Below are 121,204 nucleotides of genomic sequence, written 5' to 3'. Positions count from 1 at the left end.
AACTGCGGAACACGCCCCGTTCTCACTGCCACCCACATTACACAGAGTAGAAAAAAAACGTGATTGACAGGGCGGAAGCAGCCAATGGGAGGCCGCCTCGCCGTGGACGCGTGCCAGAGTGTAATGTTTATGTACGCGGCGGACCAATGGGAGCGAGGCGGAGGGGGCGTGGCATCGGTTTGGAGGAAAGAGGCAAAACAATCCGTGATCCTCCGGATCGGGCGGCTTTTTGGACATCCCGGGTAGCGGCGCGGCGCAGCTGTGCTGGAGGTGTAAAACTTTACATGTAGGTTAGAATAGAAGTTCAGACAGCACCCAACAACGCGAGACAATCCTGATAAATGTATCTAACGCCAGCACTTTGCACTAAAACCTATAGAAAGCTGGTCTTCTTTCTTTAGTCTCTGCCCTGTCTGAATATGGAGTCCAAATATATTTTGGAGAAGTCGTCGGTCGGGACGAGGGTCGGCGGTGCGGCGGATTTTAACTGCCGGGCAGGCCGCACCGTGCTCCGCGACGCCCGGGTACCCGGGCCGGTGGAAAAGGGCAGCTGCACGCCGGCGTACACGCACGGCACGGTGCTTTACAAATTTGTAACGGACGGCGGCCCGGTGGCGGACGGTAGATACGAGAGGAGCTCTCCGAAAGGGAACCGGCCGTCTCCCGGCGGGCGGACGTTCCACGACGGGGAAAAAGTAAGTGTCCGCGGAGCCGGTGGAGTCACCGGCATACGCCCCCACCCCCTCAAGTTACTGGTCGGATACCGAGAGGAACTGTAGCCTGTCATTAACGCGGCTCTGACAGTTTTATTCGGCCTGCACATGCGGCTGTCGTGTTTTACCGGCCGGCGGCTGTCTGCCGGTCCGTTATTGTTGTTTTTTCGGAGAAAGACCGGGGACTTTCACACATGCTGTCAGTGCGGGCTCGGGGAGAATTACACGGTATCCTAACCGCTTTAAATGGCGGCTCATTCGGTGTGCAAAGTTTACAGTGGAGGGGGGCAGGGACTTCAAACTGAAGGCTGACCCCCTCCCCCATGACTCCGGGTGGAGCTACAGCGTGGGCTTCCTGCTCAGCCAGGCCCGGCTCCACACTAACCCAGATCTCACCCTTTCTGATGCATATTTTGCTCACTTTTTATTATACACGTATTGGTATTTCATTTTCTCACAATTTGAACTGAATGCATGTTTATTTTTTTTGAAACACCTTCATGTAGTAACTGTCCCTGGGGCCAGTCTCTACCAACCACAACTCGCATTAGAAAAGATAGGATCTTTAGCTTGTGCTCATGTTTTTCATATTAAAATTATGTCGTCACAAAATAAAAAACACCAGTTTCTTTGCTATGTTTGTAAAATCTAATGTTACTATAGGTCTTGGATGTTATACACATTTAGTTCATGGACCACATACATTCAGTTTCATCTTGAGTGGGCCAGATTGGTAAAATAGTCTCATAATAACCTTTAAATGTTAACTTTGAAGCTTTTATTTGTTGTCATGCAAAGTATATGTGATGAAAATGTGTATATTTTTATGATTACTATGGAAAATTACTATATTCTCAACAGAAAGCCTATCTTAATGTGTTCTGGTGAAAAATACAGTGAAATATCAAAAGAAACTTCTATAACTGTTGCATTATGCAACTCACTATGACAGCATGGCTTTGAGCCTAATACCAGTTTGCATTTTCACATTGAGGTATTTAGCTTTCATGGCAGCATTGCTTATATCTCAGCTCGCATCTTGTGTTGTGTTGTGTCTGCTACTTGTATGAAATTTGTTAAAATAAAAATTGCTTGTTGATTTGGCGGGCCACATTGGAGTGTTTTGTGAGCCTGCGTTGGCCCACTGGCCTTATGTTTGACAGTGGAGTATGCTTCCTATGAAAAGCTGATTACCAATGAGAAAATTCATCCATTTATCCAAAACAAATCAATTTGTGCTGCAATATGAGACTGATTGCACTTAGTCTTAATTAAACTTACCAAGACTTTTGTTCTTATCACCATCATTTAAGTCTTTACAAGGATAAACCTGTTTATGTAACTGCATATTTAAGGTTAAGGTTAAGGTTGTTTGCTGTAGTCTTGTGGTGGACTGCTACTTTTAATTGTACATTTATATTCATGTTTTTGTGGTTTGACTATTTGCCAAAACATGAGTAAATACATTTCCACATTACTGGCTGGCTCAAATATGCACCTAGTCATGGTTTTTTCGCACCAATGAATGCTCCTGTAGCCTTGAAATAGACCATACATATACCCTCTTTTAATATGGGCTAAGTTCACGCTCTGTGCCACTAAAAGATGGAGTCACTGTGTGTTTGTACTACTATGTTTGGCAACCTTTAATGTAGAATTTGTGAATGACCACTTTTTTTGTAGCTAAGTATATGTTGACTGAATAGTGGGAAGAAAACATACATGGCAAACTCACTCAATTGGAAATGTTTACCTTTATGCAAATACACCTGTTATGATTATCCTAGTTTTTGTCTTTTTCACCAAACATAAATACAGCATGAAGCAAAAATGCATTTTGTCAAGAGGAAATACCAATAACCTGGCAGATATTGAATAATAGTAATACTAAGAGGAACTTGAGATGTTACTGTCAGTTTTCTCTGACATTAATTTAATTGTTAAAACATTCTTTGTTGATGTGTCAGACTGGGGTTTCTGTCCTTAATCAAATTAGAAATGAAAGCTACTACTGGAGTTACTGTATCTCTGACACATATGACCTGATTTAATGTATTCTTGTGTCTTGTTTTCTAGAATGGCTTTGGGGACCAAAAAGACGTCGGTTCCTCTGGGATCCTGAAGAGGTCCAGTCCCACTCACTGCCCTGTCATCAACGGGCAGCTGCCCAGCAGCTTCATGCCTTTGGACATCAGAAACCCAGGGAAACAGGCAGAGCTGGCCAGCAGTTTCAGGGCAGCACAAGTGCAGACAGTACCAGAGACAGAGAGACAGCCGCTCCCCTCCTCTCACATCCCGGTCCCCAGAAACAGGTACAGAGAATACATCCGGTGTGTCTTTATCTCTGGGTTTGATTCTGGTGTGTTGGAGCTCAGTTACTCTTTTTGAGTAGAAAATAAGACAGTGATGAAGATGAGATTGTTATTAACACGTTTTACTGATTGATAAGTTAAAAACATTTCAAGGTTTTTAATAGTGCGAAGGTTTAAAATATCAATATGCGGTCTGTTATCGCTGTTGACCCTCTGGCAGACGCTGCTGATGGAATTGTTACTGTGATGTACTCGCTCTGTCACTGCAGGAAGATGAATGCTGTGCGGGTGTGCGCCGTGTTTGATCTGTCATGTGCAGCCCACTTTGCTTCCAGCGCTGGCTGTTTCACATTATTCTCTCACACTAATGCATGCGCATTTTGCACCAAGGTCCTTTTTTTTGATAGCAACTGAGTAAACATACATGCGTATACAGACAGTTTCCCACAGGGCCAGCAGAACATGCATCCAGGGACAAGCCCGCTTCGCTGATAAGTGATTATGTAACAGTAAGAGAAACGGGAGAGGCTGGAGGTGGTGCCTATAAGCACTCCCTTTTTCTTCTGTACAGTCATTGGTTACTGTCTCTGTGAAGTCACTGTCTGTTAAACACTGTCTACTTTCCACCAAAATGCCCGGTAGCAGTGTAATGTTAGAACAGAGCAGATTCTTTTCAAGCCCAACATCTTCTGAATTTCTGAGGGTTTATTTGGAGAGATGTTTGTAGAGATTATATTTTTTGACATAGATGTTAAGATGGTTATAATCCTGGTAGCAATTGCTCTGAGTGTGTTTGAAAGCATGTCTATAGATATGTCGGTGTTTTAGGGCTTTAAACACCACAACTTCCTCCGTTTCCTCCCTCTCTGGTCACATGACTTTGACGTGCTGCTGGCCATGTATGATGTGAATGAATGTCTCTGGGGAGTATGCAAGACTGAACACGCTTTTAAAGCATGAGTGATCTTGTGCCTATCTTTTTGTGAGTGTGTGTTGAAGGATGATAGCTTTTTCAATACAACAAGACAGGTTTTTTTTTTTTTGTATTGCCCAGATTTGCAAGCCTCTGCTTTCCCCGGCTTGTTGATGGCTATCTCAACATGCTGCTAACACAATAACACTCTGAGTTGATAGTACACAGCCACTAAAAGAAGTTGCATAACATTATATAACTATGTAGTCATATTAGTGAGGTATCTTTGCTTTGTTGCTCCATTGACCTTTCGGATCAGCTCTGTCTTTACCTCATCCAGAATGGCTTTTGTTCTCTTGCTGATGATAAGAAGCTCTCCTACTTTACTATGGAGCTGTTTTGTGAGCCGCGGGTCCCAGTTTATTAGTGATAAGTGCTCAGTAATCACATGTTTTGGTTGTGAAACATCAGCAAATAATGGAATAAAAAATGTTCAAGGAGATTTTTGTTGCAAAAAAAAAAAAAAAAAGACTGATTTTGTTATGATGTTTTTCAAATTTAATGTGGGAGACCATAGACAACAGTAAATAATTTTTTTTGCTCGTTTTTTCATTTGACTGACTCATCAGCTTTAATAGAAATGTTTTCATGTTCAGATATATCAATGATCCATTTATATTCTCCTGATTTTATTAGCCTCATCCAGGCTCTTGCGTGATGTGCAGCATGTATATAAGTGTGGTATTCATCACTCATTAAAAGTGCTGTTTAAAAATTCACTAGTTGCCACATACACCCATGCACAGTCATGTGTTTTTGACAGTAACTGCTGTGTTGTTCCATTAACCAGTGGTCACATTAAAGAGGTGCTGCCTTTGCTTCAGGTACTGCCAATAACAGAACTTATTTTTTCCATTTTAATTTAACATTTATTCACAGCAGTCATTTGCTCCCCATCTTAGGTAATGTTGTGTACTGCATTTATAATGCTTCAAGAGAGCTAAGCTGTAAAGATCCTGCTGAAACTCCCGTGTGTCTTTATAGTATTTTGAGTGTGCATTTGTTTTGTGTGCAGTTTAGTAGCGTCACACCTTGTCTGTTGGCCAACCAGCAGTTCAAAGTAGGTCACTGTTTCTGAGACAAGCCTGGGCAATGATCTTGAACCAAGAAGGAGGAACTGAAACATATTGTCACTCGTGTATGTGGATATTCATCTGAACACAGTCCGACACTCTTTGGTTAAACACTCCCACCTGCCATGGTAACAGGGCCTCTGTCTATTTCTCTCTTTATTTTTTTTTAATCAAGTGTGAAAACAAAAACAGTTTCAGTGAACAAAAAAAAAAAAAGAAGGAAGCAGGGGATGAATGTGTATTTTGTTTTGATGTAAAACCTTTTCCCTTCTTATCTGTCCTTGGTCAGGTACACTGTCACCAGAGCAGGGCAGCATGAATGGAAAACACTGACTCTGCATAAACAAGACACCAAAGCAAGCAACTGCCATAGGGGGTGGTGGTGGGGGTGAGGGTGGCGGCAGGGGGTGGGAGGTCGAAAGCATAACTCCCGAACAGCCTTTAACTGAAGCTGCGTAAGAGTTACCAGCAGGGTTTATTCTGAGCAGAATGGATCAGGGTCTCCCACCTCTCCATCCCCCTCCAACCACCTCACCACCAATCCTCTTCTCCCAGAGGAGACATTACAGCCGGTTGTTGAAGGTCAGAGTCAGAGGAATAGTTACCCGCCCCCACTCCAGTCTGGGATGTGTAACCCACTTCCAGACTGCTGACAGTCCTTCCTGAGCAAAGCAGCCCACTCATTTTTTTTTTTTTTTTTTTTTTTTAATATATGCATGTGGTATTTCTCTATAAGCCTTGAATACATTTTTACTATATACATATCATCATAGTTGATAAAACTGCTTGAATTTGAGGCTACATTTTTTTTCCTTCCCTGTAACCGTTTTTTTTTTTTTTTTTTTCTCCATTCCAGACCACAAGAGGTTAAACCTCCTGCACTGACAGGCAGGGGTGAAAGGTCACCCTCAATGAATGGAGTCATGCGAGTGGGGAGGGTCAGACCAGGACGCAAACAGGCATCTGGCACGTCTGCTAGGTCAGCGTCAGGATCTGGGTTATGAGCCGCATAGTCAATTTATAGCTGCAGCAGACTGTAGCCGACAGCTCCTCATCAAATACTGCAGGGTCAGTGTGTGTTGACTTGGAAGTGAGACGTAGAGTTTCGGCACAAAAAGGAATGTGAGCAGCTTTGAGTGAATAATCTGTCCTTTAATGCGAATGAGGACCTCTGGAGAAAACCCTCATGAGTGAAGTGTGTGTTTGTCTCATAAGACATTAATAATTTGCTTTAATACACCAAAGAAGAGAGGCAAAATTTCATTTCAATTTCATAAGTGAGGAGGAGAGTAGGAGTCATGCAGGAATGTTTTCTGCAAACAGCCTGCTCGGTTGCATAAGTAATGTTACGTGGACAAAGTTAGAGGAGCTCCCACAGCCGTCTATCTTCAATACCCCCCTTTTTCAGACTGGGCGTCCAATCACAGCCAATACCTGGTGGCTGGATTGACTGAATATCCGCGTATTTGTTGTGCCGGTGGAAACTCATTGAAGCACCAGTGGAACATTCAAACTCCACACGGAGAGGGCCTCAGCTCGGAGTAGAAACTGAGCCTTTTTGCTTTGTTTTGACTGTCGTAACCACTGGGGGGAAAAAAACCATTGTAGCTATCATTTACATGATGAATTATGTGTCTCCATTTAACCCTGCCATGCCTCTGAGCCCGTGTGTAGTTTGTGTCCTGTACAGCTGTCCTCCGACAGGGTGCCTTAAGGACAGTGAGAGAAAGAACCACTTATCAAGAGGGAAGGAAATTCTTATTGCGCAGCTCTGGCACTGCAGCAGTAAAATGCTTTATCGCTTGCGCACCCACACTAATAGAGGCTTACATAAGGCCTCCCGTTCTGCCTCAGTAGCATTTAGAGATGCCTCAGTCAACTGCCCCTCCTCCTATTCAATTCATGCCAGCCTCTAGCTACTCTGTGCCTTCCCTCCCCAGTCCACGCTCTCGGTACATTTCTCATCCTCTCTCCTCAACTTTCCTTCATACTTTATGCGAGTTTTATTGCCCTCTCGATATCCTTCCCTCTCTCTGGACTCCTGCTCATAAAAGTCCCTCAGAATGTAGCTGTAGCGAAGTTGAGAGTTGATCCGTTGTTTTTCGGTTGTTCTGCAGGGACACTGAGCTCTGACATCAGTCTAAACATTGACACCAAACAGTATACAGCTCTAAGTTAAACTGCTACATGGTGACAATGTTGGCAGAGATGTCGCCATTTTTCATCTTGGTGAAGTTTCCTTGCCTCCAATTTTCATGTGTTTTTATCTGTTCCGTACATCTGGTTTTTTTGTATTTCTCTTGGCCTTTTGCCTTCTTCTCTTTTGTCTGGAGAAACACCGAGTAAATCCTACTCAAATCCCGAGAAGATGAAGCCCTCCGAACAATGCACAGTCTCTCGCCAAACAGATTATTCCACACTCCTATAGAGAGTCATCGCACTTCTAAGCTGTCTTTTCTTTCTTTCTTTCTTTCAACACTCATGAACACACACCCTCAGCATATGTGTGATATTGTTAACGCTAAACGTCTTTTCGGGGACTGAATCTGTTCACATGGTTATAAACTTATACCGTCGCCGTCACTGGAATTTTCGCAATGTTTCTTTTGGCAGTGAATTCACAGATCTGCTGACACACCAGCCAAGGATTGACTTTGAATAAGAAAATATTTCTTTTCTATTAAAAAACTCCCCCATTATTTTTTTTTCCTTGAAACAATCAACACTGATTAGTTAACATAATTCTTGATATAAGCTCTATACTGTTGGTAATCTGTTCTGCCTTTTTAATGTGTAAAATTAGTTTGAAAAATGTGGAAAGAGCATTTTCTGAGAGCACTGTGTAACGCTTCTGTCAATCTGCAAATGGCTTGAAAAACCAGATCCTGGGTTTCTGAACATAAGCCTTTTAAACTCTGAAGTAACTGTTTTAGAATTCCACTTTAGGCTCCAAGTTTCATGACTTTTATTTGTTTCTCTCTCTCTCTGTCTCTCTCTGTCTCTCTCTCTCTCTCTCTCTCTCTCTCTCTCTCTCTCTCTCTGTCTCTCTCTGTCTGTCTCTCTCTCTCTCTCCGTCGCTCTCTCTCTCTCTCTCTCTCTCTCTGTTTGTCGTTCTCTCTCCGTCGCTCTCTCTCCATTGATTTACATTCATTCCCTACATTCATTCCTAACTATTAGCCAGTTGCCTGAACTCTGAGTTTAACCTGAGCTGAACTGCAGCCTGACAATAAAACATGTTTTCACCTCAGAATTGATTTATTTCCTCAATGTAGATCTTCAGTTTTGTCCCTACGGTGATATGATTTGCTGTGAGTTAGCGCTCAGGCTCCAGTCCTTACCAAAAAAAAAAAAAGGAAAGAAAGTAAGAAAACACGCACACACACACAGCTTGTTGCACAACTCTAATATAAGTCATCCCGGTCTGCTGATGACAAGGAGTGAAATTCAGTCCAGACTGCAAACTGAGAGAAGACTAAGGAACGACTATCACTTCGTCCTGCCCAGCTGAATGGCCTACATCTGTTTTTTATACTGATACTTTTGTGTTCGAGCTCAACATTTTTGGGGTTTTTTTTTCCTTTGGAAGCATTATTATTTTAAGTTTTCTTTCACTGCAAAACAAAATTATTCTGCCTGTTTCTGGGATGTTACTGTCCAATTACCTTTAGGGCATCATTTGTTTCTGTCTGCAGTCTACTAGCGTTACTTGTAGTATTTTTCTGTGGCAGTGACCCATATAACATCACCGCATTAGACAAGGAAAACACCCGGCCGGCACCGAAGCTTCATTTGTCCTTAACTTACCCTGCAGTTACATCACTCCTCGTTTTGTTATGTGTGGAAGAAAACAATCCTGAAGTTAAGTCATTGTGAGAATTGACTTTTCATGGAATCAAGAGTGTGAGAAAAGATTTTGCACATTTCTAAACACTAAGGAACCCAGATTGTAAAAGCTTCTAATTGAATGATGTTTAAAACATAAAACAGTCCAGGCTGCAAGAACCAGTAGGCCTTGTTTCTCCTGAGTTACTACAAACCCTCTGTGCTTTGTGTTTGCTCTTAAGTGGTTCTCTAGACTTCCACGTCCTAAACAATAGAGTCCTCATACTTCCTAACACACATACACACACGCCTCCATTCTGCAGCCTTGGTGAAGCGATCAGGTTTCATTTAACACAGATCCGCCAGTCACACCATTGTCCTCTCACCTCCTGGTCAGTGCATGACGCATCAAAGTGTTTGCACTGCTCAGCCGGTCGGCACGCTTTACACAGAGGCCAGTTTTAACGACACACGTTTATTGCTATTTTGCATGTCTCTCTGTGCAGGTGTATGATTTTGCTATATGATTCACAGTTATCTTATTGCTAGATCAAGACAATAAAACAACCTGGCCTAGGTACACTCCTCTAATGAGATTACGCACAACAGTTTCACCTGTTAAGCATAACATATTTTAGGGTTAGATGTGTTTTTCAGATTTTTCCTTGTCAAGTTTGAAAATAGAGTGGCCAAAATGAAAAACCAAACAAGACTACAAATTACACCCTCACAAGCAATCAAACTAGAAAACTTAAAAAGTTAACACAATACAACAGTGTCGATTCTGCAAGAGTTGAATCAAATCCAAATGAACATTCGTACTAGATGAAAGGGTGAATGTGAATCATGAGTTCTACACCAGAGAAAAAGGAGGGAAAAGACTTAGTTCACAATTGTTTGCTTTTCTTCCTGAGAACTATGATCTTCACCTTCACCCTTGGTGCTTTCATTTGAACATGTGAGCAGAAACTACACACACACACACACACACACACACACACACACACACACACACACACACACACACACACACACACACACACACTAAAATCATGTAAGTACAAGTTGTGGCCACAGAGGTCACTGTTGTCACAACTCAACAAATGATTACTGTTGCACTTTTGTGAATAAGCTATATTTACTTCACTTACTGGGGTTACTACGACTAGATTTTTAAAATAATAATAAAAAGTATAATAGTGTTCAGCTGCTGAAGACAGAATAGAACATACTTTCCTTTCCAATGTGGCTCCTCACAGATGAGCTTTCAGTGCTCCTCATCCAGTCACTTTGCACCCCCACATAATGATGATGATGGTGATAACAATATTGATTATAATGATAAAAGCAGAGCAGTCTGTGCACACATTATGAACCTGCTAGACTGCTGCCAAGGTGAGGTAAAGGTTCCCTGCCTGTGGAGACTAATAATGTATCCCATCTCAGTGTCAGCCATGCTGCCTTCCAGCACCAGCATGCCACTGTACAAAGTGTTGAGTGTGTGAAGGTGTTCAGTCAGGTGCAGTGTGGAGCAGCCATCACTGTCCAAATAACCCCAAACACTCTCATAGCTCTTCATAATACTGAGAGTTTTTCACCACAGCTGTACAGTCACAGACTTGTCTTTGGCCTTTCTGTCCACATTTGCCTCTTTTACTGTGAAATGTTGGGACAAGTCTCCAATGTCGACGTTTTTTTGCTTGTTTGTTCGTATACAATCAGCAGTGATGTCGCCCTCTCAACGCTGACTCATTTCAGGAGATTTCCTTTGTTTGTAACTTACGGAGAAGACTTAACTGATCATCTCCAGTTACAAGCAGCTTTTGCTTTTCCTTGCTCCCGCTCAGTCTGCCTCAATCCAGTTTGGACCGGGACCATCATCACAGTATATATACTGGCTTCTGTTTACATTGTGTTTTGTTGGCCATAATTACATGATGAGACTGAAAGGCACGCTGCAACAAAGAGAGAGGGAGAACAAAGTAAAGAGAATTTGAAGCTTACTGTAGCTTCATTTCAGAGTTTTTATTACTGCTGTGCACCAGTGTTTTTATATCACTTTAATCTGTTTGCTCTTTGTCATGTGAACTGAAAGTACATGAAGAAATCTTGCATTAATATTACCCCCACAGGGTTAATACTGAATTTCTCAAGTTTTTATTATTTCTATTTGTTTCTAGCTGGCCTGATTTGTGTTTTCTCCATCATAAAAATGTATTATTAAATCAGATGGTAAAAAAAAAGAAAAAATGAAACGTATCATGTGTATTGGCTGAACTACCGTAATTGTCAAAAATTAATTGATTACTTGTTCCTGGAAATGTAAAATTATTTCACGTGGCTGTCTTGCCTTATTAGTTTTTTTTTTTTTGTTCTTCTTCTTCTTAATTCAGGCTTATACGAGCTTCCTTACTATTGTGGAATGTGATGGAGGAGTATTCTTGCGGTACCCTGCATGTACCAGTCTGCTCTGTGGAGTGAATGGATGGGGTGGTAATATATTGGCATGTTGACATTTCTGAAGCTGGATCTGTCTAAAGCCCTGTGAGCTTAAAGGACTCTACTCCCCTCACCGCTTTTAAACTGGAGCTGCACTCATCGGTCCCTTCTTCACCTCCTGATGTGCAAAATCATGTTTGAAACACTGCTTGAAATACCTGACTGTGTAACATAACGTTAGTGCAGTCGCAGAAGGACCAGCCCGTCTTTCTAAAGCTCCTTAGTCTGTTTGACCTGCAGAAAAAAAACCCTGTCTACCCAGAAAAACAGACATTAGCAATAAACCTATGACCATTCTCATCTTATATAATGAAATCCAACCATCATTTTGCAGTGTTTTGTATATGGTAAGATGGTCGGTATATGGAGGAGCAACGCTGTGCTTCTTTATTGCTGTGCATAGATAAATGTGTGTTTTCATCATTATCGCCATCCCTCTGCTGCTTCATGATGTGCTCTTATTGCCCTCATTCATCTCATTAGCTATCAAATTGCTGGCATGGCGGTTTTGATAAAAAGGCCATTTTCCTTTCCTTATTCCCAATAGTGTTGCTGCTTTCTTCTGCAGGCTCTGCGGGATGGAGAAACACTGATAATTTGGAGAAAGCTGAATGTTTTTTGTGGGCATAAGGCCAGGAGGGCTGCATGGAGACTTTTTTTTTTTTTAATATCTGCTTTAGGTACTATTCAGTACTATTTAGTCCAGACAGCAGAGAGAAGAGGATAGAGTGAATTTATATCATCCCAGGACAACATCAGTATTACATTATTAACAGTGTGCCCTGAGCTAAAATTTCCAGCCATCCATCTTATATATCACTTTGTCCAACTCTGTGTCGCGCGGCTCTATGTCTACCTCAGCTGTCAATGGCTGAGGAAGTTCATACTCTGGACCGGTCTCCAGTCCGTCACAGGGCTAATACAGAAAAACACATCTACATAAGCTGTGAGCTCAACTCAAACCCTTCAATTTTCTATTTCTGCTCTACATTTCTTTTCCCAAACTTTTTCTGTGCTTATTCTCATAAATAGATTGATCTGGTATGGTTAGCAGTGCAGAAGAAATGATAGAAACCCACAAACAGATAACTACATGCTTCAGTTCTATCAGATTCTGTTTCTGAGGAGGGAAAAAAATAAAGACACTCATCAGTTTGTTTTACAGTGTGGAGTTTTAGCCTGTCTGATGCTGCCTGCAGATATTTGGCTTCATAGGAGTAAGTACAGCAGAGGATAGCAACAGTTTGCTCTCACACAGGAAGCCCGGCAGAGGCCTGCTGTGGCTTGTGATAGCAGGAGGGCAAATCATAGGAGCAAAAAAAAAAAGTGTGGGAGTGCAAAGTGAGGAATGAGGAAGAAAATAAAAGTCTGAGCTCTGCAGAAGGAGAACTGACCGCTGTTCAAGGCTACCAACCGTTTTGCTCTTCATCCCATATTTCTCTGTAAATGTCTTTTCTTGTTTTGTTTTTATCTAAACTATGATTGTGTGTGTGTGCTTGTGTGCGTGTGTGTGTGTGTGTGTGTGTGTGTGTGTGTGTGTGTGTGTGTGTGTGTGTGTGTGTGTGTGTGTGTGTGTGTGTGTGTGTGTGTGTGTGTGTGTGTGTGTGTGTGTGTGTGTGTGTGTGTGTGTGTGTGTGTGCGTGCATGCATGCGCACGTGCGATATAGTCCGTATTATGTAAACGGGAATGATCCACAGTCAACTCTTCTTATGGCAGCAGCTCCTCGTTTTCCTGAGTATCAACACATCAAAGCTGGAGCTGAGCTTCTGTCGAGACTCAGGAAATGTTCTGATCAAAAATTCGCTTGAGCTCAGGGTTGATAATTTAGGTGCATTGAAATGTGATAAAGCTCTCAGATCAGACAGCTTCTTGTCCAGCTCCTGTGTTTCGCTGTATCACCTCAAAACAAGAGCGACCTGCACTGTGATCAGAAAGGTTTGTTTTCAAGCAGACGGGGAGGTTTTGTGTGTTTCCTGCAGGAGAAAATGAAGGCCACCGGCGAGGAGAGACTGGCCTGCATTACCTTAGCAACACTGTTGTTATTGGAGGGGGCAGCCTCAAGTTGTGAGGGGAGTTGCTATAGCTACAAGTTAATCTTGTATTTCATGAAGTGACCGTGAGAAATTAAGAGCTGCAGCACGTGAACGCTAGAATCGTCCTAATAACTGCAGACTTATTGTGTGTGTGTGTGTGTGTGTTTTTTTTTTTTTTCTCCTGTAACACAACTCGAATGCCTCAAATCTGGTGCGGTGTGAATAAACCTGCTTTGCCACCCATCTATCTTCGGTTTGAGCCATTGACAGCAGACCGTGGGTGAAAGCAGGACACGTCCTGGATACACAGTCACATTCACACCGATTCAGAGATGTTTTCTTTGCAACTGTGCTCACCCTGCTTGTGGCGGCACTTGATGTTATGCTCCACTGTCTGACTCTCTGCTGCTACATATTAATATAGTATGCAAGACATATGTTTTTTTTTCCAGGTCTGCTTGTGTTGGGTTATTTGTTTTCTGTTTTTAAATGTGCCTTCCATGCAGTGGTATTCACATGGGATGTGCAGGAAATCCATTTCCTCCTTCATGTTTGACCAGTGCGTCTGGTGGTTCAGTGAAATACGGTCATGGAAATATGGTGCCGCCTGTGTAGTTTGTGACATATTTGATCAGAAACCATAGAGGGAATCATGCCTTTTGCTCCATGGCTGTCCTCTATTATTTTGCCAGAACAAAGCTATCTGTTGTTTGTGCTTGTCCCTAAGGCCGCAGATTGCATTCTAGGATCAAGAGAGAGAGAATGAGAGAGAGAGGGCTTTTTGTCCCCGGAGTGAATAGCCATTACACTCACAGCCCACATTAAAGAGACACGGCTCCTGCTTAACAGCCTCTCCCTCTCCAGGGGGCTCAGAGCCTGGGGACTTACGTAAGGGACAACATGTGTATGGGCTGTGCAGCGCTGGGCGAATTTCCAAGATGCACACACACATACAACACTATACAATGCCTTCATATCTCTCTGCATCACTCTATTTCTATTCATTATATGATAATGATACTCGGTATGCGATAAAAATGTCAATTAGCAGAGAAAAATGCCGAGTGGGCGGTGTCAAAAGGTCACAACTATTTATTATGTGGTGACACAGGTTTTTCTTCAGCCTGGGATCGACTCTTTTCTGCCAATCGTTACCACCTCCTGTAGCAAGAGTGTCAAGCACAGGGGGAAAGACCCAGAGGGCATTGTATAATGCTGTGGAGTCAGGCTAGATGATTGGAGACAGAGTGATTGCAGGATTTAGAGCAGTGGGTTTTCTAATAATAGTGGGTGTGGATGGGGCAGCTGTCCGGGTCGTACTGCAGGCAGCACCAGTTTGCACAGTCCTAATAGCTGCACTGTTGCCTCACTGTGCAGGAGAGACCAGTCAGACATCATATCACTCCTTCGTGTGTTCACACTAAAACTGTATTTTACAAAGCCCTTTCCGCTGGCCGCAACATCACATAGTTTAAATGGAAACTTTTAAAAATATCCGAACTCTTGTTCAGTTTTGTAACAGTGAAGGTCAGAAACTAGTTTCTTTCCCAGTGTGACACGCAGCTGCCTTGGATATAAAGAAACAGGAACTCATGCATACAGTACATACAGAGGCACACAAATACACCCTGATGTCTGTTTTCAGGATCATGTTAATCACATGATCACATTGGATGGATAAGTGCTATTTAAAGCGAGCACCGCTCGGCTCTGAAGTACTTCAGAGATTATTGCTGGAATGTCCAACCCAGTGAAAACTAGGCTTGTTATGTTGAACTGATTACATAGATACACAGATCAGTGAAATCCCAAACCGCAGCTCCAGCCTCTTCTACTGTCCCTTTCTGTCCCTTACTCTGTAGACCCTCAGATCTCGAGAATGAAGAATCAATCTTGCCTGAGTTTCCTCCATTCAGCTGGTGTGATGCAGTTTCTTTCCCAGTAACGAAGTTAGACCTCTGATATGATGCCCTACTTTCAAAACAGAAAATCCACTTGAAATAACCTTATTTTACTTATTTAATAAGAATCAAGCAGTTACACTCTATATCTAGAGGCCTGAATTGTTTAAAAGCTGTGTATGCTTTGGATTTTTTGGGAAAACAAGTATTGATGCTTCCAAACTAATTTTCCTCCCAACACTCCTGTAATAAACATCAAAGCCAAGCCGTCTTTATCACTATGTGTAATCCGTTTGGTGTTTTCGAGTGTTTTATGGAAGTTGCAGTCAGGCAGATCCTAGTGATTTTAGCTGGGATGGTAACTGGAGCAGAGGTGGCATGATAAATATAGAGAGGAAGCCCCGTAGTTCTCCCCAACAACAGCTCAGAACCCACCACATCACCAGGAGGCGGTTGATGGTGCCAAACATCACTGTCGCATCAAATCACACTTTGCAATATCAAAGTCCTCAAGTATCTCTGTGGAAAACTACTGTTACATCTTTTATTTTTTTGTGTTTCTCTCTTAAACAAAAACAACCTTATTATCATCTCTTCAGATATACTTTGTATAAACCTGGATTCAGTTTAACGGTCTGCGGCTCGGAAGTCATTTGCAAGAGCCGTTCATTACGCACATGCTCAGAGACATGTTGCTTTTCCTCTCTTCCCGCACTTCGAGCTTGTTGTTGCTGCTTGCTTCTTGGCTCGAAACGGCAGTCTCTCCCTCTCCCTCTCCCTCTCCCTCTCCCTCTCCCTCTCCCTCTCCCTTCTCTGCATGTGCCCGGGCCTGGCTTGTTGACTTTAGCTGCTCCATGTATTAGCTGCTGCCAGAGGGGAGTGTTCTTGGCCCAGGCAAGGCCAATGCAAGTTGAGGGAGGAAGGAAGGAAGGTAAGAAGGTGTGTGTATTATGTGTGTGTGAGAGCTTCAGAGAGAGGGAGAAATTGTGCACATACTTGGACCCACATACAGGTACAACATACAGGTAAAATGAAACTGGTTTCTCATTCAAGGGACAGTACCTGTTTGATAAAGTGCTTGTAAATATGACAATCCATGCATGAATGGCATTCCCAGACTTCATAAAGTAGGTTAGTTTGTCTGCATATGTGAGGGGCGGCTCCTGTGTTTATCATGTCATCATTAAATTTACTGCACCGCAGATAGACTAAATGGCTCTTGTAAACATCCCGCTTTAGGAAGTGAAAAACCAAAGTCCCTCCTGACATCTGCCACACACAGGCTGACTTTGTTGACTGCAATCTCCTCTCTGCATTCGCCCTTTTCTGCACACTAAATAAAGGCATCCCCAGTTTAGCTTTCTCTCGAAAACAGATTTAGCGTGCATCAGTGCTGTTGATTTTTCCTCTGTCCTCCAGTCCCGCATTTAGTGGTTCTGTCGCTGTTTCACAGGCAGATGAGAAGCGAAACAGTGTCATTTTGAGTATCTGCAGGCAATGATGTGTTCATCAGAGAAAGCGACGGACAGGAATGGCGGGCCAGTTATCTGTCTGCTGGCTTTTATGATGGCACAATGTGGCAGCCATCTGCTTCTAACTCACTGTAAACACTGATACGAAAGTCGGCCCGATAACAGCAGTGGACGCGCTTCGCTGCTGTCAGCATGAATAAAAGTTAGTCAGCAATTGGCCCTTTGAGAAAGTGTGTCTGAAACATGCCCTCGGTGTTGTTTTTTTGTTTAACACATGCACATACACACCAATGCATTCCCGCAAGAACTCACAGCAGATGTAGCGAAATTGCGGTTAAGTATCATGATTGTTCTGGGAAGCAGAGGAAGGAAAATTCTCAATGTCAGGAAATCAGGCTGAGATGGAGGGGTGGGTATTAATGGGGTCTTGCGGGCGTGTGTGTGTGTGTGTGTGTGTGTGAGAGAGAGAGAGAGAGAGAGAGAAAAGGGACTTCAAAGATGCAATTAGCATTGGTATTAACATGTTTATACTTGTTCTTCTTTAAAGGAAAAAAATATATATGTGCGTGTGTGTGTGTGTATAAGGAAGCAGCATATAAATTTAATGTCAGAGTCAGTCAGACTGACAGCATGTCGTCCATGTTTGTGAACAAATAAGAAAAAACAACAGAGGAATGTTTGTAAGGAAAAGACTGTGTCCCCAGTTGGCCCCGTTCGCTGCTGAAAACAAGGCTAATGACTGAAACAGGACACGACTAATCTTGTTATCTCTTTATCTGTTGCCCAGACAGTGTGCATGTGCGGGTGTGTGCGTGGCGTATAGTATAGTAAATGTGTGTTACACGCCTTTCCTTCGGGCATGCCTTCTGCGGTGTGTATATTATTCTTTGCACACCATGAATTCTCCAAGTTGGTATAATTATACGCGGCTCTTTTGCCAACTGCCCACATTTTCTTCGACACGCAATATACACACACACACGCACGCATTTAAGTCCATGTTTTGAGATGCTTGGCGGTAAAACCAACAGCTTCAGCGTGAACTGAGTCTGAGAGAGATTCCTCCATATCTGCTACATTCCTTTGTGATCTGTTTGCTCGCCATGCTCCACATTCTCTTCAGATCATCAGCGTGGGAGCTTGGCCACTTCTTGAACTTTTTCTCTTCAAGCAACATGTTCTAGGGGAGAGTCGACTGTGTGTGTGTGTGTGTGTGTGTGTGTGTGTGTGTGTGAGTGAGCGAGCGTGTGCGTGCAGGTACACGTACACTTGATGATTTAATGTGTACTTCTGTGCATGTTTGGGAGTCCAAAGAAAAGTTTCGTATTGTCTGTGTGTGTGTGTGTGTGTGTCTGTGTGTGTGTGTGTGTGTGTGTGTGTGTGTGTGTGTGTGTGTGTGTGTCTGTGTGCACGCACGCACCGGGACTCGAGTGGATCTCTGCCAGGACTTAGGGCTTGGCTGAGAGAATGCCTCAAACCAGTTTACTCTGGTTGTGTAGTGGAGAAGTCTAGGGGCGGGATGAGAATCTCTTAAAGCGGCAGACTCTCAGCTTGTGTGTCTGCTTTATTTTGGCACATATTTTTGTCTGTCTGGCTTTGTAGAACACATACATATAGTTGATGGATGCTTTTATCAGTATATTGACTTTTATCGCTTCGTTTTTTAGTGTGTTTTGTGAAATTGAAATCCTTTTGTGCGTCTGAGTGCTGATGTGTGTGGGTGAGTTTTTGGCCCTGCCTTAAATAATTTTCCCCACATCTTGTTTTCAGGAACTGCTCGGACAGGAGTGAATAGGACTGATTGAGAGAATAAGTGTGTGTGTGTGTGTGTGTGTGTGTGTGTGTGTGTGTGTGTGTGTGTGTGTGTGTGTGTGTGTGTGTGTGTGTGTGTGTGTGTGTGTGTGTGTGTGTGTGTGTGTGTGTGTGTGTGTGTGTGTGTGTGTCGGATGTGAACAACATGATGCAAGTTGCCGTTGTGTCACACTTTTATTAGAGTACTTTTTTATACTCTTTGTGGAAGTGTGCGTGTTTATGAATGTGTGTTTGCTGTCAGCACAACTGAGCAGTATAAAGAAGATTTAAGATGAGGTCAGACTGCTCAGCATGGGGCGTGCTGAGCAGGGACGGAGGAACAAGTATCTCTCTCTTACTCTCTGAGGTTGTACAAGCTGTGCAGGAAACAGCAAATATGTCACGAAACACTTTCACTCCAGTGGTTTTCACGCGACATCTTCTTTTAGAAAGTTATCCAAGACTTCCTGTACATGAAAACATGCGTCTGTCATCGTGTTTGTGGAAATCACAGTCATTTCATTTGTTTGTTTTTCCAGGGTGATCAGACAAGGCTTTATTCTTAGGTAATTATGCTATTATGCAGTCGAAACCAAACAAAGGTGACCGATAATTGACTTTTTGAAGCCTCACCATGGCTTCAGTTCAAGCAAGGACAGCAACACCTGTGGATTTGCTTATGCGGCCCAAACTATATTTCTGTGTGTTTTGCAGGAAACCCTCAGGTCATGCTGATAAGGAGGTGATGGCTGCCACCGTCCTGACCTCACTGTCCACATCGCCTTTGGTGCTCTACCCTTCCTCTACGCCCTCAGGTAACACCACCGGCACCTGCTGCAACCTCAACACGAGCTCTGGCCGTACAAGCCAGTGACACTGTCTCATGTCAAACATTACTACACTCGCATGTACTTCCTACACGGCGACTCAGTGCAAATCATTTGCGGTTCGTTCACCCCGACGCACCTTTTGCACTGCTGAGCCGTCGGCGTTTTCACCTGTATTTATTTATTGACCAAAAGTGAGGCCGTGTTATGAGGTCCGTTTCCTATCTTTGGATGCGCGTATGTTTACTCGAGCTCCACATTTCCCCTACTGTTCAGCCTTGACCTGTCACCACAGGTCCCTCTGCAGTCTTGCTGTGGTTGCAGTTCCCATGTCGACCACGCTAGACGGTCAAAGTTCCGTTAGATTTTCTTTCTTTTTTTTCCGCTCCCCACAGGAAGGTATCACATAACACTTCAGATCTCTGCATCAGGAAGAGCTCTGGGAGATGAATCCAGCTGTGTCGACCCTTTGTAAAAGCTCAGCAGTTGTTAGAACTTATCAGAGTGTGCTCTTGGTTTATGTGAGACTTGGCTTGGTTTAAAAATGTAAAAAAAAAAAAAGTTATTTGATGTAAAATGTTAGAGACACAACACTAATGTCTGTACACTTGTTCTGGAGCCCAACTTTTAGCATGTGTTGCTATAATTTTTTATTGAGAGTCTAAATATCTTAATGATCTTTTCAACAAGATAACGATCATTGTTTGCTATGGTTGGTTCAAAAAACTGATTTTGCCATTTCTTTTGTTTTTGCCAAATCTGAGAGATGCACACTTTGCCACAGAACCTTATTAATTCTCTGGAATAGCGAAGTAATCCGTTCGTCATCCATAGATTGATGCATGTTACATGTTCCTATGGATTTGCCATAAAAACTCTTATATTTCCATCGGAAATTGGTTCATATAAGCTAATCCCTAACATACATGTTTCAAGGCTTTGCACTATATTGGGGTTTAATTTTTTCACAGACTTTTTCCGCAGTGAAATTCAGATCAGCGTGATTATCTAGTCTGAGGTCAGAGTTCGGTCAGGCATTATTGGATTGGTCAAAACATCAAAGCGTATAGAAAAGATCTGTGAGCTGAGACTTATAGAAACGATATGTAACCCTGTCTTGAAAATTGAAAATGTTTTGAATGCCGCAATTTAATTTAGCTTAATAAGAGACGCTAGAACATTAAAGTCACTCCCATATATGCCATATTACCAGGAGACTTTTTGCATCAAAAGGCTGTGGGGGTTTATGGCTTTGGAGGTGTTTTATGGTTTTATTTCCATCAGACAGACAGGATTGAGGTCATGTTTATTATGCATACTGTTCCTACATTATGTTGCCAGTACCGTGATAGCCTTTTCAAACTAGCCAACACTTGAACTCTATTTCACATTTGGCCTCTAATTTTGGTCCATATTTGTTCACCTTCAGATACTCTAATTTCAAACTTGCGGTCTTTTCCACTAATGGGAGGCTGTGTTGTGTGTTTTTCATGTCCAGTTCCGGAACCAGCCAGCAAGACCTGGAAGGAGGTGCTGTCAGCAAGCTACAGCAGTTCAACCAGCGGCAACTGGAGCTGGGACGCCAGCGACCAATCAGTGCCCTCCACGCCGTCCCCGCCACTTTCAAACGACGCCAACAAGAACTTCCTGCTCTCGTCCCAGGGTGATGATGCCATCGAGGATGCCGCAGAGAGCGCGCACTTCATGTTTGAGGACCCCATACCTCGGAAGAGAAAGGTAAAGCGGGAAACGTGTGTTACTCTGCATAGAAATGGTTGAAACAATCACATGATTGGACTAATGCTGACCACTGCTCCACTCGCCAAGCAGGTGCAACTAACAAGCAGCTGTCAGAGATTTTAAGAAAATTCAAGCTTATTTAACCAGCTGTACTAAACACACACATTTATCAGAACAAATGATACATCATGAAGATATTAATTCAGAGACATGGTTGTAAGCTCTACTCCGCTCTTGTCAGTTCTTTTCTCAAGTAAGGATAGATTTAAATGAAACACACTTGAAACATTCACAGAATGTAAGCACTGTACAGTTTCACAGCCTTTAACACCAGACCTGTCGCATTCTGCTTGTGTGGATGATGGATTATGTTCCCTCTTTCACTTCCCTTCCTCTGATTTTTGCGCTATAGAAACAGTCCTGAAGGACAAAATGTTTTCACTGTCAAAAAGCTTTCCATCCCCTTTCAGTCCTTTTCAGGCGAAGAGGTGGGAGGTTGCAGTCAGAATGGAGGAGAGGAGGCAGACGGGGGAGGGATGAACAGCAGGAAGTGAGGGTTCAACAGATACATGAAAATGAGAGTGAGCGGGACGGTGTGAAGAAGGGAAGGAGAATGATGCTCAGGGTAGCAGGCGGTGGAGAAATTAATCTCGGTGTATCCTCCGGCCGTGCAGTGACAGTGGGGAGCTCATATAGCGTACTGTATACGTGGGAGTTTGCAATTCAGCCTTCACAGAGTGAAGGTGTGGAGATGGAGCCGCTGAATGTACCAGACCTTAAAGGCTCAGAGGACACCGCTGCCAGAAAACCATGCTATTTTTTGACATAAGCAGACAGGAAATTAACTAAGATACTGCTGGGAGGAATATAGAAAAAAATCCGAGCCACTTCCTGGTGAGCTTTTCCTTAAATTCAGACAGCACTGACTGGAGAGGTCTAAAACCAGTATGAGCATCCATCCCATGGATTGTACGCTGGATGGTTTTGTACAGGCAGAGAGTTAAGAGGATTATTAAACATGGCAATCGTCAGTGTTACTGTAACTGTGCTAAGATGCAAGAAAAACGCTTAGGGAATTAAGTGATTTGTGATTGTTTGTGGGATTAAAGAGCAGCTTTGCTATGTACTTTTTATTAGAAGACTTATTTTAAACAGTGTAGTTTAGTGTGTGTTTGTGTGTAGAAGTCCAAATGACACGTTGCTGCCGAATGCAATTAAGAGCAAAGACAGTCAGTGAGAAATGGGGCAGAGGAATTACAGTGGAGGAGAGAGTTAACTTAAGCCATTGATAAAAACCTGTTGCACTCTCACTTCCCTGGCTCGGCCTCCGTTTGCCGCCCCTGCCTCCCTCCGGGGCTGTTGGGAGGTAATAAGGGGGGGGACACACCCTCTGTCTTTCATTCTCAGTGATGCAGGTCGATGCCTGCTCAGGAGACAGCTGCCAGCCTCTGGAAAAAAAGTGAAATGAAAACCTCTCTCCGCCTCCTCGCGGCTCACCCCCGGCTTAACTTCATGTTAAATCAGATTTCATGAGGATTGGATATTATAAGTGTTCTGAAACGCTACTTGTGATAATCAGAGGTTAAGAAAGGGTCATGACTGTTTACGCTAGTCTGCTCGGGAGGCTCTTTTATTCAGCTGTATTGCTTTGAGAAGCCTTGAACGCAGAGGCAAGCAGGAAGAGACCCGATCACACAAGTAGAAAAGAGCGGAGGGCAGGGAGAAATCAAATCAGTACATTTATTTTGTCATCACTGCAATCTGAATGTGTCTCACTTTAAATTTGCATGTTGAAAGGTTTTCTGTTGAAATTTTGTTGTAATGAGGAATCATCGTCTTTTGCCAAGAGCCACTTAAGCTGCCCAAACCAATGAGATCCACAGAGGAAAAAATAGGATGGCACAAACTTTAATTTCTTTGAGAAACCTGTCAAAGCTCAGCTGAAGTATTTCTACTGGTAAGAAGAGGATTCGTGGCTCCCAGGCCAAAGGGAGATAGTACAGTGGTGTTTCCTTTGTTATTTAGGGCATTTTTCCTAACATCCAAGTTATTCATTCTGGGTGAATGTTTTCTTTTAGAACTCCATGAAGGTGATGTTCAAGTGCTTGTGGAAGAACTGTGAAAAGGTCCTCAGCACCTCCTCAGGGATCCAGCGGCACATCCGCACCGTCCACCTGGGGTGAGTGTCTAATTCCTCCACTTCTCCTGAACACGGCGTTCAGTTGTTGTCTTCTGGGTTTCCCAGTCTGAGTAAAGACTCGCATCCTCCTTGGATGCTCTGGGAAATCCTTGCAGAGTAATACTTTCATTTCCGAGTATCAGTTGTATCATGTGCTCAGGCACCATTAATCTGCACGCGCACACACACACACACGCACACACCACGAGGTTGTGTTGTGATCTTAACGAGCCATGATGGCTTTTCTAATGATGTTGTCCGGAGAAAAAACAGTTGAGTGTTTGTTGTCATTTATTTATTTTTCGATTCAGTTTAGCCAGTGTTCAGCCTCAGAACTGCAGGCTTAGTTTCTCACTTCAATTAAGACCTTTTAATGTGTCAGTATCATTTCACTAATCCTTTACCCACAGCTTCAGGCTAGTGCTATCACATTTTGGATTTAAAGGGTGTGGTAACGCAGGAGAAGTGCCACACGTTTGACTTATTTGGATGCGATCCAACTGTGTGCCTTCGTCTAATCTCAGTCGTTAAACTGTCTGCACATCTGTGCTTTGAGGAAGAGTTGAAACAGTCCAGCCCTGCTGATTATGTGTGAGTCTTTAGATAAGTAACCACATTGGTAATGATTATGTGTTTTTATGGCGAGATTGTAAGTCTTGTTGACACAAAACGAATGAACCCATAATATGGTTGCTCGAAATCATAGTCGCTGCTTTGTTGGAGTCTCATTATCAAGTTAGTGAGTAATGCAGCTGAACCAGACCTATTTTTATCCATCAGAACAAGGCCCAGATTGGTATCTGAGGTTCAGTGAAGTTTATACAAGGAGACGCTGTCGGTGTGTAACCGTGTTAATTCAACCAAAGTTTGGTTGATGTGGAGAGGACGAGGCTTCAAAAGCCATCCTGCTCCATGGATCTGAATCCTGCTGAAACTGAATGAATGTTTGGGATTTAAATGAATCTGAAAACCAAGGAATGGCTTCAGTTTAAAAGCAACAGAAACAATCCCAGAGGCAGTAGCTAAAGGTCATAAAGATCAAAGGATATTATTATTATTATTCAATATTATATTTGTTAAAACTTTATTTTTAGTGCAATCAGTGGACTCCACAATATATTGTTCTCACAGATCAATCAAAAGTACACAGATTATTCACATTTGTTGAAAATTCAGTCGGTCAAAGGTGACAAGTTTTCTTTTCACTCACACACATACACACAGTCTATCAGAGGTCAAAGCCTTAATACTCGGACATGTCCTGCTGCCTTCGGTATAAACTGGACATCAGATCTGAAGGTACAGTGACTGATTTTAGACAGACGGCTCAGTAGGTCAGAAATGACTCAATGACTTGAATTGATAAGAAATGACGAAAACAAAAATATAGTTCAGAAATCATCAATACTGTGGTTTTATTAACATTTAGACAAGTGAAAATGTTCAAAGGTTAGTTATAGTTGGGATAATGAGCAGAAGTCATCTCATTTGGTCTCTGGAGCACACTGGCTTTTACTGCCCCCTGCTGTTCGAGACGTGAAACTGTATTAATGTTTGACACAGCAGGGATTTGCACCTGTGGCCATCTTCCCTACTTCAGTAGTAAAAGTGGTGACGGTTTGGGAATATCTCACCCGCAGGCGAAACAGTGACTCGGACTACAGTGACGGAGAGGAAGACTTTTACTACTCAGAGATCGAGGTCAACATGGACAGCCTGACGGAGGGCCTGTCCAGCCTCACCCCCACCTCCCCCACCACAGTCGGTCCTCCGCCCATCTTCCCCCCGCCGCTCGCCGACGTCCCCCGCTCCGAGCACATCAGCATGGAGGGTCCGCAGAGCCACGCCCCCACGCTGCTCAGCCAATCAGCTCCCTCCACACTCTGCCACATCCGGACTGACCACGCCTACCAGGTAACTGACACGAGAAGAGCCCCTCAAAACATGGGTGAATCGAAAGAAGCAGTCAGCATGTTATCGAGATGGATTTTTTTTAATTTGTTTTTTGTTATGAGGAATCTGCAGCGGCAGCTTGAGAGAATATTGTCTAAAAAAGAAAAAAAAAAGAGGTCAGGGTGAGTTTCTTCTCTCCTACGCCCGTGTGGGAGTGCACAGCAGGAAAAGAAACAAAACTTTCTTGCCAGTATTAATCAAACTTATCATGAAAACTAAAGTCAGTGCATATTTTCATACCATTTTGGTAAGTTCTAAAAGTTTCACTCATGGGATTCAGATATGCCTACAGTCCTGCTCACATTGCTTCACTTGGTGTCAGAGCTTCCTCCCTTTTTTTCCCTCCTCCTCCTTTTTTTTCTTCTGTTCTCATTCATCTCCACTCCTTATTTTTATGCCCTTGAAGTTAAACTGAAGTGGTTCGAGCTGAAATGACTACGCGTAGTGAAAGCATGGAAAATTAAAATATTAAATGCTGAATGCAGTCCTATGCAGTGGTTTGAAGTAGTGACGAACTTTCAGTTGCTATGACAACACAGATGCTCAAAAAGGTAGATGTACAGTGTGTAAATGCACAGAAACTGGGATTTCTAAGCACAGTAATAATGCTGCTAATTCATCTTCTGTAAGTTCCTGGCAGCATTATGAAGCCTCTCCATAATGATGAAACCTTTATTTCAAACAAAATAATTCTCTTGCGAAATTCTCAGGCTGCATTTGAAAGCACATTTAAGATAAAAGAGAAATGGCTCCAATACTAATTATATGTCTTTTTTTTCCTGTAATCTCCTCTTGTCTCTCTCTCTCTCTCTCTCTCTCTCTCTCTCTCTCTCTCTCTCTCTCTCTCTCTCTCTCTCCCCTCTCTCTCTCTCGGCACATTTCCTATCCGTCTCGTTTCCTGCCGTCTCCTTTCCTGGCTGTGTGGGGTGGTGGTCCGCGTTCCAGGCCACGGCTCCAGTGAGCATCCCAGTGGGTCCCGAGCTGGCTGGGATGTGCAGTGGTAATGGGATTGGGCCTGGAACCGGGACTGAGAATGGCATCAGTGTGTCGTGGCAGTCCCCTCCTGTCATTTTCAAAGGCGTCCCGGTGAGTGAGGCTTTGTCTCCCACCTTTTTATCTTCATCTCAACCGCCTCTTCCCGCGGCGTCCTCTTGAAGCCGTTTGAGCTTTGCGTCACAGTTTTTTGTTTTTTACCCCCCTCTTTACTTGCCTCTTTATGCCGTTTTCATGCACTCGTCTGCTTACTTAAGTGCACCTCCCGTTTAGTCTGATCCTGGTCCTGGAGGGCCAAAGACCTGCGTGGTATTAATGAGTTCCTGCTGAAACACACCTGAGTCTAATGAGTCTGCGATCATCAAACTCTGCAGAACGCCCGTTAATGAGCCACTCAGTCCAATCATGTGTGATGGAGCAGAGAAATGATGAAAACATGCAGCGCCGTGTCCCTCCAGGTACTGGAGTGATCACTGATATAACTCATCCAAAGGTGGTTTTAGAAATGGATAACAGAGACTGAAATCAGTCCCAGAATGCAGCTACAACATCATGCATGTCTAAATATCTCTTGTCCCTGTTACACTCCGCACTCGCTGAAAATCCCCCAGAGACTTGATTCCTACCAAACGCTGTGAATCTTGTTCTCTTTATCCGACACGACAAACAAGAGAGATGACAGGCAAAAGTTAGAGCCCCCCAGGCTCCCCATAAAAACCATAACTTGCTACATTTTTGCTGTTGTGTCTTTTTGGTGAGGCTGTGTGAATCGTAGCCCGAGTTTCCTGTTTTTGCACAGATGTTGCACCTTCATCATCTCACCACAGAACAGCTTGTATTTTAGCAGCAGCCCCCAAAAACTGAGTTTGGAATCACAGATGAGGGACTCTGGGTGAGATGGCCCTTCTACCTTTTCCAAACATGGCAGAGAGTTGTGATGTTGAATATATTATGACTGTTCTCACAGTTTAGAGACTCAGGATACAATTAGCCAAAGCAGCTGGAAAAAAAAAAGTGTGACAAGTAACATCTAATAAGATAAGCTAACATGCTACCTGATCACAAATGGATACTTAATGGCTGGAACAAGTGGTTATTTAGATTAAATCAGGGCAACTATTGTCTTACAACAAGATATCTTCAAGACAAAGAGCTGCTGCCTTCTTTCTTATCTGGAAAAGACTGTTGTGGGAGAAAATCCCAGGGGATGGGTAGTCTCAGAAATGCTCAGGCAAGTCTGTCTGGCACCAACAACCACTTTCACACTCACGTAAATGACCTTTTCCCCCCTGTTTACACTGTAGTGACCTTGTCCTCAAGCTCCAAGTAGATGTTTGTGTGAATGTGCAGTTGAGCAGGTGTACCTAATGTTACGGCTGGTGAGTGTAAAGCCGCTGTCTTCCACGTTTGACTCGTGTAATCTGATAATTGACAGTGGATTTAAATAAAAATTGAAATGTTCAGTCTGAAATGCGATAGAGGAGATTTGATGTGATGAAAAGTGAATATTCTGAGTGTGTGAAAGCAGTTTAGTCTCAGCTCGTGGACACACAGAGGGGGTGGAAGAGGCACCTTAAAACACATTAGACGCCCGCAAGCACCAAACAAGCTCATAAAAAAAGACTTCAATATCATTGATGAAACTCCCAGAATGCCGCTGTGAGCCTTTAAACCCCATCATCTCGGTCTGTACACATGCACTGCATTGTGTACAATATCTGAGCATTGAATTTATTTGTCCAGAAGGAATCATTAAATGTGTATTTCCTCCTTGGATTCTGCTGGGGAACCTTTAATCTGTACATGTGTGCGTCTTTAAGCTGATGTTGAATGCGTGTAACTTCTTCGGATGCCTCGGGAATAATCTATTTCATTCAGTTCAATCTTCTGTGAACATTTGGTTTGTTCTGTGTGTCGGGATTTTCCACCTGGTGTCTTGTAGTTCACACACACTCCCTGTGAAGCCCCACTGTGTCGGTACGGTGAGGCACAACAAACTCATGGCGCCTTTCTGTCTTTGCAGGGTCCAGTGACTCACATCCGAACAGTGAACATCGGTGAGAAGAGGCAGCCGGCGGCTGGCACACACACCACTGTTACCAAGAATCACGCTTTAATAACAGCAGCCCCGAAATCCACAACAGGAGCCAGGTACTGAGTGTGTGTGTGTGTCTGTGTGTGTGTGTGTTGCTCTCTAATAGTTAAGCAGTTATGTCTGATCCACATTGCAAACACTGATGTTATTAGGAGTCGGCCAGATGTTACTTTTGCGTTTCCCAAGGACGCAGTGTTTTTGTGAGATAAAAACATTCAGCGGCTCATTGAGGCCGAGTGGCTGTAGCTACCAGAAGTAACCCTCTGAAGACCACTCGGTGAAGTAGGTTTATGTGTTGGAGGTTCAGGAAGCGGCCGATCATGTGAACATTTGTGGCATTTTCAAGTCAATACAAGCAAACATTGAACAAATGAAACCAAAATGACATGAATGACTTTCAAAAAAAGCTGTGAATGAGATAAAGAGTTGACAGTTTTTCTGCAAAAACTCACAGTAGCTACAAGTTTCCTGCAACATAAGGTGTTATCTGATCTTATCAATAACTTATTATGGTTAGCTTTAAAGAAACAAGAAGGAGTCTCAGAGTTGGGTGGTCACTTGCCTGATAAGGGGTTTATTTGGGTAATTGCATTTCTAAATCCTAAATTTATTGAACAGAATCACATTCAGAGCAGTGTATTGTGCTAACAGTATCATGCTGAAGTGTTTGGATCGTTATCTGAGCGCCATTAATTTGTTGCAGCACCTTGTGGCTGAATTTGTGTCATTATGTCTGCGCATAATTAAGATTGTGCGAATTACATCAGAAGCCGTTTAAAGGCTGGTTTTCAGTCGCGTGCGATCGTCAGCCTCTTCACGCAGAGCTTTCCTGCTCTCCCTCACATACCGACTCGCTTCATTTTTTTTTCATTTGGACACAAATGAAGGCGTGCCAGACTCATTTTGCTTCAGGAGCCTCAGATTTTTATGGCGTAGTAACTTAGAAATGAAGGACATTCACAAACCTAATGCAATCTTTGTTTATGAGTCTGTAATGATTAACTTGAATTTCTTTTCTGGAATCAGTCCTTCATTGCTGTTTGACCTTCTCAGAGCAGATCTGATCTAATTTTGCTCACAAATCGGTCCGCTAGCTCCCACTGCGGTCTCCCAGGTCTCTGTTATCAAATCCCATGTCAGCATTTGGAGTTACAGTAATAAATTATTTGTAAATTAAATAAGCATTTTTTTTTTTCGAACACTACATTGATTTTTAAAAAATTGGTGCAATTTCCGGGTTAAAAACAGCTCAATTAATTGAAACAGCCATAATAGCCGGAATTGCTAAAGAGCATAAAACAACCAAAACTATTCAAATAGGAAAATAAATAAATAAATAACCAAAACATAAATAATTCAGGACAAACAGTCAAACCCAAATTAATAAAAAAATTCTCATACATGCTTTTTTTTCCTCCAGGAAAAAAAAAAGGGAAGAAAAAACTCCTCCTCTAACCTTTAGGAAATGCACAGCAGCTGTAAATAGTGTAGCTGAATTAAACAGCCAATATGCATATTAACCTTGAAAATTAAGAAAATAAAATATGTAAATGGCAACAAAAGCTGAAATGGAAACGCAGCATATCTAAATTGTACCTTTGATTTAATTTTTGCATGCACAGACAATTTTATTTGTTAGAAAATTACAAAAATGCCTATTTGGTTCATACAAAGCCGCAGACCCTGGTGCGCCCGCTGAGCCACATGTTTGACAACCTTTATCCAGTGATCCAGTGCCGGAGCTTCGCTGCTTACTGAGATAGTTTGAAGATGTCTTTAGCTTTCATGAAGAAAAATCAAGGCGCCTGTTAAAGAGGAATTGGATTTGTTTATTTCAGATTGCACAAGTGAGCCTAATAAAGTAGGAAATGAGTTTCTAAACTTGTTTACTGACTGGGGTTGTGTGTGCAGATACATGTGTGTCTTTGAGCTTGCTGCATTTGTGTGTTTTTGTGTTTTCTGCTCTTGTGGGCGTCTGGATGTGTGTGTGTGTGTGTGTGTGCGTATGTGTGTGCGCGCGTGTATCCTTATGCTGTCACATCTGCTGTTACCAAGGAAACCCCGTGGGGAGGCCAAGAAGTGCCGAAAGGTGTACGGCATGGAGAAGAGAGACATGTGGTGCACAGCCTGCCGCTGGAAAAAAGCCTGCCAGAGATTTACCGACTAATCCCGTCCCCGTTCCCCGGTCTGTGCCATGAGCTCGTCCCCCCCACTCGGAGGCGGACGCTTCCACCGACGAGACGAGGGAGGGGGCGGGGTCCCGTCACGTCGCAGTGCTGCTTCCTCCAGCCCAGCAGGGGGCCGTCTCTCAACACAAAGAGAAAATCAAATGAAAAAAAAACAAAAAAAACGAAAACAAAAAAACATCACAACAAACAGAACTTTTGCAGGTTTGGACACTTTTTTTTTTTTATACGACTGAGTCAGGAAAAAAAAAGCATTCAAATTAAAGCGTCTGATTAAATTTTCACTTCTCTAAAAACTGCAGATAAGCTTTTTGGTATACCCTTTTGTTGTTATAGAAGCGTCATGTAAGCTACTGTTCATGAGGCGGATCATGGCTTTTCTTTTCTTTTTTTTTCTTTTTTTTTTTTTAAGATTTAAGGGTGAATATCAGATGTGCTCGCTCAGACCTCTGTAGCATATCCTTCTCTCTCTGTCACTGCTTCAGAGACTTTAGAGCTACCAAAGGCAGGAAATAACCCCGTTTAGGTCTCGTTGCGGTCTCTGCGGACACGGACCGCACGTCTCGACGCATTCTCACCCATCAGGCAGATTCAGCTCCTCCACCCTCGCCTCTTGTAGCTCTCCCAGGCTGCACCCATCTCCTGACACCAAGTGGTACAAAAAGATGTTCCAAAAAAAACAAAGCAAACCCAAAAAACAATGTACACAGATACATGAAATATGTTTCCCTCTCTTCTTCTTCTTTCTACTCCTCCCCGAACAATATGCACCTTAAAGAAATACGTCATCTTTTGGAGTGTCACTGTAACCCCAGTGTATGCCTGAGAGCTTGGAGATCTATTTCTTCTAAAGTTTATTTTCAGCAAAGAGTTGCTGAAGCAACTAGCAGTTGCACTGTGCAATCAGTAAAAGTACAGCATGTAATCTAGTCTCTCTCTCTCTCGCTCTCTCTCTCTCTCTTCGCTTTGTTTCTCTGAGTTATGAGTTTGAAGCAGAAAGACTCTGTTCCTCTGACAGCTGATGTTCTTAAAGAGATTGTTTACCACAGCGATACGTGAATGATATCACCCCCCTTTGAGACTTTTAACTCGCGGTCGGATCGATGTAAATTGTTTGTAAGTAAGTGAATAACCTAAATATTTTAGCCCAACAATCGCTACCTGATAAAGAATCAGGCGTTCTCGCTCATTTCCTACGATTCAAAATGGCGTTTGTACGTCTTTGGAGTAATTCCCTCGAACCAGCATTACCTGTAGGAACCTGGTCTGAATTCCCAGGACTTTTCTTTTTTTTTTTCCGTTCAGTTTTAGTTTTAGTTGAACCCTTGAAAAAAATGACTCCGCCGTAACATTTTAAGATTAGTCTCAAATCAAGTGACTGATTTCTACAGAAGTTAGTGTAGCAACTTTTTCAAATCGTCTCTCAGAATGGAGTCTTACTTCTTAGTCTAGATTTGTAATAGTAAAAAGTAGCCAAAGTTTCCACGCTTTAGATACAACGTAGGCTGGTTTTTAGATAGTTAGATACTTTTTATATAGCCCATTTTCCAACGTTGTCCCTTTGAAGAGAAGTTTGTTACCTGTTTTCAATGTCTTTTTATTAATAGAGGTATAAAACAGGAAGGAAAAAAAAAAGATTTTATAGTATTTTTTAATATATGCTGTCACTTCTTTAAAAGTAAACAGCCTCGAATTGGAGAACTCTTGAGGTAAAAGCACTTGTCATTCGCTTCGTGACATCGACGGACAACTTAGTGATGATTTCTTTACAATGGAAGTGAATGCAGAACCCCGAAGCTCGAGAACATTCAGCGGCTCCGTTCACTCAGAAATCCTCAGATTTCATTTTGATGTTCTTATTTACCCCCCTTAGTGATGTATGCTTGTAGTAACTTAATTAATGATGTAATCCTTTTAAGATTCGAAGGTTGATTTTTCTCACAAACCATAGAGTCAATTGAAGTTGATATTAATCTGTAGCTCCAAAATCATTAATTAGCCTCTAAGGATTTTACAATCTGTACAAATTTTAACGCCCTCGATTCTGGAAAAAAAAAAAAAAATCAATGAGGAAAAACCCTTCAACAAATATTTTTTGAAGTTCTTCTCTGAGCAGAAAGACTTTCCCGGTGTGTGTTCACGGGAGCGTCCTGCCCGCCCGGACGTCTCAGGCGTTACCAGGTTCTCAAAGTGTGTGTATATGTGTGTGTGTGTGTGTGAACAGACGGCTACACCATCTCCTCAGTCTCCCCTCCCAAAATGATAGGTTAACCCTCTTCTCACCCGGCCGTCTGACCCCCTGACCTTTCACACTTTGAGAACCGCTGCGTCGAGTTTGCGTTTGACCTGCAGCTCTGCCATGCTCCCCCCCCCCATAAACTCGCCCGTCAGAACTCTTCCTGTCACAAACTTCACCAAGTGCCAATGAAAAGACGAGGAAAACAGAAAAACGTATACTGACCTAATGAAATTGCACTATGCTGCACTGCGCAAAGACATGTTTTTATACCGGGACGTTTTGTACACACACATTTTTAAGTGAAAGGGTATTACGTTTGGTTGGGGTGGGGGGGTGTTGGGGGGGGGGGGGGGGGGGGGTATCGTCACTGCCCGGAGGACTCAGTGGGGTGTCAGGGACGGAGGTCCAGGACCTCCGGGGTTCCCCACTGTGGGTCAGCGGTGGACATCCTGCTGTCTGTGTCGGGTTCCGGAGGAGTGGTACTCAGCAGCGGTCCGTCACTTTCCGCGGACAAGTTTCGCCGTTTTTTTTTTTTTTGTTTTTTTTTCTCGCCCGGATTTTAACTCACGCGGCTCGGCTTCGTGCTTCCTTCACATCCTTCCGCTTCTTCGTGCTACACTGAGCTGAGACGGCAGCATGTACATACTGTACTCGGTGGTCGCCAGACGCAGCCCGTTCGGTTCGGTCGGACTCCACACGTGGGGAGCGGGGGGAGAGGGGGGGGTCGGTTCGGTGGATGGAAGGCAGAAGCCGACCGACTCCTGAGCTTTACAGCCGCTTCTCCACCTTTTTCCTCGCGTTGCACTAAGCTGACAATCAAGTCCTCCTCTGGAGACATCTGAGGTCGGAGTGAGTGAAACAGCGGGTACTCTGGGTAATGTGGTGTACAGTTTTCTCTGTGTACGTTCGATCAACGTCTCCACAGTAGAGGGAAGCAGACCTGAGGCGCGCAGTGACGATACAGATGGATTTTCAGTTTCAGGGCTTACTTGTACATATGCAACATAAAGAGATCCGCAAGGCTTTTTTCATATATTGTTGTTTTGTTTGTTATTGTATCTCTGTTATATGAAAAGGAAACTTTTTTTTTTTTTTACAGTACCGTTGCTCAGAATCTGTTCCTTCGATTGAGAAGCTCTAGTGAACAGATTCAGTGTATATTGTAGCTTAAAGGCAAAGGGGAGAAAAACAAAACCTGTTGAATGTAAAACCTACAAAAAAGTAAAGTCTTTTTTTGTTGTTGTTGTTGTTGTTGTGATAGTTGCTGGTTAGTTTGTACTGCCTGTAGTGAACCTGTAGTTCATGCTCATTTTGGTATCCAAGTTTTAACACCCACAGACAGCTGTCGCCACTCTGCTTCTCCGTAGAAAATAACCCAACCATGCAGTATTGCTTTCCTACTCCTACTTTTGTGCAATGAGACGCTTTACGATGGAACAAGGACGGACTTGCCTTGTGGGTGACGTCTGGGCTCCTCTCACCCTGCCAACCCCCACCCCCCGCCCCCCACCCCCCTTTCCTCTCCCCCCCGTTCTGTGTGCTCATCGTGGATGTCGTTTGTGGTTGTGGCGTCACGTTGATGTTCGGCAGGATGACCTTGGGCCCGGACGGTCTCCCATCCTGTCCTGCACATTCCAACAGACAGCACGCTCTCGGTGTCTTCCGCTCGTCTCCCTCCGTCTCCTCGTCCCTTTTTCCGTTTCCTCCTCTCACTCTCTCCAGCTTTACCGTGGTCCCACCCAAGCCTTTACCCAGTATATTAAGCTAAAATAACCCTTGAAATGTGCATCAGAAAAAAAAAAGAAAGCCTTTGTTTATGTTTCCAAATATGTCAAATTTGGTGTGCTGCTCATCTTGAATGTCAGTTTTGTGTGTAAAATCGGCAGCAGCGAAGCCAACAGATCTCCTTCCAAATCAATTGTAATGCATTGCAATGGCAGCTCCACTCAGTTTTCTGCTTCTTCTTCTTCTGTGCTATTATCGTCTGTCACGTCTCACATTTGATGACCATTTCTTCTTCTTCTTCCTCTCCTGTTGTGTTTTTACTGAGCCTTACACTCGGCTGGTGTAAAAATAAGACCCTTTGCATTTTTTCCTCATTGATTGATTGATTGTCTGCTTGAATTTGAGGTTGTTTTGCATGTCTAGCATCGCTCTTTCTTTTTTTCTTACCTTTTTTTTTTTTCTCCTTTGTTGTTTGTTTGTTTGGAGATACAACACTGAAGGGTTATATGTGTTCGATGTCCCCTCTCAGTATCCAACAACCCAAGGCTGATGTGATGTGCTCTCCTCGAAATGTAAAGAGGCTGAAAACACACACTCACACACACGCAGCGTTTCGTGGGAAACATGACGTCAGCTTCGGGTCTTCGCTGGAGGGTAAGATTCCTCCGATGTGTGTGGGTTCGGCCTCTGGTCTTCTTCAGCAGGCCCACGCACACGGAGGAAGCACTTTCTGAGGAGTGGTGCACTCAAGGAGTATTTGTGTGAATGTCAGGCCTACGACTAGTGCTTGGAAAGATGGATGACCATGTCTGATGCTGATAATGTGATCAATGTGATGTAATGTGACAGAAAGAAAATAAAAATGAATGGAAGAAGTGCGCCACAAGTCGTTTTTTTTGTTTGTTTGTTTGTATAAAAACGAATAAGAACCGACTGAATTAAATTCTGCTCCTGCTCTTTGTCTCCCCCTTGTGGACACAAGCTGGTCCGACACCAGCGCTCCAACAAAAGCCACAGCCACACACTGGTCACTTCTTTACAGCAGCAATTTCAAAATTTATTGAGACTGATTGGTTTTTGCAAATAATAGTCAAGCTAATTCTTCCACTAAACATGAAGTTAGAAAGAGGCTCGGACGGCCGGCGAGGCTTAATCCCAACATCAAAAACAGGAGGCTCATGGTTGACTGTAAAAACGTCTTGTGATCAGTACTATCAACCCAAGAAATATCCGCACAAGAGCACTTAAAGTCTGCCCAAAAACAAAACAGGTGTAAAAACAGGACAGGGTTTTTTTGATTATTTAGCACATTTTGTTACAAACACAGGATTATGATCATAATCAATATAAAGTCGGTATCATATTGAACAATATTCCCAAAGAAAATAAACAAACCTCAAGCTTCATGTGCGACCTTTTACAAATCAAAGACCCTCTGAAACTTGAGAGAAAATAAATAATATATAATAGTAATATAAATTCATATATATGAAGGTATACACACATCACTCTTAGTAGAAGAACAAAATCTAAAGTAAAAAGCGCCAATTTTGAAATATAGTATAATATAGATATACCCATATCTATGGCTTCATGATTTGCACGTGTGAATCAAGCTATACAGGCTAAATGAGGATTGCAATTTGTACACGTCTAAGAATACCCATATTCATCTGCAATAGAGCAAACAGTTCCAGTTTTGCATCGTGTGGAATGAGACAGTTGTGTGCAGATGCCGAAGATGTCGCTTTGGTATGACAAAATGAACACAGGCATGCAGTTAAGACCACAGAATCAGGGCACAAAAGGTCATCAACACACGGCGGGAAGGAGAATCTTAAGTGGCCCATCATGATTTGTCTCTTTGAAGGTTAATTCCTCCAAAAAAAAAAGAAAAAGAAAACCCAAAAAAAAAAAAGAAAGCATTTTGCACCTCTAATCTGATCAGTCACATCTCAGTAATCTCTCCCCACTGATACAAATACTCATTCATCTCTTGGAAACACGCACTCTCGCACGCACGCAGGTGAAATGTCATTGAGGCACATATTGAGGGGTTGATGGCGGACATTTTCCTGAAGCACAACCCAGAATGAGGAAGAAGACGTACAGTACAGGTTGTGAGAAGGGCGCGGGGCCGGGGAGTCACGCATACATCCAGATGTCTCTCAGTGGCTGCATCAGCACCACAGGACAGAGATTTGTCACTGATCATTGGCTCCTTCCACACCCACCTTTGACATTCATAAAAATTTATACCCCATTGTCTTTCAGCTTCTTTTGTTTTTTTTTTTATACCCCAGAAAAGTACAACCATTTGATAAGTGGGTCAAACAGAACGAAAACACAATAAATAGTACAAATAAAATCAAGACGGACACACAGAAAGCATCACAAATCGCACCGAGGGTTAAGTTTCTCAGCAGGGGCTGATGGGAAGTGCAGTCCATGGCATGAGCCGAGGCCTGATGTGTGACCAGCAAATGTTTCCCAGAGTTACTGCTGCAGCACTCGCTTTCCCTTCATGCCAAAAAAAAGAGGAAATGTATAGAAGCACAGCACACAGACAACAACAGTGAGAGGAACGCTTTGTCTGCACGCTGCATTTCTACGTGATTGTTTGAGGGGGAGGCAGTAGAAACCAGACCGAAAAAAAAAAAAATGAAATAAAATAAAATAAAACAAACTCAGCTTGGTTTTGAGATGCAGTCTTTAAAAAGCTAGCTGGTCCTTTCACACAGCCCTTCATATTCACAATAATACCATAACATGTGCACTTCTTTTTCTTTTTTTCTCTTTTTTCATGTGTGTGTGTTTCCCAAAAAACGGTGTGACAAATGGTGACGAAAATAAAAACAACCCAACAACAAAACCGTTTTACCACAACAATAAATCCAAAAGCACCTGCACACACGGACTGTGAAACAAAAGCACTTCATGTTATACAAAGTACGAGATTGTTTTTGGTTTTGATAATTATCAATTTAGTGTACATTAGTGATGCAAAAAGCGTGTGCGGAATATATGTTTCAATCAATATCTAACAGAGAAGTTTGACAGTGAATGTGTTTTCCCCCCCTTGGTTTAAAAAAAGGAAAAGAAAGGAAAAGAAAAAAAGCAAATACGACAGAAAAAGCGTAAACTGGCACAATAAAAGGTTGATAAAAGCCCCATGGCTTGCTGTCCACAACAAGGCAAAGTATAAAAGCTTTTTTTTTTTCTTATACAAGATATAAAATATCAAAAAAAGAACGCACAATAAAGCTTAGCATCCAGCACTTAATAATAATAATAATAATAATTAATAAGTAACATCAACAACAGTAATCATAGTTCTGATATTCATAATAATAATCATGTCATCTGTCTCACTTGAATTGTCGATAACTTTGCCAAAAAACATGGAAATAATCTTAAGAAATCAACATAGACTAGAGTTCTCTCTCTCACACACACACACACACACACACACACACACACACACACACACACACACCCGCACACGCACACACACATGGACGAGGGAATGACTTCTCAAAAATTAGGAATCCACAAACGGGTCTTTTCAATAAATAACTGTTAAACAAAGCAAATTAATATTAACACTCTACAAATATCAAACTCTGAATTTCAAGCACAATTTTGATCCTCTTTTCTTTTAAGCAACAACAAAGCCGGAGAAAGTGTCTCACCAAAAGGAAATATTAGCCATGGAAAGAGGCTGCATATTCTGTCTCCAGAAACTGGAATTAAATGACCAAAGAAAAGGAAAACAAAGGAAAGACCAAACAAAAGAAAACAGGTTTTGAGAGAAAGGCAGCTCCTCCTTGGGTGCGAGAGGCTTTGCTCTCAGGTCCTATTATCACAGCCTCCAGTGCGGTGGAGACAGAGAGACGGAGAGAGTCGGGAGCGTCGCTCATACGGATCTGTTGTGTGCTTGAGTTGGTTTGTTTCAGACGGGGGAGGCAGAGAAGTGTGCGCGCGGAGTGTGCGAGGACGTTTTCAAAACTCTGCAAACGCATCTTTCGGTCTCTCTGTCTCGCACAGCCTTCATTACCGCTTTTGAAATTATGTACATTTTTGTCAAAATCTCCAGTATTCGTTGGAATGGACCGACAGATTTAGTTACCAGGCGGTAAAACTTAAATGAAGAAAAGGTTTGTGTTCTTTTTTTTTTTTTTTTTTTTCCTTTTTCCGGACCCCACTGAAAAGGCAAAGGCTATATAAACAGCAATCTGCACAAAGATTCAGTGATTTCTATATCATGATAACAGTCAAGAGGACATAAAGTATATCCTTAAAGGTAGGTGCGGTCACCGAGTTGTTTAGGTAAGTAAAGATCGGATCAAAAATGTAAACCACGGGTTCAGGGCTTTGATAGGAGTCAGTTGTCATTAAAGTGCAAGTCTGTGGCAGTAGGACTCTGCATCAGCAGCGTGCCGGGGGTCGGGGGGGGGCCGCCCGCCCCGCGGACACACACAGCTTCCACTCTCCTTCACTCTCCACCAGGAGCGGTACAACCGAGGAGGGACCAAGACACCCCCCCCTACCCCCACCCCACCCCCCACCAACCCCCCTCCTGGCTTTTTATTCCCCCCCCCCCTCCCCAAACACTTGTCAGCGATCCTTGGTTTCCATGGTGATTGTGATGGCAAACATTACAAAGTTGCAGTCTAGCGTCGGCCGCGTCCTTGGCAGAGTCCTCGCTGATTCCTGTCGTGACAGAGTAGAAAAGAACTACTGGACTCTGGCCTGAACCCTCGAGAAAAAAAGAAACACAAAACACTGCATCAGAAGTAAAGGAGGTAAGCAGAAAAAAGCCTCGCACTTGAGCCATCTCCTCATCGCTCGTCTTCGACTATGGCAGTCAAGTTTGAGAGTAGCGTAAGTGTGTGTGTGCGTGCGTGTGTGTATGTGTGTGTCTAAGATCATTGTCGCGCGTCACCCTACAGCATTTCCACTGAGAGGAAGGCCCGCCCACCGAGGGACGACGGGTAAAGAGAGCAGAGGATTCTGCCTGAGATCACAGCAGATCTTGGGATGGGTCGAAAGCGGATCGGTCCGGGCGGATCCTACGAGATCCAGGCGAAGTCCCTCTCGCTGCCGTTCTGCTGCTCGCCCTCCTGCGCCGAGGAGTCGCTCTCCTCCTTCTCATTGTCCAGCGCTCCGTGCGCCTCGGCGCTCATCCCTGAGTCCTTCCACTTCCCGCCTTCCTCCTCCCCTTCCCCCAGCATCTCGCCGTCCGCCTCCGCCATCATCTCCTCCTCCCCCTCCGCGTCGCCGTCGCACTCCGCCTGGTCGTCGTGGAAGCGGTCGCCCGGGTACAGCTCCTCCTCCGGGGAGATGTCGCCGCCCACCTCCCCGTTGTGGTCCAGCAGCGCCGCCATGCCCCGGCCAGAGCAGTCGGCGCAGACGCCGTGGCGGCGGGAGCCGTGTTTGATTCCCACGCTGGCCGCCGACATGAAGACTCGGCTGCACACCTTGCAGACGTACTTCTTGTCCTTGCTGTGGACCTGCGGGACGGAAACACGTCGCGGTTGTTTCACTGTGAATACTTCTGAATTCAACAGAACAAAAAAAGCACAATTCAACATACATCTTCACATTTTTAAAGAATTGTGGGAAACTCAGGGTTCAGACGTGTGTGAAAATCGATCCAGAGTAATGTGAGATAAAGCAACACCTAATCTTTACGCCTCTTTTTGGGCAGCTATTCATTAGGAAGTGTTTGACATTATGAAATGTTAACCACGGTAGCCACCTTCTGAGTTCAGGTTTTAGTTTTAGTGACTATATCGCTCAACTCCTGTTTCAGGAGCGCCTTGTTACTCCTGGTTCGACTCCACGAAAGCTGTCAGATTGTCAGCGTTATTCCATCGGCCTGCAGTCGCCGTACCTGTGACGCTTTTGAAAAACACTCTCTGCTGCTGTTTACACGTCAGTGAGCTGTTCCAGTTCGACTGTTGTTAGTTTATTAATCCATTTTATTTCTTCTCAGTATTCACAGTTAGAAAGGATTAAATAATGACAGATTCACTCAAACAGGCTGAGATAAACATCTTTACACCACATTGGACATGTGAAGTTATTGAAAGTGACGAGCTGCGTTTTTCAATATGGGAAGCATCTTTTACAGTCTGTCAGTTCCCACTACATGATCTTCAGCAGGCGTACAGAGATCAGCTGCTACTTGCAGATCATGGAACATTTTTCTCCCAATTATCAGGCAGCTTGATGAGGAAATCATCCGCGTGTCACTATAATAATAAAACTACGAGTAAAATGTTAAGAAAGGCCTGAATGAGGGAAAGGAACGTACGCTCCTCATCGATTTATCTCTCGTATGTTTTAATTCACTCTCAGTGCCAGCCGCACTCACCAGCGTGTGCCTCTTCATGTGCTCCCTCCTGGTGAACTTCTTGCCGCAGATTTCACAGGGGTAGGGCCTCTCGCCGGTGTGGGAGCGCATGTGCCTCTTTAGGATGCACTGGTGCATAGCGGAGAAGCTGCAGTAGGGGCACTTGAACTTTTTACGGATCACTGTGAAGTCGTTCACTGTAAGGACAGACAAGGAGAAGAGGGAGGGAAAAAAAAAGGAAAAAAAAAGATTAGAGCTGAATGAAGCCTGTTTAAATAAACCGAGACGTCACTTTTCAGTTATTACATTTAATTAGCGGCATGGTCTAGAAATGTACCATCAATTCCCATGGCCACCCCAATCCCAGTCAAAGCTACAGTTGCCCTGGCAACAGCTCTTCCTCCATACTAAAGCAATAAAGGCAAAGAGATACTATAAACACATGGCACAACAGTCAGTCTGTCGCTCTGGAAGGTCTCTACCACGGAGGGTGAAAACACAGACAAACAGAGAATACCACCACACACCACACGCTCAGGTAGAGGCTGACACAAAGCAAAGGAGACAACACAATTATCTATACCGTGGTGCTGCAATCTTGTGCAGAAGAATATAACTGAATCTAAGTTAAGCCTAAGGAAAGGTGAGAAAAGGGCGTGGCGTCAAAGTCTGACCGATCGGAAACACGGCAAGGAGTTCACAGTATAAACAGCGCAAAAAAATAGGAAAAAAATGTGTTTGGTAGGTTCACTTTTTGTGCAGTTGTTGAAAAGTCTGCAAGTTTCGCAGCAGAATACGTCGTTGGCCCAACCCACAAACCCTTCCCCACAGATACAGCATTTATAAGTGAACGAGACAGGCTTAAAAACAACACTGCTGCAACAGAGATATTATCTACCAGACACAAAATTCCCCTGGTTTTTTTGTGCTAAGTTTAGGTTTTTACCACAGAACATCAGGCCCGGATTTCTGTGTGCACCACACACGCACATACACAAACACACACACACATCTGGGAGAGGGGTCGACACAAAGTTAAGGACTATAAGCTTGAAGTGATACAATATAATTACCTCCGCCTGTAAATCGACTTCTGCTCAGATTAAACGTTTGACAGCTCATCAAAAAGAAAAAAAAAAGAAGGGGAAAAAAAAAGGGAAAAACATGCAAAGTACACAAGGACTGCACAACACAGCGAGTTAAGTTAGAATGCAAAACTGAGAAGGAGAAATATTGTGAATGTGTGAATGTGCACATAACACAGACGCCTACATAAAAGAGAGAGACTCCAGCCAAGTTTTCACATTTTCCATCGTAGTTTAATTACAGCATAAAATCTACAAGCAGAATCTCATCCTTTTAGAAAAAGTACAGTTTTTTTTTACAGTACATGGGTTTCAGAGAAAAAAAAAAGTATATTCTAAAGTGAAATACGTTTCAAGATTTACAACAACACTTATTCCAACTCAATATGATGGTACAGTACTTTCCATTTCTGCTCAATAACCTGACTGTGCAGAGTTCCTGATTAGTTCCTGACTTCTCTGAGGCTGCTGCAGCTGCTGGCTGGGACACAACCGCTACCTGAAATATGGGATTTTGTAGAAGAAAGGATTTGGCATTTGGGAGTTCGGAGTTCCTTATACCCACACACACACGCACACATACACACACACGCACACACACACACATACAAAACAGCAGAGGGACAAATTCCCAGTGGACACCAGTTCTCCTACTGAGCACACAGAAGTTACAGTTCGATGTGCCGGAGTGATTATTGGAGGTAAACACTGGCGGACGTCTCCCCCTTTGGGTTCAGCATTCACAGTATGGGCGTACACAATAAACCTTTGTAAATGGGCTCTACCGAGACGGCATCTCGGCGTGGCGTAAAGGCCTGCAGTAAACTCCGAGGAGAACACTTTGGCAGAAATTGGTGTGAATTTACATTAGCAGTGATTCTGAGGCCAGTATTCACGCCGCTCGCCGACATCCTCCACCTCCCTCATTATTCTCCTGCTCTTTTTTTTTTTTTTCCCCCCCTTCCATTGATCCCTCATCTTCCTCCCTGTACTCGCAACCGCACCATTATCGGTCCGCAAGCCGTGACACCGCTAAGCGCATCTGGTTTAAGGGTGGGGTGGGGGTGGGGGTGGGGGTGGGGGGGGGGGGGGGGGTGTCTGCCCCTCGGTCCCAACTTCCCCTTCAGAGGAAGGGTCAGGGGTTAAGAGGGGCTGGAGCTGTGAAGGACCAATTACTGTCCGGCTCCAGCCGCACTCAGCCGCCACGACACACGGATCAGGTACAGAGGAGACGGACAACAGAGGAGGGAGAGAAAGAGAGAAAGAAAATGACACCGACCCAACCCCCCCCCCCCCGTCTCAGCTGCTGCTCATCCATTGTTTTAATCGGCTTTGTCTCCTTCACCTCCAAACACACCGATCTCACTAACATCACTCCAGGAAGTCACGTCAGACGACTGGAATAGTGAGTTATAGATTGGTTAAAATTTATTTCTCAGTAATAATAATAAAAAAAATGCTACCAAAGTCATTTTTTTGATCTACTGTCTGTGGGTCAGTGGAAAATGAAGCTTCTGGTATCAATATTCATCAACATGTGTGAAACAGTTAAACTAAATATATTTATTTTTTCCTATTTTATCTTTCATTTCACATTTTCTCTTTGTTATATTTCAGTTAAAAGTTATTGTAGTTCAAGGCTTTCGCTGCCTTCATTAAACTCAATGCTTTGGACTCAGCTTCACATTGTTTGGCTTCTCTGGTCGTTGCTTCTCTGTTGTCAAAGCACTTTGTAACCTTTGCCATTAAAGGTACTATATGAATAAATGTATTATTGATATGAATACATAGGCGCTTGTTCTGTTCTCAGGTTGCAGCGCTGCAGAGCTCCTGCAGGTGGTGTGGTTGTGTGGGCTGTGAATGAATGGCGTGAACATCCCCTGAATGTCTTTGTGCCCGTGATGCAGGGGTGGACACACAGATAAGGATCTCTCTGCCTAAAAAGGAGAGAAGAGTTTAGTCAGACTGGTGACTGGCGACAGAGAGCCAGACAAGTGCTTTGCGACCGGAGAGGTGGAGAGACGCCCTCCTGTCTCTTTACCCGGCACCACCGTGGGAAGAAAATTCACCTGACGTGGGCCCAGCTTACAAAAAAACTATACAAACACTCTAAAAATACCACATATAATTTGAGTTAAAAGTTTGTTCAGACAGACCTGTTTTGCATAGGAAGTGTGCATTTTTGACACGGGAGTTGTCAGTTTGTAGCGAGTCATCCCTAAAAAATACTGACATCAAATTTAACGAGCAGTAGAAAAAGAGAGACAGAGAGAGAGAGAAAGAGAGAGAGAAGTCTCCTCGGGTATTCGTAACGTCAACTGACTGATTTTAAAAAGAATGCTTCCCTTGATTGTGCAATGACAGCACGGAGCATTTTTGGCATGAGCGTAATACACACACGTGAGAATGAACCGCTGAGCGATCGGTGGGAGTGTGTGTAGCCAGCAGCCTCTCAGTTTTCCACGTTGATGCCGTCTACTTTCATCTGCTGGGTTAGCCGCCACAGAGGGTCGACGGCCCCACCCTGATACATTTCCATCCCGCCGCCGCCTCCCAGCAAAGCTCCTGGCACCGACCCCACCTGGCAGCACACCTTCACGTGCGTTGCCAGGTTTTTCTGGGTGCTAAAAGCCTTGGCACAGGCGGGGCAGGTGTGCTCCCTCTCTTTGGAGTGCACCGACGACAGGTGCCTGTGCAGGTCCGTGCGGTCCCTGAAATGCTTCAGGCAGTACGCGCACTGCATCAGCTTCTTCTTGAAGTGGATGGTCTTCTCGTGCCGGTCGGCGTTGGACTTCAGGGTGAAGCTGGCCGGGCACTGGGAGCAGAGGTAGCGCGCCGGCGTGGCGTCGGCCGCCGCGGGCCGGTAGAGCGACTGGTAGAAGTGCAGGGGCTGGGACTGCGGCTGGTGGTGCGCCTGGTGGCCGGGCTGGTGGTGGGGGCCCTGCAGGCCCGGCCAGTCCAGCGACAGGGCCATGAGGGACAGGGTGTGGCGGTACTCGTGTTCCCTGAGATGCTCCAGGCTGCTGAACAGCCGCTTGCACAGAGAGCAGCCGAACCCCTGTGAGGGCCAGGCGCCGTGCTCTGGCAGGGCTCTTTTGCCCGATCCGGCCTCTTCGCCCGGCACCAGCAACCCTTTAGTCCCTCTGCCAGCCAGGGACAATGACGCAGGCACAGTCAAACCAGCAGCACAACTCCCCTCGCCCATCTGATCCTCCTCGACAGGAGACTGGTCACCTTCCAAGGCTGAAAGAGTGAGAAGGAGTGAGACGAATAGTGCAGGAGCCACAAATTGAAGTCACTGAGCAAAGATTTCCATAAACTTTTTAAAGCCTCCACCATACCTGTGCTGGATTCTTGCATTTCTTCTTTGTCTTCGGAGCTCTCCTGGAAGCAGAAAACATCCCGTTATGTTACACACACACATTTATTCAGTCTGTATGGAATGTAGTCTGGGCATGCAAGAGGCAGGAAGCTGATACAAGCTGTGGAGACAAGAGTATTTTTTTTTTTGTTTTTTTGAAAGAAACACAGAAACAAAGACATAAAAACAGAAAAGCAAAAATAAATAAATAAATAAATAAAAAAAGAAGAAAAACAAGGTCATAATTATTTAAAGACAGGTTTGAGATTAGAGCGCAAACAAAGAAAGTAAACAGTTGACAGTTTTCTGGATGCTACGGCCGCCCTATGGGACACCGGATGAGCACTTACGTTGATCTACAGTATTAATAATATTATCGGCCTGATATTCATACATTAAACTCTCCCTCAGGTCTCAGTGCACCGAAAACCCGTCCCCACTCTTTACCCCAGCTAAACTCTATCCTTTCTTTATCTAATCCACACTCCTGCCATTCCTTCACGCCCGCCCGTTTTGCTCAGCCCCTCACCCCCCCCCCCCCCCCTCCTCCCCCTCCTCCTCCTCCTCCTCCTCCTCCTCCTCCTCTCTAAGAACAGAACACCATGCACTGGGCAAACAGATGGCTTGTCCGTAGAGATAGGGAAGCTTGTTGGGAAGCAGGACCACTGAAATCAAATGCTGCTTCTAAACGCTCACTCGCGCACACACATGCATAGACTGGCACAAAACTTGCGTCCCCACATGCTCATATTGCCATGATCATACACAAACACACACACACACACACACACACACACAGACACACACTCGCTCGCGTGCTCAGTCGCGCTGAGCAGAGCAAACAATTTCCTGGGCTGCGAGAGCAAACCTCTCATTGTCTACTAGTATTGATTGTACTCAGTCTCATCACACTACCTTGCCCGTTATCTGCCATCTCTAAGCGCGCGCTGCCGTTGCGGCTCGATGTGTCATTTCAGATGTAACTACTATAAACTACACCGCCGCTAACGCCGGGCAAAAAAAAAACTCCGGGCCTGAAGGTGAATTGAGGTCTGGTAATATTAAAAGATTATCTGAGCGCGGGAGACAAGAGTGAGGAACTGGCAATCTGAAAGGAGGAGAAAGCAAACAGCGCATACAGAAAAGAAAGGCAAACAATAAAAAGCAAAACAAAACAGACAGCACTTCTTCTCCAGTGTAGCAGGAAATATGCCAGATTCCACAAAAAGAATGAGAGACAGACAGAGAGGGGTTGAGCAACGACGCGCTCACATGTAAGAAAATACTTTGCTGTTGTGTAAAATAACCCCGTTACCCCCCCCCCCCCCCCCCCCCCCCAACTTCCTCTTGCAAAAAAAAAAAAACTCCCCCCGCACAGTATCACTGGTCACTTTCTACTCTCTGTCACCTCTCATCCCCTGTGTGTGTGTGTGTGTGTGTAGAAGAAGGGTGAAGCTGCACTCTGGAGGCTCATCTGCTCTCCCTGTTACAAACTTTTATCTGACTGGAGGAGCGGTACCCAGAGATCAGCCTCCGCCCTGGAGCGGAGCCAGGCGGCTCTGTGCGCTTACCTCAGGCAAGGTGGAGGGCTCCGGGCCCTCGGGGGCCTCTCCCACTTCCATGTCCAATCCTTCTGAGCGGATCGGGGGTGCCCCAGCCCGCAGACCGGGGGCCTCCAGGGGCCGGGGCTCGGAGGGGTGCAGTTGCGTGGGTGGAGTGGGCGGGCAGTATGCTGATGCTGATGATGATGGTGGTGGTGGAGGTGATGATGATGATAGTGGAAGATGAGGAGGAAGAAGAGGAATAGGAGGAGGAGGAGGAGGAGGAAGAAGAGGAGGAGGAGGAGGAGGAGAGGAGCCAGCCCCCTGTTTGTTATGAATAGTGGCCCCCGTGGCCCCTGGCCGGAGCGTGCTGCAGTAGTTGTTGGAGCGGAGCCCTGAGGAGCACAGGAAACGAGTCTCACCCACCCACTCACATACAACTGCAACTCTGCTAGCAGCTGGCCACCAGAACACAACGGGAGAGAGTGGGCAGGGGGGCACACAGAGGCTGCCAGTGCTACACTATCAAACACTATGGAGAGGGGGAGGAAGAAAAACTCTGAAGTTTCACTTTCCACCAGCCAAGGGGAAAGGGTTAGGGCTTCTCTTCTCTCGTTCTCTCTTTTTCTCTTTCGCTCCTCTGCTCTCCTTCTCCTTCCACCCACATGCGTGCACAGAGGATGGCAGCGGGTGTGTGTGTGTGTGTGTGTGTGTGTGTGCTGTGTGAGTGAGTAAAATGCATATAAGGAGAGGGCTTGAGGATCCTCTGTAGCGTGGAGGGAGATTGTTTTGGAGAGGAGCCATCTTGCAGCTCAAGTGAAGACTTTTTGTACACGCAGGGTAAAGGACGGCTGCATCGACCACGTAAGATGCTTACCAGCAACAAGTTAAGACAAGCTGGATGAAGAATTTCACATTTCTCACCCAGACTTTAGCTTCCCATATCTACTCATACAGAAGCTTTTTCTGCTACATTAATATCGCCATTAGCCAGTACCGTGAGTGCATCTCTTTATCTTCTCCTCCCTCCTTTTCGGCTTTGATTAATAGTGCATATTAATCAAAGTATAATGCACTGCAGGTTATTTCAGACAGTGCGTGAGTGTGGGCAGCGTTTTGGGGAATGTCTCCGGAGTTATGCAGTGGGTGAGCCATTCATTGCCCTCCTCTGCAAAACGGACAGACTCACACAAGCATGAGGCTCGAGCGCGGACGGATTCCTGGAATGTTAAACTACCGCGCCCGACACTCCCCACTCCCACTTACTGAGAGCACACACACACACACACACACACACACGCACACACACACACACACACACACACACACACACACACACACGTCTTATTCCCGACCCCGGCAGTGACAGCAGAAACAACAATACGGGCGAGGAGGAGGAGGAGGAGAAGGATGAGCTACAGGTGAGAGGAAGCAGCTCATTAACAAATGGCAATCTGGCAGGAGACCCTTCTGGAAAAAAAAAAAAAAAAAGGGAGGAGGAGAGGGTATAATGGAATAACTACGTCAGCCGTGTGCAACAGTTTTGGTTGAAGCCTCTTGCTGAAATGCAACAAGCAACAACATATTTTGCAATCTCGTCTCCCAGAGTTTAATATTGCAGCGGTATCTGGTGAGCTGTAAAGAGTACAAGAAACAACAGACTGACTCAGTGCACAGCGACACGAGCAGGAGGAAAAACAAGAAAAGAGCAATCACGTAGAATAATTGATTTACTCAAACTCAGAATGACTGTGTAGGAAAGAAAATAGAACCTGCAAACACTCCTCCTCCTCCTCCTCCTCCTCTTTGGAAAACTTCCTGCTCCCATCAGTCTGCGCCACGAATATTTCACTTGATTTTTTTTTTTTTTTTTTTTTGGTTTGTGTCATGACTGACCCTCTCTCTGACCAGTTGAGACAGACCGCACCACCTCCAGGTCTGGTTCTGCAGGTTTATTCCTAGTAAAAGGAGCATGATACTCGGTAGCTGTACTTTATTCATTTTATTTGGAACATAGGCGCTTGCTAAATAACACAGCAGCTTCTTCACCAGTCTGATTAAACCACTACTGATGCAGAGACCAGAATAAAGACTTCAAATTAGTCAGTGGATCTGTCCCATGATGCTTTGCACTGTGATGTTGGCTGTTAAAGAACAGGACTGACCAGTAGAGCTTTGCCGCTGTAGTTTCCCGAAAAACGGCGTGCGTTGAAGACTCACACGGTGATACGGTCAATCTAATCAAACGCAATTTTAATCAGACCTGCGTTTAACGGCATCAGTTACTGTCCGTGGATCCACAGTTAGCGGAACCACAGCAGAAAGTGTTGAAGCAAACCTCTGCAGAGTTTCTCCATTTCTTTTGTTGTTTGAAGGAAATCGGATGAAAGGGAGATCCTGGATTCAGACCCACATTTCAGATCCTTTATGTTCACCCTGAAGGTAGGACTTTTTTTGGGAAAAGTCCCAGTAGTTCCAAAAAGTTTATATATAAAGTGGATTAGGTGACCTTTATTGGAAAAACTCAACAGCAGACAGGAGTTATTTTTTATCTCCTGTATTGATACCTGTACATTAACCGTTTCGTTTCCAAGACGGACCAACGCTACGGCGTGCTCATACGGTATGTACATCTTGGATTTGGAGAGGGATGTGTCACGATGATAAATAAATCCGGAAAATCTCTGGAGAGCAGCTATGGAGCCGCTGGGAACTACTGTACGGGGTGACTGGATTTTCAAAACTAGATGTGAAGTGATGGGAGCTGGCAGTGCAGAGAAAAGTTCAATAATGTCAGTATGATACCTATACTTAATTGGGTGTTCTTTACAGCTTCTACACAGTGTGTGTGTGTGTGTGTGTGTGTGTGTGTGTGTAACGGATGGCCCTGCAAAATCCATGGTCTGGCATTGACTGTCTGATGCACAGAGGGGTAGTGGGGCCAAATCCCAATGATCCTAATTGGGAGCTGATTGACATACGGGCCGGCTGGACTGTATTTGGGCATTCTGCATGCAAAGGGAGGGCTGGGCGCAGTCCGTGACCCATGCAAAGGATCGCAGACGGAAGCCGCACATTTGAATTGCACGTGCCGTCAACAAGGTGAGGGAAAGGCGTTCAGCGGCTGAACTGTAAAACACTGATTTTCAGTTCAGTGTGGGTTTGGACGCATGAATCTTCCACAGAGGAATGTTTTATTAAACAGTCAATTATACTGAAAGGAAAGAAGTCGAGAAAGAAGAGGAGGAGAGAGAGTGGGAGACAGAAGCTCTGTGTCAAGGCCTTTTGCTGATATTCTGTAGTCTCTCTTGAATTGGGCCAGGTGACCTTGCTCTACCTCCTCTCTGCCTAGATCAATACTTTCCCAGGATTTTAAACCAACATGCTTTGATGCTCCACAGCTGAAGTAAAAGAGGGGGAAAGAGACAGGAGTGAGACAAATAAGGAGGAACTGCAGGAGCCGGCCAGAAGGGGAGGGAGCGAGGGAGACTGTGAGGGATGAGTGTTAAGGAGGGGTGAAGGAGAAATAGATGGAGGAAAAGGAGGGAGGGATGATGTGAGGGGGAGTACAGGAGGGAAGAAAGGACAGGAAGGATGTTAAGCAGGGGTGAAGGAGAAGCAGGGAGGAGAGTACAGCGAAGGGGAAAAGGGCTGAATGGACGGAGGGAGGCACGGAGAGAGGGAGGCGAGGAGCGAGTGATCTGTCAAACCAGGCAGACTTATCCTCCGCCCAGTAATCTGAGGTACAGTGTTTGTTTATCTTCTGTCCTCATTTAGACGCAGGGACGGACCCGGGGTGGGAGGGGAGGTTGCCGGCCATTTCGACAAGCCCATTTCCCCAACCCCTATTGTGTAGGGAATAAAAAATAGGGTTCGGCTAACCAGAAAAACCTCCCTGAGGCTTTTCTGGTGACAAGTGAAATACAGATCTAGGGCTCATTCAACATATTTTCTTCCATACCAGGAGCAAATGATTAACATTCAGTGGATTCCCAAAAATCTCTTTTTCATATAGCCAAGGCTTAGTGTATCTGTAAAGTCTGAGTGCGTACCAAAAAAGCCTCTTCTTCTCTTTTCGGAGGCTCTGTGAGGCTGTCTATCTCTGCTGTGACAGCATCTGATTCTCCTCTTTAAGCCAACAGAAACATCTCAATCCCACACACTTAACACTCACACAAAAGGGGTGATGTGATGTGATGTGCGTGAGCGAGTGCACGTGACAGCGAACGTGCGTTCCGCTCTATTCAGTCCCCGTCCCCGTCTTTTATTCGGTAGGTGAGTGGGGCTCAACTCAAAAGACACGACTAGACTCGGCGTTGTACCCTTCCTTTGCTTTTCTTCGGCTCACAAAAACAGGCAGAACTCCGGACAAAAGAGCCAATTACTAGCCAGTAAAAGCAAAAAGAAACAAACCTAGGAGTCGAACACACACACACACACACACACACACACACACACAAACACAGTTCAACAGCCTCAGTGAAATGCAAAAAAATGACTGAACATCAGGAAAACGAATCTCTTATGAACATTGACAAATTAAACAAATTCGGTTGTTTATTGATCTAATTCTCTGTGATAAGGGAATGGTTTACTCCACAACACAGGTGGAGGAGAGAGCACGTCGGTGTGTGTAAGTGTGTCACTCAGTACCGATAAGCTGTAAATTGTACACTCAGAAGCAGAATGAAGCTTGTTGAAAGCATGAAAACAATTCACACATAATGAGTAAAAAACCAGGTATTCAGTGACAGACTAATATTTTAGCTTGCTTACTGTAATTGCGTTTATCTGAAGCAACATCACATTTCTTTGTTTGTGGTCTCCCGGTTTAATTCTCGGCATAGAATCACAGGAGAAGGCTCATTACTGGTTTTGAAAGGTGCTTTCCACGGCACGCAGAGCTCCACCGTAAATCTTGAGTGGAAAAGTCCACCAAGTTACTAATATCTGAACAGTTGCTGTTGTTCTGTTGTGTTATTTTACTGCTGCGAAATGCAACCCCGGACCCACTGATACGCACAAAGGAACTGTCACATAAAAACCAAACAAATTTTCTCAAGACAGCGAGAGCGATCCCAGCAAAATGTTCTCTCACTGAGTCACTGCTGACTAGTCATCACTGGCACCGCCACACAAACTGGATTCACACTCCAGAGCCACCACACACATACACACTCGCATGTATTCAGAGATGTCCAAATACAATGTATGATGAGAGGAAAAAAACAAAAAAAAAAAAACAAACAAAAATGAAGAGGACACGCATGCCACAGGTGGGTCGTCCAGCCGGTACGGTGCAGGTCACCACCTCAGCTGGTCAAACAACACCAAGAACCCAGAAGTGGCTCAGACGCGAGCTGATCTGAGGTGTGTGGTTGGTTGCGTGTGTGCATAGCAATCAGTGTGAGCGCTGTGTTAGTAAATAGTGACTTACAAGACAGGGAGTGTCCTCCTTTGGGCAGGTACTCGTACAGCAAGGGGTTATCATCTCCCATCATCTCGGCCCGCAGCGACAGCAGGCTGTTCTTACTCATCAGCGCCGCCTTCAGATTGGCTACCGAGGAGATGGTCCCGCCCCCGACTCCCACCCCGGCCTCCTCCGATTCGTTGGCGCCCAGGAAGTTGGGCTCCGTGGGAAGAGGTTCCTCCTGCTTGAGGAAGAAGTCGAGGCGCTCGCCACGGCTGTCTGAGCTGTTGGGCTCTGTCACGTCTGCCCCTGGACAAATGAAAAAAAAAAAAAAAAGAAAAGAAAAGAGAGATGGGTGAGGTTCGTTTGTTCAAACACAAAGCTGAATTCAAGTGGGTGTTAATTTAAAATGCCCCAAAACATTTCAGCGTTTTAATTAATTTAAGAGATTACATGCTTTTTCCATAGGCTGAAAGTCTTGTCACTCCCTGCTTTGTGAAATGTCTTCAAAGTGAAGAAAAAAGGGCCGGACAACCAGCAGAAAACCCGACAGCGTGAAAAGCTGTCACCTGAAGGGCTTCACCTGACAGCCGTAACAAAAAAAATACTTCATATTAAACCAATTCTTCTTGAAACCTTTCAACCAAGTCACGGTTTACACCCAGTGTTTTTGGTAGCGCCTACCAGCACGTCACTGCCGTGATTCATCTCCCTCTCCTCGACTCCTTAGCATACCTCATCATCACCAGTCAACCAAAATACAGGGAGATCATAAAGAGACGGCGAGAACCACAGAGACAGAGAAAGGCAGACGCAGACGTGGTGTGTGTGAGAGCGAGTGTGTGTGTGTCTGTGTGTGTGTGTGTGTGTGTGTGTGTGTGCACATTTAGCCATCAGAGTCGCTGAAAGCAAAGAGAAGCTGTCAGCGGTAGACATGTCGCTGGAGGTTCCACCGTAGATCTACGAGACTGTCAGACCACACTGCTGACGACAGCTCGAGCACACACACACAGACACACACACAAACACACACAGACAGCGAAACGCACGCGCGCGCAAACGCGGACAAACACACTCTCATTGCCTCCTAATTGACATTTAACTGATGACAGGTTGCTTTCTCAAACAAAGACTTAGACAAAAATACACAGCAGGCACATCACTGGCTTGGAGACTTTGAAAGAATGGCTCGTCTACACCTAAGACAAACATGCGTAGACTTCTGAGCGCTAACGCAGACGTGCGTGTCCCCTTAAGGGGGGATGTGTACACGATCATCTGGGATTGTTCTGGACAGAAACCTTCTGACATCCTAATGCATAAGTTTATTGTTCTGCGGAGTCCGTGCGCCGACAGCTGGGATCACGGTTAAGGCTAATAGGGGATGAACAGAGTGAAGTGTTCGTTAATGTGCGGCGTCCCCCTTCATAAAGGGGCGCTGAGGTGATGTGAGGGCATGCAGATGTGGAATGGTTCCAATGATAATTAAAAAAAAAAAAAAAAAAAAAGGCAGAAAGGAATATTTTGGAAAACACAAAATGAGGCGAGGAAACAAAATACCCCTCTTGTCCATTTTAACTACAGTCAGGTAGTGCTAAGTGTTTCCTGTGCAGCCCAGTCTGCAGCAGGGGGAGTCAAGGTGACAGAGACAGTAGTTTGCCTCCACGTCTGGAATACCGATGGGCGTACAGCCGTTTTCTCTGCCTACTAGGTCAGCGTTGACCACTCACTCTCTCCGAGCGCTCCCTGTCAGACACACACACGCTGTCAGTCATTTTTCATGTTCCCTTCTGATGAATGATCGCGGATCAGATGGATGGGATACACGCTCTGTATGCACCGTCGCACGTGGATCTAAAGGAGATGTGTGGCAGATACTGGGGACGGGCGAGAAGGAGATGGGGTGCGACAGATAAGTGACACACACGCACGGAGTAATCCGCGGTCGTCAAAGTACTGGAAAACACATCAGAGGACGCAAAACAAATGACATGAAATCTTACTTCATGGAAAGAAGAGGAGAGGAGGCACGAGCAGGGTAGAGAAAGAAAGAGAGAGAGAGAGAGAGAGAGAGAGAGAGAGAGAGAGAGATAACGGAGAAAAAAAGGCAGGGGAGTGCACAAGCGGGGGTGTTGAGCTGTGGAGGAAGCACACAGAAGATACACACAAGACACACACGCATGCGTCCACGCACGCCCCCATCACACACGCACACACACACACAAACACACACAAAGTTAATTAAGGAGGGGGTGTAGGGGTTGGCGCAAGGGGCACGAGGTGCAGGAATTCATTAGAGCTCTGCCCCCTCCTTCAGTGGGCAGCCCAGCAGCCACAGGAGTCAATCAATAACATAGATCTGCTGTTGGCCAACAACAACACATGCACGCACACACACACACACACACACACACACACACACACACACACACACACACGGAAAAAGAGGAGGCAGACAAATGGAGGGAGAGAAAGCAAAGGAGAGAGCAAAGAGAGGGTCATCTCTGACCCCCATCTCCCTCCACTCATCTGTTCATTGGATGAGTGAATGACCCCTGACCTCTTTTCCCAGCATCCCCTGGACGCGTGCATGTACAGATGGAACATGTCCGCCCCCCTCGCAGTTAAACAGTAACAATGTTTCAGTCACACTCGGCAGATTCAATGGCAAAGTTACGGGAAGGCGATTGCCTCACAATTAATTTTTTTTGTATTTTTGGAGACAATCATTCAAAACTTGTGCTTTTGTACCAAAATATTAAAAGTGAACAAGTCACTTGGTCATGCTTAGAAAAAAACCGTTTCCTCAGAATGTGTTATTCAACACTAAATGTGAGATATTAGAAATTATCATTCAGTTGACCGCAAACAGGCTTTCGGAGCAAATAATGGGAATATACGACGTAATCCTCTCTCTCTTATGTAAGCTTTATGGGGGCCTGCGTAGATGGTGTGTTACTTAAATCTCATCCTGTTGTGACAGATAAAATCATTTACCACACCAGAAACAGTCGCACCTAATCCTATGCACGCAGCTTATGGATTTCATCATACGTGTGGCTGGTTCGGTGGAGGATTTGTAGACACACACATTGTGTCGTCTTTCAAAGGGAATAGGTTTATCCTGAATTTTACAGACACTGTTGGTTACATCATTCCTTTGTGGGCAAATGCTGAGTGTTAACATTGCGGCTGTCATGAGACAACCTATGAATTTCAATGCCAGGGAATATGCCTTTAAACCACATGGTCAGATACACACACAAAAAAAAAAAAAAAAAAAAAACAATAACATTTTTCTCGTCCTTTTTTCTCATCCTTTCTTCTGCCTTTACAGTGCAGCGGTCCATGTACAGTGAAGGGAATTTTCATTTTCCCCTTCATAAAAGAGTCCGAATAATTTAGATTTCTGCTTTCTGAAGAGATCCTCCGTTTAATTTGGTTGCCATGGTAGCCAGGCACCCTTGGCTTCAACATTTATGCTAAATAAAACCCCCTTTTAAAAGGAGAGACAAATATGTGGAAATGGTGGTTCTCTTTGTTCACGTGTGTATGAGTGTGTGTGTGTGTGTGTGTTCCTATCAGTGTGTTTGAGTGTGCACGATGCTGCGAGCTATGTAGGGGCTTGAGTGGGAAAAAAAAAGCAAAGGAGGAATAAGACTTGCCGTGGAATAAAGGATGTGCGTGTTGAACTATACTTCAAATGCATTGTGAGGAATACGGCGTTTATCATCCATTGAGAGAGTTACAGCTAATGGAGAGAAGATACAGTTTTATGTGCTGTGGTTGGAGGCTGCACTGTATATCTGAGTGGTGTGAGTGTGTTTCACGAGAGGAGTTGTGTTATTAGAGCGAGCGCTTTGACGCAGTAAAGAGGAGGAGAGAGAGAGAGAGAGAGAGAGAGAGAGAGAAAGAGAGAGAGAACGAGCGGGAGAGACGAGGACCTGAAAAGGGAGGGAGGGGGTCAGTTGACCTGATTTGACCTTTGAACTTCTGTTCTGATTCGGTGGATGTGAAGTTGTGTGTGTGTGTGTGTTTCTTTCTGTCCTCCCTTCTCTCTCATTGCTGCAAGTGGAAGTTTCTATTTTCCCCAGAAAATGCAGGTTTTCATAGACGAGCAATAACAACAATAATAATAATAAAACCTCGTGCATTCATTCATCCGTACACACATGGTTGACGGGCACACTCCTCCAGCACCTTGAGTCACACATGCACACAAACGTGCACTTGCCCAACTCACCACGCCTTCAAATCAACAGAGACAGTAGCCAAACACAATGGGAGAGAAAAAGTCCAGGGTGGTTAAGCAACGAGTTACTGAGGCTTGTCGACCACAAGAGAGCTGTCAGGGAAGAAAGTAGGGCTTGTGTGCATGTTTGAGTACGGAAGAGTGCAAACAAAGGAGAGAGACTCTCTCGCTGTGCGTCTCTGTGTGCATATGTGTGCGTGCGCCGCCGTGAAAGACACAGAAAAGAAGCCGTGCCCCGAGTCGGCCCGGTTAATGGCTCGGCCGGCCCCGAGGTTGAAAAGGACAAGGCATTACAAGAGCTGTGCTGTCACAGGATTCCTTCGCTCGCTGCGCCGTCCGTGCGGCAACATACCAGCATCATGCCTCCAGACGGCGAAACGAAAGTCTCGGGCTCACCTTTTGTCACAAAGAGCTTTCACACGCTGTACGCGTGATTAGTGCGTGTTTGTCCTCGAGTGGACAAAAGAGAGGAGGGAAGGTGGAACTTGCTTCCTCAGCATGCCAGAGTTTGAGAGGGTAAAAAAGTAATTTCAGCCGAGAAGGGGGAGTGAGGCACTAAAACAGCTCAAGAATTCAGAGGCAATTTAAAAAGCAGTGTGGGAGAGGGGAATGAAAAAAATGCTGGGTTAAAAAAGAGGGAGGATGGAAAGTAAAAGAGGCTGTTATTCTCTCTCTCCCTCGCTCCCTCTCTCCCTCTTTCTCTCAATCTCTCTGTTGTTTTTAGGGACTAGCCGGGCCACAACCTCCAGGAGAGATAGGGAAGGGTGGGTGGTGGTGGTGGGGGTATGTGTGTGTGTGTGTGTGTGTGTGTGTGTGTGGATAGGGAGGGCAAGCATAAATCAAGCAGAGCCTGAAGGCTTTAGATGAGGGAGGGACAGAGGAAAGAGAGTGGTAAAGGACAAGAGAGAGAGAGAGAGAGAGAGAGAGAGAGAGAGAGAGAGAGAGAGAGAGAGAGAGAGAGAGATGATGGTGCTGGTAGTGATGGTGGTACTGCTGGGGGCTCGGAGGAAAAGAGAGAGTGTGGGTGGAGGGGAGGAGAGGAGAGGAGAGGAGCACAACGATTGCAAGAGTGGTGGGGTGAGAGGTGGACGGTGGGGTGATGGAGTGTGGGTGGGTGGGTGAGTGAAGGGGAGGCGAGGAGAGGTGAGGGGGAGGTTACAGAGGCTGTGGGAGGAAGGGGTGGGTAGTGGCGGTGGGGGCGAACAAGCGAGCGTGTTCCAGTATGTCTACAGTAAAAGCAAAAAATTTGAAAAAAAAAAAAAAAAAAAAAAAAAAGCTTCCTTTTCTCTGGCGTTTTTTTTTTTTTTGCCCTGGCGCATTCGGAGACGGGAACCCTACACATCCCCCCGGTGCCAACGCGCCGGCAGAGTGGGCTTTAAATCAGGACGTCAGCAACAGGCTGCATTTGCCTCGTTCACTGCTCAAAGGAGCAGATATTCTGCGTTACAGGTATGATCCGCTTCTCGTCATGTTCTGCGGGTGATCACACCAGAAAATAGTGCAACAAGACGCATTGGCACATCCGTAGGCCCGCTGTAGGTGTCAAGCTAACTGCTAAAACATTTACCAGCCAAGCATGGTGCTCATCAGTCCCAATTACTCTCTGCGTGCCTTTTGTTCTGGACTGTTTACTCCCTCCCGGCATTTTCTTCTCAGGATTTACCTCTTATTTTCGTCCCTATTTTGGTTTCCCTCCGTTTTGCCGTAAAGCACTTTGGATCAACAGTGGACTGCTGGGCTTCACAAATAAAGTTGAATTGCGTAGCGTCGAGGACTGCACGACATTCAATTCAATGAAGACTGACTTAAAAAGAGAAATTCTCCTTGATTTTGCAGTTGAAGTTGATTAAATTGCCACAGGGTAATACTTTAAGCTTGAATACTTCATTCAAATGTGTAACTCAAGTATTTACAGGTCCAAGCCATTGCTGCTTTGTTCAGCAGATTACAAAAGGATGTCAAATGAAAGCACAACAGGAGCTTATTCTATTCAGTTATTCAGATGTGACGCACTTTAAATCAACCGATTTCCCTTTTTCTGGTGCTAAAATTGCACGACTAATTCGAGGAGTGCCAAATACAATGTGGTTTCCACAACAAACTTTCTGCCTGCTTGTGTTGGAGGTTGCTTCCTGTTCAAGGGGAGTTTTTTTTCCTCTCCTCCCTGCTGCTCATGCTTGTTTTATGTGGGAATCTTTAGAGCTTTATTTCTCCGTTTCACTTTATGATGTTCGGTGTCATGAGGTGACCGTGTTGGACCCGCGACGGTATAAATAAATGGCCTCCTGCAGGTTTTAGGGGATAATCACAGATAATCTCCTGTTGTTTGCTGCATGGTACGTATGTTAATGGTCAGCTCTGGACAATGACCGCACCTGATTCCCTGGACATCCTCCAGAGTTCATCTGGGAACAGCTACACGTTTGGAAACCTGTGGGCAGCAGAGGCTTAGTTTGTAGAGCAGGTTGTTGATCAATCTCAGTCTGTCGGGTCAAACAATGACAAAACACACTGAAACTGAGGTTTCTCCTCACGGTTCTAACACTGTGGGACTGCTGGAATGATAAAACTGTGATATATATAAAGACCATTAAACTTTTAAGTGTGAACTAAAGTTGTGTTGCAGTAAATGTCAGAAGGCCTTAAAACCTCGGTGATCTCTGCTGAGATTCACTCATTTGAATATCTAATTCCACGAAGTAATGTGCAACTTCAGGCATATAACAGCAAATCTATTGATCTCAGTGCAGCAGAGGAGGAATATGCTTAAGTAGCAGCTTGATAAACTCTCATGCACAAATCTTTAAAGCTTTCTTGGATATCGCATTGTCGTAGCCCAACCTTGAAACTGGTCCTCAACTCAAACATTGTTGACTTTTGATGAGAGGACCCCAATCGCTGTCCCTGTTCTGCGCCTCCATGAGTCAGATTGCAATCAGGTTGCAGTACGGAAGAATAATAAAACACACAGGAAAGTTATCGTGAAGGAGGTGCGAGCAAAGTCGGTTCACCCGATGTCAACAGAGATCCTCACTTCTGTTGAGAACAATGAACGAGTGATTTATTCTTTCAAGGTTTTGATGTTCAAGCGGTCGGTGAGATCTTCACAGACCGACACAATGGCACCAAGTTTCAAAATTAGCCGCCTCGGCGTGGACGGAGGCTGATGGTGCAAGTGAATGAGTGAAGGGAGGGAAAGAGGAGCGGGTGAGTGTGTGGGGGATGGAGGATTGCAGGGCTCAAGGTAATCTGGGGAGTTAATGCAGCTTAAAGGGACTGAGAGGAGTGGGAGGGAGGGAGAGAGATAGAGAGAGAGAGGGGGAGTGATGGCAGAGAGAGAGAGAGAGAGAGATAGAGAGAGAGAGAGAGGGAGGGAGGGAATATAAAAATAATAGGGTCAGCAGGGAAAGAGAGGAAGAGAGGAATAAATGAAGATGTATCAGAAACAAAAGCCAAAGCAACTGAGGAGGAGAGAGAGAGAGAGAGGAAATAAAAGAGAGAGGGGAGTGTAAAAGCTGGAGAGATGGGAGCGTGGAGGGGAAGAGAGCGAGGCGAGTGAGTGTGCGATAAAGAGTGGGCTAATGAAAGGTAGGGTGAGGCTGAGCGAGTTGGTGGGTAGGAGGGAAGTCGACAGAGAGAGAACGAGAGAGAGAGAGAGAGAGAGAGAGCGGGGGAGAGGTCTGTATGGGGAAAGAATGCTGGGTGGGGAAGGAAGGCAGACACGCAGGGCTTTGTGCTAACAGAGAGAGAGAGAGAGAGAGAGAGAGAGAGAGAGAGAGAGAGAGGCAATGTCTTGGCTCTGTACATGGGGGAGGACCCGGTGAGAGAGAGCGCCCGGTCCAGGGTTGTATTTGATGGGTGAGGTGGGACGGAGAGAAGCGGAGAGGAGGGATAATGGAAAGTGGAGGAGGAAAACGACAAAGACTCTTGGGTGGAGATGCGGCGCCGAGCCCGTGGGTTAACACACTCCTCAACACACACTGACCAGCCGAGAAGCTCCAGGCTAACGAACCAGGAGGAATCACTGCTGCCCTGCTCGCTGGCGAGGAATTCACAATGAGTTTGACAAGCCAACAAAGTCCACAAAACTACAGATATTCCCAGCAGGGCTTTCTGCAAAAAAACTCTCAATGAGTTAAATTACAACTCACCGTCAAATAAGTTCAGTAAAACAATGATTGGAGGTTGAAAACATCTTTAGAATTTCACACCATTAATTACACTCTGCCTGGGCAGGAGGATCTGTGTAAGGTAAAATTCCTGCAACTGCTAATGTTGAACAGGTCTGATTACAGAGACCACCACCATCATCATGTGTGCATCTGCTGTTTGCACTGCTGTGTGCGTCTGCATCTGTTTGAGTTTGTCACACACAAACCCCTCATTTTTTCCGTTCTCAAATCGTTTTTGAAAGAAAAAAAAAATGAATGAAATCGTCAACAAATGTATTCATATAACAGGAATCAAGAAACATTGTGAACTACCGCTCACAACACATTTCAATTTACAGTTTTTTCTGTAAATAGTTGACGCTTTAGCCTGCTGTACCTTAGTATTTTGGTAGGTGAACTGGTTTTGCTAAGATATTCCAAATATTGACTGAATCTAGTTTAAGAAAAGCAGAACAGAGTAGACTGGTGCCTGAGGATATACGAAAAAAACTCTTCATTTGTATTAACAATAAACAGGTTCGGATTCAAATAATATTACTGTGACATTGAAATTATTTCACCTTCCTTAAAGAAAATTAAAAATACACTGTGGGGAACTGTAGGAAATAAAGGAAATGTGTGCTGCATGTTAGTTTGTAAAGGAAAAAGTTATTGTATACTGCATAAAGTTCAGAGTGCAACAGTGGTTACCAAAACAGTTTTACTGCAACAACACACCTGTAAGAATTCAAGTGTCTTGAAGTTACATGAATTTCATCATAATGTCTCTTCTTTGACTTTTTTCCTTTTTTGTTTCCAGAAGAACAGATCCTGTGTGGACGGGTCACTCCAGTATGACCAGCGAGCGGCTGCCTGACAAATGTACAAGACAAAAAAAAAAAAAAAAAAAGCCAACATACGAAGACGCTCCGAGCAATCATACACCACAGGCACAACGGGCGAGCAGGGAGCAGGCGACAAGCACAAAAGGTTCCTCCGCAAACAGTCCGTGTCACTTTGCTCCGTCCACACAGGGACTCTCCGCTAAGTGGGGAGCGGGGGGGGTGTTATGTGTCCTCTGGAGAGCATTAGCGTGCTGCCGGGCTGCCCAGTGACCAGAGAGGCTATTGCCCCTCTTCCCTCTGTGCTCATCTCTCCCATCTCATAACATTAAGACTCTGCCTCTCTGCGCTTGTATCCTTGGCAACCTGCCTCCAACAATGGAGAGCGCTCTGGCCTCAGCATGGGAGGAGTGTGGTGCCACGGAGAGGAGAGGCGAGGCGAGGGCGAGGGAGATGGAGGGAGTTGGAAAACTGGCATGGAAAAGGGAGAGCGGAGGAAGGAGTCGCCGCGTTCGCCGCGCGCAGACGTGCGGGTCAAACCACGGAGGACCGAGCGAGGGGTTAAACAGGACGACAGACGACGTGGATGGAGACGCCAGACCCTGCGCCGGCCGCGAGCCGAACGTTAATGGATCAGGGAGGATCTCAGTGCCTCCTGAGCTCATATCAGTTGGATGGGTTTCAAGATCAAGATGGACAGATCTGGACCCTCAACCTCACGCCGCTCCACCAGCTTCTCAGCCGCCTCGCGTCTGCAAGGACGCCACCAAAAGTAGAAGACGGAATTGTTTGACGCATCTCTAACTCTACAATCATCATACAAACATCTGCTGCTGCCAGCACTCTGTGATCAAAATCTAATGAAACAGACGAGTTTTGAATCAAGCTTGATTCAAAGTTGACTCTCTGCGGCTGTTCTGCAAAGGACCAATACCTTGGATTTATCACTCAGAGGTGGCAGGGTGCTCGAAAACATGTCCTCCTGCAACCTTGTGTGGAAGCAAGAAGCTACAGATAATGCAATGATGAATCTAAAACTTTACAAACTAATTTAAGGATATTATTCCTTTATTTGTCACACAGCTGTCAGAGTGGTTTGAACTCTTGATTCAAAGCAAGAATATCCAGGAGAGGTTTGAGGCCTTTCAGTTTTTACTGCATGGATTATCTCAGGTAAACTCCGCCTTCCATCAGAACAACGTCCGAACATTTTTTTTTTTCTTTACCATAACAGGGTGCTGATTCCAACTAACTGTCCTGTCCAGTCCTACTCAGGACACACACACACACACACACACACACACACACACACACACACACACACACACACACACACACACACCTAGAGGCCATTTAAGGCCCATAATTAACCTCCCATGAATATGTGTGGACTGTGGGAGGAAACTGGAGGAAACCCATCTTCACAGAGGGAGATGCAGGCCTGGATTTGACCCCACAGCATTCTTTCTCTGAGGCGAGAACTCAACCACTGCACCACCGTGCACTGATGCACCGTGCACTGGTGGGTCTGCTGTGGTCTTACTACCCTGCCACTGAGAGTAGACCATAGCTGGATTGTTGGATTGTTGCTGGATTGTTGTTTATTCTCCTGGTCTCCACTTCTCTCGTGTATCTCTTTAGGCGGGCAGCTAGGGCTGTGAGTCTTTGCTTAGCAGTCTCCAGTGCCTCAGTTATTGTCAGCTTTCTGTATTTCTTGGGCCGTTCTTTCCTGAGATTCACCCTTCTGCTTAGTTCTGTGAGGAAGCTGAATTCTCTCCGTGTTGCCATGATGTAGCCTTCTTTTAAAAGAAGTTTCTTGGTCACTCCGGCTACTCATGCTGTTCATCTTGTAGCCAAGCATCTCTAGGATCACTGTCGCTGTTGCATATATCAGCTGACTGGTCTCAGTGATGGTGCTGGTAGGGATAGTTGGCAGTGCTGTGTTCACTCATCATTACTTAGCCTTGGCAGCCAGGAGGGTGTTGAGTTCCCCCAGGACGTCATGATCTTCTCTCTCAGGTCAGCTGCTCTCGTGTTCAGCTCTGTTATTGGGGCTTGGTACCCAATCTCATATGACCTGTCGTCCTGGCTCCCCCTTGATGTAGCATCTTGTACCGTGGGTGAGGTGCTGGGGCTTGGTACCCATTGTTGTTGCACCTCATCAATCTCCAACTGTGACAGTAAGTTCCTCTTGCGGATATTCGAGCACTGACTTAGTAGCTGTTTCTTAGTCAGCTGAGATGTTGGGTTTCGAAGTAGCCATTGTTCCCACTTTCTCTGCATATATCCCCTTTCGCTGGGATTACTGCTGTAGTAGCATTCCATTAACGCGAGATAATTGTCTGCACAGTGATGTAATATTCAGGGACCTTTCTGTGTGGGATTTGCATGTTCTGCCTGTGTTTCCTTCTGACTCGATCTCCTGATGTGATGAGTGGTAACTCTCAATTGGAGAGTTTGAGTCTGTGTGTTTGTCCTCTGTTGGACTAGTGACCTGTCTGGCCTGAGGTCGACCCTGGGACCCTGAATTATGATGGAGCACAAAACGAAGACAGATAGATTTACCCGCAGTGCTATAACTCTTCTGCGGGGGGGTCAGGAGGGAGAAACAGGAAACAACAGCAGCGGTGGAGTTTTGCCAAGCATATTCCCTCTATGATACAAGCATTAAGTTTAAGAACAGTGAAAACTGCACGGCGAGGACATGAGGGAAAAGCTCCAGCCAGAGAGGACGGCGTTCCTCCTCTCTTCCCCCACCGCAGCCGAGCTGAGCTGAGCCATTGAGATTAATTGCTTATGATCAAATCAGCAGAAGCTGTGCAAATTAAAGAGTGGGCCACCCCCTCCATCCCCTCCCCAGCCTCTCCTCCTCCCTCACCTCCACAACATCTCCCACCCACTCCCGAGCCCGGCCGAGTGGACGGAGCGTGTGACGAGCCGCGGCGCTTATTCAAGGCTACAAACGTGTCATTTCCTCTTTCCCCAGAGAGGAACACTGAGCGCGGAAAGGGCCGAAACGGAGCCAGGGGTCGGTCAAATGGTGCAGGGGCGAGCATGTGAATACACACACGTAACACACAGGCACACACACACACACATACACATACACGGACTCGGCGCCCTGAGCAGAACTGCTGATATCTCACCCCGCTTCTCAAAACTGCTCCTCTCTCTGCTTTCTGAGTCCCTCATTAAGGAGCCATTAGAGAAAAGGGCAGTGTGAGAACACATGACCCCTCCCTGACCCCGTAACACACCCCGTAAAGGGAGGGGGGAACAGAGGGAAGCAGGAAAGGGGGAAATATTAGAAATAGACAGAAAAAAAAAGGGGGGGGGGGTGATGAGAGGATGAGTAAAGGGAAGAGAATAGACAGTGCTTGAGCAAAACAGTGAAGAAAAACTGAAAAAAGTGAACAAATAGTGAGCAAAAAATGTAAAAGAATTAAGACTGTAAATTTCATACATCAACATTAAATATCTGGCTTTAAAACCAGATAAATTTGATCCCTCTAACACAGCTTTGGGTATATTTCCATCAAGTGACAGACACATCAGAGCCGCCTTTAAGAAAACGACACAAGTCGTGCTCTGAACTTGTATTTGCGCTGCAGAAAGGTGACATTATGTCACAGCACCGGCAGATCGTTTTCACTGACTCTAATAAAACATTTTACGACTCGCTGCTAGATGCTGTTTGCAGTGCGCCGGGTGTTCGGAGACAGAGGATGAAAACACGGCGGCTGGAAGAGGTCTGCGTGAGTCAGAGTGGAGGAGAGAGAGGTAGAGAGGCGTGTGATAAGTATGCAGCGACTTCAGGAGAAGGGGATAATTTGGGAGTGGAGGGGAAGACGGCTAGGCTGCTTCCTTAGTCGGACACAGGAATGTAGAGCGGGCGGATCCCAGTGTGTGTGTGTGTGTGTTTGTGTGTGCGTGAGTGTGTTTCTCGTGCATTTGTGCCAGACAGGAATCCCTAACCCCCCCAGACTCCGGCTCCACTTATCAAGGCCCAAACAGAGGGGCATGGAGGGGCAGGGCGGAGGGTGGAGGGCGGGTCATCAAACCTACCTCTAACCCCCATCGCCCCGCCTCTCTCTTCTGTACACACACACGTACACACAAACACACACGCATACACAAAACCTTGATGTTCTCGGAGGCCAGATGAAGAACTGTGGGAAGGCCAAACAGTCTCGCCACAAAACAAAACATTAAAAAAAAAAAAAAAAAAAAAAAGTTGCCAGGGTCGCAGTTACAATTACAACATTTAAATACAAACACACAGTTCTTTTTATCTATAAGCCCCACTTTTAACTCTTCTCCACACACACACATGTGCGCCACAGGACCCACCAGCATTCTGAGCCGCTGCTTTTTGTCCCCCACGCCGTCATTTTTCACCCCTCTGAAATTCACGAGGATTCATTAAACTTTGTTTTCCTCTCAGGTCAGGTGCAGCCTCCACCGGGGAATCGGTGTTAATGAAAACGAATGCGGGTCCCCTGGCTTCGGGGGGGGGGGCCCACCTGAAACAAGCCCATGACCCATTTCAGATTGAGAGATACTGGTGCGCGTGGAAGACGGGCGGGGGCCGAGAGAAAGATAAAGAGAGGAGTGGAGAGGAGATTAAATGGATCAGATGAAGTTATTCTTTGACATGCTGCTGCTGCTGCTGCCGGAGGATGAGGGCCGAGAGGAGGGAAGAGCGACTGCAGGAAGGTGGAAACAATGAGGACTGTGGGCCGGCAGGTGATCTGGGGCAAAGGGTTTGGGGAAGAGAGGGAGAAGAAGGTGGAAACAAAGGAGAGTTTGGCCTCCTTTTGTAAAAAAAAGAAGAAAAAAAACACTTTTGTGACAAGGGGTGGAAGATAAAGTGAGCTGGAGTCCTGACGTTAATTCCGAGTGAGCTGTTCATCTAATAAAAGAGGTATTTCTATGTGAGTGTGTGTGGTCTTCCACTTTTACATGTTTCTGTTACACTGAATATCAGTGGTACAAATGGTACTTAACTGAGCTTCTCTTGGTGATATTTGACCCAAAACATGGCACAGATAATCGACTGTATTGATTGTTCTTATTTCTATGTCATTTAATTCAAAACGTCTGCGTTTCAAGGTGAGTTATTCAACTGGATACATGTTTCACCAGGATCACCGTCATCCTCGGGTGGGTGTTTACACTTATCACTAGAAATCAACTGGCAGTAAAATCAGGAGTGAGCTTTAAATACGGGAAGTCAGAAGTTTGTGTGCTGCTTTTCATTTGTAATTAATAACCGCATCATCTGCCCTCATTTCTCGATTTATTACAATCGAGGGCATTGTGGGTACATAACACATGAGGCTGAATGAAAAAGTACACTAGCTGCTCAAAGAACACACATTTATCATTTATCAGCAAAGAAAAGAAAAAAGAAATTAATGTGCCTTTTTAAGAAGAAACAAACCATTTGTTCTTGTGTGGATTTGATGCATAAACTGTTTCAATGTACTTTTGAGTTTCTTCTTTCCTGGAATTGAATAATAAAACATTTTCTTTTATTTAGCGGAGTCACTGTCAAAAATGACTGAAAAATTACATTAAACATCTTGTTCCACTTTAATGATGTAATCAATCATCGCAGTTTAAACAAATATTCAAAATTGTGCATTAGCGTTTTTCATTTATTCAGTTTGCTTTTATTTTATTTTTTTATTTAAACAAGCAAACAAACACAGATTATTGTGATGAAAAAGAAGCTCAACTCAAAGCTCTACATTTATTTAAAGCCCCGTGCTCAGTGTGAAACCACTTAAAGAGAGCCAGGAAAACACACACACACACACACACACACACACACACACACACACACACACACACAGTCCACAGGAGAAGTGGCTGTAGCTCCAGCGTTGGAGATGAGTGGAAGCAGAAGTGACAGTGAATTGACAGGATGGTGAAGACGGTCCAAACAGACAGAGGGAAGGAGGGACAGAGGAGAGAGGGAGGAGGAGGGCGATAGCTCTGAAGGACAGAAAGTGGCTTCCAGTCCAGACTTCAACGTCTCCATAACTATCAAACCCAAAAAGGACCACTCACAAACAAACACAAGTACGCAGCCCAAACCATAATTGTCCCCCGTGGTGATTTTGGCCTCTCCCTGCTAGTTTCTCGTTGCTGTTGGCCAACTCTTCTGTATCTTTAACACTTTCTTTTTTCCTCTTCTGTGAGAGGAGGAGGAGGAGGAGGAGGAGGAGGAGGAGGAAGGGGAGCTTGTCACAAGAGAAAGAATGAGGGACCAAGGAGAGAGAAAGGTCTAACGGAAGGAGGTGTGAAGGGGAGTGACCGTGGAGAGGGGGAATGGAGGAGAGAATGTGTAAGAGGAAGGGAGACTTTGCCCTCCAGCAGGAACACTCCCACGATTGTGTGTGTGTGTGTGTGTGTGTGTGTGTGTGTGTGTGTGTGTGCGTGCGCGCGCGCGCTGTGTCACGGCCAAACCGACACACCCACAGGCTGTAGACCTCTATATCCTGTTCGGGTTGTCCGTTTGTCCAAACATCATGCCCCCCCCCCGCTCTCTCCCCCCTCCCCTCCTCCCCATCGCTCCCCCTTTCTCGCCGGTCGGACGGGGGCAGAGGCCGCCGAGGGAGTGGGTACAGTAAACAGAACAAAGCCACCTTTCTAAAATAAACAGAGCGGGGAAGAGGAACTTCAGGTTGACTGAAAATGAGAGAGAAACACGACGACAAGCTTCCTATAAAGTGCTTTATTTTAAGCTTAAACTCCTCACTGAAGCCACTGTTTCAGCTTCTCCCTGTCAGTCAGTCTGCTAGTGTGTATGTCTGCCTCTCATTCTACACACACACACACACACACACACACACACACACACACACACACACACACACTTACCCCGGCTGCTTGCGCTGGACTAACTCTTGGTGAATGCTGAGTACACTGTGACACATAAGCCACAGTGAGCACGGCTACAGGGCCCATTACTAGCTATCAGATCAGTGCAGGAGGGAGAGGGAGGCATCCCAGCTCGCATCACATCACATCTCCAATCCGGAGAAGGAGGACCCTCGCCATGGAGCTCCTCCAGAAACGAGAGGGCCGGACGCACAACGCCAAGAATTTCACCGATTTTCAATTAAAAATATGAACAAAAAGTTCACATGAAGCTCTATGTATACACTTCTTCTACTTCTCTGAAGGTAATTTGAATTTTGTCATGAGATGACTGGGCTGTAATCTGAGCTATTATTACAACAACTTGAATGTGAATTAAATTCAACATATTTTACAGTAAATAAGTTCCTCTTCTGAAAAACCTAAAACCAGAAGTTCCAACTTGTCTAAACATAAGTTCTGTCTTAGATCTGTCCATCATACTTGTGTCAGTCCAGAGGAGGAGGTGGCGATACAGCAGGCTAAATACTGAACGAGGTCAATGTTATAATAAATAAAAGCCTTTACGATCTGATTCCCTCAACATCTTTAAATTCTGTGGAAACACGAACACTGCAATCTGCGTCAAAATGGTGTCCAACAGACATACGACCGTCAGCTGCAAATAGTGCAATTAAACTATGCGAATGCATTGATTACTCTGAGTGCATTACATTTTCATCAGAACCAATATTCAAAAACGCAAACAAACGCAGGCGATTCAGCACAGCCGAAGTTTAAGTCATATATTTAACTATCAGCCTGTGGCCTGTTTACAGCTCGGAAAGCGCAAAGGGAACCATAATGTTCCAAAATCTGGACCATGTGTGGCTCAAACCACGTACTTGAAGACGTGCGCGCTTACACTTGCTATTTTGAGTGCACGGGTGCGTTCGCACTGTCAGCGGAGCCAGCGCGCGCACTGCACCGGTACTATCCAGATGGAGCGCTCGCCGCCGCGGTCAGAAAGTTGAGCGTGACACACTGGAGACACTTTTCACACTCACCGATCGCCATGTTGCAGGAGACGAGCACCTCGCGATAATGAAAAAAAAATAAAAAAAAAAAAAAGGAGGGAAAAACTGGTTGTTGCCAATGATTTTCACCTCACATGACACAGAACAAGTGTTCTCTAAAAAAGAAATCCTGCAGGTCTGTTCATGAATATTAATTGTACAATTTGCTTCAAAAAGTAAAGTGAGTCATAAATAAAATAAAACTTATTTAGAGGAAAGACAGAGAAGTTTTGGTTAAAATAAACACACTTGAACTTTAGGAGCTTACACTGTTCGTCCTACTTCCAAATAATCTTTCTACAACATCATGAATGCAAAATACAGACTTTGGAGTTGAGGCGTTATGTGTCTTGATGTCGATGCAAAGCAGTTTTGGGGCTCAGCCGTGCTAATATTATTAACAATGTGAGAAAAGCTAATATTGACTACGCTAAAAAAGTAGGAAATATGAGCAAAAAAAAAAGTGAATCATCCTGTTGATTTTTTCCACTCAGTCTCAGTAGTTTAAAATGAAACATCACAAAACATCATAATAATGATTCAATTACAGAGTCTTTGGAAACGGTATTTAGAAAATTACAGTTTGAACAAATTTTGGTTTTATTGATTTTGTAAGCATGAAAAACCAATGAAAATAAGCTGAAATTATTCAATGCTTTTGTCCTTGATGTGAGAAGAAAAAGTGTGTTTTTGAAAATAAGCAAGAAAGTGATCCAAAACCTCTCTGGTATGCCCTTCTTTCAAAGATGAGTAAAAGGAGGATGTGGAGAGTGATTTCAGTGTGTGTGTGTGTGTGTGTGTGTGTGGCGAGCGTGTGTGTGTGTGTGTGTGTGTGCGATCTGCAAACCTGACCACAACCATTAATACCTCCGTGCGCAGATATCTGGGGTTGTGCAGCCTGAGCTGATGTGTTGGGGCCAGGTTTGAGCTGTGGGGGTAACTACAGCAAATGTTCCACCACAAAAGCCTCCTGACCCACCCGCCCATGCGTCGTGCCAACAGGACATCCTGCCAGGATGCATTCTGGGTAGTTTAATTCTTAGACCTGCACGATCAATGCCAAAAAAAATGTGTGTGTGTTGTGTGTGTGTGCGTGTGTAAAGTGTAATGCAGGGACTGCACCGTATCCATATTGTACACGTGCAGGTGCCGTGCACGCACATGTTTATATGAGTGTGTGTGTGAGTGGGTGAGAGTGTACAGTATGTGTGCGGGCTGTGGCACAGTGAAACACACACATGGGCCCAACCCAGGTGCACGCAGGGTGGGATGGCTAATCTTTAACACCCCCCTGCCACCCCCCCAACACACACACACACACACACACACACACACACACACACACACACACACACACACACACACACACACACACACACACACACACATACACACACAGTCCTCCTCCTCCTTCCACTCCTCCTCCCCACCCAGCATTACTTCTGTGGCTCTGGCCTGTTCCAAGGGCAGGAGGCAGAGAGGTGGGGGGTGCTGACGGTTTGGAATAAAGCCATGGTCATAAGTGAGGAGGGGGCAGCTTCCTGTCCAAAACCGTTCTTTTAAAGCCAGAGAATTATAAATAGAGCAGGTGTCAGTATTGAGAAAGAAGAGAGAGAGAGAGAGAGAGAGAGAGAGAGAGAGAGAGAGAGAGAGAGAGCTGCAAGAGAAAAAGACAGACAGCAAGAGTGTGAAAAATTCTGTGCGTGTGTGTGTGTGTGTGTGCGTGTGTGTGTGTTCGAAGGGGCTTTTAGCTGGTGGATTGCCCATAGCGTCCAGCAGGATGTGAGGTCATAAGACAAAGATGGCTGGTGGGCGGTGGGATACGACCGGTTCCCAAAGTGATTCTGAAACTTTTGGGGGGGGTTTTTTTTGGGTTTTTTTTTTTTGGTTGTTAATTTAGTGGGGACGAAACAGGAGGTTAGAAAAGTGACAGGAAGAGGAGAACAAAAAGGGGGGGGGGGGGGGGGGAGTAAAAGTATTAAAAGTCTAACTTTGCAACTCCCAGAAGGGAAGAAAGTGTGCATAAGCGAGAGAAGAGGGGGGGTAAATGAGTTTCTGGGGTGGAAGGAGAGGATGGAGGGCGCAGGGGAAACTGAGAGAGGTGGGGTGAGGCCACAAAAGTCAATAGGGTGGGAGGAAAAAGGCTGAAATCATCTATGCAGTCAGAGGACAAAGAAGCGGAGCAAACAGGGGGTGGGGGAAACAGAACCAGGCTCAGAGAGCAGCGCGGAGCACAAAGACGGTGAGACACAGAGCTGATAATAGAGAGACTGTGGAAAAAGTGAGGAGGATGAACCACGAAGAAATGAAAAAAAAAAAAAAGAAATGAAGAAATCTAGAGATCGCCGTGGATGGAGAGCACAGCCCTCAGCACGATGCAGTAATCTAACCCATCATGTGTCAAACACTGAGCCGCCAAGAAAGGGGTTAAAAATTAAGTCCACAGTCTGAAATATTAAATCTATTTTGGTTTTTAATGAAGGAGGAGTGAATTAGGGAGGAAATATGAGAGTAGATTATTAAACCACGAGCGAGGAGAAGGGAGAGGAAAAAGTGGTGAGGTGTGCGATGGGTGAGGGGGTTGAAATCTGTTCGCGGTGTTTTAAATATTAAACCTATTTCAAGTTTAATGAAGTGCAAATACTATGGGGAGAGTCTTAACTGGAATACAGAGAGGAAGGGGGCGAAAGGGGGATCCGATTCATTATTTCAAGTGTTCACCTTTAGACTGCTGAGACTTGGGGAGAGGAGCGCAGGGAGAGAAAGAGGAGGGAGAAAAAAAGCTGAGAAAGTTTATGCAGGAGTGCAAACTAGAGGGCAGCTTGGAGAAGCACCTGTCTGCGGGGGCCCCAGGTGAGTCCGGGAGGCCCCAGAGCCGGAGAGGAGGAAGATCTGTTCTCCAGCACGAAGAAAACATGCTCAGCGCAACACTGCCGAGCAGGAATAAACAGTACTACGGAAAATGATTTCATTTTTTTAGTCTCTCTCTCTCTGTGGGCTCAGTGTGTGTGTGTGTGTGTGTGTGTGTGTGTGTGTGTGTGTGTGTGTGTGTGTGTGTGTGTGTGTGTTGTGTGTGTGTATCAGTGGTTGAGGAGGCCACAGAGCAGATAGGAAAAGTCAGATAAAGATGTTGGATTTCAAAAAAGATTCTCGATGTAATCAATGTGCAACAGCTAGAGGGAAATGGAAAGAACAGCCCACGTGTGATTGAACTGTTCACGTCTACATAATCAGATGCTCTGAGCTGTGTGCATGTGAGTGTGTGAGTGTGTGTGCGTGTGTGTGTGTGTGCATCACACCGGCCATGTTCCAGATAGCCAAAATCCCCCAAGCTGCCACTAAAGGTCACCGTGTGTATGTGTGTGTGTATGCGTGTCTGTGTGTGCGCGCGTGTGTGTAAGCAAGCGTGCACACCAGGACAAAAAAAAACAAAAAAAACAAAAAAACAAAACAAACAGAAAGTATTTCCAGTGCTGTTATTATGTGGGATAAAGATCAAGTTGGGTTGCCCCAAGTATAAAGGCAGAGGGAAAGAAATCAATCGCTAACTCAAGTTTTCAGCAGCTCTGCTTTCGTCTCAGCTGCGATACGACAGACTCAGTAATCCTCATGCATAATGAGAGTTATGAGATAGAAACTAAATAATAAGAATGTATGAAACATGCTCAAATTAAGACGTTCGAATATGTTCAGATAGAAAAAAAAAGTTTTCCTAAATACTCCCATGCAGTTGTTTCCTCTGATCTATGGACTGAAGCCTAAATTCACTGGGAACTTCTTCACACTGCTGCAGTGTTTAGTGGGAGATTATGCTGGGTCTGACGCAAAGCTCAGCTTGGGGGCCTTTCTAACTGGAGTTTGCATGTTCTCCCTGTGCATGTGCATGCATTTGGTGCCGCTAAACTTGCATTTCGCTCCTCTTTAGGATTAAACACATCAGTAGATCTGCCTTCAGAAATAAAACGCTGTTCAGATTGTTCACAGAGGATTTTTTTTTTCAGATTGTGATGGTGGTTTGTGAAACCAAACCAAAAACATGACTAAAAGGCACTGACTTTATAATATTTAAAGAAGTCAGAGTATTTTCTCTCACGTGAGCGGAGAGAGGAGGACACGGCGTCGTTCCACCTGCATCCTGAATCCGTGCTCAGTTTGTCCACACGTCACCAAACACAAAGAGTCTATTTCAACGTAAAAATACTGCTAGGTGCCCAGATGGTGTTTTTTTTTTTTTTTTTTTTTAATTAATGTGGCCGGCGTCAGTCCTGAAAAACCTGCAGGATGCTGTTTATAACTAAGACTGGATTACTGTACATTCACTACCGCTCAGTCAGAACTGTGTCACAACAAGCAGTATATGAGGAAGAATTCATCTGGAAAAGTTCTTAACAGAATAGAAACGAGTCAACATATTTTACTTTTTTGGTACACTGTGCAGTCTTTGTTATACTGAATTCTCTTAGCTTGTTGTTTTTAAAACTGTAAAATGAAAGAATTTATAAATCTGTTTGGAGGTTGAAATAATATGAAAGGCTAATTGTTTTATGAGTTCTTTCTACATTTACAACAAATAAACTACAATGTTCCAACCTTCGTTTTTTTATTATTTTAAATGTATTTCTGGAAACAGAATATCAAATCAAATGAAATTAAATTTTATTTTATTTATTAAGCACTTTTCATACATAATAGGAAAAACATTCGCTCTTACTTTGTGACATAAAGACTAGATCAGTTAAGACAATGAATATTTTTTCTTTAATATTTAATTTGTTGTGCAATAAACTTTAAGCATATGGAGGTGTCTATGTTTGCATGAAATTATTTGAAAAAAATGTACTTTTGTATTTTAATATTTTGAGATGCACCCACGTTTTAAATGATTAAAGAAGCCGGAACAAAAAAACGCACCAAAAAATCCTGAATATATTATCATTTGAGGCGCTGGAACCAGCATCCACTGGAAAAACTGTGCTTTATAAATTGTTGCCAATTGATTTTATGTTAATCAACCAACTGACTAATTGAGTCATCGTGTCAGCACGAGCTAATTCACACGCAGAGAGGCTGTTAGGAGGTATCAAACAGAAAATATAATGCATTGTTAAAAAAAAAAAAAAAATGGACGTCTCATATTCAAAATACAGCGTCTTTGATTTGGGAGAGTGTTTTAATCCAGGTCTGGAAGAAGCAGCGGGGGCCAAACTAAAATAATTTCAGATAATTAATTAAAGGTTCAGGACATAAGCAGGCAGGCGAAGTACAGACTATTTAAAACTCTCTCTCCCTCTCTCTCTCTCTCTCTCACTCACAAAAATGTCACCTTTAATATAGTATTGTGCGGGGAGGATATACACATGATCTGTTCCCTGAAAAGCAGGCCGGGCTGATTCCTTGTCACCGCTTCACGTGCAGGATTTCAAACATTCGCGTCGGCATGCGAGGTGAGTCTCAGGAACCGGGAGATCAAGCACCAGCGAGAGAGAGAGAGAGAGAGAGAGAGAGAGAGAGAGAGAGAGAGAGAGAGAGAGAGAGAGAGAGAGAGAGAGAGAGAGAGAGAGAGAGAGAATGGGATGTTGAGCGGTTAGTGGCCTCAATAATGACATCAAGTGAACGTAGCAGATGTTTGCAAGGGAGAGGGATCTGAAGAAAACAAATCCTAATTCCTGCAGCTGTTAATGTCAACATGGGCGCTTGGCAATTTTATACAGATGCTTTGGAATGAGCGTGTGGACTAATACACTGAGCCTTTACACAGCCATATATTATCCTTACATTACAGAGTAATCCAGCAAAATCCTTGGTCAGCCGGCTCCTGCGTTGTATGTCATATAAGCGTTTCTAATAGCAAACCACGGCCACTGATTACAGATGAATGAGAGAGAGGGAGAGAGCGAGCGAGGGAGAGTCTCGGCACTTCTCATCAATAAAGAATGAAGCAATTAAGCTAATCTCAGACTGAAGGTGCCCTTTCTCCTTAATACCTACCATATCCCTTCATGGAAACCAGTAACTGGACCTCATCAGCCCCGCGACAAGCTCACAGTCCCCTAAACCTAACGCCGCCGAAGTGCACCCTGAAAACAAACAGCCGATTACTCATTTACGCACCTCGTCTTCATGTGTGACGAGCAGGAACGCAAAGGTGTCATCATGAACTTCACGAAGGCTGAGTTTGATTCAGACGAGTGCGGTAATCTTTAGCGACTGGCCTGGATTACTGGGGCACTGGATGGACGGGGCCAACATTATTGTTATTATTTACACCTTAGCTTTTTGCTGCTGGGACAACTCGCAGTGTTTGCTGTGAAAACGCTGTCCTAGTTTGTCAACGAAAACATAACACACCTATTTTGATCATCTCAATCATTTGTAAAGCAAACATCACAGAGTCCTGCTGGAAAGCGTGGAGATGTGTTGTTTTTTTTCCACATTAGATTTTATTTTCTGGGATGTAACTGAGCTGCTGATGGTAGAGCGATTAGGACACTCGTCTCACAGAAAAGGGTTTTAGCGGTTCGATTCCTGGCTTGAGATTTAGATTGCATGTTTGTCTTATGGGTGCTTCCGTTTTCTGGCCACCGCCTCTATGTATAATGTATCCAATCAGAGTGTGTCTCTGAATCAGCTGAAGGTGTGAGGGAATTTGTCCCGTTATATTCTGGTGACCGGTCCACAGGTCCCGGCCTTTTGCGCCACTCTAAGCCAGGATCAGCTCCAGCTCATTGTAACCATCAGTTGTCAAAGTGGCATAGAGGATTGTTGGATTAGCTGATGGCGCACATCAGTAATTATTTCAAAAATAAGGAACGTCTGATTTTAGAACCACAGATTTTATTGGCAACGCTGGTGAGTTTTAGGGAAGTGAAGATGGAACCGGACATTTGGTTCGAATCATCGCGGGTCTCTCAGCCCTAACCGCTCAGGCTGGTTTAGGGAAGGACACTGGGGTTAAACCCCGGGTCAAATCAAAGATGCAGATCACATGATGGGTACACACTGTGCGGGACACACATGATCTCATTAGGCTCCTTCCAGTCCACCTGCCACCCTCATTAATGAGGATGAAACAATGCAGCATGGCTTTTCTAATTTAACAATAACAGTAATATATCTGACAGCACTTGTTTAAATACGGTAATTATTTTGCTGAAATCCATGTTGTTTTATGTGCTCTTTTTTATATCAGGCAGAGATAAAGTTAATAATGCACGTTGACATGCTCACAAAGGCACTATATATGTAGAATCGCTCTGAGCTTTTTGGCCTCCAATATGCTTGTACATCTAATTTAGATCTTTGACTACAGGTGACAAAATCCTAGATTTAAAAAGGATTAAGACTTAAGTACAAGAACTCTCACGAGTCCATAATCATCTTGTGTATTTCTGACCTGCCCCCATAAAAGGTTTTACGGACACCGCATGGCAGATGCAGAAGAGCACTCCCACAAAGAAAACAGCACTCTGGCTCTCGCACCAATAATGACCTGACTAAAGCTGTTTCACAATCCCCCCCCAAAACCTTTACTGAGCACACACACACACGCACACACACACACCCATCCCACCCCCTGCAAACTGGCTAAACACACAGCGCTGAGTTTGAGCCCCGTCCTGACTGAATACCATACGGGTCTGATAGAGCTGGTCTCTCTGAGCCTCACCAGGTGAGTCTACACCAGCAACACTAAACCTCCTCTAACCTGTCGGGGAGAAAACGTCTCTCTCTTCGAGGGGGTCGGACTTAAACTGTCCCTCCTGCCACAGTCTGGATCCGTCAGCCTGGCCAGTGTGTTTAATGGTGCCATTTATTGAGTGTAGGCGTACGTTTGCATGTATGTGTGTGATTCCGAAGCTCCAGACAAGATGGACTCATGCGATGTAATAAGATCTGACCGCAGGTCGCTATATGTGCTACGTGGGACTCTTGTGGTTAAGCAGACAAGCCTTCATAAGTCCAAACGGATGCTCTGTCCAATCCGGATTTATTTACCGTCTCCCTGTTTCCCCTTCCTTCTCATTACCCCTCTCATCTGCCGCTCTCTCTTCCTCTTCCCTCCCCTCGCCCTTTGCAGAAGGTCCTTCCCTAAACCCCAGAGAGAGGGGGAGGAGCCTGGGATGGCGAGGACGCGCTGGTAATCCGTGCAGTGACCCAGGTCAATTCAATTATCCTGTTTTCTTTCGCTGTGCGACGCGTGTGCCCATTTCACAGCCAACTCCCTTAATGCGCCCAGGATTAGCTTCTCTTACTTTTAATGATCTACCAATCGACGCCTTGGGCCCCACAACACACACACACTTACAGACACCTCCACACAAACACACACACACACACACACACACACACAGGTAAGTTTTTCATGCATAAGTTCTGGTGTAAAGGAATTCACTAAACAATTCTGCAAGGCTGAGGATCAAGAGAGGCTTTCACTAAATAAATACGTGTTCACCAGTTAGCTTGTTTATGTGGGAGTGTGGCTTACATAAACTGCAGTACGGAGAGGATTGTATTATCCATCTGCATTTATCCAGGCTTCACCTCACACCTCCAAGATCTGAGATAATCATCTTAGTCCTAACACGTTAGTGTACAAGCTCGCTAATCTCAGCGCCGGAGGAGGGAAAGAGGTCATTTTAGACTAGTAAACTATGTGGAAGACGAACATGCATTAGCCATTCATATGCACCTCAAAGCAATTTTTTTTCACTGTATTAAATTGTTAAGTAATGTTTTGCATTCAGTAAAACGTCAACAGAGCAACTTGATTGCTCTCGTGCAGCTTTGGCCCTGTTGGTTAGAAGGTGTATTTTGAAGGACAGGGAAAAAAAAAAGGTTTTATTACAGTTAGGTGTTGAGATGACACTTTCACCCACTGAGCCAAACTAATCTTATTATCTCACCAGTCATTCACTAATTACATGACTGGATAAATAAGTAAGCAGGAGCCAGCATTACGAAACTGTACCAAGTCCAGGAAACTGTAAGAGCTCAAAGATATCAAATCAGCATGCAAAGTCCTTTCCAGGATAAAACGGCTTTCTTTTGGCCCTCCTCCACCGTAGCAATTTGGAAAGCAAGTCCAAGTTAATTCCACCTGCTGGTGTGACATTAAACTGATAATCTAACAACCCGATTCACTGTTAAAACGGTGTTTTGAAAGCACTGGGCTTCCTGGAGTCGGACCTTCCGCAGACATTTGAAGGCGAGTTCGGTCTTTGGCATCCTTACCTGGGATTTCCTGCCCGTTGTAGTTCCATCCAGCCACAGCCAGCATGGACGGCAGAGGCGAGCCGGGCCGACTGTCCCTGTCCCGCTCCCTGTCCCGGTCCCGGTCCCGGTCCCAGTTCCTCTCAGCCTGCTGGGTGATGTGTCTGACCGTGTCCTTGTTCTTTCTGTTCTTCCTCCGCCCGGCCCCGGACAGGGGTTGCCATGGCCCTTCTCCCCCTCCTCCGCCGGCCGCCCCAGAGCCCGGCTCCCCCTGGCTCTGAGCCGCCCCCCTGGGAGTGTCCCTGGGATGCGAGGAGGAGGCCGGGGACACCTGTTCCTCTTTGACGGTGACCGGCCTGTAGTCGTGCGGCCAGGCGGGCTGGGAGTCGTGACAGGCTTCCTCCTGGCTCTCGTGGCTCTTGGGGGGTTCTTGGTCCTCCTTCCCGTACGTGCTGCCTCCCTCGTGGCAGCTGGCGATGGCCGAGTCCCCGGAGGAGTTGGCCGGGCTGGTGCGGCGCGCAAGCCAAGGGGAGGTGCTGCGACCAGACATGATGGAGGCCAGGGCTTCAGACGCCATGCCCACGATCCCCCCTCCCCCGCCTCCCAAGCCCGCTCCGGCGACCCCCCCTGCTCCTGCCATTCCCACCGCTCCCCCGCCCCCTCCGACTCCCGCGCCCCCGCCCAGGCCGGCGGCGGCGACGGCCCCCATTTCGAAGTCGGCCAGCTCGTCGGCCATCTCGGAGCGGATGCTGATGTCCAGCGCGGCCTTGATGAAGCTGTGGCACGCCTGCACGATGTCGGTCATCTGCAGGTAGCTGGCGGCCGACATGACCTCGATCACGTTCTTACTGGTGAGGGCGAGGTGGGCTGAGTACATGAAGTCCAGGATGGCTTTGAAGCCCGTCGCAGTGACGATGTCCAGGTGGGTGACAGTGGTCTGATGGTGAGGCTCCGCCCCTTTTTTAACCTGCGGACAGAAGACGCAGGGGTGTTTACGGCATTGACGCTAAATTTATCATACACTGGCACAGACGTCCGCCTGCCTCCCAGTGAGAGTACCTGGCAGTAAAGAGTCTTGAAGTAGCGCGAGGAGCCCAGGAGGACGTTCTTGTGGGCCTTAAAGATCTTCCCGTCCACAATGACACAGGCATCGCACAGGATGCCATGCTGTCTCTGCTCGTTGAGCTCTCTGAGGAGCTGACGGTAGTGAGAAGAGATCTCCATGTCCTCCTTCCTGTTGTTCATCTGTGTAGCTGAACAAAAGCCTCTCCTCCAAACATCTGTCGGAAAGTGAAGGAAAACACACAATCAATCACCTTAAACGGCATTTTTTTTTTTCAAGTCAACACATCGTGAGGATCATTAAATCTTCAATGGGGACATTTGGTTGTTTCGGTTTTCAAAACGTTCCTGAGAAAAATAGGGAGAGAGGAACCTGAGATATTTCTCCTTTAAATTCATATATTTATGGCTGATGGCTCAACGCAAACCCTTGGTTTATTTTAATGCAGCTGGGAGAAAAAAAAAAAATAAGTGAATTTAACTGAACCACTCCTTTAAAGATGAGCCAGGCTAAGGATATGTCAGTAATGACTGTGACATGAAAACAATGACATCAATGGAAACCACATCTCAACTGCTGTAGTTTGATGTCTAAAAACAGCCCGCTAACAAATAGTCAAAAATCTGTGTTTAAACCGTGTCTGACAGGTTCATTTATGTGCGTATGCGTGTGTGTGTGTGTGTGCGTGTGTGTGTGTGTGTGTGTGTGTGTGAGAGAGAGAGAGAGAGAGAGAGAGAGAGAGAGAGAGAGAGAGAGAGAGAGACAGAGAGAGACAGAACTTGTGTGTATGCTTATTAAAAATGTCAGTTAAAAACTGTAACACTTTCACAAAACAGTTCGGAGGGAGAAAAACATCATTTAGTACAAACCACTTTACCATTAAATTTATCAATAAACACCCTGCCTCAGCTCCTTGTTATTTTTTTTTTCATCTGGTTTCCACTGTGAATATTCAATCAGCTGTCTAGTTAAGACGAAAACTCACTCTCGAACCTTCACCTCAGCGTTTCAGATCTTGCACGGTTCAGTCTGGGTTATGAACACAAAGTTCCTCTGAAAACTACAGAGAAAGGACCCTTAATGACAATTTGTGGAGCTGCTCAGCTGTCAGTGAATGAAAATCCTGCTTCTCAGTTTTCATTGATTCACGATGGCATGATAGGATTAATGCACCACTTCATTACTGCAAAACACAGGATCGCTCATTTTCAAATGTTTACAATATTGTCTTATTTACTATTTTTCGGTTACTATATACTGGTTTCTGGGGTGAGTGTGGGTTCCGCGGCAGTGTAGATGAAACACACACACACGGTGCAGGGATGCAAAAGACTAAGAGGAGTCCAGAAGGTTGAACCATGCAAAGAAGTGGCAAGAAAACAAAGAGAAGCCACATAAGCTGGAGCAAACACAAACATGCACACTCACTGCCGGGGAAGAGCAAGACGGAGACACGCGCATTCAGGCAGTACATTAGCCGGAGCATTAGCAGCCGCCGCTCCCGCTCTCGTCTCGGTGAGGGCTGAATCGCGGGGACGCAGAGTGTTACCAAACGCAGCAGTGATTTGTTTTGGGAACGCCACAGCTGTCAGCTCTCGTGGGCCATTCTGAAAGATGACAGCCCGGGTTGGCCAAGGTGACAGCGGCGTTTGCTCGGGGGCCGGCACACTTCAGGTCATGTTTAGCAAAGCTCTGCTCAACCTGATGGCTTGTAAGATCAGATAAATCCACAGTGTCTCCCACGTCCACTTGGACAAACACACCTCCCATGAACGGCGGTGGACAAGGATGGAGTGATGGTGACGACTGCTGAAGCCTCAATAGCAGAGGAGCAGAAGTCAATCAATGCGCGGCTACCTCAAAACCTTTCGCTCTGATTGGTGTTCCTTCAAGTCAAAGAGAAAACTGCGAGGAGGAAGAAACTTGGGTATGAATGCAGAATAACAGTGTCCCTCAGACTTTCAAAAGGCAAGTTTTGACGCAAGTGTTTTTATCCTCCAGCTCACACATTTCAAAAAAATCTATTGGCAGTCTAACCTTGAGATATTCTTTCCTTTCTGCATTGCTCTGATAGAGGTATTGAATGTCTTCACCTCTCACCTTTGGAGACAAACCGAGCGGCTTGAAAGACACAGCAGCTCTGCTCCTCCTCTCTCTGCTCTTCTTCTCTCAGGGCCACTGGCACATTCAATTGTATAGCCTGGTCTATAAGATAGGCTCCCTCTCAGAGCCACATAAAACACAAAAGAAGTCATTTATTCACCGAGACATATTCCTGCCATTCCTATTCCTCGTTTTTTCCAGCCTGTGTGGACGGTGAAACGGGGGGTCAGCGTACAGCGCACATCGGTCAGCAGTTCCCATTTGAGACTGGCGGCGGGTCAGAAGAAGCGGTGAAAGAAGGCGAGCTATACCGAATCAGCGGCTGGGGCAATGCTGCCATCGCTCAAGCCGCTGTGTCTGAGGCTGTGCGTTTCCACCTCTGTTTCCGTTTTCAAAGTCAGGTGCCAACAATGACAGGCTCTTGATTGAAAAGGCAACGCGAGAACCACGCCTAAGCTATGCAATAATAATAATAATAAAAAAATAAAGACTTCCCCCAAATTCCAGACACCCCACCAACCTCTGCTGTTACTTGTTAAGTTTATCAGCTTCTTTTGAGGTAAATTGAATTTCACCTGACGTACTTAGACGCTGATTCCAGCCTCTTTCTCTTTGTCATTACCTGAAAGTCTTGTTTTACATGCTGGTTGGATAAAAGAAGATTTTAAGACTTTACCTTGGACTCTGGAAGACTGCAGAAGGCATTTGTTCACAGTTTTTTTGACAAGCAGATTAGTAAATGATGAAAATAATTTGCTTGAGTTTAAAAAGAAAGCATTTCCAAACAAAACTGCATGCTTCTTCAGCATAATGGACGATAACTCTGACAAAAACGTATCAGATTTTGGGCAGAAATCAGCTAGATTATTATGAATATTTCTATTAGACATATTATTTGTGATTTCATTAGATTTACTGAAGTAAACTCCCTGTTGATGTAGAACTGAGACTAAATCAGTGCATCTTCTCGTTTTCTGGAGTCCAAAAACTGAAGATAATCTCGCAGCAGCATGCTGCGCTCTAACACAAGCATCAAGACGCTTTAAGAAAAAATCTCATTAGGTGAGCTTGTGTGAATGTAGCGAGAGTGTGTGACTGGGACTGCACCCAAAGACATGGTAAATGGTGCCCTAAATTTAACAAAAACAACGATCAGTGGAGGATAAAACAACAGAGGGATGGGAGGGGGGGGGGGGGGTTGTAGAGAGAGGTCTAATCAGATTTATTGCTTCAACAGACTCACAGACATACTGAGTTAGTAGTTAGGTAGAGAAGAGGAGCTTTCATGGAGTGCGCTTTGACCTCTAAGCTCTTTGCTTGCCTAATTGGCTTGCTTAATTTCAACATGTCCAATTCCCTCCAGTCAAACGACTCCTTCTTCTAGAGGAACCAATCACAGTGAGATATGAAAACACCCCCCCCCCCCCCCCAAACACCGCCCTGTCCAGTGTTCTTTTACTCAGAGAGAAACGATTTTACCCAGATCACTTGCAGGACCAAAACTGCCTTCTCTACCATGTGAGCACAGCCTTGATTTACAGCACTTCTCCTCCCCACCCCCACACCCCCCAAAATATATACTTGACACGAGATGGCAAAGTAAGACAAAATGAACTTGTCAAACAATCAACCACAGTGAGAGAGAGAGAGAGGCAGTGACTTTTGTGTCTCATCCAAAGCATTAGCAGTCTCACCAAGGCCACAGAAACTAAAGCCTGCTTTCAGGATGTCACACAGCTGAAAAAAAAAAAAAAAGCTTTTCATCCCTCTATGAAATTGTACTGCAAGGGAGAGAAAAAAAAGCAAGGAAAAAGTCATCAGGAGGCAGGCTGACAGTATGTGAGCGCTTATTTGTGGTCAGAGACGATTGTTTCAGTAAAGCATGCCACCAGAGCTCCGAGTCCCTGTCACCCTTCTGAGGACAAATCAGAAGTGACTGTGCTCCTTAACCCCTCCTTTATTCATGCACACACACACACATACACACACACACCCAAACACAACACTCAAGAGCCCCGTTCCCCTCAAAACACACACGCACCCAGTCCCTGTCCCCAAACACAAGAACACAAGCTAAAAACACCCACGTTCACACGCTTAGCGGAGCCGTCATGGCATCACAGCCGGTTTGTCCTGGTCACATCACGGCAAAGTCACTTTAGGCCCAGCCAGACGACTAAAGAGAAGAGACGTGTGATGGAGTGAGAGAATGGGGCTTCCTCCTTCCCCTGTTTCTCTTAACGCAGCCTGTCCCTCCGAGCTACTTCCCGTCCTCCTTGACCACGCAGGACCGAGCGGGAGACGGAGCGCAAGGTCCTTCTGGATCAAAGCGGAGCCCGCCTTTGTTTGTCTGAGATTCGGCGCGGAGCTTTCACGGCAGGCCGACGCCGCCGAAGCCGGGCGACGTGTTCGCACGCCACGCCGGCTGAAGACGTTACAACATGTGAGACGTCTCCACATACGGTGATAATGCACCATTACGCAACGCATCTCATGGAATGGAATACACTTTTACTTAGGTGTCCTCAGATTCTCTCCTCATTAGCATTCTCGGCACAAGGCACCAGGCTTTAACTGGCTGCTACTTCCTTTATGAGCATGTGTGCGCTATCTAGGCAGTCTCATAGTCTTGCATTCGTATTTATTTTTGAATTAAGGGATTTTCAGTTGGTCAGGGAAAATTATCATTAAGTGGCCAGTGTGCGGCACGCAAAAAAACTGCCACCCTCAGCTAATCACTCCACATTCAAATTGTGGCCTTCTGCTCCACAAATGCAACAATTTCTGCTCATTATTTGATAAAATGAGTCCGGCGTGTCAAACTGAGGGACACATGGAGTTCACACAGTCTCCCATTTGCGTTGCCAAATAAATAAATAGCAGATTTGTCAAAATTTAAAGTGAAACTGAACTTTTTGATTTTTTTTTAAATATATGTTTGCTAAACACAGATGGTATTTTTAGCCCGTGTTACATCTTTGAAAATATTTCTTAGACTTCATGTATGAGCACAACATGCTTTCAAATCAGCAACTGGTTGTGAAAATCTCACAGAAAAGGCTCTCCAGCTGTTTTTCTCCAAAGGGTACTCCAGAAGTAATGAAAACTTTTCCACTGATTGGATTTTCAAATATTCCTTCTGGTCTTTATATTAGCCCAGACCACATGTGCATTGCTTTTCATGTTCACCTATAAATTAACAATTTTAAATACAAGAAAATAGCAAACTGTAAGGGACAAAAGGATCATTGTGGACATTGGTGCTATTTTTTTATACTGTATTAATTATCTGTGCTTTAACAAAGCATTTCATATTCCTGCTTAAAACACCTCATTACTCCTTTTTAATGCTTTTTTAAATTGATCTATATTCAGTGAAATCCAGGATAACCAGAAAGCAAAAATTTTGAGTATTTTTTTCTGTTTTTTTTTTTTTTGAACACCTGTACTCAATAATGAATATGTAATCTTGAGTGGAGAATGCAACCTGTTTCTCTTTCAGACTAGAAACGGGAGAAATAAGCATGGATCTGGTCAGTATTTGGTGAGCTTTAGGCCATTTTTCAACAGATTTATTCTGTAATTTTCATTTAAAGATTTGTTTTCATATTGACACTAAGGTAAAGGAATGTAAAGCTGGATATTTCAGCCATAACTTAAATGAGACCAAAAATCAGAAAAAGGGAAAAATGCTTTTGTTGGGTTAGCACTTGTTGAGTACTGAATTAACAAAAAGGCCAAGTAAGACATGCAGTGAGACAAATATTCAGTCCAGGTAGTATGGCAGATGTCGAGATATGCCATATAACATTGTAAAGGTCTCTGGAGTCTGTTAAACCAAAGGAAAATTGCAATAAGTGAACTCCGCTACATAAGTGAATCTGTCACTTTTGCAGGAGTTTTGACTCGAGCGTCGAGCTGTAATGAATCTCTCACATCTTCACTGATACATGATCCGACGGTTTGATTTCAACATGAAAGCAACCTATATCAGCAGCGATTTCCCTCCTTTTAACGTCCCCGCCGTTATCTTGGCACGCACTTTCAAAGTCAGCGGGGAGGACGCAGTAAAACCTGTCCAGAGATTGAAGAAGCCAGTGAATGTGAGGAGGACTAAACAGCCAAGAGCTGGCACTCATGTAATCAGCCATCCCGTGCCTTCAGTTTGAATTTTCTTTATCAGTTAAGCTACAAAAGCAACACATTTCTTTCTTTTCTTTTTTTTTTTACTTGCTTTCTAGTAGTGACTTGCATATCATTGCATTCATTGTCTATGGAAAAGGCTTCAAACAAATGACACCATTTATTTTGAGAAACTCAATGACAGGATAAGCTTATCTAAATGGGAATATGCATGAATTTAATCAATTTTAGGTGCACCTTTTGCTACGTACTGGTAAGAAAAGAGGTGGGGGGGGGGAACGTACCACTAGCAAGGATAGAACGATTTAAAATGGGACTTGAGCTGGACAATAGAGGCAGTGTTCTTCAAACACACAGCAGTGCGCAGAGGGCAGCCATTACTTTCCAGAGTCAAATCTACAGCTCTCTCGACTGAAACAAAACAGAAAAGTTCCTTTGGATTTCAAGGTTTGCTACTTTGATTTTGAATATAAGCCTCAGCGTGTGATAAATGTTACAGATGATCACCAAACACTTGAAAATATAAGGCCGCCAAAGGTCATTATGTACGCAGGTTGAGGACACATAGAAAAAAAAAGCGAGGTAAAAAGTCAAAAGAGAGAAAAGGAGGAAAAAAATAAAAAAGAGCTGAATGAGGGCGATAAAGAACAGTGAAAACCGGAGAGAAAAGAGATAGAGCACAATCACAGGCACGGCAAGGCTACAACGATAGAGACGGAAGATAGAAAGAGGGGGAGACAGGAGGAAGAGTGGGGAGAGTGACTCAGGCAGCCAATATTTTTTAAACAGCTTTGCTTCCACTCAACTGGGCATCAAGGCCATTATCCCGGGGTTAATCCCCAATCCGACGGAGCTGGCAGCCTTCCGGGACAAGCCAGGGTGGCGGTCCATCAACAAGGCAGGCACGGACAAAAATAACACACACATACTGAAACACATGCACATGACACACAGCCAAACACAGGCAGGGGAAACATGCAAGCTGCAATTAGAAAAAAAAAAAAAAGAAAGAAAGAAATAACAGAACAAAGCTATCAGCTGTAAATGGCGTGTTTGGAGCTTCTTTGTCCCACATTTTTGAGTTGAAAATAAACCGTTGCGTATCGGTGTCTGACTTCTTAATATCTCCCTTTTTGTGTTGTCAGTTTCCCTTGTTTCTTTTATCACACACCCTCCATCTGTCCACCTTTATTTCCCTCCACCTTCCCCACCGGCTCTAATCACGCCACGTTTTCCAGCTCCGCCGCGCTCTCCCTTCCTCTGTCCGCTCTCCGTTTCTCTGGCCAGCGTCCAGGGAGCCAAGGTGGAGGAAAAGATTGACTCAAAGAAGGATAGCCATGTCATGTGGAGAGGGACCAAAGAGGATCCAGGAGGCTTAGGCAGATTTAGTGCTACTCCCTTTATCCCTTGCTCTTCCCTTCTCGGTCCCACCCTGTGTGCGCCGTTTCAGAGGACCGCGGTACCTGGACCCTCCTCATTTCTACCTGAAGACCCCTCCAGACGCGACCCCTGATCCCGCCAATCCGTCCGGCCTCGGTCACCGAGTACACGAACTCCAGGCTCTTTTTTTTTTTTTCTTTTCCTGCCACAGTGTTCTCTGACCCCTCAGCCGCACAGGTGTTAAGCTTAGATTGATCTTATGTAAATCCAGCCATAGTCGGGATCATCCCAGAGTGACCGAAAAAGGGACGCGTCTGAAAGACACTGCTGTTCATGCCGCTTAGCCTTAACACTATTGGCAGAGCATCAACTTCACCTCAGGTTCCTCCAGTGACCTACAAACTGTCAGCAGGGACACTAATTGACATATCAAGTGGTTCAAAACCAGGGAGGAGATTTTATCTGACCACCTTGCTGCTGCTGCCTTTTCGTCTTCCGTCTTCCTCCTTTAGTCTCGTGCATGCTCGAATGCGAGCGTGTGGTTTCTGGGCTATCTAAGCCTGCTATGTCTCCCATGGTAACTCCCTGACTGACGACCCGGGGCTTAGCCTAAATTCTCTCTCTATTAAAAGCTGTGAAATGCAAATAATGAAACATCTCATTACCACTGTCGGAGAACCCAAAATGAAAGGAGGGGGAGAGGGAGGGAGGGCGGGGAGGGTGGGGTGTCTGTAAAACAACGAAAGAGGGCTATCCAAGAGGGAGGGGGAGGTGAGAGGGCAAGGAGAAGCGAGCGAGCGCTGGAAATAAAGGAGCGGAACGAGGGGAGGAAAGAAAGGGAACGGGGATGGGAGCGAGAAATCGGCGTCAGCCTGGACGAATTAAACATCTCATTCAGACTTATTTTATTTGTTTTCCAGTTTATCAAACAACCACATCTGACTGCTCCTCATCAGATGTAAATTTTATAAGAACATACTGGGCAAAGAAATATTTCACCTCCTGTGCTGGTATTTTGAATATTCCTCCAGAGGGTCATTCATTAACAAATTTCACTCATTTTGTTTTCACTCCTCTTCCGTCCGTCGCCATACCTCATCCGAACAGGAGGATTTATGACTGTGCCTAATAAACGCCGTTCAGCTGTGAGAGTCACGTTGTGACAGGAGAGCGTGGGATCGCCAGCAGGTAGGAGGACGAGTCTCTCGTCGACCACGTCACTCCGCGTGGTCACCTGGTGAAAACCTTCCCCGGTTTCATCACCGCACACTCATCAGCTGATGTACAAACCCCGGACATCACCGGGGAACTGACGAGCAGCGGCGTTTCAAGGTGTGACATGGTCTCATGGCAGGATTAGTTCCTGACTTCTGGGAACTCCATTGTGTAACAGTTTTTGTTTTTTTTGTTTTTTGCGTTCACAGATGGGTCACAGATGCATCTTTTCTTTTTTCCTCACCGAGAAAAACTGTAAAGGAAAACTGGTCAATCTCCAAGTAAACGTAAATTCACTTTCCGCCTCTTGACACAGCGAGTTGTTTTTGTACTTTTAGCCTCACTGCCTATTAAGACATCACACCTAACAGACTAATAGTTAGAATTAGAGTGAAAATAATAAGCAGTCGGACGTGCAGAGAAGCCACAGACCACTGAAATCCTTCAAACCAAAGATGAGCAACTTTGATCAGCGTGAAGAAAAACGAATTTAATCCTTTCTGAGACAAGGATATATGACAATTATATATCATCTGATCATCTGTTCCATTATTGATCGACTGCATCCCCCAAATCAATCTTTAGCTTTTTTTTTAATCAATAATCATAATTAATCAATCGTTACTGGCTTTTCAACAAAGATAACTGTTTAAAACTAACTTTTTCTTGTCACTGCTATAGATTCCTTGTTACAGTTCAAAACTGAGGCAGACTATCAGACCTTGAAGCAGTTAATACAGATTTAATTTGATTTTTTTCACCAACAATAATGCAGCTCTTTATCTGATTGTTCACACCCGTGTACGTCGGCCAGTGATGGAGCATGGCATGATCGCCTGACTTGAGTCAGCGTTTAACTTCATCCCTGTCTGATGACAGTGAGTTCAGGGATTTGTGCAGGTAGGTATTTTCTCCCACATCAAACATGAGAAAATATATGTAATTGTACAGTATAGCCTCGAGCATTTAAATAATCAGAAATAAAAACATTCCAGGACCTAAAGAGAAACGAGCCATCAGTGGTTTTTAACCCTCTGGGTCACATAGAGAAAGAAAGTTAATGCATATTTGTCTCTGACGGCAGATTATAAACCCCAGTTTACGGTGAGAAAGCTCCCCGGAGAACCTGGGGTGTGTTTGTGTGATTATCACATTTCACTCCTTTGACATCTGACCAATAACAAATGAGTGTAACTACAACTACTAGAACGCAATATGAAGCACCAGGTTCATTTTAGAAAAAAAAATATTTCCTTTTATTGCACCCTGCTCCCCAAAGACTGGACTAACAATCCGTTCTCTCATGTAGTTTCTGTCCATTTTTTTTTCTTTTTTTGTTGTCATTTGGCAAATATCAGTTGTGCTTTGAAAACCTCTAAATGTCTGAGGCGGTGATGGCAAAGTAAGAGTGAGGACGGGCTCAGAAGTCACATTTAACACCGACTGCACCCTGATCTCTCCCTTCTTTGTGCCAGTGTGTGTGTGTGTGTGTGTGTGTGTGTGTGTGTGTGTTTGTCCAGACCCTCTCATAGGTCTTAACACAAAACCTGTCACAGCAAAAAAGCAACCTGTCACGACTCAGCTAGACACGACTGTACATGACTGTACCACAAAGAACACAAGCAGCCTGTTCCCGAAGCTGTTAAAACAGTGACTGCAGCCACCGGCTAAAAGCCCCTCCGCGCGCGCACACACACACACATACACACACACACACACACACACACACACACACACACACACACACACACACACACACACACACTCATACACACACAGCAGCCAGAGCAAGTGAGCAATAGCAGGGAAATTAAACAAAAGGGTCAAACGAGGGAGGGAAAATAAAAAAACGACTTGTTCTTAAGAAACGGCGTTTGAAACGTCTGACGATTGAAAGCTAATTGTTGTTTGTTAAATTGTGCGGTTTTTGCATGTGTGAGTGAATGACTGAGCGGCGGTGACTCACTGCTGGTGGCCAGTCGCTATCTGGTGCCGAGGCGGGTGTCCAGAGAGTGTGTCTGTGTGCACAAGGGTAACTTGGTGTGACTGTCGCTCTGTCAGACAGCAAACAGAGGCATCTTTCGCAAATCCACACTGGGCCGCGGCTTACAATGAGCTCATGCAAAGAGGGGAGCGAAAAAAGCCGCAGCTTAAGTGTGCGCTCGCAAGTTCAACAGGCACACCCTGCATCCCCCCTGAGCAAATATTAAGAGAGAGACTTCACTCCCGGCTAATCTAATCCACAAACAATGAAGGAGCACACATGAAATAAGAAAAAGAAAAAGGAAAACATAAGTTTACCACAATAACTGAGCTCTCCACATACAACAGTCACTTATAACAAGCTAAAAAGAATCTCCCAACCTGGTGTACAACAACTGAGCAGTACGGTGATTTACATATAGATGGAGAAGCATTTATAAAAACACATTTGTATATAATAGCCCGAGGCTGTGTTGTCACTCATCAAGCTGATCAAAAAGCAGCTACTATGCAACACTGATGAATCTTGGAGCGCTTTTGCAAATCTGTCCTTCAACAGCAGAAAAAAAGGAGGTGAGATAAAGGGAGAGAAATCAAGGGGAGAGGAGCAGAGCATCTAAATATAGAGAGACTCGCATTTTGGAGTCAGAAAAGAGACAGTGAAGGGTAAGAAAGAGGGAGGGAGACGGGAGATGCGAGAGGAAAAGTGGGAAGGGAAAAGAAATGGGGAACAAACGAGAGAAAAAAAACGACAGAGGTGGAAGGAAAGTGGTGTTTAAAATATGACAGAAGAGCAGAACACGGAAGAAGTATCGGCGGGATCGATGGCTGCACAGCCTCGGCGGGTCTCTCGTGTGCCGTGGGGTTGCTTAGTGGACGGGCGGTGAACTAAACACGGAGGAGACTCAATTTAAGTCCACGAGACTGAAGGGTTCAATATAACGAGCAGAGCATCACTACAGGTGTTCATCGACGGGTGACGTCGATAACCGAGAGTCCACTCCCTCGGCGGCTTACAAGAAACTCACTCTCAGCCCTTGTCTTGACGACGTTCAGATAAAATGCGGTAAAGATGCTAAATCTTTCAAACTCTTTGTCTCCTTTGTTTCCCCGTGCCGCTCCTCCATTGGCCCGCACGCAGGCAAATGGATGCAATTCAATGCCGCGTCTCTTTAAAAGCTGCCGACAACACAACACATTTCAAGTAGATTTAAAGTCGATTTTCAAATAAGGCTTCTTCCAACTGTTTGGAAAAAGTGACTTTCCAAGGTCATTTGCATGGAAAGCCTTGAGCGGTGTGACTCGAGGCGAGCGGCTCCTCTGTGACTGACGAGGAGCGAGGTTCGATCAGACAAACGCCTCACCTGGACCCTCGCTTCCGTCCTAAAATCTCCCGCTCTCTAATCCCCCTCCTCCATATCTGTCTGCCGTCTCACTCACACGGAGTTTACCCCAATGCGCTTTGACGTTTGACTGTCACCTGTTGACTAACATGAACAGCTGCCATGGCTCGCAGGCTTTTTGGAAGTGCTGCCTCTTTTCCCTCCACTCTGACAGCAATGGAAAGAACTGCAAATTCGTGTAGAAGAGAGGCAACGCCGGGCATGAGAGACACAATGTGAGACAAAAAGACCACTGTGTAAAGTCTCACGGTGGCTCTCACCGTCGCCGCGGACGACGCCCACCTCGGAAACCTAATTTTTGAAGAAGTCGCACATTCCCACAATGTGAGGCAGCGCCAGTATCAGGTGTCTGTCCAAACCACCAGCCACCAATCAACTGCCACCGCCTCCGTGACACACCAGCGCACACACCAAAACAACCCCGGGAGGGAGGGCAGAACAGGATGGAGGGAGGGAGAGGGGTGCAAGGGGGGGGGAAGAGAGAGAGAGAGTAAAGCGAAGAGGGCACGGTAAGAGGCAGCCCGAGACCGAATGACAATGAGAGAAAAGAGGAAAAGTGGGGAAAAGGAGAAAAATAGAGACGACGTGATGAGGTGAAAAACACTTTTACAGTCACACTTCCACATACGGGGAAGGTTTTGCTGCGTGCTCTCCGCATGCGCGATGTTGGGAAAAGCAGCAAAAGGGCCGTTGGGGTGGGGGGGGATTTGCCCCTCGCCACTGAAAAGCGGATGTGAACCTACTCACTTCTGTTTGTGCTTGGATTGGCTTCACCTCCGTTGCTCATAAAGGGAACTATACTGACACAAAAGAGCACATAAAATGTCCAGCGACAATGACGGTGCTCCACTTTCCTCACCGAGTTCACATAATCATGCACAAAGGGTCAATTTTTAACATTAAAAAAAGGGCTTTTGTAACATTTCTAAATTGAAATAAGGCCCTTCTAACTTCTGTTAAGTTGCGCGTCTCAATTCGACCGTTACGACTGCGTCAAACCCCAACAAGCGCCTGTAGCATTAGGAGAACGCTTGACCTTGCCTACATTGTAAGCTGTTGCATTAACAGGATGTATAAATATGAGCCGGGGTCAGGGGGAAGGATAAAAATGAGAAAGGGAACAGGGAGAGGGTAAAAATGAGAAAAGGAGTAGAGGAAGGGTAAAAATGAGAAATGGAGTAGGGGAGGCCACAGGAGGCACCTGGCCCACTTATAGCAGAGGAGGGGGTGGAGGAGGAGGAGGAGGAGGAGGAGGATGAAGAGGAGGAGGAGGAGAGGTGGAAGATTAAGGAGTGGGAGGGAAAAAGAAAAGGAGGAGGTGGAGGAGGAGGGAGAGGGGTGAGGAGAAAGAGGGAGGCCTGGAGAAAAGAGAAAGGGAGGGAGGCACAGCTGGGACGGCGCGCAGGGGAGGACGGAGGCCGGGGCGGAGTGAAGTGAAGTGAAGTGAAGGAACGTGGAAAAGGTGAGGAGAGAAGAAAGGATGTTAGATGAGAAGGCAGGAGAAAAAAAAAAAATAACATGAAATAATGGGAAGGGGGAGAGGGGCAGGGGGAGGTGAGAGCCGGAGAGAGAAACAGAGAGAAGAGATGGGGGCTGGAGGAGAAGAGGTGGCCTTGTGATGCTGAGAAAGGAGGTGGTGTGTGCGTGAGCGGGATGAATGTGTGTGTATGTGTGGTGTGTGTGTGTGTGTGTGTGTGTGTGTGGGTGTCTAAAATTATGACGAAAAACTAACACCTCACCCAAAGTATGAATAACCGACCACAACAGGCCAACGTAGGTTCAATCTCTTCTCCCGGCACATTCGAGCAGCCTGCCTATACCACTAATATCCCACTAATACCACCCACAGTCCTCGCTCCACCTCACATCAATGAATATTTCATGTCCTGATGGCACTTTTAAAGCAAAAACTAATTAGCAAATCCAAGTTGATCTGGCATTAGTCATATCAGGCCAATTAAAAGCCCAGTCCTACTGTACATGTTAATGGCAGCGAAGTGGAATAATTGTATGTTGAGCAGGGGAGAGAATGTTAAACAGGCCTTGTTAGCAGCACTTTAGCACTCTAGCCTGAGTCCATGGCTGGATTACAAAACTCTACAAAGCAGAATAATGTTCATCAGAGGCACGCGCGCGTCGAGGAAGCGCGCACACACATTTTGGAAAGCGTCAAATGAAAACTCCATCCATTAATTAGAGTGTCACCATCAATTCCATGGGGTCAGGTCTGATACTTATAGCAAAAAGAAGAGAACTAGTTCCAGGGAAAATGATGGTTTTATGCTTCAGTAATAATATTAAACAGGGATCCAAATATTGGCAGAAGCTGACAGGTCAGATGTTATGCAGTATTAGTGGGTGAAAACCATTCTCTGTTCCACACAGTGTTCCTGCGGTCAGCGCCAGTCAACAGAAGGTTGCCGAGACCGTATTTGTGTGGTATTCGAGCAGAGAAAGGTGCTGGTTTGTATCTGAGTCTTTCCAACCTTCTCCTCTGTGTGTGTTTTTTTTGCATGCGGGAGTTTAGATTGAGACAGACAGCACTGACACACACAGACTAAACTGTACAGCACAAAAAAGCGACAGAATAACAAGGGCTCGAGCTCTTTTGGAGTGGATGTCTGTTTCATCACCCCCCCCCCCCCCTCCATTCCCTCTCCTTCACGTTCCCTCTTTTCCTTCCTCTCTCTGCCTCCCCTGTCTCGTTCTCTCACCTGAGCTTTGATATGGAAATCTCTCACCAGCCAGAGCCCGAGGCTAGTTGACTGTTTCTAAAGATGTATTTGCTCAAAGCCGCTCAATTTCTCATCAAATGCTCACACTGTGTGTATGAAAGACAAACTCTTTCACTGGGAAAATAACAACTAACAACCACGTACTTATATGAGGCTTTCAGCAGTCTGCAAACCCCGGACTCCAACAAAGAGGTTTTTGCAAGACCGAACCTTCAAGTTTTTAATAGCTTATATAAATTTGACTAAAAAAGATGGTGACCTTTCTGCAAAAGTGGAGCGCTGAGGACGCCAACTATCTTGTCGATAGAGTTATTCAGGTGATGCGTGCACTTGTGCGGACGCCTCTTTCCCCACTGGTTTACCAGCTCCGTCCTGCCTGGTAATTATGCCGCATTAAGCAGCGCCTAAACCAGCGCCGAGCCAAATGAAGTGGAGCCACTCGTGGACAAACAAAACAATCGCCCCAAAGATTGAGAAATCAGCGGATTTGAGGACGAGTGAGAAACTGTGTTTGCGGTGATAAATCATTCTTATAAAAGAATGCAAATCGTGCGAACCGTAATAATCAGTCCCATGTCAGCTCATTACCAGACGGCAGCGTGTGAATCATTATCTCACAAATCAATGTGATCTTTCAAAGATTTTCATAAAAAGGAAGGCTTTTAAGTTTTTTTTTTTTTTTTTTTTTTTTTTTTAGCAAACTGATGTTTCTTCATAACTTTGACAGGGAAATAACTAAAACCTGTGGTGGCTTCTAAATTAAAAATCACAGGAGTTAATTAAAAAATGTAAAGCTTTGAAAATATAAAGGCCATTATTGGTGACTGCTTGGCACTGAACTCCAGAAGAAATGTGGAAATAGATGTAATTTCTATTTCTTCCTTTTGCCTTTATTTTTCTCATTACTAACAGACAGAAAGCTAATTGAAAAGATAATGTGAGCATGTTATCTAGCCGCCTTGCATTACCTGACGTCTAAAAACAACTGCCATCCCCACTTCACTTGTTGCAATGTTTGTTTTGACAGCAGCAGAACAAGTGAAAATGTACAGAATATTAAACCAGCGGTTACAACAGCAATAGGCGGCAAACAAGAGAGAAAAGTTGGAAGTTGCTGGTTAGCCGGATCACACGTCCCGATGCTGATAATGAATGGAAATAAAAATACGCCGTGAACTCCAGTGAATTAGTCATGATGCTGCTGATGATGATAATGATGATCAAGAGGTACAGTTTGGAAAGAATCACTCTGCATCACATTCCTGAATAATAATAAAAAAAAAAAAGAAAGAAAAACACACCCTGGTGAAGGCACACAAAGTGAAATCCCTCGTCTGTTTTCTCAGGACTGTGTGATCCAAAAGGTGTTTTGCAATATCAACAACTCCGAAGGAAAGAAAAAAAAAAGAGCTTAGTTTGTCAAAATTCCCTTTATATTTAGCAACTGTCAGATAAAAATTTAGCTTGAAGGCTTTCAACTCGTATTTTTCCATCGTCAACAATACAGCAAAAGCTGCAAATTATGGCTCAATATAAATTCAGGGACATGAGAAAAAGGAGACATTATTGTTTTCATTGACATCGTATCGTACCCCCCACCACACACACACACACACCCATGAAATATTAACACCAAAGTGAAAAGAGAAGTGGGGTGGTGGAGTGTATTTCTAGATGTGTGTGTGGGTGTGTGGTCTGGGGAGGAGATGGCATAGACTCACCTGTCCCCTCAGCTGGGGGGAGGATGAGCATTTTAGATCAGTAGATAGGGAAGCCAGCTGTTACACTCACACACACACACACACACACACACACACACACACACACACACACACACACACACCCACGGGGATTAGGAACACCTGTATTCAGCACTGCACAATGAGCTATAGAAGCAGCTAAGCTAAAGGGCCTTGGGAGTTATTAGGGGGTGGGGGAGGGAGAGGGGTTCAGATTCGGGGTTAATGTGAGCCAAGCTGTCCTGAAACCAAAAAAAAAAAAAAAAAAGATGTGAGAATGATGATATTCCCCACGTAACAGACAGACGACAGAGTTGTCAGAAAACTCTGGAGAGGCACCGGGTGCCATGTGAGATGTGTACATGCGAGTGTAAATGGCTCATTTTGTGGTGTGTTAGCCAAACAGGTGTTCCCATTAACAAGTGAGCTCCAAAGGGCGATCAGAAAGAGAGAACTGGCAGAGGGAGGCAGAGACACCGAGATGAATGAAGCACCAGCTTTCTAAAACAGAACAAATGTGTCTTCGTGGAGCACTTGCCCTCCTCTATTTTTGTAAAACGTACAGTAAATGAAACAACCTCACTGTACAGAGTATTATCAGCCAAAACACACACGCACACACACGCTGCTGTGAGGGAGTAGAGCACGACATCCCCAGGGTGTGTGTAGCTAAAGTCGACTAACCTGCTACCACACAGTTCAGCCCACAACCTGCATGGGAGCACTGAGCACCACCTACACAATTGAAGGCTTAAACACACACACACACACACACACACACACACACACACACACAAATACACACACAGAGTTTCAAAATAACCCCCCAATCCCAGCCCTTCCGTCTCATTTTCTCACCCACTTTTCACACACTGCCACACCTTCACTGTTTCCCACAAACATCCAAACTCTGCAGGCATACGTGTGGAAAACACTCCGCTGGAGACTCTCCACCAACTTCCACCACACACCACACACAAGTTTGGCTTCAACCAAGAAAAAAAAAAGGAGAAAAAGTAAATTTAACTCACTTATCTTGTTTAATCAACTTCAAAGATCCATTCATGAGAGATAGCGCAAGTGGAAAGTGCTTCAAATCCTGCTTTGCAATCCCACAAGCACACGAGCAGCTAATATTTTTTCCATCTTTCGGCCGATCTCGCCTACACTCCTCCTCCACTCATCCTTGTAGCTGTTGTCTTGGTCTGTATTATATTTTCCCCGTGGAACACACAGATGGAGGTGCAGTCACACACACACACACACACACACACACACACACACACACACACCACACATTTACACACGCGCGCGCGCGCACATACTCGCGCACACATACATCCACTGTTCTTGTAACGATAATCCTACACGGCCCCACCTCAGGGAGACGAGCTCGGGAGGACAGTGGGGGGTGAACCCACAGACACAAAGCATTCTGGGAGGTGGTCCATGCTAAAGTGTCACTGTAACTATGCCAAGATAGTCGAGGGCTGTAAGAATTTTACAGAAGATAGCCAAGACTCAAGACGGAGTGTGGATGAACATACACTCACACAAACACACACACACACACACACACACACACACACACACACACACACACACACACACACACACACACACACACACACACACACACAGAGGAACAAAGGCACGCACAAGTCTACAGTAATTGAATTACCGCACAAAAGACTTTGGAGGGTTTATCATATCAAGTGCCAACCCTTAACTCAGTAGTAGGAAGGACATAACAACCAGTCAAATCCAGGGAGGCCTAAGACAATTTGGAAAAATGGCTTGATGGTCTCTTAATCCCAGAGATCCAGTTAGTTGATGTCAAACAGAGGAAAGAGCCTGGATCGAACTGGCAGCACACACAGTCACAGCCCGGAGCCAAGCGGGTGTATTTTAAGGCTAAATAAAAATATTTGTATTTGCGTACCTTTAAGAAACCAGATATGATATTGTATGTCTCAAGTATGTTTCTCAGATATGTAGAATAAGCGTTCACAGGCAAAGCCGCTGCCTCTCCTCCCATCACCTGACCTCAGGCTCTCACTTGGAGCAGCACAAACAACACACAGCAATATGGAACTAGTTTTATTATTTATTTATTTATTTCAAACAGTCTAAAGTGAAGTTTGTCAGACAGTGTCCTAAATAAAAGTTTTCAATATCTCATAGAAACAGAAGTACTGAGTGATGAAGAGGGACAGAGTTTTGCTGAGCCGCTCACCTGGCTGTGTGTGTGTGTGTGTGTGTGTGTGTGTGGAGGGGGGGTAAAGCATGGGAAAAAACGGAGGAAGACAGAACTGACCGGTTTCAGAGGGCAGACAGTAGACACACACACACACACACACACACACACACACACACACACACAGGATAGAGACTGAGGAGCGGTGAGGCAGGGACGCTTTCAGCCTCAGTCGCTGATAAACAGAAAACACTTGACGCCACTCTTTGCAACTCTCAGATGATGATCAGCTGTACCCAAACAATTACACACAGACACACACACACACACACACACCCAACACCTCCACCCAAAAAAAAAAAAAAAAAGAAAAGAAAAAAATACCCCACAGCTCCATCTGCAAACAAAATCCCCCCTCTCAGGCTGTCTGGTACTCTAGGGTTGGGTGTTGACGCAGCAGAAATTTCCAGCTGGAGAAATCCCCCTTTTGGAGGTTAATCGAGGGGAGAAGGCGGAGGGTTTAAGCCCTTGTCTTCCAGGCTCTGAGCGCTTTCATTCTGAATCCCCTCCAGACGGCTGCACGGAGCATCGCTCCTATTTTCTGTGGCACGATATGTGTGCATGACAACCCCCCTCCTCCTCCCCCTCCTCCTCCTCCACCAGCCCCTTCCCTCCCTCCTCCAGCCGCTGTGGCGATGGGCTGTCACGCTGTTGTTGGAAAAACTTTGCGAAAATTTCACCGGAATCCGCCGGTTCGATCAAACTCCATCACCTGATGGCGTGGAAACTCAGAATGATGAATGTGTCTGCAGCACCTGATCACACCGAGGGATATTTCTCAAAGTACTGCTCACAGGAGGCGAGATTCATTCCAAAAAATAAATAGATTATTTAGCAAACTGCCACTCTTAGTCTATTAAAAGTAGACTATTCCTTAAAATACACCCAGTCCCTTAATTTGAAAAGAAGAGAAATACACTCAAGCAGTTTGGGTACATGTTTGAACAGATGTTCAGACACATCATAAAGTAGATTTCATTCAATTCTCCCCTCCGCCGGTGTCTGGTGACCCGCAGCATAATGCTTAAATGTGCGTTATCCCGTCGAGGAGTGACAGCTTCTCCAGATATCAACACGCGCAACAGACAGCTGGCTGTCACGTATGGAGCAGGTAGGCGTACTTTCAGACTGTCGCTCCGGTATGTTGCTGTCAAAATACACTCACGCCGCGGATAACATGATGCCAATGGACTGGGGATTTTTTTTTTTCAAAGACAGACAGGCCTTCATACGGGAGCTTTTTTTTTTTTTTTTTCCCCCGATAGCCAACTCGAAGAGTTGCATTGTGTCATGTCTCCAACCTGTGCGCAACCCGCCAACTATCAGCCTCCGACAGGCAGAAAACTAATTGTTGACAACGCGGTGGAAATTCCGCCTTCATCCACCGCCTTCTGGATGGAATCTCTTTAACCTGTTAGCAGGCGAAGCGGGAGGGCTGGTCGCCGGCAGAAAGGGGGGGGCGGCAGTCATATGAGGAAGTCAGACATACCTGTTACCCCATGGGGTCTGGGGTGGACGCGGTGTCGCTCCTTCGGAGTCCAATCTGCCGTGACAGTCTGGGAGGAGAACGGAGGGGATGTCCACAGCGCTGGATACTGTCCTTCCTCTCCTCTGTGTGCTTTCTGTAAGTGTTATTCCCCGATTTCTCCAACTCCCCGCTCTTCTCCCTCCACAGCCCCTTTTTCTTTCTCTCTTTACCCTCCCCTGCTTTTCCGTGTCTTGGTATCAGGAGCCTCCCCCTCCTCTCTGCATGTCTATCTCTCTCTCTCTTCCTCTCTCTCTATCTCATTCTCCCCCCTACACACTCTCTCCATGTCCCCGTATCTCCTCTCTCTCTCTCTCTCTCTCTCTCTCTCTCTCTCTCTCTCTCTCTCTCTCTCTCTCTCTCTCTCTCTCTCTCTCTGGGCAGAGTCAGGAAATGAGACAACGTGAACGCACGCACCGTGCGTAAAGACTATCTATTTGATCCAAGATGGGTACCACTCTTCTCAAAACATGACACAAAATTATTATTATTATTATTATTATTATTATTATTATTATTATTATTATTACCCTCCAGCGCTGTAACAATACGCGGAGCTGTCAGGAGGACTGCGCGGCTCGCGGGGGCTTCTTTCTTGTGCGTCTGTTGCCATAGGGCTCATTAATGACCGGGGGATTACTGTAACTTACCCCCTCTTGTGGCAACAACAAGAACTCGCTGGGCAAGGAAAAAAAAAGAAGAAGAAGACTTTTATACAGTTTGACACTGCGTGTCTGGAAAACACCTATAACAGCCATGTGATGTGGGAGCGCGTCTTTTGGCCAATGATCTGGGGTAATTCCGCTTAAAGTGTCTCTCCGCTTCGCACGGATGGATTTTTCACACTACGTGTTTCAAGTGATGGGGGAATTATGTATGAGGCGCAAGGAAGATGTGGGAAATTGTCTTGTGATGTTAAAACTGCCTCGATCCAAATGTACAACATAAATATAAGAGAAGTAACATGTAGTTTTTCTTCTCAGCCCATTTTAGTATCATAATGAATATTTACCTTCATAAATGCCTCCAACACTCAATCCATCCGGTGAAGTAAAGCGGATCATGCGCACTACAGACTTCCGGTCAAATGTTTTGTTTTTTTTTTCAAACAAAAATATTTCCAAATCATATTGAGCTCACTTCATCACTTTCTTAAGTCATTTTTTATCACTTAATGTAACTTCAGCATGAAGTCAACTTCACTCATTAAAAGAGGGGTCAGAACAAAGTTGTACTCTAAAACTTTAATTAAAAAATGATTAAAAAGGCACCAAATCATCCTGTCTATGTCAGGTAAGAGTGCTTCGTTTAAAATGTCCATGTGCATATTTAACTGTTTTCAGAACAATGAAGTCTCATCAGTAGAAGTAACTGGTCTTCAGTCAAGTGTGACACATCAACAGAAAGATGATGGAGATGGAGATTCTTCATTTAAATACCCTACAGCTGTTTAATCTAGTGCTTCCAAATGTTGTTTAAATTCCTATTTCACCTTTATGATTATGATTATTATTTACCTTCGCCAAGGCCGAGGGCTTTGGCCCGGGAGGTGGCAACGTACCTCAAAAAGGTACGGACGGATTATGCTGAAATTTTCAGGACACGTCCGAAATGGGACGAGGAAGAAGTGATTAGATTTCGAGAGTGATCCGGATTAAGAAGGCGGGGGCTGAGCTGTTTGGCGGAGGTCTGCGCTCTCCGAGTGCTTTTCTGGTTTTACCAGTGCGTCCCATTGAGATGAAACCCGGGATTTTTGGGTCCGATGGTTCCAAGAGACTAAAGTCAAATCTGAAGGGCAATGAAATCATGATTAAACTCAGTGTAATTGCATTCAGGGCACTTACTGTATTTGTGTTTGCAGCCTGGTTCTGTATTTTGGCAATATGATTTACCATGACTGACTTATTCTCTAATGCTCATGTATCTGGAAACAGTATGTTGCCTCGACTCCCTCGATTATCCCAATGTGCTCTTTAGTGGTGGCATTTTGTGCTGCGTGGTTCCATTGAGCAGCAGTGCCTTCAAGCACCTGCTTTCACTGGACAATTGATTGATGTTGGTGTCTTGCTTGGCATTATTAAGGTAGAGGAGTTTTTTTTTTTTTAAAGGGATCAACAGTCTCTATATTCAAGTAAAGAATAACATTTGAGTTGTTGACTCCAGCTGTCAAACAGATCAAGAAATGTTTACACTTTATGAGCTGTGATCAAATTCACACTAATTCCTGAAGCTCTCTCTTTTTTTTTTTTTTTTTTGAAGATTCAACTATTTTGATATAGTCTAAGCAAAAACAAGGGCGATCACCTTTTTTGTGGTGGTGAGATTCAATGACGAGTGTTTTTGTGGTTGTGTATGACACAGTCGCAGCGTACAGTGAAATCTGTGTGTGAATTTGTGTAGTAATGAGGAACTGTGGATGGACCTGTTTCTTAGGAAATAGGAGTCAGCTGCGACCAGGAATCGTGGGTTTGAGGAAGCGGGTAAAATTTATGGGGAAGAGTGCTAGTGGCACAGCAAATGTGGAGTGTGTGTGCGCATGTGTGCATGTTGCGAGTGTGTTTGTGTGTGTGTGTCATGACACAGCAGGGGGTATAGTCGTGCCTCCATCAGTCTGGATAGTTGGCTGCCGAGGGCCGGATAACGGAGAATGTCAGGCCATGTGGATTAAGGCTGTAGGTCTGTAATGCCCAGGCACAGATCTCTCTCGCTCTCTCTCTATCTTTCTCTCTCTCTCTCTCTCTCTCTCTCTCTCTCTCTCTCTCTCTCTCTCTCTCTCTCACACACACTCACACACACACTCACTCCCTTTCTGAGTAGGGTCTGCAAACACAATCCCTGCCTGAAACAAGCTGCTTTACTCAAAGCTGTGTTCCCTCACGCCAGCGTGGCCTTCCAATCCGCCCGACACGACAAGCATGACCCTGGAGTCCCCTCATACCGCCTCCTCAGCCCCTCTCCCACCACATTTTTTTTTTCTCCAATTCTCTCCCCCTCTGTCTGCTCAGAGATGGTTTTAGGCGTCATTAGGCCACTTACACATGTATTCACTCCCAAGAACACTCATCACGGCAATCCACTCAGAGGAGACCGAGCAGTGGGGTGAGGGGAAGGAGGATTTTTGTGTTACAGTGGTTTTGGTTCCTGTGTATGTGGCACTTATGTTCACAAAGAGTCCTTGAAACACAAGGCGATGGGTGTGTTGTGAACTGTGTATATAAATGTGTGTGTGTGTGTGTGTGTGTGTGTGCGCGCGCGCTTTGAGGAGGGGGTTACTGTTTCAGACTGAATTGCTGCTTATCCAAAGGGATAGTCACTCCTCCACTGTATCCGCTGTAAGTTTGACTCTTTAATGAAAGTAAGCAAGCTGCCCTCAACTCTGTAACTCCGTCGCCGAGGCGAGGCCAGAGAGAAAGACGGCGCCGATTTTCTCTCGGAGCACGGAACGACACCAAGCCCCCTTTTTGTGACGACTTGCATTTGAACTACAACAAAAAAGCGCGACAAACGCGAAACGCACTTTAGGAAAACTTTCTGAAGCCGGGCATTAATTTGCTCCCCCCAGCCCCCCTGCTGCGGAACGCGGCAGCGTAATTGGTCACATTGAATTAAACAGCAAAAAAAATCTACAACTGTCATAAAAATAGCACAAGGCGCTTTCAAAGCCCCCATCCACTACCCTTCACTATCAATTTACCAAGGGGAACAGCTGTGTGCTGCTTGTGCCATCCTAGCCCTGCTTGTATAGAAGGCAGAGCCTGCGGCTGAAAGAACACTATCTCTACCAGGTGCAGGCAGGGGATGGGGGAAGGCTTTACAAAGGAATATTTGGCACAAGGTGTGAGACAACAATATGTGTGAAGGTGCAGCTTAGTGATACTCAAATCAGTATTGGGAAACGACAAGGCTTTTATAAAGAGTCCTCCCTCGGAGAGAAAAGGGCAAATTAAAAAGTATGGGAACCAATTCTATTGATGGTAGGAAGGAAGGATGAGGAAGGATGAGGAAGAGGGGGCAAGAGGAAAGGAAGGATGGAAATGATGAAGGAGGAAAAGAGCACAAAGAATGAGAAGATTTCCCAAAGAAAGTGTAAATGAATGAATTACAATATAGAATGACACCGGGAAAAGCAGAATGAATCGAGGTTATTGGATTTAAAGGATGTATAATCATCTGGAGGATACAGAGAATGTGTTTGTGCTTGCTGCCCACACATTTTGTTCCTGTGTGAAGGCGATGTGCGGGGAGGGGGGGGCACCGGAGCTGTTCACACCACCGCCTGTCCTTGTGTCACCCATAGGACTCCCTGTCCTCCCTGCAGCCTCAGGCCTTCAAATCTATTGTATGGAGATGATAAAAAGATGCCTCTGGACGGGGCTGCAGTGACGTCCCCATCACACCTCCAGTCATGGAATTTTTTGATAAGGATTACTCCTGGCTGCACGCACTCTGTCTGCTGACATGTGTGGACAAAACAAATTTCTTTTCCCAGTTCAGGTCAGGAATGATCTCACTCCAAAATGGAAGTTAAATAAATAAATCCTCTTATTCAGGAGTTTCTTGCCCGTTTCCGTGGTTTTCAGCCCCGGGCTGCCATGTTCTAACCCTGCTAGCCACTTCACTTCAGGGGAATTCACATCTTTCCTGTTTATCATATTCTAGTTCTCTGTGTTATGAATCCCGCATTATACTGCCCTCTCTCCCTCTGCATCTCGCTATCTTCGTCTTCCTCCGTCTGCATGTCTACCCTCTTGATCCCTTCCTCCACTAGTCTACCCCCTCCAAATCTCATTTACTCCATTGGAAGTCGTAGGAGAAAAAAAGACACAGAGAGGAGTACAAAACGACCTTCTCTTCCCCGAAGCAAGAACATCTTCTTATTGTGGAGGTCACCGTCTCAGTTCAGCCCCACGCTCTGAACACTACTCTGCTTGTTTTAATGATGCACAGAGCGGAGGGAGAGGGAGGGAAAGAAAGACAGAGATAGGGAAAGTAACATAGTAGAGAGAGAGAGAGAGAGAGAGAGAGAGAGAGAGAGAGAGAGAGAGAGAGAGAGAGAGAGAGAGAGAGCGAGAAGGGGAGAGTGGATTGAGATGGGAGGATTGGGCTATTTTTTTCTTCCGTCTCGGCTCACCCCCACCCTCTCTCCTACCTTCCCTCCCCCTCTTCTGCGCAGAAAGTGCACCTCTCTTTCCACATCCATCTTGAAAGGTTCTTCTAAGCTGTCTAACCTCTCAGCAATATTATATATTATTGCTTGCCTCAACCCACACTGAAACCTGGGTTGCTATGCTACAATAATATGACCTCTCATCTTTTCTCCTCCACTACATTTCCTTTCTCATTGCTTCCTCTCGTTGTAGCAGGGAGGCAGGGGAAGGGGTTAACTGCATCCCCCGTACGGCTTCTCCCCATTAGGACTCTCTGTCTCTTTAATGACCTTCTTGAGCTCGGCGCTGCTGTTTGATTTGACCCTGCTGACCATTTTGGGGTCATGACCCCATTCCGCACCACAACAAATTATCTTTGACCCTCTTGCGAAAGCTAGTTTCCTATTTGTCCCATCTAACTATGAGATTAGGTACAGTATGAAAGTATATATATGCATTTGTCTATCTATCTATCTATCTATCTATCTATCTATCTATCTATCTATCTATTGTGTGGTGATCTGTGGTGGATTTTGTTATGTTTTCAGTAGGGTCTTTTTAACTCAAAAAGTTCTGGACAGATTATGTTGAAATTTTCAGGAAACATCCGAAATAGGACTAGAAACAAGTCATTAGATTTTGGGAGTGATCTGGATTAAGGGGAGGCGGGGGGACTGAGCTGTTTGGCGGTGGTCCGCGCTCTCCGACTGCTTTTCTAGTCTTAATATGTTGCTGAGTGTTTATTTTGTAGTATGTACGGTGGTGGTGTAAACTGATGTAAATGAAGGGAAACATGCACAGTTATCCTTTGAAAGGCCAAGAAATGAAAGTGTAAATAAGAAGTTTGACATTTTCTCACACAATAAAAGTACGCAAAACTGTATGGGAGTAAATGTATTTCATTACTTTTTTTTGGAGTGTTATTAACCAACCATCATTGGCTCAATTCGTTCACTCAATTCGTTCTACAAAAACAAAAAAAAAGTGTTTGAAAATGATGGAGAGATGCAGTCATAGATGGATATGGACTGATATGAACTGAAGGTTCTGAAATTCTCAACCCAAATCATAATGCAGAGCCAAAATTCTCTGTTACATCATCCATCTCCAATCCCTTCCTCCTCCTCGTTCTCTCCCTCTGCCATCCTCTTCTTTCTCTCTTATCTCTGCTGGCCCCGTCTCTTGGGGGTCGTTCGTTTTTGTCATAATCACCTTGGAGATTGGGGACCGGTGCCCATGGCAGAGCTGAGCTGAGCGGAGGAGAAGAGGATAGAGGCTGAGCAAGAGAGAGAGAGAGAGAGAGAGAGAGAGAGCAACAGAGTGAGAGAGGGGGGGAGGCAGTGCTAAGATGAGCAGTGGAGGGCGGTCTTGCGGGGGGGATGACGGCTTGTCTGGCTCAGCCCCGGCTAATGTGAGGGGACAGCCTTGGCTTTGCCTTAACCACACTCGCGCCGTTCATGCCAGGCAGAGCAGGAAGGAGAGAATAGACGGATGAAACGCTTTCCTTTTCAGCGCTGCCTTCTCCCGCCCGCACTGACTGCATTCGGAGGCGCGTGGGGCCCCAATGTCACACCCTGTAGGTGTTTAAGCTGCTTACTTACACCAACAAGAGAAAGAGATGAGGCAATAGAAGACAGGGAGACAGAAAGGGAGAATACGCCGCGGAGAGGATGAGAGAGGGAGAATGGGGAAGAGTTGGAAGAGGACGGGGGCGGAGGTCACGGTTGTAGGAGGTTGTAATGTGTGAGTATCCCAGTTTGACTGTCTTCACACCAAGGAAAGGTTTATGTGGGAGATATTCATCAAGAATCCTGCCGATAAAGTGTCGATCCGTCCAAGTGTGATCATTAGATAACGTGAGGAGACAAAGTCCTCCGAATGATAATATGATAGATGTTTTTCTCCAGACCCGCCCTGCTGACTCCTCTTTAGGCTCTCGGTGAAGGGAGAGGTTCACTGGAAATGCGTGGGCCGCGGCAGTCAGGAGATGGTTTCATCAGGAGCAGGAGACAGGGGTCGCGCTGTGCTCTGCGACTTTCAAAAATCCTATCTCGCTGTCAGGCGCGCGTGTGTGTGTGTGTGTGTTCAGACCTGCGTTTGTCTCACTGAGGTGTGAGGGGGTGATAATGACATGTGTTGAGGGGGGGTTAGCAGCATGGGGGCAGGGTGTGATGGGCACTAAAAAAAGCTTTTGTTGAGAATCATTTAGGGCTTCTACGTGCGCATAAAAACACGCACGGGCAAGAGGTGGGTCAAAGGCCGGCGGCTGGACAAAGAAGACTCACGCCAACAAATGTGTGCGACATTGTGCTCTTTCTCTGAGTGGCTCTGGCTGTTTTAACTTGTATTTCTGTCCTCTCAGCAGCCTCGCTGTTGATGCACGCTGGTTAGGTTCTCAGACACTCCCTCCTCAGGTCACTGGCTCTGTTTGTCCGAGCCCTCCTTTCCTTCAACTCTTTCCCCCTCCCTCCCTCGCCTCCGACTCCTCTCTGCCTCTCCTCCTCGCCTGACCAGTTCCTCTAATTTGGTTTCTAATTTTTTTCTGTACCTCATCTTCTCTCCCTTCAGCTATGTGGGGGTAAAGTACAGCCCCTCCTCTTCGCTGTGTTTGTATTACTTCTCTCAGTGTGTGTGTACGTGCGTGCGTGCGTGTGTGCGTGTGTGTGTGTGTGTGTGTGTGTGTGTGTGTGTGTGTGTGTGTGTGTGTGTGTGTGTGTGTGTGTGTGTGTGTTCATGCGCACACACACCCAGCTGGATGTAAATCCCCAAATGTATCCAAGGTTTTCACCAGTTCGGTCCTTCAAAATGATGATTTAACACTGATGGCCTTTGGGAAAACAAGCCTCACATCAAACTCACAGTTAGAACGCTGGAAGAAACATGTGCTTTCATGTCGTGTGTACCAAACAGAAACACACACACACACACACACACACACACACACACACACACACACACACACACACACACACACACACACACACACACACACACACACACACACACACACACACACACACACTCCTGCAGGGTGATGAAAAGCGACCATCAGACCAAACAAATTCGTAAAATGTAAGCTGCCAGTCAGACTACATATGTATGTGTACGTACACCTCTGATGCACCGGCCATCAACTTGTGTGCAGCTATGTGTGTGTGTGTGTGTGTGTGTGTGTGTGTGTGTGTGTGTGTGTGTGTGTGAATGGTGGACAGGGAAATTGAGCACAGCGTGGTGGTAGAGCTTACAGTAAATGGAGACATTTAGGAAAGCAGCAGATAGACAGACACAAACACACAGATCAAAGAGGTTCGAGCATTACAGTACACTGGGGAACAAAAGGAATAGAGGGAGAGAGAGAGCGAGGGAGTCAGAGAAAGAAAGAGGATGTGAGTGAAGGTGAATAGAAACCTCAATCAATATGCCATCCAAGAACAGCTTGAGCCAGTGAAGGAGCAGTGAAAGAGGGGAGCGAGACGAACCGAGAGAGAGAGAAAAAAAAAGAAAAAAGTGGGTCAAATAATGAGACTGAGGGGTGAGTCTCGGTGCAGGGGCCAGAGGGACGGAGGGGAGCGGCAAACGACGGACGGATTTGTGATGGAACAAGAGTGGGGTCAGCGGAGAGAGGAAGAAGCAAGAATGAGGGAGTTACAAGCTCCTGACCTGAGCTGACCCCGCTGGCCCAGAGGACCTGAGGAGCTCGGGGCACGGGAGTGGATTGTAGCCGAGGGGGGGGAGGTCTTGTGGGAGGTTTGGAAAGGGAGGGGGGGTAATATTGATGTGGCCAAAAAAATGGGGGAAGGGACATGACGTGCTGGAGAGAGGGAGGAGGAGGAGGAGGAGGAGGGGAATGCAGGTCAGAGGAGGTCGGGGTCAGTCGACCAACCAAGGACAGTTGAAGGCCTTTTTATTTAATTCTCACAGCAGTGCAGGTACAGTCTTTACACCTTAATGCAGCGTTTGGTTTGTCCTGCTCTGAAAACTCGCTCAATTTTTTTTCACATCACATCATCAAATTATTGATCATTGATTGATTTGACCGGTAGATCATAAAACGTCTCTATCATACGATCGAGTGGTGGATTTCACATCTCTGCTCTGATCACCTGTCAAATGCGATGAAAATCATCAAAATTCCTCTTCTGTAATTATTTGATTGTATCGATCGATCATTGCAGAAGTGGTGGAGGAAAAGTGACGTCACGTGCGGTGAAGGTGTGACAGCGACGGCGTTTCCTATCCGCCGGTTTCCATGGGAACTGTTGCCCACCGTCTGAGGCTTGTTAGGGAATAAAAACATGTAGATGCCCTCCTGTGTGACGCTCATGAGTTCCTCACAAAGTTAATGGTTGATGGATCGAGGGATCTCTTGTGTTGTGGTGAGTATTGTAAACAAGAGGCCATTGTTTAGTTGATAGAATAGAATAGAAAGGTCTTAATCCTAACCTTAAAAGTACCCCTTTCACACTGGCCAAAAAACCCGTTTAAACCCGCTGATTACCCGGGTCCTCATGGCAGTGTGAAAGTGTTCACTCAGCATTAGACCCGGGTTTTTCAACCCTGCAATCGACGCGGGTTTTTAGCGGGTTGCTACTATCGGCTTTTTAGTGGGAGGGGCGAAAGGGAGTGTGAAAGGCAGACGCGAGTCGACGCGGTAACTTACGTGATGACGTCGACGCAGCGTGGCTACGTTAGCGCGCTAGTTGTTTCTGGACACAGCGTGAGATTTCCTTTGTCAAGATGACCCAGGATTGGCAAGATAGCGAGACCTGAGAGCTCCTCTGGATCCGTGGGGAAGAGGAGATTCGTATACAAGTAACGGGTACTGTTTTCTGCCGCATTGTTTACTTTCGCTTTGCTCCGTCGCGCTGATGATGTCATCAACGCGGGACACTATCAGCGCGGGAAGACGCAGCCATGCGGCTCGCCAGCAGGCGGTTAGACGCGGGTCTGCAGGCAGTGTGAAAGGACACAAAAGGCGATTATTAGCGGGTCGAAAACACGGGTCGAAAACACGGGTCGACCCGCTAGTTGCAGTGAAAGGGGTAGAGACGGTGTCGGCAGGATCCTGAAAGCTGAAAGCTCGGCCTCCTGTTCTACTTTTAGAGAACCGAGGAACCACCAGCAGGCCCGCAATCTGAGAATCAAGTGTTCTGCTGGGGTAATATGGCACAAACAACTCAGAAAGCTATGATGGAGCCTGGTCGTTCAGAGTTTCTGTTCAGAGAGTAGGTAAGAAGAAGGATTTTAAATTATACTCTAAATTTAACAGGAAGCTAGTGAAGACAAACTAATATTGGACTGATGTGATCTCTCCTGCTGGTTCTTCTCAGAACTCTCGCTGCAGTATTTTGAGTCAATTGTAGCGTTTTTAAGCAGTTATTTGCACGGAATTAAAATAGTGTTGTCTCAAAGAAACAAATCGATGAATTAATTTCTCGGTGTAGCTCTCTGTCAACATGTTTCTGATTTTAGAGACATCATGCAGGTGAAAAAAAACGCAGTCCTGCAAGTTTGTTTAATGTGGGAGTCGAAGGATAGATCCTGGTCAAAAGTAACTCCCAGGGTCCTCACAGAGGTACTGGAGATCAAAGTAATACCACCCAGAGTCACTATATGTTTATATCATTCGTCTTAATAATGGGCTAAAGCAGCGTGCCTGTGTCATTAACTGACGGATTCACTCATTAAGCTCAGCCCAAGTTACATGGTTTGGGAATGATGCTCTAAAATCTCAGTGTAAGAGGTTGTTGAGGTTGATAAACTAATTTAATAACAGCGACAAAACAGCTGAGATGACTTATGAACATATGAAAAGCTCGGGGTGTTCGTTCAAGGCTGCTAATGGATCTCTTCTGCAGGCCGACGACACTTACAGCTGAGTTCTTGCTGTAAAGCAGAATTTATCTCCAGATGAGCAAGTTCAAACTCTTCCAGTAAGCAGGAGTTTAGAAGAATAATGATGACGCTTCTCTCCAGTGTAAACAGGAGGTGTGGATAATGCTGAATGTGAGGATAAAGAGAGGCAGCAGCTCACTCTCCAAATGCTTTATGGGTATTGAGCCTCATCACCGACAGTAATAAGTTACTAATGTGTTTCTGTCAAAAGTAATGATCTTTCACTAAAATAGACATCATAACACTGTGATATTTGTATATTACTTCAACAAAATGAAATTATATTAACAATGAAATTCAACATGATTCTGTTAGCTGGTGAATTTCCAGATGTTAATAACTTCAACAACAAACCTTAAAGAGATAAATCCTAGTGGTGCTCTGGCTTCTCACACTGTTATAAACAATGGACGTTGCAGAATGAAGAAAAACCACAAATAGTGTCATTTCTTCGTTCCTCACATTCTTGTTGCTCATCAGACCCTTCATCTTCATCATCCTTGTCTTTCCCCACAGTGGGACTCTGCGATTGACGCATTGGACAAAGCTTTTGCTGTAATTTGGAATCTGGCCTTCGAGCAGAGAGGAGGAGCATGATTTCAGCTTCTGGCAGAATCACTTTTCACCCACAAATCTTACTTTTCAGTCCTGCAGCTCAAGTCGATTAAAAGATATCACCAGATGTAGTTTATCAGAATATTCACACGACTTCCTCTGAAACCACAAGAGGCTTTCTACAATTTACACATATACATTAAACTCACATGCAGCATCACCTCCAGAGAGCAGTGAAACACCTGGATGTGTAAATGGGGGAGTTCCCCTTTTACACCTTAAGACACACACTGGTTTGTGTCGGTCTGCAGACTGATGCACATATTAGAATTAATGCTATTCAAGAGTATCATTTTGTGTATGTCTGCGTGGACACATGGATACACACACACAAAAGGAAAAAGCCTTTTCACAGCATTTATCAGTATAATGAAAATACATTCAGTTCAAAAAAGTCCAGTTCTTTGAAATTTGGAAATGTCTTTCTCTGTATGGATTGATGCACTTTAAAATCTCCAGTTATAAGACCGAACTGCAGCTTTATCCAGGGCAAATACAGAGAAATAGTAACACACACACACACACACACACACACACACACACACACACACACACACACACACACACACACACACACACACACACACACACACACACACATTTGTACTTCTATAGTTGTAAGGACACTCAAATGCATTTCCTCTCCCCTTAGCCTCACCCTAACCATAAAAAAAAGCCTATTGCTAATCCTCACCCTAAACCTAATTCTAACCCAAACCCGAAAATCAAGTCTTAATCCACAGAAAGATCTGTTAAAAAGTAAGGACCGGCAAAATGTCCTCACTTAGCAAAAATGTCCTCACTCTGTTGGACAAAACTCATTTTGGTCCTCACAACTGAGTATGTACAAGAACACACACACACACACACACACACACAGACTCATCCAACCAGAATTTCTGTGTTCCCCAAACACTGAGCAAACTCTCGCACATGACTTCTGTTTTCTCCCTGCTTCTCACCTGTGGACCCTTTTATTGTTACTCCTCGCTTCATGTGTGTGTCTAAAGTATTTAGTCGCTCTGATCTGACATAAACAGGCAGTACCTCTGTCTGACTGAAGGGGGCAGTGCCGAGATCAATCTCGAATTTGGAAGGCCCAAAGAAGCATTTCTCTTAACTTAATACAGTTTGAACTTTATTCAGCTTAGCATGCATTTAACTTTTGTCTGTGTTGATAATTCTCATTCGAAATGCGAAACGTCAGTAGTCAGTGTGCAAGCTGTCAATTGAACAGCTCATTTTTTATGTTCACATATTTTTTAATCTGACTAAAAATTTCACTGGAACCTCCAGAAATTCCCTAAGTCAGAAGTCGAGCCATATTTCAGCTATGAGATGACAGTGCGACCCACCACACCTCTGTCCAGGCCCTCCTGCAGATCATGTGATGGGCTGTAGTCACGTGCGGTTATTTTGAAGAGGAGTTCATTCCGCATCACATGGGACATTCAGTATTTCAATTCTTTGCCAGACTCTCGGGCATGGAGGCATCAGACAGCTCTTTAGACATCAGCAGGAAATCACACACTTATAGACACCAGAAGGCTGCAAGACAGCGTCACCTCTCTTTCTAATGCAGTTCAAGAGATTTTTAAAGACATTCACAAGTCTGATAGTATCATTACATTCTACATTTATCTTATTTTTTTCTCTCCAGATTATGTCAAAAGAGAACATATAAATAGACATATTCCTTCACACATAGACAGCCATCAAGTTCATGTAAATCTTCTTTAATACCGAAAGTCGATTGTGATAAAAGATGCAGAATAAGTCTCACCTGAATATCTTACCCTGGTTTCAAGAAACATTTCGTGTCAGGCTCATGGCCGGTTTGAAGGTAAAATTACAGACACAAATTTAAATGTTGATTATTTGTTTTTGGTTCTTTGACAACAGAAATTTTGTGTGTTGATGACCGGCATGTGGCTCTGGTGGTGAACCGTAGTGAAAATTATAACCTCACAGTGTTCACAAAATCTGTTGTTCTGTCAGTTTACACCTGAGTGCAGAGCGAACAAATGACTTCTTGTGTAAAGAAAACACATTAGTGAGGACAGGTTGGACTCTGGGCCTGTGGAGCAGAGTTTGCATGTTCCTTTCCTTTTAAAAAAACATGTACTTGAGGCTACTTGGTGGCTCTAAAGTGTTTATCAGTGTGATTGAGTTTGTCTGGGATCTTCTCCAGCTAATTTGGATAAAGTAACGCGAAGATCTTGTCCCTTTATTGTGTTTCTTTACATGAAAAAAGAAGAAGTGCGTTGTCTTTGACGTGTTAAGCTAACCGAGACGTTTTCAGCTCTGGTCTTTGTTAAGAAAATAGTGACTGAGTGGAAGGAGAAGCTTTGAAACTCGCATCTTTTTTTAGAACACACTCACATCTACATTCACACACTTATTGTGCTTCTGTTAAGTAAAATCAATACATATAGCAGGAGAGTTTAGTGTGGAAACGTTTGGCGTAATGACCACAAGCAACACTCCTCCTTCTGTTGCTCTTCACGCACCTCCATCCTTTCTCCTACAACCTCAGTTCTGGCTGGAGTCCTCCCTCCCTCCCTCCCTCCTTCCATCTCTCCGCTCGTCCCTCGCTCCCTCTTTCTTGCTTTCTCACACACACTCACACACTCTCCCTTTCTTCAGCCTCCTCGCAGTCCAGATGGCCTAGCTGCCCCCACACTCACTCCCCCACATACACTCACTCCACGCGCTCCACCCCACTCCTCCTCTCCCCTACGGGAACAGCACTCCCTTTCGAGGAGAAGACCTCACCCCCCCCTCCTACCACCACCACCACACTCACCCACTCACTCACTCCCTCCCCCCCCCCCCCCCCCCCCCCCCAAAAAAAAAAACACCACTACCATTGTGCTCATATTCACGATGTATACACACACACCTCCCCGCACACACACACACACACACACACACGTAGCTGACGCTTCTCTACTGTCCCTCCGCAGACCACAGGCGTATATACGCCCACTCACACACACTGACACAGAAGATCTGCCTGAGAATTCTTCTCTCCTGCAGCACAATGACTGATGGGAGTGAACCAGGAATGCTGGTAAACCGTAGGTGTGATGCACGGCTCGGCGATCAGACCAGACCGACGCCGCGTTCTCTTGTCGCGCGTGTTCCACCCTCACTGAGCCACAATCGATAGTTTAATGTCTCTTAATAACGGCGAGCGTTGGGGAATCAGCTCGCTGACATGTTGCGTTGGTGACTCAGCTGTTGCTAAGCGCACGCGGGGTCTTCGCAATGTCGCTCGGCGAGACGCACGTGGCCGTTCATCTCGTCTCTGCCGCCACGTCGCAGACCTTACCTGCGCGGCCACGGCGGCTCGAGCGCGCCCACACGCACTAACTTATCTTAGTAATTAGCCGCCGTGGGGGTCAGGGCTGGAGCAGCACGGAGAGGGAGAACCGGAGGAAACCATTGTTGCTGTATCTTGGTGTGTTTATTGTCTGGGGCTTGGAGGAGGCAGAGGGGGGAGAGTCGGTGTGTGTGTGTGTGTGTGTGCGAGCGGAGGGCTTTCTTGGGCTTGCTGTGGTGGTGTGAGGGGGTGTAGGCCGTAAGGAGGAGGGTGTGGTTAACGGTTACAGTCATTCACAGGAAGCCGTCAGGCAGGGAAAGGGGAAGTGAGCCGCCCCCACGCTGTTTCAAGGCCGCGGCGGCGCTCTCGTCGAGGTTGGAACTAACTGACCTCAGCTCAAGACTCCCACCACACCTTCACACACACACACAGATGATGGATGGTCAGCTGCTCACAGAACATGGATCATCGTGTCGCTGCACCTCGATCGCGTTTCACGCTGTCACAAAACGCTTATATCGTGCCTTCACATCCAGTTTGCAGAAAAGAATTCCTCAAACGAGTATTATGCAGATGCCCTTACAATTTGCATGATCTTTACACTACTGTGGAGTGTTTTCCAAAGCGCACCTCGGTTTCTCAGTGTGACTTCCCTCCTACACTGTGTACACGGTTAAATCCCGCGAAGCTGCGGAACAATATGAAAACTCATCTGGCAGAAACTACGAAATTGCTTGATACAGGTAATCTATTCAAAGGATCAATTTGTTGCTGCTATTAGCTGTTGAAGATATGTTGTAATTATACAGCAGATGAGAGTGGAGGCACTTTTTCAAAGACTCCCTGTCAGCGGGTTTGAAAAATCCATCTGCGTTAGAGAGCAAGTAACGGAAAATGTCATAAATCTAAACCAGACAACTTGGAGGTTATGAAAAGAATTTATGTGAAATGAGGATTTTTTTTTTTTTTTTGAGGTCTGAAATAAAATCTTCAGTTTACCAGAATTTTACCATCATTTCACAGAAGGTGAAAATACCGAAATTCAGAGCAACAACAAATTACGGTGTGTGATCAACTAAAAAAAAAAACAAAAAAACAAATTCAGAGTGATGTGTAAGTCTCATCTTCGTGCGAGACGCCAGCTGACCTGAACCTCCTCGCAGACCCTCAGACCGAGCTGTACGCCAGCCAGCGCTCCTCACGCTTGGCCACCATGCTCTGGCTTTTTGGTGTGCGCACACACACACACACACACACACACACACACACACACACACACACACACACACACACACACACACACACACACACACACACACACACACACACACACACACACACACACACACACACACACACGTTCATTCCCAGCCAAATGACCCACGGGCGCCACGGCCCAAACCCTTCAACCCCGCTCGGCTGACTCACACATATAAACGCTGTGGGGCAAGAAAGGTTATAGCTGGGAGTGTAAGCACAAAAACAGAAACACACACACACACACACACACACACACGCACACACACACACACATATGCACGGTCATGTTTCCATCACTTTGAGAAACTTCACCTCTACTTACATTCATTTTCTGCACACTGAATGTATTCTAACCTGAGGCAGAACCACTATCTGCTTAACTCTGAAATTAGCAGTAATTACCTCATAAATTATATTTTTTTTATATCATTTTTTTCCACCATATTTCAGAAGGATCCAGGCAATGAAGCCGAGTCTTGAAACTCAGGCATCCATTACGTAGGTAAAACCGACACACGCACTCACACAGTCGTATTTCCGTCATTTTAAAGGTTTTATACTCACTTACGTGCACGTTTTGCACATTAGACCTAATATAACTTTAATCAAAGCTTCTGTTTGTGTAAACCTGACTATAATCAAACTTTTAAACGTGTATTTGGCTGAAATGATAAGAATTTACATGGCGAGAAAACTTTTTTGTCTGCACATCGTCTCCATAATGTATTTGTGATGCCAAAATCACACGTTAGTAAAAGATGGAGACTCACACACACACACACACACACACACACACACACACACACACACACACACACACACATGCAGATACATAGACCCGTACTTTTGTGTTCGCAAAAATAATTCCAAAAAGACGGCAGTTATTCTTCAATTCATTACTTTATTGAGATGATCATGATAAAAGCGACCGGGGCTGATGGCAGAAATAAGCACACTTCCTTCCTCAAGATAAAAGTCATTGTGTAATATAATATAGTGTCAGAGTTCACCGCTGTGACCCCTGTCATCCCGGTTGCACATAATGTTTCCTTGGTGACCGGGTTTAATCTCTCCGCAGAGAGCTGGATCCCAATCTGACCTTTGACCCGAATGAAAGAAAGGTCGGCGGGGTCACTCACTCCTCCGGCTCATTTTGTATGCCACCATTTTGCTCTGAAAGGACGTTGGGCCAAATCAGTTTACACAAGGCGCCGCGGCGCGGGCGTGAGCACATTCGGTCGTTACACAATTGTCATGATACGATTATTACAAAGCAGAGAAACACAACTCACAAACGCTACGTCTCTTCTTTTTGTGTTTAGGGGTGTCACAGTTTACATCCAGTGAGATTTTAATCCACATTAGAGTGTGCGGCATCAAAAAATGGGCAAAACACACAGAAAAACAGATCCATGTACTTTAATTTCCTTCTGTGAGGGATTTTCTTGCGTTGTGCTCTGAAGACTGTCTGAGAACCTGCAGCCTTTTCAGAGCTTGATTCAAGTTTGGGGAGATCAGATGTATAAAAGTTTTTCCATTTCATTTCTGTACAGATTAAGATGCAGATTAATCACAATTAGAAGTCAAAATATTCAAAAGAAAAACATTGCCTTTCCTCCCGTTATGTATTTACATGCCACTCTACAGAAATTACTTCTGAGGAGTGAAATTACCGAAATGTTTTCCCGCCGCTGAAAGATCACAGTTCCCTCTGAAAAATTAATTTCAAAGAAATGTTGATGTATTTAACAGCCCGGAAAACATGAAGCACAAACACGAGCCGCGGAATCTTTCAGCCGAGACATTTCTGGAGAATAAAATGTACCTGAAGTGTTAAAATCTTCCCACAGCCGCACGCGCTACACAGAAGAGCCTCTTCATTTAGGGAAAAACAAAAAGTAAAGCTTTCAGAAAGTGTCCAAATTACACTTTCGTGGTTTGATGTTATTAAGAAACCCTGCATTCTGTCACAGAGACTTTCATCTCTTACAGAATAAATCTGGTTCCTGCAAGACGGCCTGTTAAGCGCTGCACTAAATTTGTGGACAAACAACCAATAACTGGAAGAAAAAGAAAAAAAAAATCTCACAAATATTCACCATATGTCGTGTTATTTCAATTTAGTTGTAAAAGTGGTCTTCATTTTAACCCTTCAGGCCTATTTCTGCTGCAGTACAGTACAAATATGCGCCAAAACAAAATGAAATTCTAATATATCAAGAAGAAACACTTTAAACACATTTTGCTGTTTATTCTGTTTTACAGAATTTGTAGAAACTGTTTGGAATTTAGTGAAGCTGTTCACATTTAATAGAGTTCAGACATTTTTCCTGTGTACTCATACCAACATGTACCCATAAACTGATGTGTATTATGCTGTATGCTACACTATTTCTTTTATTTTTTGGGGGAATTAGAGCCATTTCTTAAAATAAAACATAAACCTGCAGGTGCTTCATGAGAACAACTGTTTGAACGACTGTAAAATTTCAACATGTGTCTTTGAATCCAACATTAAAAGTAAAAGTTAAATAAAACTTTAATTTAAAAGCAGTTGTCAGATATTGTTACCCAAAGATTTCCAGAATTCATGACCCTGATTACAACTATTATTATTCAGGGAATTAAAAGTTTAATTAACTGAAAGGTGAGCGGGGTGTTTTGGGTTCCAGATTGAAATCTAGATTATTAAAGTAATTTCCACAGTGAGTCTGGAGTTTCTGGTAAATGTGTGCATTGCTCCCTCTACTGGCCAAACTGCAGCTTTAGGAGGACAAACTGTTGATGTGACCTTTTGAGAAGCAGGGAGGCTTAAAAATGACCCCTTCAGGTCAGAAACACCCTGGAAAGATCAGCTGGGAGAGTTTTTACCCGCCGAGTCCGTCATAAAAGAAAAAGGCCGTCGGTTGTGAGATGTTTCAGAATGCTAAAAGCCGGTCCTCTGCACGGTGCGGGCAGGTTTGGGATTCGTGCATTCCTCCACAAACGGTGCCGACGCGAGATGGCATTTCATGGGCTGACAAACCTGAGATTGAGCCCCAAATCACCATTCTCAGGTTGGACAGTCCTCGAAAGAACCACTCAGGAGGGCCGTCTGGCTCCGGCCGCCGCTGGAGCATAAAAACGGCGTGGACGGAATGAGCTGGTGCCCCTCTGAACACTGCGAAGGCCGCGAACACGAGCCGAGAGGCCTCGCTGTGAACGAGCGCGCTCGCCACAAGGATACCCAAGTAGTTTTGCCTCTGATTTAACAAAGAAAAAAAAAGAACAAATTGAGGTGAACTGCATTTGGAGTTTATTTAGTAATACAGTACTTACAAATTATCCTCCTATCAAATGTAAAAGCCCAGACCGTTTTCTGTAATTTGCTCTGCGGGGCAATAAAAACGGTTTGAACCTTTTAAAAAGAGAAGGCGTCTGTGACTGAGCAGTGAAAAGTACATTAACGTGGCTCATGTTTTAGCTCTAAACTCTGCTGTTCACACTCATCCACAGGTCTTTATTTAATCCTGTTAACATCCAAAAACCGCAAATTCAGATTCACACAGTAAATATGTTAAAACGGTGCAGCAAACAGTGATTTCAGAAGTGTTCTTTTTTTTGTATTTTGGTTCAAATTCCATTTAAAAAAAAATGCCAAAAGTGTTTGTATTTAAAGAGGGAATGCATCAGGTGGCTTGGTTTCATCTCATGGTAAATGATAAAGACTAAAGGCATCCAAACAATACATCTGACTCATTTTCACTGTGGGAAAAGTCAAGGCGCAATATATGAAGATGAACTCCACATCTGGCTCGCCGCTGCCGTTCGCTCACTCGCACTGAAACCACTCAGAGGGCAATTAAACACTCAGCCGACAGAGCTTAATGCACAAACCGCATCTCACACCGAAAACATCTAAATCACCTCCGGGCCGACTTCACGAGGACAGTCCAGTCTGAGAAAACCTGAGGAGAGGAGAGCCAGGCCAAGACAATACTTTACCCTCTTCAACAGACTAATCTAAACCCTCTTCACATGATTCAGAAATACTTCATGGTCTGAATAATTCATCCTGAGCTCTGCATTAAGCCGCCGGCCCGCTCACACCATCTCCTCCTGTTGGTAATCCAGGCACGCTCCAAGCCAGATTGCACATTAACCCAACAAAACAAGCATAAAAACATAGTTACCCTCCATGTTTCCTCAATAGAAATCGCCATAATGGAGGACCGTGGTGAGTTCTGTGAAGTGTGATGAAGTCCTGTCCTCACCCACATGGCCGACTCCTCCATCTCACACACACACACACACACACACACACACACACACAGCAGCAGCAGAGGCGACCTGGGGAGCAATGCAGGTGACATGAGAGCAAAGCAGAAGCAGCTCGCAGGATTATAACGGCCACTCCTCACCGAGCTGTGTGTGTGTGTGTGTGTGCGTACCAATGGGGATGAAACACACACTTAGACACACCACCTTCCTGTTTGTCAGTGCTGGTGGTAAACTTTCCACTCGCGGCTCCATTCAAGGACAGCTGAGAAGGTTTCACGCGCTCTCAGTTGCTGTCATTAAAAGTAAAGCTGCTCATGCAAAACAAAATGTTTGCAGGATTCTTTTATTCACCCCCCCCCAGTTTGTTGCAAATTGGAGACAGTCTGAGCACATTAACTCGGGATATTTTATAATCAAACAAGCCAAATAAAAAGCCTTCAGATGTGCGACAGCCGCATACTGATGAGCAGAAGAAT

At 45.1% G+C, this 121,204-nt stretch overlaps 2 protein-coding genes and 1 long non-coding RNA gene across 6 annotated transcripts; 1 reads left to right on the top strand and 2 right to left on the bottom strand.

The window, feature by feature from the left end:
* Positions 1–201: 201 nt before the first annotated feature.
* slc2a4rg (SLC2A4 regulator) lies at positions 202–33,013 on the top strand. Of its 2 annotated transcripts, XM_030117856.1 has the most exons (9): positions 202–695; positions 2,790–3,025; positions 19,305–19,405; positions 20,916–21,154; positions 23,236–23,336; positions 24,977–25,250; positions 26,235–26,375; positions 28,306–28,433; positions 30,433–33,013. In XM_030117856.1, the coding sequence occupies exons 1-9, from the start codon at positions 420–422 to the stop codon at positions 30,542–30,544; spliced, it is 1,608 nt and encodes a 535-aa protein (XP_029973716.1). In that variant the 5' UTR covers positions 202–419; the 3' UTR covers positions 30,545–33,013. The 2 variants fall into 2 exon arrangements, with proteins under 2 accessions (XP_029973716.1, XP_029973717.1); XM_030117857.1 differs by lacking the exon at positions 26,235–26,375.
* Positions 33,014–39,312: 6,299 nt separating this feature from the next.
* zbtb46 (zinc finger and BTB domain containing 46) lies at positions 39,313–100,518 on the bottom strand. Of its 3 annotated transcripts, XM_030117841.1 has the most exons (9): positions 100,191–100,516; positions 79,740–79,960; positions 78,702–79,647; positions 52,310–52,591; positions 46,903–47,267; positions 45,312–45,354; positions 45,088–45,213; positions 40,907–41,082; positions 39,313–40,040 (listed from the first exon to the last, which is right to left on the bottom strand). In XM_030117841.1, the coding sequence occupies exons 2-9, from the start codon at positions 79,923–79,925 to the stop codon at positions 39,600–39,602; spliced, it is 2,565 nt and encodes an 854-aa protein (XP_029973701.1). In that variant the 5' UTR covers positions 79,926–79,960; positions 100,191–100,516; the 3' UTR covers positions 39,313–39,599. The 3 variants fall into 3 exon arrangements, with proteins under 3 accessions (XP_029973701.1, XP_029973700.1, XP_029973699.1); XM_030117839.1 differs by lacking the exons at positions 39,313–40,040; positions 40,907–41,082 and having other exon boundaries at positions 43,705–45,213; positions 100,191–100,518; XM_030117840.1 differs by lacking the exons at positions 45,088–45,213; positions 45,312–45,354; positions 46,903–47,267 and having other exon boundaries at positions 100,191–100,513.
* LOC115407502 (uncharacterized) lies at positions 68,117–77,774 on the bottom strand. The gene is made up of 4 exons (XR_003933634.1): positions 77,759–77,774; positions 74,749–74,765; positions 68,702–68,706; positions 68,117–68,351 (listed from the first exon to the last, which is right to left on the bottom strand). It is a non-coding gene; the product is annotated as an uncharacterized LOC115407502 (long non-coding RNA).
* Positions 100,519–121,204: the final 20,686 nt, after the last annotated feature.

Source organism: Salarias fasciatus, chromosome 20 (genome assembly GCF_902148845.1).
Source record: "Salarias fasciatus chromosome 20, fSalaFa1.1, whole genome shotgun sequence".
In the NCBI taxonomy this organism is placed as follows: domain Eukaryota; kingdom Metazoa; phylum Chordata; class Actinopteri; order Blenniiformes; family Blenniidae; genus Salarias; species Salarias fasciatus.
Note: the sequence above shows the minus strand (reverse complement) of the source record. Positions and strands in the feature narration are given on the sequence as shown.

Coding starts and splice junctions, on each gene's coding strand:
- zbtb46 (XM_030117839.1), bottom strand. CDS start 79,925: ATGAACAACAGGAAGGAGGACATGGAGATCTCTTCTCACTACCGTCAG. Junction 47,268..52,309: donor AGGAGGACACTCCCTGTCTT/GTAAGTCACTAT, acceptor TGTGCTCCTCAG/GGCTCCGCTCCAACAACTAC. Junction 45,214..45,311: donor AATGCAAGAATCCAGCACAG/GTATGGTGGAGG, acceptor TCACTCTTTCAG/CCTTGGAAGGTGACCAGTCT.
- slc2a4rg (XM_030117856.1), top strand. CDS start 420: ATGGAGTCCAAATATATTTTGGAGAAGTCGTCGGTCGGGACGAGGGTC. Junction 25,251..26,234: donor GGACTGACCACGCCTACCAG/GTAACTGACACG, acceptor TCCGCGTTCCAG/GCCACGGCTCCAGTGAGCAT. Junction 28,434..30,432: donor AAATCCACAACAGGAGCCAG/GTACTGAGTGTG, acceptor GCTGTTACCAAG/GAAACCCCGTGGGGAGGCCA.